At 41.6% G+C, this 120,722-nt stretch overlaps 3 protein-coding genes across 3 annotated transcripts; 2 read left to right on the top strand and 1 right to left on the bottom strand.

Annotated features, from left to right (window-relative positions):
• Window positions 1-15,362: 15,362 nt before the first annotated feature.
• On the bottom strand, window positions 15,363-77,112 carry BMP7 (bone morphogenetic protein 7). The gene is made up of 7 exons (XM_080404066.1): window positions 62,725-77,112; window positions 38,390-38,582; window positions 27,337-27,485; window positions 20,630-20,827; window positions 18,666-18,742; window positions 17,902-18,012; window positions 15,363-16,588 (listed from the first exon to the last, which is right to left on the bottom strand). The coding sequence occupies exons 1-7, from the start codon at window positions 63,233-63,235 to the stop codon at window positions 16,439-16,441; spliced, it is 1,389 nt and encodes a 462-aa protein (XP_080260192.1). The 5' UTR covers window positions 63,236-77,112; the 3' UTR covers window positions 15,363-16,438.
• A 55-nt stretch (window positions 77,113-77,167) lies between these two features.
• SPO11 (SPO11 initiator of meiotic double strand breaks) lies at window positions 77,168-107,592 on the top strand. Its single transcript, XM_080403927.1, has 13 exons — window positions 77,168-92,063; window positions 94,537-94,692; window positions 97,628-97,716; window positions 98,320-98,386; window positions 98,601-98,709; window positions 99,332-99,418; window positions 101,101-101,137; window positions 101,361-101,470; window positions 102,371-102,470; window positions 103,782-103,819; window positions 105,410-105,486; window positions 105,688-105,799; window positions 106,487-107,592. Exons 1-13 carry the CDS (start codon window positions 91,918-91,920, stop codon window positions 106,604-106,606), a joined length of 1,248 nt encoding a protein of 415 aa, XP_080260053.1. The 5' UTR covers window positions 77,168-91,917; the 3' UTR covers window positions 106,607-107,592.
• A 321-nt stretch (window positions 107,593-107,913) lies between these two features.
• Window positions 107,914-117,312, top strand: RAE1 (ribonucleic acid export 1). Its single transcript, XM_080403925.1, has 12 exons — window positions 107,914-108,047; window positions 108,593-108,689; window positions 108,838-108,942; window positions 109,766-109,858; window positions 110,266-110,352; window positions 111,922-112,008; window positions 112,265-112,336; window positions 112,907-113,014; window positions 113,364-113,470; window positions 113,566-113,641; window positions 114,173-114,367; window positions 115,960-117,312. The coding sequence occupies exons 2-12, from the start codon at window positions 108,600-108,602 to the stop codon at window positions 116,044-116,046; spliced, it is 1,107 nt and encodes a 368-aa protein (XP_080260051.1). The 5' UTR covers window positions 107,914-108,047; window positions 108,593-108,599; the 3' UTR covers window positions 116,047-117,312.
• The last annotated feature ends 3,410 nt before the right edge of the window (window positions 117,313-120,722 follow it).

Genomic DNA, 120,722 nt, shown 5'->3' on the forward strand with positions numbered 1-120,722 from the left:
GAAAGATCTGAAATGTAGCATATATTTCAAGCAGAAAAGCAATTGAAAAAATTCCAAGAAATCTCTGAAGAGCCAAAGAGAAGTGTTGCACTGTGAGACAATGCCTCTGGACAATTACAGACTGTTAGTTTTAATGCATCTCGAATTGCTTCCGTCTGCAGCTAATCTGACCACTGGAAACAGTCACTTTTGCAATGCCCTTTAATTTTTCTGATTTGCGTGTGGGCGGTATCTGTTGGTATTAATATGAATGTTTTCCGGATTGAATTAGAGAAAACAAGACAAGCTTTCAAAGTAGCGTCAACTTATTTTGAGAAATGTGAACTCAGGAGCGTGTATGAGGCAGCGGCAAACCATGCAGATGATTTAGGTCTGTCCCAGATCGCTGTCACACAGACGCAAAAAGGAATGACAGAGAAGTCCCACTAGATCCTCAGATCTCCTCAGCAGCACTTGACAGTCTCTTTAGACCTCTTTGTTCTTAATTTTGCCAAATACTCGGCCCTTCCTGGGCGCTACTTCAAGGCGCTCCAGCCCCATCCGCTTGCAGCCAGCGGGGATACCCCTATTTCCTAACTCGCTGACCCATGCAGACCCACTATTTTCTATGAATGAATGAATCCCTTAAACAGTTAAGGAGCAAGCCAAAATCTTCTTCCATCCCCAAAGTCAGCCGAATACACGCTTTGTTTTTAAACCGACACAAGTTTAAAATAGCTGCTGTGTAGCCTTTCCCATCGCTCGGCGCTGCCTCCTGCACACAGCCACCTTGCCGCTGGCTTGTAGGAGCTGTCTGATGCCTACATTTAAACCTCGTTTCTGGAAACTGCGGGTCCAGGGAAGTTCAAATTCACTTTTTTATGGAGAACAGACTGAAAAATGGGAACAACATTTTAACATAGAATTCTGATAAGAATGAGTATGTTTTTAAAAATCCTTCACACAGCTTCCCTTCAAATTTTGACAATTTAAACCTAAGAGAATTCTTCCCTGTGTCTGACATCTGTACTTTATTTATACAACACCTTTTTTCATAGAAGTTTTTTGATTTCAGGGGTGTTTTTTAGTAGAGGAAAAGCAAATCGCTGATAAATCTGAAATCTTAAAATATATTTCGATTAAGACACTCAGCCATTTCCAGGGTTTTTTTTGTTTTCTGAATCTTATTCAACAAAACCTCTTAATTATTCCTCCATAGTCATGGAATCAGCTTACTCCCTTCTTCTCCCTAACGGAACTATAAAATCCTCAGCTGGCAGATCTGCCTGTACGCCAGGCTGTGAGATGTGACACATCACAAATATCTGGAGAGGGTAAATTTTCCATTCAACAAAGCAGCAGAGGGAAAGCAATTTCATTGCCTATGTGAGGGCAGGTGGATGGTGACAAACACTTTTCAATTTTTTACTTGCTATGTGTTTTCCCGGTGGTTATTGCTTTAGTTCGATTACTGGTCTGGGACAACTGGACTGGGCAGGACCTATGGTCACTCATTGCTTGCCCCCATGCCTACCTGCTCACTGGGTGTGATTACTCCTCACCAGGCTCCTTGGCATAATCTGTGCCCTCCTGCATGCAGTGCCAGGGCTTTGCATGCTTTACAGCCCATCTCGTCATATCAGATCCTTTAAAAATTCTGCCACATCTGCAAAATAAAAGATTCTACAGACAGGGAAACCGAGACATTGATGTGCGATGCCTCCTGCCCAAAGTTACGGGCAGTGGATGGTGAGAAACAGAGCTCAAGACTCCAGATCCAACTCCTTCCATGTCATACTCAGTTATGCCTTGTTTGAATTACAGAAGTTAGCGTAGCAATTATCGAAGTTCAATATAGGAACTTTTTCTGTAGTAAGCTCTGAAATACTCTGATGTGTTAATCATTTAAGATATAGTAAGGGCTGTGTTAAGGCATGGTTTAACACAAGGCTTAGACTGTTTGAACACAGCCTTGTGAGAGTGTGGGAAATGATGCTGATCATTTTAAACTGGAGGAAAATCTATATGCAGAAAATAGGGGAATTAGTAAACAGCCAGTTAAGCAGTCCAGCCTACTGTCACTCTGTCCCTGCTGCATTGAAAAGGGCTGAATCCCTAAATGTGGAACCCAGATGCAAAAATAACAAAGACCACATTAAAGTGATGCTAATCACACAAGCTGTGGCTCTAGAGGAAGATGTGGAAGTGCTTGGGAGGCTGATACAGGACTGGGGAAAGATAGCACAGCCTATTTTGAATAGCACGAGGAGAAGGTTTCTGTGCCTCTACCAAACCTCCTCATGCACAGCCTTGGGCACACGAGGCCATGCGCGTACGCCCACACGCACAGGCAAGGCCCCCAGCCCCTCCGCAGGTGTGGGGGCCCCCCAACCTTCCAGACAAGCTTGGGAGGGTACTGTCTTGGGAGCAATCCTTACTACAAACCAGCCATGGGATGTGAAAAAAAATCTCCCTTTTTTACACCAGGCTTTTTTTCCAGGGACCCAGCGCAACATTAGAAACACCCCAGCTGCCCGAGTGGCCACGTGCAAGCAGCCCAAGCCCCGCTGCGAGGCGTGCCTGGCCCCCCGCCTCCCTTTGCAGGTGCTAGGACAAGCCTGGCTGCAGGAGCCCCCCCCAGTCTCCACAGCAAAGTAGGGCAGAAGGTCCCTCCGCAGCAGGGCCAAGCGTGCAGGTGGCTTCTTGCAGCCAGCAAAGGAGCCTGTGAAAAAGCTGTGTAATGACACAATGCAGTCAGGTGAAGGTGAACCCCAGCATGCACTTAGTAAATGGTTGGTTGCTTCATTAATGAGCTCTCTGGGGCTGGAGCCTGAGAAGAGCAGATACAGGCTCCTCCATACTTAAGCTATACCACCTGGGGGAGAGGAAATGATGCCTTGTGATTGAGAAAAACCTGATGAGTAAATTATCAACAAACAAGGTGAAAATCAGAAGCTCTCAGAAAGGAGTTACAGGACTTTGAACTAGTTATTGAGGAATTGACCTGAGAGCTAGGTGCTGGAGGCCTGGTTAGAAAGGGGAGGGTTTGTCTTGAGAAGATGAGTGGTCTTATGGTCTGTGGTGTTTTGGTGACCGCAAGAAGGTGGGAGTTTTCCTTTCCCTGGAAGGACAAAGTGCTGGTGCTACCTTGATGTTGCAGCCTGCTTCCCTTGAGAAGACTCTGCATGTGGGAAATGAATAAGGTCAGCTCTGGTACTGGAGAGGTAAGCTTTATCTTTTGTACTCCTAGATAAGTGGTATAGTTGTTCAGAACGACTGCAAAACGTGGCAGCGTGGTTGATTTGGGGCTATAGCTGGAGTGGCCAGAAGCGGGGTCTGGAGGAGCCCAGTCTTGGGCAGGGCTGCTGCTGTGTGGGACGCAGCAGAGGAACAGCATCTTCCATCACTATCTGTTGGTCTTCTGCCAGCCTGTTTATGAGTCTGGTAGCAGAGTTTTGGGATGTTGGGGCTGATCACTGAACAGATTGCAGCTTAAAATACAGCGTGAGCCCTGTGAGAGGAGTTTCTGTGTAGTGTTTTAAGAGTAATGTTATTTGAATTATGATTTAAGTGCTTGATTTGCTCTAGCTTCACCTTCTTCTTGGCCATGGCCAGCCCTGTGCAAAGGCAAGTCAGGCAGTTGCCTTACTTGCTGTGGCAAGCAAAATCTGTCTGCTGGCTGTTTGATTTGTGCCTTGTTCTGCTGCTACCCTCTCTGCTCTACTCACCACCAGGGTTGAGTGCAATGCAGAGTAGGGAGAGGGTTCCTACAAGCTCTTCCCACCCTGCAGGCAAAATAATCCTGAATTTTGAATTTTATTTTTTTTTTTAATTTTGCTGCTGTAGAATGAGCTTGTAATTCTGGAAAGAACAAGTGTTGCTTTATCCATGTAGGGGACCAAAAGCATTGCTTGGAACACAGGGTGCAGAAACAAGAGTAGGAAGTGATGCTCTGTCTTTGAAAGCTGATTTGCTCTTGTCCTTGGGACAGCAGAGCTCAGCCTGTCTGGCTGCAGTGACACTGCTGGTTTGTGCCCCAGCCCTGGGCGGGATGTGGTGAGCTTTATCTCAGAGCAAGCTGATTCCAGCTTTCTGAGTAATGCTGGCTTATTGGAATAAGCTTTCCTTTGATCTTGCAGACAGAACTCCACAACAGCTGCTCTGCAATAGATAAAGACAGCCCCTCTCCAGGCTGATCGCATTTGGAGATTAATTCTTGGGATGCGCAACAAAGGCGGCAGCCCAGAAAGGCGAGACAGTCCTCTTGGTGTGCACACCTGCAACTGGGACAGTGGTGCTGGGGAGGAAGTCGTCTGCTTGTGTATCAGGCCTGTAGCATACTAGGTGTGATATATGTGGATGAACTTCTGCTTTGTCTCTCTCTGCTATATACTCACAACTGTTTCCTCTTACGGAGACTGGAGAGAAATGCTGTTCTTGCCTGTTAAGCCTGGGACATGTATGGTGAATCTGGAAGCTGCTGTAAAGATTTCCACACACACACCCCTGCCCTTGCCCACCCCAGCCCATTTTAATGGAAATTGCTTGATTACAAACTCTTAAAGTTTTTTACTAAAAAGTTCTTAAAATTTGTTATTCCCAAAGGACTCACTGAAATGCCTCTTTGTGCATTACTTAAATATTGCTTTGGTCTTGCAATAGAGAACGACAACGTTCACTTGAGATGGGTGTTTTCTGGCAATGTTGATTTTGGGCTTCCTGCAGGGATCACAAAAACCTGTTGGATGTATGTATTTTCAGTAGGAAAACAGCTCTGTGTTCTCCTCAGAGCTTTTGGAAAGGATGAAAAATATTCTGTATGGATGATGACTGTTGAGTGTGGGTCACCATGAGTCCAAGCACTGGTCCTTACCAGGAATCCACTATCTCTGAATGGGCTATCCAACAGTGAAGGGCGCCTATTTAATGCCTGGAGCAGGGCTGGTGTGACTCGTGTTGCTCCTTGGCCTTTGTATGTCACACCTTTCTTGGCACTCGGGGGTGTTGTGAGCTGGGATTCCTCTAACAGCGACACCATCTCTCCCTGTGAGGAGCAGGAATTGGATTTGGAGGCTGTCAGAAGTGTGGGTGAGACTGTGGAAATAACCTTTGCCTGTAGCTGAAGGTAGTCAGGAGCAGTGGTGGACATGACTTCACTGTGCCCACTGCTCAGCATGAGTAACCCGTTCCATGCATTTCCATGCCAACCATTAATTTCCAGATGCAATGACTAGCACGGTATTTTCCATTTCCAGATCTTGTTTGTACTGGCATGATTTAAAATACTTTGTAATTACAGTGGTTCCTATAGTCAAACTGCTAGAGCGATGCACGGTGCTTAGAAGTTTCTTCTTTAACTAGCAATTTCAATAATGACAGTAATTCAGATAATCTATCTTTGTGGCCTTGTGGCTTTCAGAAGTATAGGGATTTTTTTTTTTACTTTTTTAGAGATGTAGCCTTATCTCTATATATAGCTCAGTGGATATCTGGTATTCTAGATGTGTTAAAATAAACTCGACTGAGAATTTCCAGTCCCATTGCCACAAACTTTCTGGTGTTGCTCTTCACATTAATGCAACCAAGTAAACGTGGGAGGAAATGGATGGGGAGAGGGGCAAGCCTGGCAGGCTGCTGTGGGCACTGGCTGCTTATATTGCCAGGCAGCTCTGGGGGGTGGGTGCACGCCAGCAGCATCCACTCTTTAAATTGTTAGGTGATTGTGAACGGGCTGGACTTCTCCCCTGAGCGAAGCAGGCTAGGTAGAGGTGAAAGAGGCCAGGGCACAGTGAGAAACCCAGGGTGTTGGCACTGAGGTGCACATCTCTGGGTGTGAGGGGTGGGCTGTCCCCAGAGGGACATGCTGGTGATGCCTGACCAAGCCCTGAGCTTGCTTGTGCCTGCTACCCACAAGTTAACAGTTGAGATGGGATGTGGCAGTGGCCTCTCAAAGATGAGGTGGCCTCGATGGGTACAACTTCAGGAGCAGTTGAGCTTCATTTTGGCCACAGCTCACAGCACAGTAGAGTGGGCAGCCAGATGTGACAACATCCTATTGAACAGGGGAAATCCTTCAGTTTTGGGAAGATGGCCGAATCCCAAAGCTGCTCTCATTTGCTGGTTACGTCTACTGCCAGCGAAGATGCTCCTAAATTACTTCTGGGAGAAACTGGTCAGGCAGATCAGAGGCAGACATCTCCCTCGGTGTGCAATTATGTGTGCTGCTTGCTTTGAGAAGAGGCCAAAGCAAATGGGAAGTAGCGATTAAGGTAGGCACCAGCAACAAAGACCTAAAGTATAGGGCATGGTGTTTATCAGTTGTCAGTGTACAGAAAAGGCCTCTCCTTAATTTGACTGAAGATAGAAGAGCTGTAGCCCAATATTTTTGTGTATTGATCGAGTAACTGTTATTTTTCTCAGAAGATCTTCATGTGTAGAGGAGGGTGGGAGGGGCAGGTGTTGATTAAATGTAAACTCTTCTGCAAATGTGTGTGTGACCTCTGGCAAGTTGCTCATTCTTGCCCTCCCTTCAGAGACAGGGAACAGAGGTGGAAAGGTTTGCCATGTTTCTGTCCAGTTAACCCATATATTTTCAGCTAAAGGCTTGACAGAACTGGGAGATCCCAAGCCTAGACCAAGCCTTGGGGTCGCTACTGTCATACTGACAATAAATCAACCAAATTCACTTTTTCAAAGTCTTCAGCAGTAGAAGCAGTAGGTGCAGTCTCTGATATTCTGTGACCACGTAGCACACTGAAGGTTGCAGGAAAGAGCTATTGAACACGCAGCATGTGACATCCAGGATGTGCTTGTGTCCATAGTGTCTGTGGGAAGTCATGTGTTTCCTTTTAAAGCAATAAAACCTCACTGAAATCTAGCTGAATTAAAAATCCATATGTAAACAGGTATCAACAGTTTTCTTTGTGGTAACCTATGTATAGGGTTGTTTCTGCCACTTTCCAGAGATCTGAAAGCTAAAGCTAAATCAAATTAAATACTGTTATCGTCTGGCTCTGGAACCAGGGAGCCTTAACAGATGCATCAAAGCGCAGGTGGCAGCAGGACCAGTGAGGACCTAATTGCTTGTTTGTGGCACCTGTACATGCATGCAGGGAAGTGCTATGGAAGGTGTTTTGGAGATGTAACAAATGAGTTGTTGGGTATGTTCCACTTTTCTCCATGAGCATGTAACTTGAGGTTAGCCCCATCAGCAGAAATAGTCTGATGAACAGAAATCTGTTGTCTGGCAAAAGGACAGTGTGCTTATATTTGGGGGGGGGGAGAGGGGAGAGGGAGGGGTGTTTTGGGTGGGTTTTCCCCTCCCCTCTGCTACTTTCTAGTCTTTGCTTGAAGCTGTTGTAGGTTTTGAAGCCTTCTTCCAACCCTAGATGGGGGTTCAACTCGGTTCTTAGGGTAGTAATCGAGTTGGCTTGCTGTAATTATATGTACATATGTGTTTGTATTAGAAACATGTAAACACATACGTATATGGCTGCAAGGGTACCCAAAGCACAGCAGTGGTGAAGACTTGCCAAAGCAGGCTAAGAGCTGGAAAAAAATCAGGCAGTTTGGGAAGATGGGTTGAAATTGGTACTGGAAAATAAACATCAGAAGGGTTGGAGCCAGCTTATTTGCAAGTGCTGAAAGAACTGCCTCTGCTTGCCTCTCCAGTGTTTGGTCCTCCTCCCTGCAACCATCAAGTACAGTCACTGGCTCCCCATCAACCTGTCTTGGATGTCTCCTTCCTTGCTTATGTCCAGTGGACCTCCATGCTGTCCGAAATCCCTTCTCTCCTAAACAGTGTTGCAAGACTCATTCTCTAACAGTGTGATCCTTGATGCCATCAGTTTTATTAAGGGCCTTAGAGGCTTGGTAGCCTGTAGCCAAGTCTACTGTTTTCCCCACCAGTGAGAGCACTATACCCTGCTACCATCAAGAAGCAGTGGGAACAGCAAAGTTCATTAATGCTTGCTTTGTCAATGAGAAATAGGAAGTATTGCCTTCAGCCTCAGAGCCCTATTCAAAAAAATGTTGCCGTTGTAGTAAAGGGGGGCCACTCTGCCACTAGATGGGGGGCTCTATGCCTCTGTCTTTGTCTAGTAAGTGCTTCTGCTGTACGGGCATCAGCATCCCAGATCTCTTCTTGAAAGCCTGTAGTTTAAACTGTTCTTTGGTAGTTTGCACTAAAGGTTTTTAATTTTCCCCAGTGTATCTGCAGAATAGGGATGTCATGTCTTGCTTGTGGTACGGTGAGGGGCCGTGGAATATCTGTGCTGTGCTCTTACAAACCTAATATTGATCCTGTGTTTGACTGATCAGCCAGGGACTGACCTAGATGATGACTATCCTTATGATCTGTTCCAGCTCTCCATTTGCTGAGTATCTTTCAAGAGGAGGTAGGTGAATCATGGACTTGATACTTTCCTAGTCTTCTATCCCTTTTTGTAAAGGGAAGGAGGACACATCTGAGGAGTTATCAGAGTATGTTTAATATATAGTCTGGAAATTAAGCAAAAGCAACTCCAGTATCTTGCAGTGTCAGTGGAGATGTTTTTCTTTTCATTTTCTGAGAGGTGCTGCAGTAGAAAACCAGATCTGCTTCCTCAAAGACTGTCACTCCCATCTGGAGAACATAATATTTGACCTGTGGGCTTAATTTGCTGTCATTCTCCTACAAATCCCAGGAAGGAATCTCCATCTCTTAACTTGAGGCTGTTACCTCTTGCCCAAACAACAGGTTTCCCAAGGCTTATTCTTGAGCCAGATGAGAAATGTGAAATAAATGAATGCAAAATACAATCTTCTTCATTTTTAACTAATACCAATAAAAATGCTTTGGAGAGAGAGTGCTTTTCAAGTGCTGATGAATAGGATTGTCATTGCCACTCTGCATCACCACTGTAGAGGAGGAATCAGGCTGCGAAGTGCAGTGTGCTGCTGAAGACATGTCTGTCTCTGGTTGTGATATTTTTTTAATCTAGCATCTTGTTCTCAGCTGCTAGTAGAAACAGGAAATCTCTGAAAGCTGGGAAGAGCTGATACAGTTTGTGCCTTGAATTGGTTATGCTTTTCCACCTACTCCTGTGAAGCTGGAGCTATTGCTTCTGAGCAAAAATCCCTCCAGCAGCTCTCAAGAGGGAGCTGGCTGCCATTCCTGACTAGACTGAAACGGTTGCAAGATCATGACTGAGTGACTGAGGTGGTGGGGGATATCTCAGCCTAGAGTTTAGACTTCATTCCCGGGCACACCAGCCTCATGGAAGTCCTATACTGCCTTGTCTCATCCTTTTCTGTGGACCCAGCTGCAGGACTTTGGGACCCCACTGTACTGTCTCTGTCGAGTGTGGTCTAAGAATGTCCCCACTAGCATGGACTTTGTTTTTTTCCTGCAAACCAAAGATACCAACTTTTCAAAAATATCTGGAAATAAACAGTTACATGATCCACTGAAATTCTTAACAAAGGACAAATTGAATCCTTCATGCTGTGTAACAGCCATAAATAAAGGCTTTATGGCTGAGAAGTCGTAGGCAATGTGCCAGCAAAATCGGATTTATTCCCTCCCCACTGTCTGCAATATAAGTGTCTAAAAATGGGGGTTCCGAGGGCTGTTCTGACACAACGTTAACTGCAGCTTCTTAAACCAGACTCCCTGCCAGTATTTATAGTTCACATTCTGTGCGTGGTATGTGTGTATATAACTGCACCAGCTTTTACAGTTGATTTCTCAGTAGTCATGTGAAACCAAAACAACTGATGGGCTGAACTTGGAGTCACTTGTGCACTTTTCTAATTTAAAAAAGAAAGGAAAAAAAAAAAGTCTGCCTTGCTGTTAGGAAAGAGATTTCTTGATTAAAGTTGCTCCAAGTCGATGTTGGCCCAACCTCTGTAGAGTGTCATGTTCCTTCACCCCAAAACCACTGGCTGGGTTTCCAGGGGAACCCTGCAAGATGGATTTCAACACCTGGTTGTCAGTTGCAAAGTGTGTAGCTGCATGCTTTCTTTTCACAAATGGTTGGCCCTACCTCTACTTGCTGTCCACTCCTCAGGAGTGGTTTAGCCCTGAGGTTTCATGAAATATGTCCTTGGAGTAATTAACAAAGTCCTAAAACTGCAGTCCAGCCAGGTCATTCCCTGTTAAGGAAGAACAACTGAATTCAGTGGGTTTAAGAGGTAGATTCTAGCTTCAGGAGCCAAGTATAAGTCAGTAGTGGCAGTAGATCACTAGAGAAATTAATAAACAAATTCAAAGCAAAACTCTTCATGTGTCAGTTTTGGATCAGCTGACTATGTTGGTTTGTGCTCCTTTCTGTGTACATATAGTCAAAGATAGAAGCTAAAGTGAGGAATTTTTCCTTATTAAACTATTGCCCAATTTTTTTGTTGTGTTTTTTTTTTTTTTTAAGAGGCTGACTAGTACTTCTGCCTGAGGCAGACAGATGTAGAGCCATCAACTTCTCTGCTCTTGTCTACAGCTTGTTATAAACGCTGAACAAAATGGCTTAAATTGTTGGGACCTGAGAAATGATATCTTTGAGCTCTGACCCTTCGTAACCAAATCCAGACACTGAATGTCTCTGCTTCCACATATTTTATATGAAGCACCTGACACAGCAGCAACAAATAACACAGGAATAAATCCAGCAGCCTGCAACAGTTTGCCTTCATTAGCCAAGCCAAAGGTCACCTCACTGGTGTCACCATTAGTGTCTGGTCATTGCCTGCTCTAGACCTTAGCAGAGAGATGATACAAAGGAGGGGAAGGTGGGGACCCAGGTTGAAAGGGCTCCCAATGCCTCTGCAAGACTTTTTGCACCCCACAGCCACGGTGACATCCCAAACCTCTATGTGCTGCTTCAGAAATATAGCATAAACCTGCAGTCCTGGGCTTGAGCTGCAGGTGCTGACATGCTAAAGCAAAACAGATCTGCTGAGTTGTTTTTTTTCTTAAGAGCTGCTTAAAATAAGAATGTTCGGCCAAAGATACCCGCAGCTTGGAGCTGCTAACTCAGGAGTCACTTCAGTTTCCATTCAGGAAGGGAAGTTCATGTTTTTAATTACAGGCAAGCGCATGGATATTGCAGTGAATACAGGCACTTGCCCCCTTCCAGTTCCAGACACAAATGCTCCATTCCCCACATTACTGCTGACTGGCCTGGGACTGGGTTTTATTGCAGACAAGCAAGCCAATTCTTTGAGAGTGAGGTTAATTCAAGCAGCCCCATGTAGAGCCTTATACTGCAAATGGTTAAAGGCTTAACCATGCCTGCAAACATTCGTCAAGTGCAAAGCTACCTTTCTAAGGGTTTGTGGGTCTGAGGCTGTAGCCTTCTCTTCTCCCCTAGTTTCCCAAGTACTTTTTCCTGATTGGGAAAAAAAAAAGAAAAGTGAAGTTGATGAATGCGACTATAACTTGTCCTGTTTTCCTTTTAAATATAAACCCATACTCAAGCTGTCTAAAGATTGTGCTGCCTTCATTTATGGAATTAATTCAAACATCAGGATTCTATTAATTGGAGAAAACAGCAGATTTGTTCCAAAGTGGAAACCTCACAATACCAAGTAACTCTCAAAACATTAAAAAGTCGGCTTCTACTGCCTGGTCAGCAAACAGACCCTCGGAAAACTAGCATGCATGCTAGGAAACAAATCAGTGCACTAAACGTGTGTTATTCAAAACTTTGGATCTTTCCTAGCTGCTGGCTTAGGAATACAAATTCTACTGCATTAAGCAGAAAAAAGGAATAGATATTTTTCTTTAAAACAGAGTAACTCAAAGTGGCCATAATAACCCATTTGTGTTGCTTTTGTACTTGGGTAATGAATGACTGTAGTATAAAGTGTTCCTAGTTTTTGCCTCAAGGTCTTGTCAATCACTACCTGATAAATAAAAACTTCAAACAGGCTCCTTTTAGCTTAATTGGGCAGAATTTCTCTCCAAATGAACAGCTGAATACAGAGAATAATGTGTGGCAGCAATGGAAGTCAGCAAGCAGGGTATTTGGATGGAAACCTACAGAGGATGCAAATTCTAAACTCAAAAGATGAGTCTCTTTGGTTTTACTTACCCAGAAAATGCCTGTTCCCATTGCAGGCCGAGCTGGAAGGATGGAACAGAGCAGCAGAGGGAATCCCGTGGTCCTTGGCAATGCCGCTGAGCTGCGCTTGTGCGAGCTCTGCTCTCCCTCTCTGGTTTTAGGCTTTCCAGCTGACACTCCCATAAAAATCAGAAATCTTAAAATTACACTAAGGCTTACTTAAATCATTATCTTTTATTATATGAACGTTGGCAGCAACAGACGCAGTTTCCTGCATAGGGACAAAAGGATCCTACTGTCAGTACTGGAACAGATCTGAAACGGCTCAATTAAGCAAACATAACATCCTCAAAGTTTGGCCTGAAAGGAAGTTAAAATAACTGTTCTATAAAATGCTTTAAATGTGCTTTAAAATGTCATTACTCAGATAAATCTAGCCATTTTGAAGTTGGTTCGCTAGACTTTTATGGCCCTGCCAGTTTATGGCAGCGTATGTATTCGCGTCAAGAATTCCTCTTCCAGAACAGTAGATGAGGAGACAAAGCCACAGTAGCGCTGCAGACTGAGGGGAGGCTGCAACCAGCTCGGGAGCGGAGTTTTGGCTCCCAGGCTGGGAAAGCTGCTCCCAAGCACATCCAGCAAGTTGTGTGTGTTTGTGGCAGAGCTGGGAACCGACCGATATTTCATGATATAAGGCTGTATGTGTTGAAGTTAGCGGTAAAGCTGCTGTTGGCTGCAGGACCGGCACTGTAAAGCAGGATGGGGGGAGGGTTGTTGTGGCTGTTGTTTTGTGTGCATATTTTAATATTATTTTTTTAAAAAATTCCTTCCTCCCCTTGCTGGAACCATCTCTGGCTTACACTGGGTCTAAATGCAGAGAATTAGGACCATACCGAGAAATACCAGAGGATTCTCCTAAATCTAGTCTAGGCATACAAAAGCCACAAGGGCATCAGTTTAGGTCAATAAAGGTCTTCCTACTGATGCATTGCTGGACTTCTGATCAGTGCAGAAAGCAAATTTACCTATGAATTTGTAATCACTCGTGAAGTAGTTTAACTCCAAAATGCTCATGATTTAAGCCTCTGGATCAGTAAATACTTCTACATAACCTGGAACATCTCTGTTCGCAGTTCAAAGTAAACGAGAACCCCAGAACTGCTGTTATGCCCTGAAGATATAATGTTTAGTTAATACAAGGATTTAGACCATTATTTTTTTCAGCTGCCTCCATAGCAATGCGGTGTGGTATCCACAGTAGGCAACCTCATGCCAGCAGCATCTCTGAAATATGCTAAAACAACCTAAATTAGAAAATGTCAGCTTCTTGGCTGATGTTCTTTTGGAGTTTCTTTCTTCCTTTCTTGTGCCTCTATAATTTTATTGGGATGACTAAATCTCTGAACTATGTTAGCAGTAAACAGAACTAATTTACCCCCTGCTTCTTTGAAACAGCTGCTGACAGCTGCACTATAATTCAATCATGGATCTTTGCAGTGCAGGCTGCAAAACATATTCATATTTTTTGTATTCTTCCCTCTGTTGTATTTGGACTGAAGGAGTCGCACCAAACAGCGACATGTGCTGTGTTTTCCTGTACAAAGAGATTGATCTACATGAAAACAGAGGCTTAAGATGAAATACTGCCCAGCCAAAAAGGTTTTTGAAAACAGGGAGAATAACCACACAGATACACAATCTTGTTGGGGTATCTTTTGTAAAGTTGCAATGATTTATTTTACTACTTTGTACAAAAGGCTTCTGACAACTGCTCTATGAAAAGAATCAGAAATGTGTATGCATTTTTGCCAACTGTTAATAAATATCTTCTTAAATAAGGAAACAAATGTGTTTAGGAACCGAGAATCATTTTTCTTGGATGTGATTGAAAAGGAATCCAAAGATGGAAATAAATAATTCTTCTTCCACTTGTGACAACTATTTACATAAAAATGTACAAACAGTGAAGCTGATGTTGAGCCTAGCATCAGAAATTGTTATTGTGGTTAAAAAAACCCAACAAACCACACACCAAAATAAACAAAAAAAAACCAAACAGAAACAATCCCCACAGAATATTTAATATATGAATCCTATACAGCAAGATACTGTGGTCCAAGTTAAAAATGCAATACACCAACGCAGTGACCACCAACACTGAAACACCCGCAAGAAAAATTAATCCTTGACTACTAAATAGTGGAAGTTTAGGCATGATTGGCTTTTAACTTTCGAGGCAGCACCTTAACTTCCTTCAGGAGGTTTACAGAAGCACTGGTGTATATATGTATACAATGTCAAAAGACACTTGCCATCTGTGTGATTTCAGTACCTCACTCTAAATGAGAGATGCGCTGAGGGCAGTTTTGGCTGGTTATTGCAGGTGGTCTTGTCTGCAGGCTCCAGGGAGGGAAGGTCTTTCGGCTTCAGCTGTCGTCCTGCCGTTTGTAACTACTGGCCAAGTCTCACCTTGGAGCAGTTAGGAAGTTTGCTGGAGTTGTGCCTGCAGAGCGTGCGTGCCATGGCCAGGCTGGTCCTGCAGGTGTTTGAATTGCCTGGGCTGGAAGCTGGGCACATCTGGCAACTGCTTCCCAAAGCCCTGGTCCAAAAACCTACTGATGTCAAGGGGAGATTTCCACCTTCCTATGAGTCTAATCCTGCTACTGAGAAAAATGCTGGGAAAACCCAAATTACTTAAATGAGATTAGAATTAGACCATCAGAAACAAGTTTCCAGTTTATTTCATAGATGGTAAATTTTTTCTTCCTTTGCTTATTCTTTGTAAAGTGAGGCATCTGGTCTGGATTTGATCTGTGACTTAAAGGAAGAAGAGCAGTAAGCAATTTCCAGAACTGGGCGGTTGCATTCATTTATCTTCTTTCTCTAACTCTCCTCTAAGGCAAGATATGGAGCCAAGTTCCCACTGCGGCTCATGGCTCTGTCCACTCACTGAGAAAAGAGAACCATCTCCAGGGATTTATTAAGTTCTGGACCCATCTGTTGGAGGTTTAGGTTTTTGAAGTTGGGAGATTTAGAGCTGGGTGTGCTGTGGACCTGGTGTTTTATTGGACAGAATTTTCTTTTTTATCTCTCTGGTGAAATTTATGCCAATCCTACTTTGTAATTGCAACGTATGCCAAAGTGTTGAATTAGTTTGTGATTGGTTACTGCTAGTTTGTATTCTTCTTCACAACTTTAATTGTATTTTAATTACAGAAGTGTGATGTTTGTATAACCTGTGACTTTAAAAGAAGGCAAAAGAAAAGCCTTGAGGGGACATTTTCTTGCTCCTGATTCCAGCTTGTTGGTGTGACTCTTGAAAGGTTTTTTTTTTAAAAAAAAAAAAAAAAAAACCAAGGTGAAACCAATTATAGAGCAGGGGGTTTACTGTAAACACTGACCACGGGAAGCAAGGTTTCCTAGCTTGTTTCTAGCTGAGTCTGTGTGGTGCTGGGTGTACATCCCAGCTTACAGCACCTTCTGCACTTCAGCCTCCACATTTTTGAAAAAGCATTGGAATTTGTTCTGTCAGTGAAGTCAATGGAAATTTTCCAAACAGGAGCAGGATCTTCAGCTGACTTGCACAACTTCGTAACTGCTTAGGATACCCCAGCTAAACCTTAAGTTTAATCCCGCTTTCTTAACGTTTTGCTGCTTTCCTGTTTCAAGTTCACAGCAAATTCAAATTCCTTCCGGTTGCTAGAAGAAATTTCCTACCACTTTTGACAGAAAAAAGTATACCCAAGAAATCTTACTCTTTATTTTCTTCAGTTCTTTTGCTTGCCAATTAGAAAATTCTTCTTTTTCTTACACTGATCTGTCCTTTGAATTTGCATCAATCCAGACATAGCTTTTGCTACTATAGTTTAAAACTGGAAGTTGCATGTAATTAATCTTTTGGTTTTGCTTATGAAATTGAAGCAAAGAAGAGGAATGGAAGTAATAATTCTCTAACAAAATACCTGTTCACTCCAGGTATATTTTGTTCACTTATTTTATTGCAAACTGTATTACAGGAACTACACATGCTTATTAGTCACAGCACATTCTCACCTTGGATACTTTTGGGTTTTTTTAACTCACAATCACCACTGGTGAGTTTGCAATCTTCAGAAAGACTCATTTGCAAAAGTATGTTTTGTAGGAGCCAATTTTGTAGGCAGATTTGGTTTTGAATGGTTTCTCTGGCTTGTTTCAGTTTACAAGCTCATTGTCTGTAATAAACTAAAACAAAATGTGTTCAAATGCCACTTAGATCCAGAAACTGTTCCATTGTCTGAACTTTCAGAAGCCTGGTCCTAAAAACTGTTTGGGATTTTTTTAAGCCCATCTCTGGAGTGCTAACCTTTTTCCCCTCCCCCACATAGCCATACAAAACCACTTTTTACAAATAACTTTTTTTTTTCTTCTTTCCTACAAATCTAATGACAGCCACATGCTCGTACCACCATGTTCCTGTATTTTTTTAAGATAACATTGGAGCTGTCATCAAAATAGAGCACTGAGATGGCATTGAGTTGTGTAGGAGCGCAGCAGGGTTTCGGCACAGTCTCTGGGTTTATAAAGTGAACCTGGGGGGAAATGAAAGTAGAGGCATGTTAAGATTTACTTTTCCCCCTCTCCCCCCTCATATTTTTCTTTCTCAGGCAACCTTCTGTCTGTCCCATGCACTCACTCAGACATGTTTTGAACACCTGGCTTTGTGTACAAATGTCTTTAGATGTCCCCTGCATGTAACGGAGGCCGACGCACACATCCAAGTCAGATCTAGTTGGAAATCTTTCAGTGAGGCAGGTTTTCATTAGAAAATTCCCATTTGTCAGAGCAGTCAGCGTTCTGCAGAAGTGTACCAGTTACGATAAACTCCGCAGGACGCACGGGTGAGGTCTTGTGCGAAATCCCCTCAGCCCTGGGCGGGGGCCCCTGTCCCTGCAGCTGGCAGCACCGAGACTCAGCTGGGGCCAAGGGCTCCGGGTCCCCTGTGCTCCCTGCTGTGGGACCTCCAGGGAGAGGAGGAAAAAGCAAATAAAAAGCAATCTACCAGGAGAAAAACATGCAAATATTTCTTCCCTTGGAAACGTAGATGCTTCTACTTTCCCTAATACTTTTTGCAGTGTTGTTCTTAGATGCACACACGACATGGGGTGTAGAAAAGGTGCAGTGAGCCCCTTTGTGCCCTGCAGATGTGTGCAGGGGGCCTGGGCTGTTAAACTGGACCTGAGCTAGGTAGGAAACGGAATCCTGGCATGTCAGCTCGGTGTGCTGTACAGCTAGGGTACTCGGGACCAGCACGTCCTCTGGCCCATGCTGAGAGCTGTGGTGATGCAGGGGGGGCTGGGTGCCCAGCCAATGGTCCCCCTGAACACGGATGCTGTGTCATGAGGACATGCTAGCTCAGGGCTCCCATGTGGGCATCCTTGCACAATTTCATAAACCAAATACATCTACAGAGCAGCTGGGCTGTGTAATTTTGGGATTCGCTGACCGCATCCCCAGTCTCCCCCCAAATCCACTTTTGGCAGCAGCATACAGTGGATTCTTACAGTTTTTCCAAGATGTGCTGATAGCGAGTCTCGTGTCCTGCTCTCTCCTTCCCATGCAGTGGGACTACACCACTATTAATACATCTATCATTGGGCCCTTTTAAACTAGAAAGAGCATGTCAGTGCTTGCAGCAAAGACAGGGTACTTCCCAGGAATTATTAATTCAGGCCACTTGGCTAGACATGTTGAGCCAGATGCTGCAGGCATCTTAATGAGCCAATGCAGACCTTCTTTCTCTTATTAGCTTAGAGATTTCTTTTTTTTTGGTTTTGTATATAAACTTATTTCTGAGTAGCATCTATCAGATGCAACTCTGTACTCGGAGCTACAGTGCACCTACCAGTGTCTGTACAATGGCATGATTTGTAGCATTCATGTATGAATTCAACGGGAAAGCACATTCTCCTTCACAGTAATAAGCAGCATAGCCCTCTGGAGCGATGATCCAGTCCTTGATTAAATTGAAAATGTTGGATTACAGAAAAAGACAGAAATATTGTGTAGTGAAACAAAAAGTAAGACAGCACATAAATCTACCAGTTTATACACCCACATACAATTACAGTGGCCTGCAAAATAAAAATTTGGTATGCTGGCTGTTCTAATGCTATCTTATACACCCCTAAAGCTGCTGCTTTTCCTGGAGGGATGTATCCCATTTTGCAAACATGCCTACAGAGTAGCTGAATTTCAGGGTTTTAGTTGTTTATCGATTCAGCAGTGTCCTCCCAGCTGTCCACAAGGATCACTTCACCCATGACTGAAATGCAGGAACAAGCTTTCAGAAACAAAATGTCTTTGACCAGGTCTAAAAGTATTGGTAGATGAAGATGACGAGCTGTATATGCATTCAGCACTGCCAGAGGAAACTCAGGGCCACAGTTTCTCAAAAGGACTTAAGCGTGTGGCGTTTCTAGTCAGTCTCACGCTAAATATTTGCATACCCTAATTTTGCAGAAGCAGTTCTTAAGCATGCTGAGGGCAATATACGCTTTTTTTCTCTCAGATTTAAAAAAAAAAAAAAAATCCAGCTATTGGCTTGACCTCGCTACTGCAGCTTGCTAAGTGATGTGCAAAGGCACCCCGGTCACGCACAGCCCTTACCTGCCACCCTAGGTCCCTGAAGCTGACGTAGAGCTCATGCTTCTTGCAGGCTTGTCGCTGGTCGCTGCTGCTGTTCTCTGCGTGGGGAGAATGGATGGCCATAAAGCTGGGCTGCCCCCATGCCCGCTGTACCCCTCAGCACCCGCAGCCCTCGGCAACACCCCGATAGGGAGTGAGGTATCGCTGCTCATCTGTTGCACTTGTGATGGTTTTTTTTTTCCTTAACATTTTCAAGCTTAGTCATAAATAATGGCTGGGTTCAATATATATGAAATGCCCCTCTGGCTTTTTTTGCAAAGCCATAACAGGCCTGGGAAAATAGCTGCTTCGCCCCCCGCTCCCCCCCCCACATATTTTTTTTGGCCTTCCTTTGAACTCATAGTAGCAAAAAGCAAGTTTCTCTGATTATCAAATAATATATGAAAGAAGACGCTATAAAAGGAGTGATCGGGAAAGGCACCTTTCATGTATTTTCTAAATTCCTGTCTTTGAATCACCTGCATTACTGGTGATAGTTGCACCTTCAGGCCTACAAAAGCAATGGATGGCATTAAGGTAATGTGGAATCTGTCCATCTGTCCAGTGCAGCTGGATCCAGATTACCGACTTCTTGCAAGGGGTGACAATGCTTGCTGAAGCCAAAGAAGAAAGCACAGGTCTGCATCGTGGATCGGAACAACCATGACTATCAGTGCAGTTTTAAAGTTGTGCCCACCCTGGACATACAGCCTGAGCTGGAGACCCAAGCAGAAGTACCAGAAAATAATTATTTCAGCTCTTGTTGTTGGAAGCTAACTCTTTGTGGGGTCACCAAGCTGGAGGCAGGACACTGGTTACAGGGAGTTTTCCCGCCTACTCACAGAAGTATGAAATTCTTTTGTCCGCTACCCATTCTTTAAAAAATGAATTGATATAGTAAATAGATGACAAAAAAGCACACGGACACTGCAGACCATCTTTGCTCGGGGAGCTGCATAACCCAGAGCTTGCAAATACAAGCCACAGAAAACTATTTTAAGAGACTCTTTTGGGGTTTGGGTGAGAGGTACAGAATTACATCTATGTGGGGAGATCAGAGAAGCCACACCTAGCACCAGGGTTGCAGAAAAACACTGTTAATTCTAGGACGGGAATAACCTGATTAAATATAAGGAAGCTGCACCAAGGCCAATAGGAGTGAGTTCTCCTATAGCCTTGCAGGTAACCCCAAGCAACCCAAGGCAAAGATGAGTCGCATAAGATGATATTGTGCCCTTCGTTGTCCTTTTCCTTCTTCTTTTGCAACTTCTCCTTCCGTTCAGTGAAGCGCTCGCAGAAAAAGAGCTGGAAGTTGCCACTGCCCTCAGCAGAGCAAGCCCTGTGCTGTGGTTCCTGCTGGGAAGGTCACCAAGGGCCCATTATTCTGAGGTATCTCGTAATTAAGCCACGTTTCTATTTCAACTGCCTGACAGAGTTTTCTTCCATATTAGGAAGCACTGCTCCCCCAGAATAGCTGTGGTTATCCAAGCAACGAAGGGGCTTTCTTCTGTGCAAAACTTTTGGGACTACTAGGCATTTTGGGGGCCAAACTTAAAATCACAAAACTCTGAAATTCAATCTACAGCATTTTGATTCAGATTCACTGAAATATATTGCCGTTTTGATCACTTTCTCATTGTGAAATGTAAGACAATTACATTAAAGCAGTAAGTATTTATTTCATGTGGGAGAAAACGAGATGTTCTGGTTAGGTGCTTTTTTTTGTTTGTTTGTTTAAATACATTGGATAAAGAAATCCCTCAGTTTAATATTGTTTCAAAGAAACATTTTTCTTTTTTTGAATAATCCCTAATTCCAAGTAGTTTCAAACCAGCAACTGAACATTAGTGGTAGACCAAAGAGACAACAGACAGACTGAATGCGGGAGAAACCCTTCCCACATTATCCCATGCCCAGAAACAGGGACCCAGCAACCCGCACTGTACCTGCGATGTTCGACACCCGGAAAGCTTCCTGGTTCTTTGGTGTTTTTGATCGATTCTGGCTCCTTTGCTTCCCTCCTGTGGAGCGAATACTGCGGAGATGCACCTCGGTGGCTTTGAAGAAGGCTACCGTGAACGGCTGCTTGTTCTGTGGGCCGTGCCTTCCAATAAGACCCGCCAGTTTGGGATTGATGCTTTGCCCTTGATAACAGAATGGACCGGTAAGAGGGCCTGCAGTAGCAATAACTTTTCATTTTCAGCAGTCATAGTAAGGATAACAAGGAGGAGAGATGCTGCCTGGCTAGCAAGGGTGATTCCTAGGCACGTCTGTATGCGTTGATCCACCCAGGGCCTGGACTTAATCGGCAAAGCTGCTTCTGACAAGAGCAGCTCAGCACAGCTAACTTCATTTTATATCTGTGTGTAAAAGTTACATAAAATAGTCCTACATATAATTATTTTACCCTAAATCCGCTTAGCGTTAACTTTTCCTGCATTCTTTAGAGGGGTTTCTTTAAGTTCACCAACCTATAATTTGAAGTGATCCTATAAAAGGAACCATAAAACTCAGCCCATAGGAACACTAAATTCCCACTGGAAGGTTATTAACTTAAAATAAAAATGCCTTGTATGAAATGTTGACAGAGTTCCAGATATACTGTAGCTGAGAGAAACAAATAGTTCAGATGTTTGGAGGCATTTTGCTTATTGCTGTATCTCAGCACTGCTGTACCTGACCTCTTCGTTGCAGAGCGGCTGATTACCACTCATGCTTCCTTCATTCTCAGCTTTTAACATAATTTGAGTTTTGGTAAAAGATGAGTAGGTGGTTTCTCTGTAGAATTAAATCAATTACAAAAAACACAAGGGAGGGGGTGGCAGTGGGAAAGTCAGTATTTCTCCCTGTTGCCTCCAAAGGACGTCTGGGTGCTGTTGTGAAACGCAGGGGTGATACCCTGAATTACTTTGTTCCAAGTTACTGAGTTACTGCTGCTAAGTCACATGAATGGCTTTTGTGGTCCTTTTTGCTATGGACAGAGCTGGCCCTTGTCAGCCACAAAAAAAATATGCCAAAGGGGGGAAGACCAGCCTGGCTGAACAGAGAGAGCTTTGGCTGGAACTGAGGGATAAAAGGACAGTTTACTACCTTTGGAAGAAGGGGCAGACACCTCTGGAGGACTATAAGGATGTCGTGAGGTTATGCAGTGTGAAGATTAGAGAGGTAAAAGCCCAGCTAGAACTCAGGCTGGCCACTGCCATAAAAGATAACAAAACATGATTTTATAAATACAATAGAAATAGGAGGGCCAAGGAGAATCTCCATCCTTTACTGGATGTGGCAGGGAACATTGCCACAAAGGATGAGGAAAAGGCTGAGGTACCCAATGCTTTCTTTGCCTCTGTCTTTAATAGCAAGACCGGTTACCCCCAGGGTACCCAGCCCCCTGAGCTGGAAGACAGGGACAAGGAGCAGAATGAAATCCCCACCGTCCAGGAGGAAACAGTCAGTGACCTGCTGCTCCAGTTAGACACACACAATACAGAGCCAGACGGGATCCACCCCAGGGTCCCGAGCGAGCTGGTGGAGGAGCTCGCCAAGCTGCTCGCCATCATTTACCAGCAGTCCTGGCTAACTGGGGAGGTCCCAGCAGACTGGAGGTTAGCCACTGTGAGGCCCATCTACAAGAAGGGCGGGAAGGAGGTTGCAGGGAATTACAGCCCTGTCAACCTGACCGCGGTGCTGGGAAGGCCACGGAGCCGATCATCTGAGTGCCATCATGTGGCATGTGCGGGACAACCGGGGGGTCAGGCCCAGCCAGCGTGGGGTTATGAAAGGCAGGTCCTGCCTGACGAACCACATCTCCTTCTATGACAAGCCGACCTGCCTAGTGGATGTTGTGGCTGGTGTCTGCCTGGACCTCAGTAAAGCCTTCGACACCGTCTCCCACAGCATCTCCTGGAGAACCCGGCTGCCCATGGCTGGGACGGGGGTCTCTGCGCTGGGTAAAGCCCTGGCTGGCGGCCGAGCCCAAAGAGCGGTGGGCAATGGAGTCACATCCCGCTGGCGCTGGGCACAGGGGTGTCCCCAGGGCTCTGCTGGGGCCGGTGCTGTTTCACGTCTTTACCAGTGACCCGGACGAGGGGATCGAGTGCACCCCCAGTCAGTGTGCAGGTGACACCGAGCTGGGCAGCAGTGTTGATGTGCTGGGGGGCAGGAGGCTCCGCGGGGGTCTGGGCAGGCCGGGCCCACGGGCCAAGGCCAACGGTACGAGGGCCAGCAGGGCCGCGTGCCGGGCCCTGCCCGTGGGCACCGCAGCCCCGCAGCGCCCAGGCCGGGGGCACAGCGGGGGGAACTGTCTGGTGGGAAAGGGTCTCTGCTCCCAGGTAACAAGTGACAGGACAAGAGGAAACAGCTTCAAGTTGCACCAGGGAGGTTTAGGTTGGATATTGGGAAAAATGTCTTCACTGAAAGGGCTGTCAAGCGTTGGAACAGGCTGCCCGGGGAGGTGGTGGGGTCACCATCCCTGGAGGCATTTAAAAAACGCATAGATGTGGTGCTCAGGGAAGTGGTTTAAGTGGTGGACTTGGCAGTGCTGGGTTAACGGTTGGGCTTCATGATCTGAAAAGTATTTTTGAACATAAATGATTCCGTGATTCTATGTCATGGTCCTGAGGAACCAATGCTAGGTAGATCTATTTAGCAGGGGGATTGGACCTGATGACTTCCAGCGGTCCCTTCCAACCCCAGCCATTCTGTGAATCTGTGACAGCTGACACTTTGCTAGAGAAGGCCTGAAGGCAGCCTGGCCAGGAGAGCAGATGACAGGCTACGTAGTCTGCTGAGAAAAATGTCCTTATAAATGTCCTTATCTTACTAGTTTCTGACTACCGTGTGAAAAGAAGCTGGTAACCTGAAATACTTCTAGATAATATTCTGTAACTGCTGGTTTTAAGGTGAGCAAAATAAATGCCAAGGCTTATAAATTCTTGTCTTTATGGAACTGTTTCCACCTTTGCTCTTGCACGTGGCCAACAGATTGGTAAAGGTGACAGACCCAGAAAAAGCGGGCTGTGGCCAAAGCTCGAGGCCAGGAAATGGACTGGCCTTGGCTGGAAGCCATTTCCTATTTTTCTAACAGCGTGCATCCCTGCAAGCAAGTCCCAAGCTGCAATATAGAGGATTTGTGGAGAGGACTGGCTCAAGAGGTGTTTTAATGGGAGCCTGGCAGCAGGACAACTGCCTAGCATGGCCAGGCCTTGCAAACTAGATAAAGCAAAACTAATTGTGCGACAGGGCACCAGGAGAGAGTGGGCAAAAATAGCAAATGCGAAAATTCACGTATGTAGATTTATATGTGGACACACATAAACAACTTCTTCACCTCCTGTTTAAGCTACTTTCCAGAAACTTGTCCAAACAGTTTTCATTTTAAGCATTTGAGGCTGAGCCCACAAAGTGCTTAAGCAAGTAGCTATGCTAAATATATAAGTAGTTCCATTTGTGCTCAGGCTTTGCCGGATCGAAGCCTTATTTCCTGAAAACAAGTGCAGCTGCAGAAGTTAGAGCTCACTGAATACTGCTCCTATGGCTTCTCCTGCCCCTTCAAAGAAGCCTTTCTGCTTCCCAAAGCTGTTTAAACTACCAAGTACGTCTATGCCTGTGGTTTTTCCAGTGTAAATTATTTTACCTTTAACATGTCTCTAGAGTATGTAATGTGCAGTATGCAGTGAGGGCACACAACTTCACAGGGATATGTTTAATAGATTTGCATTAGTGCAGCAATAAGTAGCATCTGACCAATGAATTCCTCATGTAACACCACGTCACGTTCAAGACCAGTATGGTGGCCGTGTTGCCTTGGCGGGGGAAAAAGGCATGTAATGCTCTGTATGCAAAGTAACATATTTCTTTTTAGTAAAGAGGGAAAAATCCACTTTCTAACTTTACTATACATCCAGAAAGCAAGGTTAAACACAAGGACACGTGTAGTCACCATTAGACAATGATAAACTTCTCCCCAAAAGAACTAAAGCTGTGCTCTTGAACCAGAGGGCACGGCTTTATCTGCTTTTACTATGCTGCTTTTTGAATACTGTCAAAACCAGGATCTTAAATAAACCTAAGTGGGCAGCTGCTGTTCCCATGTGCTGCTGCTGAGCAAGGCGTATCGGGTGCTGGGCTCAGAGCTTGCTGAAGGCTACTGAGTCACTCAAACATATTTTTTTTTTTTTTTTTTGCTTGCTGCTTGAGCTGATCCCCATTTTCTAAGAATAAACACCCTTTGATTCCACCCTAGTTATACACGTTGATAGACTTACTTGGCAAGATTATAAAGAAATACAAAGATCGGTTAAATTAATTTCTTTTGTATAATTTCATCTGGTCAGTGCTCATGATGTCAGATATTTTTTTTAATATAGATTGTATTGGCTTCATGATTACAGATCTCTAATGACAGATACAAAGAAAAGTTGGGGGAGGGGGATGTGGAGGGGCAGTTCTAATTCACTTAAAGCTTTGGGGATTGCCCAAGCATATAGTGTTGCATCAAAATCCTGCTGCGTTTGCAGCGTATGATTTTCATATGAAGTCCAGGTGTAAAAGCAGCTTTCTTGCTAGCACACACAGTTGGTCTAAATCCAAAATGAAACCTGGGAAGCAAGGAAGGACATGTCCTTGCCATTCAAAATAGAAAGAAAAATTCACATGTATGGTGGAGAAATGTGAGTGCAAAGGTGTGCTGCCAGGGGACTTAGTTACAGAAGACAAGCAGACAATTGGGCCCTGTATCTCTGAATGTACTTTTTAAACACTGCAGTTGGCTTTTCTAACTTTAATGACAGGCTGATTGAAGTATTTTGTTAATCTATTTTGAGAAAGCCGCAAGTTACTTTGCAAAGGGTTGAAATCATATACAAACTCAACTAGATTTCTCAGGACTGGAAAAAGAAATCAGATTCTTAATTTTCATAGAGTTAACAGACGAGAAAGTACTTATCACTGAACCTGGGAATTTGTCTTTGAAAGCTCTCTCTGTGATAGATCTGGCTGTATGCTTTTAAGGGTCCACTTCTGATTGCTCCAGCAGAGCAGACAGAATTACTGTGTACGCAAAGTTGCAGCATTCCCTTGGATGCAGGATCCTGAAAAGTCTCTACTGAAATCTGTAACATACTCAGAAATCAGCTGCCTTCATCCTTAATGCTGAAAACCAGGACTGACTTTTGCTGTAAAATCACTAGGTGAGGATGGGGAAGACAGAGCGATAAGGAGACTATCAGAAGAGTGTGAGTGTGATACTGTAGTATCTTTGGTGTTTAAAGGTATTAAGCTTACTTCCAGCTTTTCTGTGGACTCTGGGCTGGGTCTTGATGGTTTTCCTATGAACTACAATTGAACACACGTGCCATGATTATGGAGACAACATCTCTACTTCCAAATATTTCATTTAGGAGGCAAACTGGAAACTAAAAACCAAGGACAAGTGTTTGAAAACAGGTTAAGCTTATCTTGGCTGATAATTTCCCTTACCATTTTAACTTTAAGAATTAAGATTAACTTGCAAATCAGGCTGAATTTGAATTTGTATAAAAAGATTTGCAAAAGGCATCTGTCATTGAGGTGGGGACCAGCAATTTCCATGGTGAAGCTCCTGCTTTGTATCTGTGTTTGGGTTTCTGCATTCACTGATGATTCAGAAACACAGGTTAAAACAAACCCTGTGCACCTCTCTGTGCACAGGTCTCACGTGACTAAAATCACCCTTTCGTGTAAATGACTGTCTGTAGGTTGCCTGTTTCAAAACAGCTTTGCGCAGTCTTTATGCAAAATACTACTTACCAGAAACATTCAGAGTGTTGCATAAAGCCCAATAGCAAGTGATATCATAGATGCAGATCTGGAGAATGAAAGTATGTCCTTAGATAGCTACATTCAGAGTATTTATAATAGTTTGGAACTGGGTTTTGCTTAACCTCTCCTGTGGGGCAGCCAGGCACTTCCAGATACTCCCAGGTCCTGGGAACCCCCCAGAAGATCCAGGATACTTTGGTTTCCTTGCACAAGTCTCCAAGATTAAGACAACATTAAGACAAAGCAGCATAACTTTTTAGTTAAGACCTGGTTAGGAAAATTCCCCACCTGATTCTAAATACATCCTTTCTGGAGGTGTTTCAGAACTAGGTCTTCCCACTCATTCCCAAACTTCACAGGTTTATACCATAAGCATGCTGCAGACCTTGGAGTCCAGATTAGGCTTTAGTAGTAATTTCTACTGCCACAAAGGAAAATGGTTCCTAGCTGTCTTCTGAATTTGAAAGGACTTTTGTGCCAATTAACACCAGCCTTCTACATCACTCTGTTGTGTCTTTTCGCACTTTGTTGTGTTTTTCCTTCTTCTCTCCTTGAGTGGACAGCACTACCTGCAAATTAGCCAGCAGCATACACACACCTTGACAGAAATGTGTACACAGCTAATACTGAAATGCAGACAAGTTACCAATCTGTTCAAACATTTGAGTACATCCTTAACCTGAAATATGTCTACAGAAAGTTTTATTATTATTTACATCTTGGGCAACTTCAGGAAAAACATGCTTAAGAAATCCTATTCTAAGGAGGGAGTAGTGAATGCTTAGGGCTTCCCCTGGCTGGGAATCATGTACCTGAAACAGAGACTCTCACAGATTGCTGTTTGTCTCACACTCACCATCGATGCCTTCCACGGATAGCTGCAGGCCAAGGTTGTGTTGAGGATTCACCACCCAGTGATTACTGGTTGCGGTAATGTCAAACACCAGCCACCCTTCTTCTGCGGCCCAGATTGTTCGAGAGTCGAGCAGGAACAAATCTGAATCCCTGCAAATAAGCAGCGTAATTCCCAGTTACCCAGGCTTTCCACTGGAGTCTCCATAGGCTTAAAGCATTTGAAGCAGCACGGTCAGCCTTTCAGCAATAGGCAGATTATGCCGGTGCTGGGCTGGCATGCTTTCCTGTCTAATCACCTTCAGCTGAAGTGCTTTTCTTCCCTCCAAAAAAGGGAGGATGGGTTGAAGCAGAGTTGAGGTGGTTTTGGGTTACTTTGCTGTTACAGTTAACCTTAGAGCTGCTGATGCAACTTCAGAAAAAACCACTTGCCAGGCACAGAGTTGCAAAATTATTGTTTGCATATGCAAACTTGGTAATTGGGCAGACAATGCTGCTCATTATCCTTTCCACACATAATTTCCTGACTTTTATGCATAATTGTAGCATTGGTGTAAGCCAGCTGGAACACTGGTGTGCATATATTAACATATGTAATGTTTTTTTAAATTTGTTCATCTGAGGTTACAGATAATTGATTGACGCAATCACCCTCTGCACAGTCACAGGTCTGCGTTACTTTGGGTGGCAATTTTCTTTCAATTCATTGCTTAATTTTTTTAAAGGCCACTACTGAATTATTCTAGTTGAAGAACTGATACCAGCGAATAAGAAAGATCCAAAATAGAGAGGATTTCATGCATTTGAAAAGGGTGACATCATTCTGGATTTACAAAACATTTCCCGGCAAATTTCTGTAAAATGAAAATTTGAGAAAACACAGGTTCTGTAAAGGAAAGAATCTTCACTTATCAGAAATTAAGTAAGAGATAAAACTTGGATGAAAAAATTGGATAGTGGTGCAGTTCCTTTATAAAAAAATAACTTTACAAGAAGAACAAAGAAACACAGTGGAAGTGTCTAGACAAGTCCCGTAAGAGCTGCTTTTGTACTTACAGTGCACAAACACGATAACTTGTTTAAGTGTAATTATATCCTTTTGAATGAAGAAATATCCTTGCAAAAACCCTTTAATCATGTCCTCAAAGCTTGAAGAAGGCCTTATTAATTTTGTCACTATTGATCTGTCAGTGCAAATACATATATTTAACTTAGTTTGCACAGTGCTTCTTGTTCGCATGAAATATCAAGAGATCAAAAATGAATCTGAGAAGTGCTGTCAGCATAGAGCCTTTTGCCTCATAGATTTTAGTGATTCTTTTCCCTGTGAGATACCAAGAAATTAAAAGCTTTTGTCCCACACAGCTGACTCAAAACAGAAATAGAGCTTTATTGCAGTGTTTTCACTATACAGCTTTCCTTTCAACCTTTGTGGACCAGAGCATATAAGGGATGATGGCTTTCCTCCGTGAGCTAATAGATGTCACTGCCTCTGGCTCTGTGCCGGATTACATGAAATTAAACTTCTGAAATTAGTTCCTGCAGAGCACATGAGCACACCACCCAGGGTGCAAAAGAGGATTTCTGTTGCCTCCTCACTGATGCGTGATACCTTTAGGTACCATACAGCTGAACATGTAGATACAGCTGATGCTGCCGTGCTGCCAAGGGTGCAGTCAGTGCGGTGTGGAGCTGCCTGAGGGAAGCAGTGGCTTCCCGTGTCGGCTCCATCCAAAAAGAGGAGCCAAACTCTGATACTTGCAAGAGATGTTTTGCAGGCACAGATTACAACGATTGTAATGCTTCCCCTCGCCCAGCGTGTCCCTGCCACGGAGGAAGGCAGGAGAGGGTGTTTTGCTTCCTTCTAAGCAAAGTTTTGGGTTTTGGAAGAAGCCCTATATCTGAATTGAACTTGCTGCAATGCTTTCTTGCTAATGCACAGGGGATCCTGTGAGGATTATCTCAGCAGCTATTTGGGCAGCTGAAGTGGGTGGCTCAGGAGGAGCCGTGGTGCAGTAATGGGGAAGCTCAAGCTGCTCCCTGGAGCTGTCAGCCGGGTGCACCTAGGACAGCTGAAGATAAAGAGCATGGATAAGCCCCTCCCTCCACATACACATTAGTTACAGGAATGTAAGATACTTGCACTCTAACCGGGGGACAAATTTCCTGGGGTTTCATCCCCACCCAGAAGCAATGGCCCTGTTCCCACAGTGCATGACACAGCCACACGGACACCTCCCGCCCTTCCCTGTTTACAACACACTGAACAAAACGCATCCCAGAGGAGCCAGGGACAAGGGAGTAGTACGGATTGGCCCGTTCCAATGGCTGAGTCCAATTTTCCAGAAGTAAAGGGTTTTTATATTCACATACTGCATCATTTAAGCATGGCCCCTGACTGGAACTCATGATTCACACAAGGTTTAGTTAATAGGGACTTGGCTTGCTTGGGTTTTCTCCCTTGTAGTTTGCAGGTTGAAGATAATAGCAATAATGATAACCTTTTTTTTTTTGTTTTTAGCTACTGCTCAACTGCAGTAGTATTACTCAGAAAAACCAGGCTTTAAGCTTCCCATGCTGACATGATGCAATCAGGGTAACCAGACAACATGAGGCATCAAGTACCAGGGTGAGTCAGTCTGGGAAATTGTATAATGCATTTGTTTTCCTGTAGTTACAGCAATGTGCAAACAATAGGCCTGGAGGGGAAGCCTGAAGTGAGAGAGATCAAAGGGACCCACTAAAGGGAACCGTCCTTCCCACACACGCTTGGAACATTTGGACCCAAAAAGGCCCCGTGTCAGATGCTCTCTGGAGAAGTTCAAGCACTCCTGGATTAGCACTTTCCACTCTGGCCCACCAGCAGCGGCCAGTGATGGGATGCAAAACTCGACTGGTGTTGCAAGCAGAGGCTCCTGACATTGTGGTGCCTGTTCCAATGAAAAGAAACCTCTTGTTCTTTTAAAAAGAATAGCCTCCCTTGAAGTGAAATGCCCTGCTCTCCAAAGACTTCTGGCAAACGGGGTTACATCACTAGCTAATAGCAAGCCCTTTAGACATCGTTGTTGGACAAGACATAATAAACATGGCAAAGAAATGTTATTCTGCTTAGACTTAAACAAAATTTGCTCTGCAGGCTGCCATCTAATGACTTGTCATATGAGATAGTGCTAGCTGTGCTAGTTAAGTCTAACTAATATGGCTGGTTTGGGTTTTAGCTTTAAGATAAAGATCTAGGCACAAAAGGAAAAGGTTTCTAGTGCACATCTCACTCTGGTACGTTACTACTACCAACACTATGCATATTTAGAGCATTCTTGAAGTGACATGAATAATGCCTCTGCAACCAGGAGGCAGAAAAGCACTTTGGTTCCTTGGCCCTGCATTAACTCCCTTCATTTGAGAACTTCAGAGCATAGCAGAAACTATACTGAACCCCTTACCCCAGCCCAAATGATAGGAAAAGGCACGTGATCTTCATTTTACAGAAAACTAAGCCAGGACATGGAAATGTTAATGTCTAGATTAGAGTTACATAAATTATGAAGTCTGGATCCAGACCACAAGTATGTTTTCTTGAGACCACATCAAAATGGCTCAGCGTTCAAAGCACTGACATCAGCAGGAGTGTCAAAGTTTTTAATAATGATAAAACTCAGGGCTTTCAGCTCGGTTTTCTCAAGCATCAGGCTGTCAATGGAGCCTAAGATGAGGACAGGAGGTTGGCACCTGTCTGCTGATCACTTTGGTAGTGTCTGGTACTGCGTGCCAGAAGGGAGAGTCACCTTCCATCAGAAAGCACTCCCGTAAGTTTGTCTACAGGTCATAAATGCTGTGTGGTCTACGAAATTTCCTTATGAACTTGTTGTTTTCTGGACTCAAGGGTGAATAACAAGTATTGCAAAGAGAGGGTGGCTGGGGAGGATGCATGTAAGATTGTGTCTGGAAAGCAGCTGGAGTTATGGAGCTGGAAGGGCTGAAGTTGCCAAAGGCCTGTGGAGGGCTGGTAGCATGAGTGGGGTGAGAAAAGGAATCACAGGTGATGAGTGGAAGAGAAAAGGACTGGAAGAAGTGAGGTCTGCAGGGACATGTGGAGAAAGAAGGGGAGACAGAATGTAGAAAAGGCAAGCAAGAGCATCCTGAAAGGAAACAGCGAGGAAGAGTTACTATGTTACAATGCAGTAATTCTAAGATAAAAGACAACCATGAAGCTTCATTAAAATAGTACATGTGGGCTCTTTGCCTTTTGCTGGGGTATTTTTTTCAGCCTCTAGGATGCACTTTGGTTTGAAGCCATGCACACTAGAAACGTATCAAAAAACTAGAAGGGCAGCATCTCCTCATGTCACCTGCCTTGATGAGCTGGGACACAAGGAAGGACATGGACTAGAGAGAGAGATTCAGTGAAAATACAAGTTGAGAATTCTGCAATAGCAAGAGAGAACAGGAGATAAAGCTCTGTTATTTATAGACTATAATGCTGTAAAGTCTATGCTAATCTAGGGTCCTTCTCTTACCAAACAGCCCTTTCTTTTGCATCTGTTTTCTTCACTCACTTTCCCCACACCCCTCATTAACTCTGTTATTTCAAGCTGCTGCTTGACAAGTGGTAGTAAATACTAATGAGCACTTCCAAGTGGGATAAAAATAAATGGGAAGAAGGACAGGCAGTAGCAGCAAAGGTGACTCTCGGCAACTTTCATTACATTACAAGACAAGTTGATTTCGGTGACGTGCTGGCACTCGGGACTGGGAACAGGCTTGGAGCCCTGGCTCAGCTGGCTGTGTCCTTGGCAGCAGCCAGCCCAGAGCCACTGCCAGCAGGTCCTGCAGTCCCTTGCTTGTGTTCGGGTACCCTGCCAGCCCAAACAGCACACTGCAGCTGCCCAGCCGCTCCAGTGCTCTAATCCCTACCTGCTACTTTGAGGAATGACAGATCTAACAGTGTTTTAAACAATAACCAGACTGTGACACCTTGCAAAAGACTTTGAATGACTTTACAAATATAGTTCAGCTCTCCCACTTCCATTTTAAAGTATTAAACACTTGAGGCACAGATGCATTACATGTCTTATTGACTCGGCATGCAAACCACAGCCATTAAGCTAGGAGCATAATCCTATCATTCTGACTGGTATTCTAACCTTCGAGTGGCTTTTTGGGTCACAGGCATGGTGCAAGACAGCAAGTTTACTTACAGGCAGCCCAAGGACAGAGCTGGCATGGGGGGATAGGGGCAATTTACGTCTGGTTTTGAGCAGGTGGAGGGAGGAGAAGGCAGAAAGGGCATCTTGGGAGGGTGAGAGGAGATCTGGGGTTAGAAGACATCTGTTTGGATTAAAAAACTGCAGTATCCAGATTCCAGTTTGCTTGGTGTCATTGCTTAAAGTCAGCTGCAGCTGTCCAAAGACAAGCTTAGGAAAATATTTTTCAGACTTTCCTACTTTGAGAGGGCCCCAGGATCTCCCTGGGCCTCTCCCTGGCACGTCTGCAACACCCTCTGTACACAGACCTGATGCAGTCCTCCTCCCACACCTTCCCTTCCCTGCCTGCCTGGGATCCCCTGCTTACCCCTCCCTCGACCTCCCCACTGATAACAGCCCTCCCCATGCCCCGGGGGGAGCTCCCAGCCAAACACACCCTGGGGTCTCCTCCAGGTGAAGCATGGCCACAGCAGGCATACAGTTTGCTGGAGGTGATTTGTTACGGACTGGTCTGAAAACTGGCTGTACTGGTAGTGAAACAGATCTGTGTAAATTTTGTTGAATCTTGGGAGAAATTAAATTCCCTTTAAAATTTCAGCAGACTCTTAATTCTATTTTGTGTTTCTAGTAGTTGTGTTCCCTTCCCTGTGCAGCATTTGAGAGGGGTGTAAGATCTAGGTTCTGAAGACTGATTAGAAGTGGCAATGGGAGTTTGTTACAGAGAGATGCAACATGTTTCCTAAATACAAAGCCTCTTGTAAAAGCAGTGTTGAGAGAAATGAGGTTATATACATATCTCTGACACTTTATATACAGCTGTTTCTATTCAGCATTGAATAGTGCATCACTCTAGCTGAGCGGGAGCCCACTGGGGTATGCAAAATGCCTCTTGCAGCTACTCAAGTGCTTGTGAACAGCCATGCCTTGCTAAGTGAGTTAAAGATTTGTCAGAGGTTTTGCAGGCTGCAGTGGCTTTTAGGAATGGTCTGAAAGAGATAACTAGATGCAGCTCTGATCTTGGAGAGCTATAGGGTTGCCATGCTAAAGTTCCCTTGCTACTTGCGAAGAAATAAGTATAGTTATCAACTGACTTGCAGGTAAGTAACCCCCCAAAAAATCATAGCTATTGTCAGCTAAATTTCTAGATGCTGTCAGTACTTGCAGATACCGTCATGGTGCTGGGGCACAATGTTAAAACAAACCAAACCTTTCTTTGCTGCACCATCCCTGGAACGATCATGCTGGTACTTTAAAAAGCTCCAAAAAGAAGGCACATCTGCTTCGCGGGTTGGGTGGGCCTAAGCCTTTCTTAGTTACTGGAATTACATTTTTGCAACCCACAGTATGGAAACAGACTCCAATGAATGGGAGAAAGGGGTCTGGAGAGGAGCTCAGGTTTGATCTGGGTGCAGAAGTGGTGTAGTTTGAAGCACAAACTAAAGTGTTCCAGCTGCAAGTCAAACCCAGGAATGCATCATACAAGATCTTGTTCTTCTGTAGGGCCAGTAACATGAGCATTCAAATCATTCACTGCCTTTGAAGCCTGTGAAATCCATAATGGCCACAAAGTGAACACGAAGCAACTACATTTCAATTACCAAAGGCTGGTCAAGTACCTGGCTTTATTCTCTCCAGTAACAAAACTCCCATCGACTTCAAAGAGGTTGGGATTTACTCCACAGTGCAAGTTCTGGGTCCAATGAAATCGGAGATGTAACTCTGGGATGAGGTTTTTTAGCTTCTGAAGGTGCAGGCAGATGGGCAGGATCAAGCTCTGAGGCTGAGGGGAGCTATACAGTCCTCATTTTTTCTGCAGCCTCAGGTCAATAAATTGAAGATGTTGCCCCAACTGATAATCTGCCCCTTAATTGCATGGGTACTTTTTGAAAATACACAAGTTCCCATCAATTACAATAGGAGTTAGGTATCCAACCTGCTTAGCTGCTGTTAGAAATCCCACTGTGTATCTGCATGTCTCTTCAGCACTTCAGTCCCTTTGATATTCTAGCTTTGGCCACTGCTTACAATAGTGGAGAGCCTGAGGGTAATGGATATTTCTTTTGCAAAGTAGTTCACAAACTACTTCATGATTACACTGTAAAAGTATCATTTTTCTCAGGCTCATATCCATAAGCTTTATTTTGACACATTCCCCGCCTAGGTGCCCAAGATAAATGACCTTCAACACCTTGTAGCAAGCCTTGTGCCCTGTGATGCGTGTGCCCTAGCACTGGAACCTGCTCTGCTTCCCCGCAGCGTCCAGGAGGAAGGAGACGGAGGCTTGAGCAGCCCCTGGCTCCCTGAGAGCAGCCTTTAGTGCCCACTACCAGGGTGTGTGACCACAAACAGGGACTTGATGTCCTGCTGCTCGGCACCCTTCTCAAGCCAGTCACTGGCTTTATAAAACTCTTTCCCAGGCTTTTGGGTGAGTGAACCATGAAGACCAAACAGAAGTTGGACGTGAGTCACTGGACCAAGGAAAGCTTTGAGACATATTAGTCAAAACATTAACTGTTTTCACAGTGTTTGTGATATTAGGAACATTTTTGTTCATGAATGTACTTGTTTGCTTAAAGTGAATAACTGATGCTTTGTGCCTGAAGAATGCGGTACATGCCTTTTTATCAAGGAGATGTTGCCAGTTTGAAAAGCTTGCCTTGCAATGAATTCATAGATTTGGAAAGGCCAGAAAGGATATTTGATCATTTGGTCTGGTAATAATATCTTCAGTCTGACAGAGATAGAATTTCTATTAAGCAAAGTCCAGAGTGGCATCCCGTCTGCTACAAAGGACAGGGCCAGGCTCTTACTTTTACTGCCAGGGTTGTTAGGCATCTATCTGCCCACGACTGGGCAGGCAGATGGAGGACAGCTTCCACCCTGTGTTCAAGCGTTGGTACTGTTGAGGGGCAGGACTTCAGAAACAGTCTGCTGTGGGTGCAGCAGTTTGTCTGGAAAGACCTATGCCTGTATTTTTCACCAACAATAAATTGCAGACAAGAGATGTTGCTGGTTAGATACCTGCCAACCTGTCTGAACTTGTAAAGCAAGTCATTAATTGTTGAACTGTTCGTACTCATGGTTTATTTGAACTGAGGGCACACCATCACACCCTACAAACTGGAGGCTCATCTGAGGTTTAACTGAAAATCAAGCCTTCAGCATATCTGATGGTTTCTTTATCCTCAAAGGAAAAAAAAAAATCTCCAATCAGTCTCAGCTTGGGCTTTCCAGTTGCATCCTGGGCTGGTTTTGTGGCCCTAGAAACTGTCCTGATCTCTGCTGTGTGTTGCTGTGTTACAAAGGAGAGACGATGCTGCAGCTGCCTCTGGGGAGCCTGGCACTGAGCTCCGGTGCCGTGCTGCACCTAACCAGACCAAGACGTGCATGTAGTGGGGGAGGGGGGGGATCAGCCTGCAGAATACCTGGTGTTTCAGATCCTGAAGGGCAATTCCAGCAATCTCCTGGAAGATCCACTGCTCTTGTATCATCATAAGAGCACAGGGAGAGGGAAACCCTTTCGGGTTTTTGTTGGCCATTGTACCTGCCATGCTCTAGAGAGAGGAATCTACAAAGCCCAACTCGAGCAAAGGTTTTCCTGCCTGCGTGGGGGGGAGGGTTTGGCTTTGTTTTGCTCTTGTTGCTAACAACGTCAGATGGGTCTGACTTTCCAGCCTGCTCAGGATGAGACAAACAGCCAAGGAAGCATCAAAGTGAATGGGTGTTTTTTGATCAACATTGGAGAGAGTTTGTTTTCTTTCTCCACTTGCCCAATGACACACTGACTTGGATGACTGGTCTGTGACAGAGCCGGATGGAAAATGTCAGTGGAAAAATGCAGAAAAAGACCAAATATTTTTACAAATGTTAGTGACAATATTTTTACCTTTGGTCAATCCAAACCAACAGGAATATTTTTTCAGGACAAACTGTTCAAAACTCACCATTGCCTGTGCCAAAATGTATGCAAAGGGTGAATATGCACGAACGCTCATTAAAAATAGTGTTCCTGTGGTGAATATGATGCAGTAAAATTGCATCTAATCTTGTATGGAACATCTGTATAATTAGCAAGATTCCTCACCTCTTCCAGCCAGTGGTTCATGTGTATGTCTGCCCTTTGCATACAGTTTTTCCTTTAGGAATAAGAATTTGTGGAGGAGGCAGTTTGCAGAAACACTTGTGGCTGCACACATAACTATCCCCAGTGGGTACCTTGCAACCCTCTCCAAACATAGTTGTAACAAACTTGCAGATGTATCATAAAATAATAAATGTCATCCTAACTTTCATCAGTAAGATTCCTAGTGGGCACCAACATCGCTCATCAGGATCTGAAGGAGAACTTCCCTGCAGGACATTTACTCCAAGAACAGGTTTCTGGCAATTCCCTAATGCCCTGGCACACCGATTAGGGCCTCTTCATCTGCCAACACCTCTTCTTTCTGCTCTTCCCAAGAGTGAAAAGTCATCCCTGCAGGCTGGCACCTAAATAACCTACTCAAGGAATACAGCAAAGGGAGGCTTCTGTCTCTGGAAGGGCCCAAGATGGAATAAACTTACGGTAAACCAGACATCCAATGGGTCCTATGCACATTTGTGGCTTGTTGCCTTCTCCTTTAAGAAAGCCTGGTTAAACTGTATAGTTTGAATTATCGTTGCTTGATTAAAATAGATTAATATTAGCATAGTCCCCAAACTCTGCAAATAATTGTGTCATTAGAAATGCCAAAAGACCCATGAGTTTTAGGCCATAAAATCAGAATTTCAGATGTGGAAGAAAACACACCAATGGTTAAATACTTTTACCATACAGCAAAGCTGGTAGAAATTCTCACCATTTAAAAACGTTGATAAGGTTTCCTGTCATATTTCAATTTTTTTTCTGCATTTTTATTAGCTCTTATAAAAATATAAAGCCAGAGGCCTGATTACAATATATTTTTTTCTTACCCTTTTGGACTTTCTCCTTTTTAAATCCCTAGTGTTTCTTTTTTCATAAACCTAAATTAGGGCTGTAGTTTTATTACCCCATATCCTAAATAATAACTTCTGACTAGCATGTGACTGTAAATACTTTTCATGTAAATAAATGCAGTCTCACTTTTGGTAGGGTTTGTATGTAGAAGAAATATGTGCAAATGAAACTAAGTGCCTTTGATAAATGGTTTGGGATCGCTGATTAATTGGAACTAAAAACAGATGAGAAAATTGAACATATGTTCTTATTCAAGTTCCCTGGAGGATTTGTCAGGGAGCTTGGCATACATTAATAATTGCTTGGAATGGATTTAATAGCTCATCTTGTAGTTTTGCACATGCAAAACAATCAGTCGATATAAAAAGCATGGTGTCATCTGTCTTTGTTAATTAGGGATCTTGAACGCCTTCAGTAATAAAGGCTAGTAATTAAGCTACAATTAGGAAGGAAGCATTCGGGTGTGGTTTTGCCACCTCAGGATCCATAAGCAGCAGGAGGAAGAGGGTAGGTCTTCCAGAAATCTTGAAATACTTTAGGTTTATGATCTTTTCCTGCACTAGCACACGGCCAGGCTTGTTGGCTCCTCAGCTACTGAGTGCTCACAGGGACAAGAGCAACAGCGCTGGGGATGTTCTCTGGGGCACACGGGGCTCGCGGGGCACCTTCTACCCCTGCCCTTGGTGGCTGACCGCCCACGGCAGCTGTGTGCCCCCTGCATTAGCATTGATGGAGATTTCCACCCTGATGCCCAAACCCAGCTCTAGAGACACTTCTGCTGATAGCACCAGTATTTCTAAAAGTATTGGACATAACTCTCTGAATGAACATGCTGTGCTTGTGCTTTCATCAGGATTTCCCTGTGGGTCACTCACCTTCCCGGGTGCTCCTGGAGTACCTGGTAGACACTAATCTGGAACGTTTCATTATCGAAGCGTTCACGGATGTAATCCTTATATATTCTGAACTCAGCAGCCGTCACCGCTTCCCCCTCTGGGATTCGGGAGAGATCAAACCTGAACTCTCGGTAGTGGCAGCGCTGATGGTGAAACTCTCTGTCATGCTCCACTGAAACAGAAAAACAGCCCATTAGCCACCTGCTTTGTTCCCTTTCCCCTCGCCATCAAACAAGCTTGCAAGTTGCCACAACAGAAAAGGGCAAGAATATCTGATTGCAGCATCTCATGCTGTTGTTCAGTTCATTAAAGCACATAGGAAATACATTACTCTATCTGGCTATTATAAGCATATATGTGTTTATCAGACTGTCTTTGAAACAGTTTCACAGCTGGCTGGTACAGGGTGTGGGTGACTGTTGTGTTTTAATGGTTTTTGGCAGCTTCGTGCTTGATAAGTGACTCTGGACATTTGCCACCGATAACGACCAAGCTGCTGTGGGAAGGAGCTGAACGGAACAGATGGGGCTTTTCAGGAGTGCTGGTTCTTGGCCTGACTCTGCTTCTGAAAATTGCACATGCACACGCATACCCGCACACATATATACACACATTCCAGTCCTTGAGGCTTTTCATGCCAGTGACCCACATCCAGTGCCAGCTGAATTCATCACAAGCTCACAGCCCCACTGCACAGGGTCAAAGCTTTCATTTTAAAGCATCTTTAGCGATCAGGCTGTGAAGCAAATGTACAAAGCAAAGACCTTCTTCCACTCCCAACCCCGACCATGAAATAACAAGTGCCAGAGTCCTCTCAAGACAGTGCTAGGATGGTGCGTTATCCTGCCAAGTGACAGGGCTGCCTGTCGTCTGATGGACAGCTGATGGTCTCGTGTAACACTGCTTGTGGATCTTGGAGCTGAGGGTCGGTGTTGTGAGGAAACAGAGACTTCAAGACCGTTCTCCAGCAAGGGGGAGGCGAGGTGTCAGTGCCCCATCCTGACACACGAAGCAAAGCACCCTTCTTGGAACAAATTCCAAATTAAATAGACAAGTCAGACAAAGGAAAATGGGGAAACCGAGGTATAAGGGGATGAACTGACTCGCCAGAGGTCACACCACACGACATTTTAAGAGCTGAGGTTTGAACCAGGGACTTCCCGTATGTCCTAGTCCCGTTGTCTGTCCACTTGACCTCCCTGCAGCTCGACTGCACAATTCAAGTAGTTAGCTCTGAGATTTTCTTGGCAAAGAATGTGTGTCTTTCTACAGGCCTGATTCTCTTCTGGCAGCAGTAAATCCATTGTGTAAATCCATTGACTTAAATGGAATTACTCCTGAAAAAAGAGGAGTTTCAAGCCCGAGTCTGGAAAGTGCTATTTAAATTTACAGCGCTGTGTGGTATGAATACGTATCAGCGCTTGCGAGGGCCTCCCCGGTGGCAGGGATGGGGCATGGGGAGCCTCCGGGAACCGGGCCGTGTCCAAGCGCTCACCCGGAGCAGGTTCAGCGCTGCTTTGCTGGCCGGGATTCAGTGGCTGGCCACGGGCTCTTCCTCCGCTCACACGCTGCTGCTGCAAGGAGGCCAGGGCTCGCAGTTTGCCACTGTGTGATTGCTGTTTTGGGAAATACTGCAGCGCTCTTACTAATAGCTGGGATTAATCTTAGAGGAGTTTTTTAGATGTGAAACCCCTAAACTTTCCCAGACAAAGGCAACTGAGTTCAGCAAATGGTTTTATAGGTTGAGCAGTCTCAGCGTGCACTGAATGAATGACATCGTTACACCTCTAGCTGTAACGTCTCGTCCAGCCTGAGTGAGGAAGATCACTCAGTCTCTCACACCCTGAAGGGAGGGAATATTGTGAATATTCACCAGTGTCTGTAAAACACCTGGCAGGCTAAACCTGCCCTATAAGTGCTAGCAACACTATTAAATGTGCCTCAATGCCTTTCCTCCAAAGTATTCTCAGCAGAATAAGATATAAAGAGTATGATTTCAGCCTCAAAGGAATCTGTCTACACCTAAATTATAGAGAGGAGGAAAAAATATTTTAATATGGAATAGCTCCTTTAACCACAACTATAGAAGAATGAATATAATGTTGTGTGGGTTTAGTTATATTATGGATAACATCGCCAGCAGGGTGTATTGTAGAGAGGTCTAGCGGTAGGATGTACCAATGTGATTTGCTTCCAATGACACAGGAAGGCTGAATTTGCAAAGGAAGGTGGGTGCACCTTGTTAGTGTAAATATGTGATGACAACTACATCGGCCAACACCAGCGTTTAGTTCATACACAAAGCCTGACAACAAACACATGAAGATGAAACTTTTCCGGGTGCTGCTAGAGTTCATGGTGATTCCCATTGCACAGCCCTAGAAAAAATGTGTCATATTAGTATGAAAAATTAACGGCCAGGGTCATAAAACAAAGAGCCCTGAAGTTTGAACTTTCCCATGCTTTGCAGATGTTTGGATATAGGGTTTTGGCCTGAGCCATCTTTAGTGTTAAAGCAAACATTCCTGTGGCTATAGTCATTAAGATCATGAAAATATGTGGATATGTAACAGAAGAAAGAATCCCAAGAAACCCTTCAACTCGGTGTTTATTGTTTTTCCCCTTTTTCTTTGCACTCTGGACCTATCTGCTGACCCAGAAGTAACAAATCCTTTCAGAACTAATTTATGAGAAACACTGACCCTGAATCAACATCTGTTAGATGACTGCAGTAAATCTTATTACATAATTAAACACCAAAATCTATGTTAAAATAACGTTAAGGGTCTGACTTGAACTCATAAAAGCAAGATTCTTCATTACGAAGGCTGAAAACTTATCCTTAATTCATGCTGCCGTGTGTTGGTACTTGTGAACATATGGTACAGTATAAAAGATCATGCACTTTTTGTAGACCCCAGTAATACCTTAAGCACAAGAGCACGAGGTAAGCAGGGGAGCGCTCAAGAAGTCTGAGTTTTCTGTGTTGGATGGGTGTTGGTCAGACCTTTGACAGCTCTGCAACTGAGTCATTTCCAATTAATTACCTGAGCAGTTTGAGGGTGTGTGTGTCATGTGTTAATAAAAAAAAAAAGGGGGTATTTTAAGTGTTCACCAAAACAGCCGGGAGAATTGCTGCAGCTCTTTGAATACAACTGTAGTTTCTCTATTAGAGCTGTAAAATCTGTGATCCCTATTGATACCACAATGAGAAGCTTTTGGTCATTCTTGAAGGACTTAATCTCACCTGTTTGTCAGCCATTCTGTGTTAAATGCTCCCTTAAAAGTCATCAAGCAATATGAATATTTGCTGGGTACGCTTTAATAGCCCTTCTGACCAAAGAACTTGAACTCTTATTTGTCCCAGGTTCACAGCTCTTACAAATCACTACTATCCATAGGCTTTGGTGAATGGTTTTAGCCCAGTTCCTAATTTCAAACATTAGAAATTCCAGCTCAGAAACTGCCACAATTCAAATGCCTTGGCAAGGCAGCTGTTTGGAGAGAAAGCCAAAGCTCTGGATGTGCAATCAAAGGTTGTAAAATATGAAAAGGAAGAACACCCTTGAAAAATAATTCTGCTATGAAACAGACTGTGTGCCTCAGCTGTGGGAAAACAGTGGATTTTCTCTCCTAAAGAAACAATCCAAAGTCACTCACAGGTGATGCATGTGTAAATGCGCGCCCCTCCTCATTTCTAGAAGTGATACTGCATTTTGGAGGCACAACCACTGTAGACAAATTGTGACCTAATTTAACACATGGCTCAAAATCTGCTGATGCAAAATAACTCTTGGGCATGGTGAGAGTGGCAGTTAATCATAGCTACGGTACATGGGGATCATCAGGCACTCCCTTTGGCACAGTCCTTTGGAAAAGGAAAGGTCGAGACAATGGGACTTGGGAGCTGTAGGATGGAGGCAGACAGCAGATTCATGGGAAAATAAACAAGACACCAAAAAGTGTGCAGGACAATTAAGGCGATCCAACCAAAACAAGCACGTATCTCAGGTTAGTGGTTATCAGTAAATTTGCCACACCTCTGTTGCAAATATGCAAGTAAGCTTAGCATCTTTGAAAGTCTGGCCTTGACTATCTGTCCACAATCTGAATGCTGCACAGACTGCACTCATCTATCTGATACAGATAGGGCTCTGATCTCTCTGAAGTCTTTTGTCTCTCCAAACCGACTCTGTTGTGGCATTACGGTGATGCAAGAGGAGGCAGGACTGCATAGTTTTGCAACAAGAGGGATTGTTAAAAGAAAACAGGAGGGATACATGTACAGGTGTGAAGTAGCCAAGTATCAGATCCAAAAATATGGGAAAGCTGTAGATAAAATGTCAACAAATACCTGGTACTTGTTTTGACATGTCCTAAAGTGTACTCTTCTAATACAAAACTAGAAAACATTAAGATGCAGGGATGAAAAAGTGTAGTTGTCGACATCTAGAACTCAGAGCAATACAGTTGAAGCCAGTACTAAGAAAGTCATGTTGGACAGAAAAGCTTGTGATCCTGGTTTAAAACCCCAGGATGCCTAAACTTCTAAAGCAAACGACACATCAGCACAAAGCTGGGAAACTTGAACTGATCCCATGTTTGGTCATTTTCACAGCAACGTGTGTTGAGACCAGAAATAAGAACCCCTGACTATTTCCAGCTTCTTTGTAAATCCCTACTGGTAAGCAAAAAGCCAACCTGAGCTAATTCTGTGAACAGTTTGGACCACTGGTTCTGTAATACGGAATGATGGTGGGCAAGGCATGACAGCAAAGATTATGTTGAGACATAGCTGGCAGCAGTTATTATTTCTCTGTACACATACCAAAGAAACCATTTTAGCCTTAGTACCCAGCCCAGTAGCACGATGTCAATCCCTAACTCCATGTGTCAAGCAAAGAACCAATGAATCACAGCAATAATTTTCCAAGAATGACTGTGTTAAAAACTAATTATTACAGAAGCATTAAAGAGCTAATCCAAGCCCCAGGGAAGTCAATAGAAATATTTCCACTAATTTCAATGGGTTTCACGGGAGGCTTTACTTTTGCCAGTCTACCTGCCTAAGTATTTTTAGGTTCTTGTTTTCTGAAGACGTAAAAAATCTCTTTTTCACAAGCAAAGTAAACACCAGATGAATAGATTTTGTGCTCAGGCTGCCAAACTGGGAAAGCTTCGGTAATTCCATACCTCCTCCTCTCTGGCACGTTTGGGCGATGCAGTTGGAATATATTTTGAGTATTTAAACAAGTAAAAACTTACATTTTCCAGTTAACGCTTTCGCCTGATAATATGTTAATTGTTTTTATAAGGCACTTTAAAAGTAGTTGTCTCATTTATTGCAGTGCTCACAACAATTAGAGTGCTACTTGTTTCTCATTTACAATGAAAAAAAGCACCAAAAGGAATGTGCAGTAGGGTGTCTGTAACTTCTTTACTCCCAAAAAAGGCCAGAAGGGATTTGTAAAGGACTTTAATCTCAAATAGATTAAAGGTCCTGAATTCCTGAGACTGAAAGATAAGTCAAAGGAAAATAGATTCCAAAAGACAACACCCCCTCGCCTCAGCCTCTCAGCCAGGCAAGAGACTGGGCTGCAGAGCCATCAGGGTTGCCTAAGAAACCCCTCAGAGATCTGGATGCCAAAAAAAACCCTGCCACGCTCCAGCACCGAGGTCCAACAAGTTTTCAGAGTCTACCTGTGCCCGCCTGGCCCCAAGGATTGAAGAAGTCATGTAGGTGAGTTTAGTGGGTAGGAAAGTCTTTATCTGCTTTCCCTCTGATGGCCACAGTGCTACAGAAAACGAGTGCCATTTCTTCAGAGATGGCTGAGGGCTAGCTGGCTTGGCCAGTGAGCCAGTGGATTGCTTTTGGCCTGAAGTGTTTTATTGAATGGGCTAACTAGGCTTTGAGTTCTGCCATTTGCATCCAGCAGTGCAAAATCTTGTTTGATATTTCCAAGAAAATCTACCTTTAATTCCCTCCATCACCATCCCTTGAGACTGAAGCCAAAACTTCAGAAACTCTCTTGTATCATCTCAGTGTAGAGCGTGAAATTCCAAGAACGGGGCTGCCCTGGGACCACCAGCTCCACCAGCATTGTCAGCCCGTGTACCTGACTGCTCTCAAAGGGAAGGTCCGCTCCCACCTACTGCTTCACCCTGCTGTCTGCCTTGGGAAAGGTACTCAAGTGGAAAACAATTTTCCCTTCCCCAGATGAGTTTTCAGGTGGACCCCATCCTCACTCGGCTCACTGTGGAGCCGCAGGAGCGGCGGTGGCAGGAGGAGGAGCGGGGACCTCCCAGCACGGCGGGAGGGAGGGCAGGGCCACCCTTGGACTCTGGGCTCGTGGTGGTTGTGAAACTGCGCTGTAAATCTTCAGGATGCCAAATCTGAGACCTCTTGATGGGATTCTAATTAACAGGCATTAAATGTTCCCTCTATAAATTGCACTTCTTTGTCTCTAAATTGGTGGATAAAACCATGTCACTTATGAAATATAGGCCTTTTCTCCTTATGTTAGTGAGGTTCAAGAAGGAGGAAACCAATTAGGGGAAGGATCCAGCAGTCTCCGCAGCTGAAAGAGCACACTGGGCTCAGCGGAATTCCCGATTGAGCAAGAAGTGCAAGGTCAGTCCTTATATTTTTCCGAGGAAAAGGGGGAGTATAATAAAGATTGCAATAATGTCATGCCAGGCCACAGTCTGCTAAGGCACGTGTTTCCCTCCTCATTGTGCTTGACAGCAAGAGTTACAGGGGCAGTGGCAGTAAATTTATAATGGCAAGAATTTGGGAATGTGAAGCTCTGTGATTGGTTTTCATTTGCTTCATCTTCTCGGCTACAAGATTTACATGCTGATATTAGGCAGCTGAAGCAGAAGTTAAACATTTGAAGAAACAGTTAAAGAATATAAATTGGGAGTCCTGCAAACGGAGTAAAGCAAATGTCCTGGGTTGTGTGATGGGATTCTTTTCTATTTTTAAAAAAGTGATAAAAACAGTATTTGGAGGGGGTTTTACATTGGATAGTTGCAGCTCTCCAACTCATCTAAAAGCTACTGCAGGTTTTTGGAGAAACCTAAGGAAAAACAAATGCACACTTGATTTTGGTCTGCGAGATAAGCTTACTAGAAAAATAGTCTGTGGTTTCTCTATAACTCATTAATGTATCCCATTGCCAGGGACTGCCGCCATCCTGCCACTTCTAAAAGCACAGTCTGTCCTTCAACCACAGGCCCAGGAACCCCAGGCACTTGGGGAGGTCTGGGCTCATCTGCCCAAGCCCTGTCCAGATGCTCTTGTCCCCGCCTGCCCTCTGCAGAAAGAATGGGCTGCTCTGAGCCAAGGCAGCGCTCAGCAAAAGGGAACCTGCCCCCAGATGCTCGGTGCTCATGTACCCATCTTACAGCTGGGTGAAGGGAGTGAAGCTATTTCTTGCACGGTAAATTCAGTGCCCGTCCACGGGTGGAAAGCAGGACTAATGCATTAATTTCAAATGAGATTAAAAACAGGCTCCATAAATCCTTATCCCCAACCCCAGAAGTTAGAAACAGAGGGGTTCAAAATTCTTTAGTGCTCCCTCTGCAAAGTGATCTGGGATAAGCATTTTTGCTTTGAAAAAGGGAAAATAAAAAAAAAAAAAAGCCCTCTGGAGTTAATATTCTTCCTTTAGACATCACTTCATTTTTTCAGCTTTCAGCATGAAGGTGGTGTTGCCAGCAAGACCACCTAGCCACAAACCCAGCAGGGAGCTTCCAAAATTCTTCTAAACACTGACTCCTTGTTATAAATTGAGAAGTGGTAATAGCAACAGTGCGTATCACATCTGTGCCAGGCTTTGGGCCTGGGAAGGAGCACTCTCCCTACTGCTGAACACAACTTGGAAAGATCCTTTCAGTCCACACATGTATCAGCATTAGCCATTTCTTTGTCAACAAATCCCTTAATACGTACCCTTTCTATCATGTACAGATGTCCAAAAAATAATGGAATACTGTACTACAAGATTAAACACTTTAATGTCAGCATATGTGTTGCATGACTCTGAACAATGGTATCATTGTGCGTGTACAAACAGCGGGTTGAGGGAAGATGGGTTTAATTATCTCCGAAGCAGCAGCAAGTTCTTCCTGACTAAGTTAAAACTTCAGCTAGCAAGGACTGCTCAGGGCAGAAACGGGTATTTCTCTGACAAGATGCCTGGGCCTTTCCTGACGTTCTTCCAGGGGCAGGGTTAGTGCGGTACCCGCTTCAGGCAGGGCTTCGGCGAGCGGTGCGGAGCCACCTGCTTCCCCGGGAGCCCTGCTGCAGAGGAACGCGGTGGGGAGGAGAGGATGCTGTGAGTCGCCGCATCCTCTTGCCCCACATGTCCCCAGGAGACTTTTAAGTTAAATTTACTTAGGATGGTAGATGGCAAAGGGGAAACAGTCACCGGGCGGGAAAGGACGGAGAGAAGCCTGCATGCTGCCTTCTGCATTTGGAGACATTCCCTTACCGGGATTTCTTTGCAGGCGCTTTAAGGCAATGCCAGATAGTAAAACTATTCCTCCTTAAAGAACATCCATGAAAATCTGTGCAGGTTATGCACAGGTAATCCATTTTCTTTTCCGAGTGTGCCCTGATCGGTACCCATTTATGCTGTGGTTTCTCTCCTGAAATCGGAGCCAGACTAGACGAAAGGTATTCTGAAAAATTTACACGTGGGACTGCTCTGTGAACATGAAACTCTCCTAATAGTAAACAGACTGATCGTGGTGTGAATCCTGATGCCGAGTTTGCAGTGTCTGAATGTGTATCTGGGGAAAGCAAAGTTAAATAAGCAGGGAGGAGTTGTGTTTCTTCAGAATACCTTATTCACAGCTTGAGCATGTGAAACACGGCAGCACATAGTGCTGCAATCCATCTACAGCTGCTGCAGCGCACTTAGGATTGCAAGGGGATTTGGGATGTGTGAGAGAATGGAGAAATGGGGGGGGGTGATGGGGGGAAGAAAGAAATGGGAGTTTATGAAGCTGTTCCTACAGACGGACTCCCTCCATTTCTACCTTCATCCTCCAGGGTTCCAATATAAGGAATTCTCCCTCATCAGCCTCTCAAATCTTGTTTTTCTTCCCCCTTTCACTGGGATGGGGGGGCACCCAGGACAGTGCTGACCTGGGGATTTGCCCCCAGCAGCTCTCCCTTCCCCGGTACCTTGGGGATGGCATTTTTACAGAGAGACAGAAGGGCAAGCTGAGGACTCTGGTGATGCCACAAAACGTGGCCATCACGAAATGTCTCAAGCTCTCGTGCTGTCACCAGGAGCAGGGTTAACCAAGGCTGATATTTACCCTCAACAGACTGCACCACCAAGAGATTGGGGCTGTTTCATCTTTCTGTATATTTGACAGAAGGGGAAGCACCTGGACAGCAGCTCTGAGCCAGGGCCCCCTGCAGCTCCCTGCAGGGACTGTGGGCTGCACAGGGCAGGCTAAGGCAGCTGCAAAGCTTCCTGCCCACCAAAGGCAATCCTAGTTCTTCTTACACCCTCCCCTAGAAATGTCCCTGCAGCCAAACTGAGCAGTGAGCAAAATGACAGGCAGAAGCTCATCATTACTCCTGCTTTCTTTTCTCTGTCTGCACCATAATGCATAGCATGCCATAACACAGCTTAAGAGCAGAGGTGCACTGCTGTCTAATACACCCCCTAAACCCTCTGGATGCAGCTGTGGGAGGTATGTGAAGATGCAGGAATAAATTTTTCTTTTCCCTCTTTGAACAGAGATGACTGCTACATTACACTGCTTGCTCTTTTGGTAATTTGGGGACTAGCAAGGCTGCTTTCCTGATGCTGTGAAGTCTTGTGAGGCCAACCTCATGGGGAAGCTGTGCCAGCATTAGATGTGAACTCCAAGTCAAACATTTCACCAGTGCATCCAAGGGTCAAGGAAACAGTGGCAGCATCCTGGGGAGGAGGGGGTGGAATCACGGATGAGGGTCAGGGCAGCGGAGACCAAGGTGGCAGCCACAGCACCGAAGAGGTTAGTACTGGTCTAGAGGAGAAAGCAAGATGTCAGTGTCTCAAGGGGGAGAAGACTGCAGAGCACAAAGAGGGAGAAAAGTTAGTGACAATATGGTTCATTTGAGAAAAATAATCCTGTCCAGCCAGCAGACAAATGGGGCCCAAGGTGCTTCCTGCAACCTGCTCTGAGGCTGGACGCCTCTCAAAAAATCACTGATGCAAAAACCATCAGTCTGCCCTGTCTGCTTGTTCACACAGCCTTCAGCAAATGGAAACACGTCCCTAGGCTCAAGGAAGGAGAGACAAGTGGCTGAACACATCTGGTCAGAAATAACATGTATTCAGCCAGGGAAGATAAGAGGCAGTGCAAGAGACTGCTATAGGGAAACCTAAAATGGGCTGTTTGGGATGAAATGCAAATTTAGAATAAAAAGATCCAGGTCATTCTTGAAAGCTTCCAAGTGTGAAACAGTTCTTCACCTTGGACCAAATTTCAGATCGGGGGAAGGCAAGAAAGTTTCCATGAAGTGTTTTTAGCCAGTTCTAACCTAACCTCAAGTAAAGGAAGACAGCCCACTTGTGTGACTGGTAGTCTGGAAGGGCGCTCATCCTCGGTGGCGAGGGCAGCAGCACTGCAAGCTTCCCTGCTCTGCTGAGGGCATCTGCTCGTACCCCAATGTCTGCACAAGGGAAGAACTAAGCATCTCTGCAGGGAGCTGGGAGCCTGCAGCACAGGCACCTTGATCTGCAAGAAGGCATGTGCAGAGGACATGCAAAGAAAAAACAAATTGTGCTATAGTAACTCTTCAACGCAATGTTTGATCACACAGAGATGGGACAGCATCAAGTTATGCTCTTGCATTCCAGTAACTATGCTAGGGCAAACTAAGAAGGCTTCAAATGTATTTGATAAATTAGATACTGTTCATAATAAACAGCCTGAGTCAGTAATCTCGGGAAGGTCACTGCCCAAGCGTCTCTGATGTGTTTATACAAAACAGACAGGAATGGCTGAACGCACTGCTAACGCCCCGCAGAGCGTTCATCGGCGCTTGCAGGGCCAGGCTCCTCCGCCTTACGCCGGGCCAGGGAGAGCAGACGCTGCCTGCCAGCCGAGTTTCACCTTTCCAAATCTTGCTTCCAGAGCATGAAGAACTTTATAAAAGTTGTGCTCATAAACTGATGGTTTTCAAGCTTATATGCCACTAATTATCTTCCACTACATGGTTTTTTCAAGTTGCCTTCTGTTCCTTATTACTAGTGGGGTATTATTATATAGCATAAAGTTACTTAACAGAGCAAAAGATTCAACAACATTTGCAAAACTGATATAGAAAGAAGGACTGGATTCTGGACTGGTACAGCTGGTTTAAGGTATTTTGGAAGTAAATGAAATCAAATGAGAATTTATAATCCTTCCTGAGGTCTGGATTCCATCAGACTAAACTCATTAGGCATTAAGGTGCAGGTGCAGCTAAATAAAGGATTGTTCTGCTTTCCTTAATACCATAGATTCACATCTTGAGTTCAAAATAAAAGTCTTTTAAAAGCACATGTATATATTGTGCATCTACTGGCAGCACTTGAAAGAGAAAATTCAGCTGATGGAATCTTCAAATGCCTCGTTTTTGTCAAAGGAACGGGCCCGTTTCTGCCCCAGCGGTGCTAAGGGACACAAGTGGAGAAGTGACTGCACATCAGCCGCTTAAGGCTTAGTCATTTCATTTGCATTAGAATTTCTTTCATCTACTGAACAGCTGCCCAAATAAATAACACAGATCTAATTAATCCTCCTTTAACATTGTATTGCCACAACGATACCAGCATCCCCCCCAAATATTCCAGAGTGTGGGTCTACACGCGCAGCGGCTCTCTGGGAGGAGCGTGGCGGGAGTCGCAGGCATGGGGAATCAGGCCTTTTTTGTGGTTCCATGTGGTAAAAGGAAAACAATTCAAGAACCAGTTTTCCAGGTTTGAAACCATATGACTTGCTGGATTTCCCAGCTGAAATCCCAGATTTTGGTTTTGTTGAGAAAGTAGTTTGTGGGATATTACAAAATAACCAGTCGATATCAGACATGCAGCCAGCAGGTAAGAATCTCAGCCTTGATTGTAATCAGCAAAATCTCAACTTGGAATGTATACACACTCCGAGCTGTGCCACAAGACCACAGCCGGCTGGACCTTTTGAGCTTGTCTGTGCAATAACCAAGATCTGTGCCGTGCTCCATCAGGCAAGTGCTGGGAGACCAGGGGGCAACAAACTATCCGGAGGAAAGGTCCGTCCGCCCCAGAGGGGGAATCCCTGTGAGGGCAGAGCTCCTCTTGCATCCACACTGTTACACCTATTGCACTCTTTGCAGGTGTTGCGTATGTGGGAGGTCCAGCGATATTAACACAGTTTATAAACCAGGATTATTAGATAGAAATACAGCGTTTGGAAGGATGGGAGGAAAAAAATAATGATTAGAGACTTAAATTACTGCTTGAAAAGATACTCCAGAGTGCCCTTCCTCATGAAAGCGTGGCTTCATGACCTAGCTCACATTCTTCTTTGAGTTCATCGTGTTTCCTCCATGCTGCCAAGACAGCTGAGACCAGGTAGGGCACTGAGCGCAGCCTCCTGGGTTTGAGGCACGGAACCGGAGAGGAGGTCACTGCCCACGGATGATCCTTGTGCCAGCCGCCCCACATCCACTCGCCGCCCCTTTGCCTGCAATGGGACTTGCAGCTTACGCGTAGGATCTTTTTGCTTTCTAGGAATGTTTGCTGTGCAACACATTTATTTTTATTGAGAAACAGGCACAGACTGTTTATTCTTTTAATAACTTGGTATATGGGCCTAAGAACCATGAATATTAAAGACCTGGAAGTTGATGACATCCACATCTATTTCTGTTGGTAGATGTAAAATGCAAGTGTCTTAGACTAATGGCAAGTTTAAACTATTATTTCAGAAACGTCCTTAAGAAGACACACACAGATATACACAGATATATATATACAGACAGAGAGAGATTTCTGAATATATAGAGTGTTGCATGTGTCTGTCCCCTTTACACTTTAAATGTTGGTGGCCAGTGCCCCAGGCATTAACAGTACCTGAAGGTAAGGAGATTCATCTTTGGCTTAATTCCCACCTGCAATCCCTATTATATGAGAGGATTTTTTTTTTGGTACAAGATAAGCCCATCGGTGACATCAGCAGCACCTAGCCCTGCATACCACACTGCAGATCGCAGGGCTGGATTCCTGACACTGAGCCTCTCACTAGGGTTGGGCCATCCAGGCCTCCTGACTCAGCCCCTAACAACAGCATTTTCTGTTTTGTTTTGGGTTTTGTGTGTCTTCAAACACAATTTTGCAATTGCCGTTCTGGGGTGAAAGATCAGCTGTTGTAATACACCCTTGTGTCCTCGCATCGGTTTGGTATGAATGAAGGGAACGCAGTTCACCTCCTCTTGCGTGCAACTGTTAAAAATAGCATAGAAATGGGAGTATGGCATTTATGAAAATGTCTGAAGGAGCAGGAACATAGACCATTCTTCTCCAGCTCAGTCCCTTGTCTACCAGTCACTACTCTTTGTTGGACTGCAACTGCTAATACAGGGAGGAAAAACTTTCAGCGCATTAGACACACCGACTTAGATTTTCCCCCTCATCTGTAATACTTTCAGTGAAACTCTCATCTCATAGTTGTGGACTCAAGAGCAAAATGACAGTTACTATTTTCTAAAAAGATATTTGGGGTTTGCTTGAACGCGTTTCTGCATCATTCTGCATTCTTTCATCTATTTCTGTATTCCCTGTGTCAGGTTTAATGTAATGTAGCAGTCAGAGGTTTCTGTGGATATAGAGTCTAATATTCTTGTAATTTGATTAAAATGCATGCCACTGAGTTGCAGGAACTATTGTATTCAGAGGTCAAAGTTGTGTTCACACCGATGAGAGAAGTTTTACACCACATGTCTGATTTGCTTCTCCTTTTCACCTGTCTCGGGAGACAAATGATTCATCACATAGTGCTGAAATATCTTCATCTTCTGATTTGGGCCAAGATTTAGAAGTGTGGTTACTCAAAAGCTGCTTTTTGAGTTCAAAAGAAAGGTCTGTGCTGCATGATTCTTTTTCAGCTCTTCTCCTCTGCAGTTTATTACAAGTATATTTGTGTAATTAGGGGGCCCAGTAGTAATGTTGTTAAAATACAAGCAGGCACATTTATTGTTTCCTCCAAAAGGAAACAACCAATCTCTAGCAGTTCTGGTTTTTCCCTGCCTCAACTGAACATTTACTGCTTTATGTAGCTAGCAGATTGTGAGGCTAAAGTTACTTCTTTTTTTATTTTCTTTCTACTTCTTTTTGTTAAAAATAATAAAAAAACCAACCGACCCTCCTTTCTCTTAACAATTGCTGGATTTTTTAAGGATACGGTCAGAAAGGGGAACTTAAACTCAGCATGATGTTTATAGTGCCACACAAGCTTCAGGGAAAGTGATGTGCAGTCCTCTTTATTAACATCTAAAAAGTCCCTGTGGGATTATAATGACTGCACAGTAATAAACAAATAAAAGTAGCAAGATTAAAATGTTCAGAATATTTTTAGTGATAGAAGCAATAAGTTTTAACCTTGAGAACCAGGGGAGGAGCAGCTTGCTAGCATTGAGCATGTGGGTAGAACAGATATGATTAGGAATTGATTCCCATTAGTGGTGAATGATTATCATTGGTGCCATTATAGATATTCGGCGGATGGAAACAACTTGTTAAAATATTGATGAAGAAGTATTTGAACACTACTAACTTGTAAGCACCACAATTCAGAATTTCTAAATTACAGTAATGTTTATTCTTCCACTTAGATGATAAACCTGAACTTGCTTTCCCCTGGGGTGCCGAAGGACTCCCTAAAGTCAGTGGCCGTTTCAGGTACACAAGCAGTGCAATACTACCAGCCCTGTTCCTAACCCTTACTCAGTAAGAAACTTGTCTCTCCATCGCAATTGTAACTCCCAACTACTGATGTTGTATTATTTTATGAGCATTTTTTAGTAGTTCTCCCAGGGTTCTTCTGGTCTTTTTAAAAGTTTTACTGCCACTGTGCTGTGGGAAGAACAATTGGTCGAATCAGAGGACTGAGGCAGCCCCAGTGGTGCCAGCGAAATGAGGTGGCTTGAGGGCAGGATTTGGCCCAGCGGCTCTAGTAAGAGACTCAAAGCTCGACCTGATTTACAGCCCCCAGACTCAGTACGGACCCTGTGCCAGCTCCTCAGACGGTGTCAGCTGTGGTGACTTCACTGCTGGGGTGGCCGGGTGCCAGGTTGCTCCAGCTGAGGATATTGCCTGGTGACATCAGTGGGTTTGCGTGGAGGTGTAACTCAGACCAGCATCGCGCTGGGAGGCTGCAGCCTAACGAGAGGAAACTCTGTGCTCATTTGAAAGGAGGTCCTGCACACCAGGCAGAGCTTTAAAAAAGGATGCACTGCGAGATTGTCAGCGTGAGCAGCGCGGTAGCATTTCCTCATCATAAAGAGCCTCAGAAGGCACTTGCTCGTTTAAAGTATTATTTAGAGGGAAGAGATACTTTCCCTCTCCCCCTCCCCCCCGCCCCCCCCCTTTTTTTTTTTTAAAGGGAGGTAGCTTTTAAGAGCTTGCTATGAAGATGTAAGTTAAAAGATTTTCTCTCCTACAAAGCCTGCATAGTTTCCCAGGCCAGGTGGACCCGACAGCACTGACTGCATGCTGAAAAATCTCATCCCCACCCTTCAGGCACTTTAATTGTAAGCCTTTCCAGATACACTGGATAAACACTGTCAAAATGAACCTGAAAGGGTTGTTGTTGGTTTAGCCTTTAAATAATTATGAGTTTGTCTGTCTAATTACAACATAATCTTGTTTAAACTTGGATGGCTATTTGCAGTATCTTTTTAAATGAGGTGGAATCAGAAACAGTGAAAACCTGAAAATTTACCATTCTTCTACTTTAGGGCGAGGAGAAAAGAATTTTTAGTCCTGTAAAACTTAATTCAACCTGACAACAAAAGAGTCTAACTTGGAAGCTGCAGCAGTAGGATAAAGATGATAAAGAATAGCGTGGGACCGCCAAGATGCAACCGAAACTTAATACTCTGCGGATAAAATTTTTCAAACAGTTTCAAAATAGTTTAAGGTAATTTACTGGAAGACTTGAGTGACAAAGCACATTACTTGAAGTGCCTTTCCTTCACTAGGCACTTTCTAAATTCTTTCTCTTTCATTTCTTTACTCTCAGGAGACTTTTAAATCCAGTGAACCAAAACACCACTTTGTTTGTTGGTATAGCGCAGGGCTGGCACAGATGGCAGACACTGCACCTGTTCCAATAAAACGGGAAAAATGAGAGATAAACCATAGCGCTCATTAAGGGGAATCTACTGAAACATGAACAATTTCTATTTTGAATATCCTCCAGGAATGAAAGGAGAAATACACAAACAGACCTTGTTTTCACCACCATCAGTTCAAACTAAATTTGTTTAAAGGGTATTTGGCATTTGTTTCAGGTACAAAGACAGTATATACCACTAAAGAAACTGTGATTATGCTTGAATTTCTTTAATAAAGCAAACAGTTTTATCTAGTGACTCCTATTCCTTTACAGAAAAACTATCTGTTGTCAGTTTACTCAAAATCAGTTAATTCCCCTTTTGCTTAGTTGTGGCAGCTTTTTTTACTTTGACATTTTCTCATGCTGAGTAATATCACATTCTTAAAGTCTACTCCATAATGATCAGAGTAACAACATAAACAAAAGTCCTTCTTCTCATCTGTTAATAAATAACTACAATTATTAGGTGGGGGGAACTGTTTGGATAGTTAGCAACAAAATTCACTGCAATATTTTTTTTCTAGGCACAAGGAATATGCTGTTTAATATCTGATAGATTATTAAAAAATTCTTAAATGAGAAGAAACATAAGTAACAGCTACTCAAAGGATAAATTTCTTCAAACATTTGCCTTGATCATCGGTGGCTGTGCTGTTCAACATCCCATATATCTCCCTCTATTTCTCTCACGCATATACACACAAGCATTAAATACAAAATGTCATGAAAATTCCTAAGTATCATTGAATGTTGGCAGCCCTGCACTGTAAAGCCATTTATATAAAACTGTGGTTGGCAGCTCTCACTCTTCCATGGGAACAAATTAACATTGGCATTCCAAACACAGGAAAGTAAGGAAATTAGAAACACAGTTTATATTTGGCCAGTGCTTTGAAATACTGTACCATGCTACTGATGTCAATTAATGAAAAGCAGAATTTTGTGGAGAGCGTCTGGTTTTGAAACACATTAACACACGTTAAACATGTTTGCACAGGAACTGGATTGTAAGCATCTTGGTTCCAAAACAATAAAGCAATTACGCTAAAACTTGTAGTCTTGAAGTTGCCATTAATTCAATCCACTCAATCTGGATCACTACAGGTTTTTCACTGACTTCAAGACACACACCACACAAATGTTTAAAAGAACGTGCAAGGAACAGTACTGCGGGGCTTGCACATATGAGCTCGCACCCAAGATGGCTCTTATGTTACCTGCTGTAAATCAGGTAAAAAAATGTATAGGTAATGGAGTTTTAGAATGTATACCCAAATAAAGGGGAGCTCAGCAAACGTTGTGGTTTTCATCAACAAAATAAGGATTTCCGAAAGAGATATTTGAATTAGAATCAGTTCAAACTTTGCTACCTGCAACCTTTTGTAGTGAAGATGTTTACCGGCAAAATTTTAAAGACTTCTGGTTTTCACATGTACATGAAAAAAAATCGAGATGGCAGTTTATCTCCTGGCACAACTCCACTGACTTCAGTGGACTTACTCCAGCATGGAATTTGGCCCTGCAGTCTTTACAACACACTGTTTATTTGTACTGTGATTCAGATATTTTGATACCAGGAATCTTTCATCACTGGAGTTTCTCCATATGAAATATGTCTTGTATTAAGAAATATCAGTTTCACATTTTTGTCAAACATTATTTGTTAAATTCTGTTTGTTACAAAGATGGGAATTCAGCTGTAGTTCAACAACATGGATTGGGCTAATAATGATAAGCAGTGACTAATAGGAGCTAGTCTATGTTTTGATTATTTGCAGCAAAGGAAGCTTCCCTCAAAAACAGTTTCAAGATTAGGAGAGAAAACTGTGTGAAGCTCTAGCAGAAACTACTGCATGCTCATTATTTCAACACAGGGGCATTTCTTTGGCCCAATTCTGTTCTCAATTGTGTCAGCGTAAATCAAGAGGGAGTTTATGGGAATTACTTTGGACGTACAGTTGTATAAATGAGCCCATAGGGCCAGCTTCAGTAGAAATTTGACAATTTACACCGATGAAGACCTAGCCAATAACTTTCTCTTGGGTTTCCATTATCCAAACATATGCGTGTGCAGAACTTTATCCATGTGATTAGTCCTCATCAGTAGTCCCATTTACTTCAAACAGTTGTAGAATGAAAATCTTCATCCTAAAACTAATTTTAACAGCTCGCTCATTTCTTTAGAAGTTCCTTCCCTTTAGAGAAGAAATACATACGTATAATAACATATTTTATTATATATATATATTTAAAAGTGTGTGTATATATATACACACACACATATATATATATATACAGGTAATTCATGTGAGTATTTTGATGCAGGCCCCAGAGAGGAGGACTGTACCACTGGAAAGGGCTTAAAATATTGTGGTCTTTTAATGCTGTGTATCAACAGGTAGTCTCTTTATCTGATGTGCTATCAAAATTTGCTTACTGGTGTTCTTGCTCAGATGACTTCATCCATCATTGCAACTTCTCACTGGTATTCATCCAGTTAGAACAATTTAGAGGCATAAAACTAAATGTGTTATCATTTTAACCACAAATTAACAGTTTCCATATAAATATTAGCATTTCCTCACTTGGTTCAAGGATAAAAACCATAATGGCACTAACAGTATATTTGATTTAAACTAATTAAAAACAGAGGCTCTTGCAATTTAATATATTGATTTTACCAGTGGGACTTAAATCTTTTATAATAAGTGTACACAGCTGCACCACTCACCCACCACCACTTTTAAACCTAATCCCTGCATTCCTCCTGACAATAACATGACAGGATCCACACATCCCAGTATTAGCCTTAACCCCGGTGACACTGCCAGAATGTATTAAACTAAAACATCGCAGTGTCCTATTTAAAAGGAGCCTGTCAACAGCTCTGACTAGGCTTTAATAGTTATAATCTTTTTTTTAATTAATGTTTCCAACCACTTGTGTAACCTTCTCTCACACATCTCTTCCCCCCGACCTGAAAATGTGTTTCAAGCTTATTTACAGATGGAAACATAACGCCTGGTTTCGTGCTGCCTGCCCAGAGGCGAGTGACGGGGATGCACACACGCACACAGGAAAACCGAGGGCGAGCAGAGCGTGGGTGGGAGCAGGTCCCGTACGCTTCACTTGTGCCCGACTCCTGTTACAAGCATCACAAGATCTGGCCATCAAGGCTTGTCTCCTTCAAAGCACTTTACAAGCCGCAGTGTTTTGGCTTTTAAACTGCAGTTCCCGGAGGGGGCTTTGCCTCCCCAGGGCAGCCTGTGTGGGAAGAGAAGAAAGACCCCGCTGCTGGGATAAATCCGCCACAGAAGCGTGCGAGCGGGTGGGGACAATTGCCACGTCCCTTTTCCTGGCGCGAGGACATCTGTCCTCAGCTGCTCCGTTCTCTCCTACCACTGCACCCCTACGGCAGAGGTAAATAGTTCCTGTTCTGTTCTGCCATTTTGCGCCTGAAAAGTAGAAAATGAATTAATTTCTCTCTAGAATGGGGCTGTGCATTCACAGAATACCTGCCAGGAACTTGCTGCGCGGTCACTGTACCTCCTACCTTCAGTTTGCTGCCAGCTTCCTACCTTAGCTCATCTTGTACCACCGAGTGTTGCATATATCCATACTATCCAAAACAATTACAGGATGTACCTGTTCAGGCTTGAGAGCTTATAACAGCGCTAGGTGGAGGAGGGCAAAAAAAAAAAAAAAAGAAAAAGCCGAGAGCTTGGCCTAATGTATGGACAAACCATGTGATCATGACCAGGCATCCAGGGCTAACATTTAATCTGCTTTGTTTCAAGTGGGAAATATGTGAAGATCAAATAAGTTCAAATCCAGGTCAAATATCCTTGAAAATCTTTGATTTATATAAGCAGGAAAATGAGGTTTAAAAGAAGTGATTATGAAAGGGTTACTAAAAACACAGCTGTACGCGTACTCTTATATCTGAGGCTCTCCAAAGAAAAACTGTGTGACATCTATATTAACCTTTGGCTGTACACCAATGAAGGCCTGTAGTGAGCTGGAATGCAAGGCAGCCCCTTCCAAATTTTAACACAAGCCAGGTTACAGCTGCAAATGCCTGCAGCCCGTGCTCACTTTATAAAGTATTCCCCGAAGGAAATTTTTTAACTGTTATAGAATCTTTTTCTAATACCCTACAGTGTTAAAGCCTGTTATTAAAGGGCAAAGAGATGGTTCTCCATGCCAAACACTTGTCAACAAAAAGGATAGCCAGATGGTATGAAATAAAAGGAAACTTGGGGGCTCTTCAGCTTCTTGATTTACATTAAGAAAAGCCACTTTCATGTGCTCCTTCCAAGAATGACTAATTCCCCCCCTCCTCTTATTTTTTTGCCAGGATTAAACAACGTTGTTCATTTTATAATCAACCACGAGGCAAATTAACAAATTGCGTACCACTTGTGCCGACTCTTTTAAAAAATATTCTAAGCGAATCTGTTTACCAAGGCGAGATTACCTGCATAAGGACAACTCACTTATTTTTAGAAGAGAGGATCTAAGTAATCTAGAAGATGTTTACTCCTTAGTTGCTGTTTATAAACTTGAAATTAAAACTTGTGCAAAAAATGCTTCAAGTTTTTTCAGTTCCTAAACCGGATCAGTTTGTAAACTGTACTTGGACAAGATCTGAAATGAAATCCCAAATACTGGAATTATAGTAGTAAATTTTATAAAATTAGCCAGTAATTAACTGACTAGCTTAGTCAGACCACTGTGGCTAACTTCTTTTTTAATTTACATGTAACTTCATTCTTGACACAAATCCATTCCCCATTCATCTTAACACAGGTGTAAGCTAAGACAAAATGTTGCCTGTGAATTAACTGGTTATAAATCTAAATCTAATTGTCAAGATTTTACAGTAACATTACACGCCTAGTACAAAGCTCCCTGCAACATAACCATGAAATGGAGCACCTGTATTCTGGTTCCTCCCTACCAATACCTAGGATAAATTCTCTGGAATAAATATACACTGTATCTCCATAGAAATCTGAGGGTGTGTGGTGGTGGGGGGGTGTGTTCTTGGGTTTTTTTACTATGTAGTCCAGTAAATCTTGCAATGTAGATTTTTTTTTTCACACACAGATATATATATATACACAAAATTCTCCCCCCCCCAGGTTGTATGACTAGGTAGATGAAGACTATGAATAAAGCAGAGAAGTGCTTCTGTAAATTAGCTTTTGGAAGCCTGGAATAACATGTTTTATTTATTGAAATTCAGAAGTATTTTCTTTACTCACTTTTACTTCCTCCATTCTAAGATGAAACTTTATTATGCTGTGACACTTCCTCATTGTGATGGCTCTGGTATAGTAATAAAAGCCTACCTGTGAAATGCAATGCTCACAGAGTATCTCTTACAAAACTAGGACACAGTTTACTACAGTCTGCATTTAGGAATTCAGCTCTGCTTTAAAAGGGATCATTGTAGAAAGTTTCCAAAAAAAATCAGTTCTACAATAGATCTTCTAATTTTCCCTGGATGTCATAGAAAACTGTACATATAAAAGCAGGTGTTGTATTTGACTATATACGGGAGCGAGTGGCTGGTCTAATTCATTAAAACATCCATAAACAAGCCTGTCTTTGTCCTATAAAGATGAAAGACCGATGACTATAATGGGATGAAAGGTGTGCACAGTGATGAAGAAAGCTGTTATAGATCTGTGTCCTTTTTAAACTCGTCCTGGCACGCACTGTTGACAAGGGAACAAAACAGTACAGACAAACCTCCAAAATGTGCCTTGCTGGTAATAATTCCACCTGTCCTTAAAACTATTGGATTTTGCCTGCACTCTTACTACTCGCCAACTATGCTGACAGCAATTAAGTAAAATGATAGTGAAGAATTTTGCATCAAGAACACTTTCGGATTACCAAGCCGACTACAAAACCCAGCAGGGTCGAAATGAATGAATATATCCACTATAGTCACCACGTCGCATCGGGATGCCAATTATTATTTCTGTACAGTTTATACAGGTAAAACCTGCTGTGTAAAAAGTTCTCACACAAAACCAGACATAGCCAAAATGTAATTTTTATTTCACAGTTTACGGATCGATTCCTCTCCTATGTATCCAAATAACTGGAGACATCAATGCCTTTCAGGAAAAACTTCCATGGGCTGCAAAGGTGACTTTTCCTTACATTGGATGCACAGGATGGGAGCACTGCAGTTTCACTGATGAAAGTTACTAGTAAACAACTACACCCGAGGAGCGGTGCTGCTGCCCCAGAGCTAAACTCCCTTCCATTAGGTACTTACATGTTTCATAAAGGTTCTCTCCTCTTTACAGACATGGAAACAGACGTGTGAATTTCACTATCGTTATTTCAACATCCTTTGTCTTCTCTTCAGGACTCTCCCTGCACTCTGGTCGTACTTGGTGTAGGACCCAAGAACCACAACATTAGCAAGATCACTCTTATCTCTAAAGTCAAATATTTGACCGCCATTGGTACTGTTGGCTGCTCAAATATTTGATTTTACATGTATCATTGCTGATCAGCTTAAGTATCTAGCAGCATTTAGACAAACACTGGAAATCCAAATGGAAAGCACGGCACTCTCAAAGAGCACAGCCCCCAGGCCAGATGTAACTCAGAGCTTCCCACCGTGAAGCCGGTGGTGGTTAATAAGGAGGTGCAGCTCCTGCAAACCAGAGATCTCCCACAGTGTCTCCCTATCATGCAAGAATTGTGCCGGGGATGGCTACCGTGTCTAATAATTATTAACGTGTGTCACAGAGCTTTTACAGCTACTGATCTTTTCAAGTTAGTTAAAGCGCTGGGATTAGAGAGGCGGTGATTTAATCTTTGTTGCCTCTGAAGTTCCAGACAGTGGAAGTGTCCAGAACAGTGACATCCATAAAGGTGTTAATGGATTTATTGGCGATGGGGGTGTCTGTAATCCCTAGCGGGTGACGTGCTAGAGGTGGGCTCCTCTTGCTCTTTGCGTATCCCTTTGTTTGGGACAAAGTTCGAGTTGATCTTGTTTTGGAAATACTGTTCAGGTTGTCTTGAACTTGCAGGCACCCGCGCTGTGCGTGGCCGTGGTTGGAGAGCTGCACATGATGAGGGCTAAATACGGGTAGAGTGAAGCAGGTCTATAATTATATATTTAAAATAGAATGCTCATCCCGACAATGTTTTTTTACTCAAATCCGGCCAAGTCAGTCCACACGGGTGTGCAATCTACAGCAAGCAAATGGAAATCAGATTGGGCCGTGGCATCCAATTAGGGAGGCCTCGCAAGCGGCGCACACAGCATGCCAACTTGCGTATCATTTGCATAAAGCCATCCACATGTGCTCGGGAAAGGAGGCGGGTTAGCTGCACAAACCGGGATCAACACAAAAAGCTGCAGGAGTGAAGCGGGATTTGCTGTGGAATCCCTCTCAAGCCATTAGGGAAGCGTGTGCGGGCGGCTCGGCCCCCGCGGGAGCGCGGGGCTCGGTCCGTGGGGGCGGCCCGGGGGGTTCTGCCACCCGCCGCCACCGGGAGCCCGGCGGGGGGACTGTGCCCGCCTTGGGGGTGCGGGGCGCGGAGCTGAGCCCCTGCGTGCCCCCGTCCCGTACCTGCACACCCCGCTTCTGGGCAGCGGCAAGCGGCTGCCGAGGGGGAAGCCGACAGACCCGAGCGCTCGGCGTGCGGGGGCGGCGTGGCGAGGGGCCGGGGCTACCCGGGCGGCCACTCAGAGCCCCCTCCTCGTCGCCGCCGTTTAACGACGGCCACGCCGCAGGCCGCCACCTGCCCTTGCTCGCCCCCGCTGGCTGCCACTCGCCCGGCCCCCGCCGGGGCCACCTGCGCCGCCGGCCCCAGCCCTCCCGCTGGCGGCCAGGGCCCTGCTCCAGCCCACCCTCCCGGACCCGGTCCCCCTGCCCGGGCACCCCGCGGCCTCGCCCGGGGCCGGCACTCACCCAAGTTGACGAAGCTCATGACCATGTCAGCCTCGGTGAGGAAGTTGCTGTCCTGCAGGCTGGCCAGGGGCGGCCCCTGGGTGCTGAAGATGGGCTTGTAGGGGTAGGAGAAACCCTCGCCCTCCTCGGCCGCGGCCCCCGCCGCCCCCTCTTCCACGGACATGGCATTGTAGAGGTCCAGCATGAACATGGGGGCCGAGTTGTGCTTGCCGTGGAGGTGGGGCCGCGGGCGGTGCGGCAGGCCGAGGATGGAGAGGATCTCCCGCTGCATCTCGCGGCGCTCGGGGCCGCGCAGCCGCCGGTGGATGAAGCTGGAGTGCACCTCGTTGTCCACCGTGAAGTCGGCGAGGACGCAGCGCAGCCAGAGGGCGGGGGCGGCGGCGCCCAGCACCAGGAGCCAGGAGGCGGGCTGCCCGCGCCCCGCCGCCGGCATCGCGGCGCGGCGGCGGCTGCGGAGGGGCGGCGCGGGGGGCGCGGGGCTGCCCCGCCGCGGGACGCGCCCCACCAGCATGCGCGGCGCGGAGCGGCGCGGAGGGACGGCGCGGCCCCGCGCTCACTGCGGCGGCCGGCAGCCCCCGCGGAGGTGCCGCAGCCCGCTCATGGCCCGCCGGCGGCGGCGGGGGCTGCCTAGCGGCCCCGGCCCATGGACGGGGCGGCGGCGGCGGCCCGGGGCGCTTCCCCCGGCGGTGGCGGCGGCGGCGCTGTGCCCGCGTCCCGCACGCCGCGGCGGAGCCGTGTGTGCAGTGCTGCTCGGCGGAGCGGCAGCGGGAGGTTGTCTCTGGTGGGAGGAGCAGGCTGGAAAGCCCAAGCGCTCTCGCTCGCCCGCTCCAAACCGCTTGGGAGAGAAAATCCCTGTAACTGCCTAGAGGAGGAACATCTGATCAGGTTGCTTTTCAGGATGTTTGTGGAGGCTGCTGGCGTGGGGGAGCGGGGGAGCCGGTCCCGAGTGCTTAAATTAGCGCGAACGTAATTAAGGAGAAGACACCCCGGGAGGGAGGGTGGCTTAGGTGTAAGGAAGGGGCCCAAACTCCCAGAGGCTTTACAGATGCAAGTACAGTACATCGGCCGTCTGCACAAACACGCACACGCAGGCATGCTTTTCGCTCCCCGTCCACCTTTTTGTTTTTTTTAAGAAGTACAGAAGGGAGACACTGCCCGGCACAAAACCTACAGCGCTGAATTATTTAAAATGTGGTGATTGTATTCTCAGGCACGTAGGCACGTATGCCTGCGTGCCTGGAGCCCCGGGTCACTTTTGCCAGGTGGCAGCGGGGAGAGCCCATGGAGAAGCATCAGAAGTTATCATTCTGATAACTTGCCATCAGAAATCCGAGGGGCAAGTTATCAGGAGCTGTAAAACCAGCAACATTTACTTGGGTTGGAACCATCAACCTGTGCACTCCGGTGGTTCGTGCCATGATATTATCCTGCTCTCTCTCTTTCCCCTCCTGCTCTCAGATCCACACCTTCGTGGAATACTGCCGTGAGATGGCTTGTCAACTTTTTAAAGCAGTGACTGTTTTGTTGTGGGGTTGGTTTTCGGGGTTTTGGTGTTGTTTTTTTTTAACTCAGTGGGTGTAACATCTACAGTAATGGAGCCCCAGTCCTGGTTAGTCCAGGTAGATGTCTACTGCAACAGGAAATAATAATAAAAATAATAATAGTCTCAGATAACAAATGTAGACTACTGCTTTCCAAATCTTACTTGGAAAGCAAGGGGAAGGCAGGATGGAAGGGTTTATCTGGGTCACTGAATCCAGCCCGAGGTAATTTCATAAACCATATATATATATATATACATACACTAAGTTTATGCTGATATTAAGATTCATTCCTTAGGCAAAGGAGGAAGAAGAGGGGCAGGGGATAAAGGAGGTCAGCATTGGCTTTTTGATAGGTTTTCAGATGGGCAATATCCAGTAGTATCCAGCACCAGGTCCTGCCATCTGTTCTGGAAACTAATATTCAGTACTTCTTTTAGCTCTTATGTTTAATATCCTTGTGTGAACGGCAGGTAACTAGTCAAAAAAGCTGCATGGGAAACACGTTGAGTGATTTAGTGTGTTTGTATGCATGCATGTGTACCTCTTAATAACAGGGAAACTGAGGCATGACATTGAAATGACTCACGGAGCTATTGAAATAGTGATGGAACCAGCATTAACCTCCTAGCTCAGTCCTAACGCATGCTTAGGGATAGCTCAAGTGGGGGAGGGGGGGGGGGAGGTTGCGAAGCCACATCCAGCTTAGATAAGGTGAGAGCTCTTGCTGAACTCAGTGGTGCTAATGGGGGTGCTCAGACTTCACCCCTGTAGCTGCCTTCCCGTTGCTCCGCACTAACAAAAACTCCAACACCTAAGCAGTCGCATTTTGGATGCCCAGTTAAGATCAAACTCTCTAGCATCTTCTGTACTTCCTGAGGAGCAGCACTAACCTGCTCTTAACCAGGCAGGTATTTGCCTAAATTTCTCTCTTGCTGAGGGTGTGGTGTCTAGATCAATTTAAGATGATCTGAAGCCAGGCTCCTCCTGAGAAAGATGTTGTTTTCTCATCCCACCCCAGACTGGACCTTCAACTGTGCAACCCCACCCCTCTCCAGTCCTGGTACGAACATCCACACACAGGTCAGGAAGCTAATTCTGTTTTTAAAAGTAATCTCTTTTTTAACCGTTTATGTATTTTTGCTGCATTCATTTTCTGCTGGATCAGCTCCTTGTTCTGACTGACTACATATTGTGCTGGAACTAGGGAGGCCACAGGAATGCACAGCTGGGAGCAAGGAGAGGGTGTCTGGGCTGGGCTGCCTTAGGTTGGCTTAAGCTGGTGGTGGAAAGGCAGGCAGATGACTCAGTATCCCTCTGCTCTCCCTTTCAGTGCAGATACCTTGATTTCACTTTTTTTTTTTTTTTCTTGTAGGCAGTTTGCTTTTTCTGGAGTTTTGAGTGCTGGCCTTTTGTCAAGCAGCAGCAGGGTGAGGAGACTTGCCTTTGTCACAGACATTGAGATTAAAAAATCTGAAAGGATGGAACAGCGGATGGAAGAGCAGGTGTCTCTGCTGCCTGAATTGCTTACACCTGACTTGTTAGTAGCTCACATTTAAAAACTGACTAAATTTCAGGTCAGTGTTGTGCTTTGGAATGGTATCACTCTTTGAGACAGAGAAAATAAAAGGATAGTTTGGGAGGTTTGGATCCTGAGTCATTAACATCTACTGTTCAAGCTGTATGTATCATTGAAGAAACAGCAGAGGAGGAAGAGTTAACCTTGAAACCTCTTGATTTGACAAATTTCTTGAAAAAGTGATTGAATCTATTTCCTTCTTATTTTGTCTAAGTGGTTTGGCTTTGCCCAAATTTAGATACATCCTGATTTAATGCAGGATATGTTCTTTAAAGAAAGGGCAATGCTGCAACTGTGTCCTATGCTTTCGTAGGAACAGTGCAAGAGTTTAATCTTTTGTTGCAGTATTTTCTATGACCCTATTGCACCAGGTACAGCATTAAATAAATGCATGATAGTTTTGTAGTGGGGGTACTGCTTGTATGTACTCTTGAAACCGCATAACAAAGCCACTTTAGGAGCGTTGATGAGAAAGGGCATCTTTTAAAGAATAATATTTTTTTTTATGTGAGGTCCTGGGCTCTTGACTTCACCTTGCTTTGGGACACAACAAAGAGCAGCATTTATTCTGCTGCCTACAAGAAAGGACAATGCAGCTCAAACTGCAATGGTTCAGTCCACAGATCCAAGCTTGAATTTCAAATACCTTTCAAACAGAAAAGGTACAAACTGGATTGCCTTTCTCATGGACAACGTCTTTCTCTTCCCTCCTTTCTTGCCTGCTGCGTAAACCCCATCCTGCTTCCTGTAGGATCGGTTCCACACAGGTTGCTGAAATATTGGCACCTTCATGTCATTGTCTTTTTCCTCCTCCTTCCTGGATCAATTAAGAAACCAGTTTTTCCTCTTAGTCGTCTCTGCTTCTCTTGTCTGTCCTCCTCTTCTTGAGAAGGAAAACTAAATGCTTATGATGAAGTAATCCCTGTTTGTTGGCACTTGCTGCTTCAGATAATTTCTATAAAAACAAACTCCCAATGTTTCTGAGGTTCTGTGCAAGCCACATTACCAACTGAGTAACTTTTTGATCTCTTTGAGCTTTGTATGTACGCTTTTATCTGATTTTTGTACCAACTACTGTCATTGTTTCTGTGTGTGTGGCAATTGGTATAGTTGGAAGCATGTATGTTGGAGATAAAAGGTCTGATTTTAAAATGTGAAATGGACAAAAATGTGCAGGTTTGTGCTTGGTGAATTCATACATGCTGCTGTCATCATCATGTACCCATACTAGGCATAGACCAGTGGCAGAACTTGGCCATTTGCATTCAGTTTTACCAGTAAAAACTGTAAAAATATTATTTTACCAATAAAACTATAAAAATTGTGGGTTCTGCTCACAAACTCATTTCATGACTTCTTAAAAATCAGACACAAAGCATTTTTTCCTCTTTTCTGCTGAATCAGTTTCAGGCTCCTTGCCTTCCTACTTTGATGTCCGCTTTTTAAGTTTAACCATGTTTCTTTTCCATTCTGTTTTGCATCTTCTCTCATTTGTCTTGAATAAAGTGCAAGTCCTAAATTATAGCAAACTTTTTTCTTCTTCCAAATATTCCCGCTAAAATAGCATGTGTTTAGGGAATTTTGAACTGTTCCTTTGGGCCCTGTGCGTGCAAAACACTTACAAAACAAAAATAATAGCATTATTATTTGTATAAGAATGCCTAATTAGCTTGCATATTTTAATTACGGTATATTGAATCATTCTTATCAAAAGTTTCTATTCATCTATTCAGCATTATTACTGAGAACATATTCACCAACATGAAGGTAATCGTATTATGGGTAAGCCATTATATTAGCTCTAATCCAGGAATTTTAACAGATCTGGGTTGAACTGTGCTGGGTTGGACTATACTGATAACGTTATAAAAATTAAGTATTGATTCTCACTGCTATTGATCAGAGGAGAGTCAGAAATGAAATTTGTATTTTGGGATAGGAAAGGGCATTATTACTTCTGGAGATGCTAGTGATAATAAAATAGAAAATTGTCTTTAAATTTATGAAATGAGACTAGAGTGCTGAATCTAATGTTCATCAACAGAGTAAGGCAGACAATGTTCAGTCCTTCACAGTTCAGCACTTCATAGTGCTTCACTTTATAAAACTGGATCTCCATGGGGATTCTTTTATTACTATGTACTCCAGAGAACATTAGAAATATAAGTTCATATCACTGAAACATTTGTAGTATTATATTTATCATACAGCTATATACCACTTGAATATAGGCCTATATTTTTATATAGATATGTTTCTATTTAATTTTATATTAGTATAAGCATGTCTATCTGTGCACACAATGTCTTTAAACTTTACGTAATGTATTTCTATAGCACAGATTCATACATAAGAATATTGTTTAACGTAGGACCACTTTTAAATCCATATATTGCCAAAACAGCCCAAACAAAACTGAATTTAATTTTGTGCTATTGAATTATTCTGTGCACAGTTGATCTGGTTGAAGCTTTTGGCTTAAACCCAGGCATTTCCTACGTCAGTAACATTGTAATCTGAACATCTGAAATCTTAGGCTTATATTTGTGAAAAACTATGCTGAGAACACACTCACATGTCATCCTTAGGAGCGGACTTAAGCCATGCTGCAGCACCTTGGAAATGTGCCTCTAAAAGTCTCCTTAGTTTAACATTAACTTGTGATAAATGGTGATCTTTGCTTCTACAGTTCATCATCAGACACTCAGGATTCTTCTTATTAACATATAATTATGTCCTCTAGAGTACTTTTTAGTTTTCTGCTGTTTGTATTCACTAAAGGTAGAGATGTTTGGCATTTTTACACTTAGCTATGTACAAAAAGCACATAAAACCTATTCATCGTTTTCAAAGGGAACAATAACTGATTCTGACCTGTAAAATGCAATGGGACAAATTTGGATGGCTTTACTTTTTCTCTCCAGGCAGGTGCAGAGTAATACCTCAAAAGAACCATTATTTTGTGCCTTTATTCCGATGTGTACATAAATGCTTGCATAACCCTTGCACAGCTGCTGTACAAACTGCTCATGCCACAAGTATTAGTAATCCTAACAGGGGAGGTTGCATGGAAAATTGGGGTGTGTATGCTAAACCATATGTACCATGCCCCTGAATCATAAAACTTCTGTTGCTGGAGCAGAGAGATCTTTGGAGACCATGGGTTTTACAGGTCTGTAAGTAAGCGGGATTATATACAACAGCTGCACCCCACAGTTTCTCGCCTGTTGAGGCTTATCTTGTGCATTTAAATAAGCAGGAAACAGAATTTGGTCCAACGTTATCTTAATACGGTCTCAGCTTCTACTTTTATTTATATTTAATTTCCATAGGAACCATTATTTTAACAGTTTATTTTGAATACGTATTAGAGCCACTCAAATTGGAAGCTCTGCCCTGCCAATCCTGAGCTGCATGAGGCTGCAGAGGTACAACATGCCTTTTTTGTCTCTGGTTCTGCCTCTAAAATAACTTTATATCTGCAATGATTTATAGCAGTGTTTCTGAACTGGCCTGAAACAAGATGGAGATTCATTTGATTCTCCAAAGCCTTGGCCACAAAAATCCCTCCCCAAGTCACACAGAGTAGTGCAGTTTGGCCCCACTTCTCCATGGTTTGAGGAACATTCCAGCTCCCAGTCTGACCGAGGGAGGAGGTTTGCCACATTACAAGGGGCTGCGTGAAGCAATCTCCCAGAGCTTTAGCAGCAGAAAATCATTAATCAGAAATTGATGCTGGAGGATTTTAAAGTAATACGAAGGGACTGTTTCCTCTGCTGGTGTAAATTGGCATAGCACCATGTGAGCAGACAGAGGTGTGCGTATTTACACCAGCTGAGGAACTAACCTGGGGCTCTCCGGTGACTCTATACGGAGCAGATGGTATTGCTGCTGCGCTTTCCGTGGAGGATACTTTAGTTGCAAGTGCACTGCTCTAAGAGTTTATCTTTCTGAGTCTGGGACTTCTAAGTTTTCAGTCGGAACGTTTTTGCTTCCTAAATAATGCTTTAGCCTGCACTGAGTTTGCTTTGTAAAGTGCATCGTTTCAGCATTCATCCAAAGCCTTTTCTGCAGTTGTCTGAGCCCCATAGGCAAATATATACTGTTAGACTATTAAGATAATTTTTCAGTTAAGACATCATCAAACTGCACCCGGGACAATAGAAACAAAACCCCTTTTGTTCTGACTAAACTGTTCCTAATGACCCCCTCTATAAACAGTGGCACCAGCGGAGGCCTCAACAAGGCTCTTCATTGAGACCCCTTTCAAAAGGACAAGCAGAGCAGAACATGGGGCAGAAACTCTCAGAGTTACTGCACTTTACTCCGCTTTGGTGGTCTGACCACAAGAGAGAATCTGTTGTTTTTGTTGTTCAAGGCACCCAAAAAGAATAATTTAAAAGCATGAATTTCCACAATTAGCATCCTATAAAGAGTTCTAAATATTTGGATTGTTGGGAAAAGAGCAGAAGGAAGCTGTTTGTTTGTTTGTTTGTTTGTTTAAATCAAGGGGCTATAAAATAGGCTTTTACAGTTCCATATAAAAGCTTAATTTTTTTTCAGGAGGTCAGTTATTATCTGTTAAATCTGTTAAGCTCATACAAAAATAAAAATGTAAAGTCCAAAGACGTTAAGATTTTTGCATTCCAGTAAGATCCTCACATTTGTTACGGGGTGGAAATCATCTTTGTGTATAATGTGTGTTAATTATGAGCAGGGAAAAGGTTTCAGTTGTTCAGTTTCAAGAGGAATTGGAGACAATATAGTGACAAACTGAAACTACTACGGAACTGCTACCAAACTCTTGTTCTTCCAGATGAGTAACTGTGGGATGCTCTGTACAGATGTGTGCAGCATAGACAGTGCGTCTTCACACGGTTGAGGGCTATGGAGATCATTAATCACTTTCTGATTATTTCTGTCCCCATTTCTCATCCTGGTTACATCAGATGAATAGCACAAAAGACCTTCCACTTAAACAAAAACCTACTTACAGAGCATCTTCATTGTATGTAATGATTACATACAGAAACGATAGGTCAGGCAGCAAAAGTCCATAATTTGGATTATTTGGGAATTACACTGACTACATTTGCAAATAGAAATGCCAGTTTCTTCTGAAGGAAGCTGGAATTTGTGTTCTAGCATCTGATTTACTAGGGCCGTTTCTAATTTAAAGCATGGGCTACTGTTTCTTTTGGAAACAGACAGGAAAAGATCATGGAAGGAGAAGAGAGGACATTCATTAAGACAGGAACCACATATTCTGAGTAAAGGCCAAATCATGGAGAAAAGTAACTCCTATGAGATTCAGAACACCTTCAAGTCTCCATGATGTGGTGGGGTCTGAGAGTACTCTGCCATTTATGGGAAGTGTTCAGCAGTTTGCAGCTTTAGGCTTTTGGGTTTTGATTATGAGCAGTGTCCACGCTCTTCTTTGGTAGGAGAGTGGGATGGAAAGTTTCAGTGTGTCTTTGAAAAAGGAAGGGTTTGCCTAAGTGCAGGATGAAGGTCTAGTGCCCTGTGAGAGGATACTGAGAGAAAGAGAAATGTCAAAGAAATCTTTTAAGAGATTCCAGTTGAAACAAAAGAATCTTTGTAAAAGATACTGTTAGCAACTCTAATGGAAGGAATGGGGACCTAAAATGAATTGAGAGGATCTGCAAGTTGTTTCTAAGCCTTGGGGCAAGAATGAAAAGCTGAGAATTTACTGTTTACTATATTTGGTATGTATGGAAGAGCAGTTTGGACATCAAGGGAGCTAATAAAATGCAGAGCCTAATTTGTCTCTTTACTGCAAGCTGTGTTGTGCTAGGGATAGAGAAAAAGCTGCTGTTAAAGGACAGTTCCGAGGAAGAGCAGCTGAGGCTTGACCTGGCCTTTTGTGAAAATGACTGTTTTCACGGTGGGGTAGCCGAGGTCCATAAGCACACGCCAATGTTTTCCATTAATGCAATTTTATTTTTCTTATTTGTGTGCATGTAAGCATTTTGTACGGAGTGCTGTAGATCTAGTTTGCAGGATTAAATATGGTAACTGTAATGTGACGGCATGAAGGTATAGTATTAATTTTCTGACATCTGTCCTCAAAAATCCACATTTGAGGATTGTTTCTACTGGAAATTTCTGAAAAAAGACTAACTGTATCTGACTAAAATTTGCTGCCTCAGAGACCCCTCTGATTGAGAAGTCCAGGTGAATAGCCTACAAAAACCACCCTGTTTTCTGAATCTATCAACAGAAGTTTATGGGAATTAGTTAATCAGAATAAATGAACAAATGAATTTCTAACTGGGTTCAATGCCATGCAAACCAGATTTTATTTAATATCTTGACTAGAAACTCTCATATTTAGTGGTCATATTAGATGTGATAACTGTTAATCATGAAGAACAAAAGTGTCAAACTATCATTTTTTTTCTAATATTTGTATGATTGATTACATTAAGATAAAGTTGGGGAAAAGTAACAACTTCGTATTAACTTTGACGTAAAATTTCTTTCTCTTGAAAGTGATGAATCCAGTTATACATGAATCTTCCGAGTCAAAGTATTCTTTTTACTTTAATTATTTTTTAAACAATTTTATGATTCTTCTAGATTTTAATGATATTAGTAGTGATTTATCCCAATGCAAATAAAAGCTTGCTGAAATATTTCAACCTATACCAACAGTAGGACACAAGTATATTTGTATAAAACAGTGATCTTTAAAATTTTCTGATTTGCAGACTTTGGAGGTAGTCAATTCGTTATGTCATATCAAAGCAACCTATCTTATTTACCGTTTTGGATCCCTGTTAAAGCAGCTCGTGGGCCTCAAATGCTTGTAAAGCACACTTTAAAAATCAGTGATATAGGACAATACAGAATGCACACATCAAATTAATTTTCCCTATGCAAGAGCTAAATGTCTCTCACTCTTCTAAAGGCCAGCAACTTGGATCAAGTTATAAGAGAAAAAATGAATTGAAGAGTTAAGGGTGGTGCACTGAGAATTAGAGTTGTCCAGAAACAAAAAAAAAAAATCCAGTATATAAAAAAATTAATGGGTTTGACATTTGTTTTAGATTTGTCACAGAATGATTTAAAAAACAAAACATGAATAGAAAGAATGAGACATCCCAGAATAGCCAACATCCAGTGGCTAGGGTATTTACTTGGGCCATATCCAAGTAGTGCTTTATGGGATTTGGAGCAGACATTTGACATAATGTTTTCAACATTATTTTTGTCAGACTCAAATTTGGGCTCTGAAGTGGGTTGAAAAAGAGCTTGCTTGGAGTCCTGTACTTCATAGGTGAGACTTAGTCACCAGGCTGTGTCATCACTCAGTCTCTCTTTGGCCTAGGGAATTTTATTTCTGTTTTTTTTTTACACAAATTAAAGTAGCTGTATAGAGAGTAGACAAACAATTATTCTGTTGCATTTGGTAGGGTGCTGTCACATATTCGGGTATTTTTCTGACTTTGGGAGTGAATAAAGTAACATCCACATTCCTACTCCATTCTCATTCAGAACAGTTTTTTCTCATGGAAATATCTGATCTCGCCTAACTACATTTCCATGGAAATCAATATATTATTTTTTAAAATTTTATTTTTGGCAAGCTGGCATTTCTGATGGCAAAAAGTGCTTTTTCCAAGAATTCCCTACTAGCCGTTCTGAGTTGAGACCTAATTCTCTGTTGTACAAGTGTGAGGCGTTTACCATCAGTATTTTTGTAGGTTTAAGAAATCATGTGTGGTCTGGGATGGTAAAATCTGTGTGTGTAAATCTGTGGAAACTTCATAAAGAATATGTAGAGTAAAATATAAAAAGCTGTCGATGACTGCCTCTCAGCTAAGACTGAAATTAAGTTAAATTCAGTATGTAGGGGGGAAAAAACCCAGTCAATTTCTGAGTTGAAATTTCAACTTTTCTGCTTTGCTTTGCAAACATGGATCTTTCAAGCCAATCCTTTCATCCTTGTTCCCAGTCCCACTCTGAATTTCATCAAGCTCCACTGGACACTCATGTTCAGCTTCTTTTTCTGGTTTGGCCTGCACTCCTGCCACCCTCCCACTAGTTTGTATTCCTTCCTCCCTGCTGTCTGTCTTGCACCCAGGCCTGATCCTACCACAAATGCACTTCCCTAGTGCTCTGCACCCTTGGGCGTTATTGACTAAGGACTGAGACTTGCAAGTGTCCCAGGGGAATCCAAAGGTGTGTGTAGAGGCAGAGGAGAGCATGGGTTTCAACAGCACATTATCTCCATGGCTCAGCACTCTCAATTCATTAATCAGCATGGTTAATTTTAAAGACATTTACCATTTCTGCAGCTGGTTACTGGAAAGCTGATTACTGGGTTAATGGCCCTACTTGAAAACAGTTATGCCATTACTGCAGATGAAGTCAATCCAGTTCCTCATGTCTTGTAATGAAGCGTTGTTACAAATTATGTATGCAGTCAATGCCTTGTTTTCCTGGAAGAATAAAATGGAAATGTATTTTGCATCAGACTCAATGCCCCAAGCAGTTAAATGATATTGACAATACTGGGGTAGCTATGTTTGATGTCACATGTACCCCTCAGCTCCATTCCCATGTACGGATTTGGTATCTGTCATGTTTCACTATTAATGTTCGTTTCCAAACTATGGAAGGGTCTAGAAGTGAAAATGAACACCATGCTGGGACAGCAAAGCTATGTAAGTCATCTCCAGCCCAGGGTTTGGTACAGATGTGCAAATTCACCTACTGAGAAATAAAATAGGCTAATTACCTACCCAGAAGCAGAATTTATTAGCTCTGGTGCAAGTTTCTTGTTCTGCTCCTGGAACCCAGTCTAGCTTGTTTTGAGCTAACACTAGTAGTCTGAACAGGTGCTGTACACACTTCTTGTAATTTAGGAAGCACTGGGTGATGCTCTACTTTAGATGAAATATATAAACAAGATTCTCCTGACTTCTGGTCAGCGGAGATCCTATCACACCTTAGTCTGGTTCCCTAGGGAAACTGCTTACACAATCTTACTATTTGTCTGACCCAGTTTCCAATATGCTGACACATTTGTCACGGGTTGCATAGATGTTTCAGAGATACTATGTCCCTACCAGTTTCGCGAGAATTAGCACCTAAGAAGATGAAGGAATCCTTATTAATGCTCCCACTGGGGAAGAAGGGAGAATTCAGCAGTTATTCATCGTGTTTGACAACAGCAAGCCATTTGACTGGTTTGCGCGTTGCTCTGATATTCCTTGGCGAAAGCACTGCTTTAGTCAGCTGCCAAATCAAAAAAGTCAAGTGATGGCTGGGGGAAAGATGCCAAGGCATGCTAGGGTACTCCCCAGGGAATGCTGGGGAGGGGGGCGAGAGCCTGGGAGGATGAAGGGGGCCAGAGGCACTGGGGTGTGATACGACAGAGGACAGGAGGACAGCTGGGGTTATTCCAATAGGGAGGCATAAGAGATGCGACATAAATCCATAAAGAATCGAGCTTCATTAGTTCCACTTCTCAAGGAATAATTTGTTAGGAAAATATTGAGGTCTTAATTTTGGTATTTTGGATCCATTTACACACTGATTTAACCCTTCTACAATTCCATGTATCAGTTGTAGCTGGTATACAGCCTTGCTGTTACACAGCAGGAATCTGCTGTTATTTGACCTGAAAAGATCATTATACTAGCTTTATTTGGTGTGCGTTTAATAAAGTTGTAGCTGTTGTGACTATAACTCATGACTCCCATGTCATTCTGCAGTGGCGTAACCAGCGATTCAGCATTCCAGTCACATCAGTTCAAAGGGAAGTATGAGGGACTCGAATGTATGCCAGAGCATTGTGACTTTTATTACTCCTCTCCTCCCTCACTCCTCTGTTAGGAAGATACATTCTCTTGCTGGAGAACTGAGAAGTACAAAGCATCCTTAGACCTTGTAATGCAAAATGTAAAAAGTGATGTTATCTGCAGAAAGTGGGCTTTAGATTCTATCAGCGCACATTTAGCATAAAGCATTTCCTATGGTAATGCTTCTCACTTTCCCAGACTTTTAAAGGCTCCAAGTGGCACACAGGCTGCAGACCTCTTTGTAATGTTAATGAATCATCTTAATGGACTGTTTTAGCAGAAACATTCATCACCTTTTGTACCACAATGATTTTTTTTGTTATACTTAAATGGTTAAGTAGGCAATAAATGCCTATCAGACCAACCACTATGGTCTAGTAATCCACCTCACTATAAATCACCAGCGGATTATTATTGTCCTGTTTAATTAACACTCTTAAGGGATTCTATCGTTGGATAGACTTTCACCTTACACTAAGCAGGCATTAACATTTGAAATAAGAAAAAGTTTGTTTATGTGAAAAGTGTTAATCAGTGTGACCTGGAACTGGTAGTGGTGGGTTGGATGAAATATGTGCATGTGTTTGTGCCTGTGCGTCCATGGGTGGTGGCTCCTTACATCAGTTTTCAATGGAAGCTAAAATCAGACCTGTAGAATACTTAAGTCGCAGCAAACGACAGTTTCGGTGTCATTTGTATTAGGTCTTAAAGATATTTGGTTGTAAATGACAGCTTTAAAGATTTTAATTCCAGGAGTTAGGAAGGTGATGGGGTTTGTGAGTGCACACTTTGTGTGTAATATGGGTTTGTTTGTGGTCTAATTCAGTATGAAGTGTTTTTAGAGGACTGGTTCAAAACCTTTTCTTTTCGTGTAGCAAAAGGTGAGAGGGGAAGTCTGATCCTGTTGCTCCTCTGTGAACTCTTTTCAGGCTTCACAGCCAGAAAGAGTAAGCTAAGCAGCAAGAGTTCCTGGGAAAGGCAAGGGGGTCCGCAGGCTTAGATGCTCTTTGCAGAACAATCCCTGCAGTTCTTTTGCAAAAGAAATTCCCACACTGGGACACAAGCTTGATACAGGATCACTCTCAATATACAAACATTTTTGTATGTAGTTCAGCTCAATGCTGGTTTTATCCTCTTGACAGAATATAGATGGCAGCTTTCTTTTTTCTCCTGTAATACAATTTAATGCATTTACTAGTAATTTCCTCATCTTTTGTCAAGCGAGAAAGACATTTGAAAAAGGCTCTTGTTAAGGCAGTGTTTCCCATCCATGAAATCTTACCCTGCTTTCTTTGATTTTGTTACAGTCGTAATACTAGTAGTGCACTTACCAACTGCACGTTCTGTGGATACCAACACTAACACCAGTTATGCCAGATAACCAGGTGCTCAGTTTCCATTTTACAGACAGAGCAACTAACCTGTAAATGTTCAGAGACTTTCTGAGGTCTTTAAGACTCACAAGTAGTAGCATAACTCAAGAAACCCTGTTTCTTGTCTGCACACAAACCTGGTACGCACATCCCTTTCCTCTTGGCATTTTTGTTAAATTATTTCCTATCATGGACTCCTGTAAATTAAAGAACAAATAAAACTGCTAAGTGGAATGCAAACACACTAAATCTTTTCAATTAAGAGACTGAATCTCTTTCTATAAATTCATTTCCTGAAACAAAACTCCAATTATGTAAGATTAATTCTTTCCTCTAAGATTGCAGGGATTTATTGACTAACAAAATCTCCTGTTGCGTAAATGGAAATGTGCTATTTAATGTAGTCTGCTGATCAGAGGCAAAACCATAGCATTAGCTTTTTCACTGGGCACTTTTGTTTCAGTTGCACATTGATCTGCCTGTTTTTATTCTGTTTGTAACTGAAAAGGTGTGAAATGGTTCACTACTGATGTGAGAAATGAAATAGCACAAAACCCTAAAGGATTTTGAACAAGATGAGAAATGAAACCAAGCTCATAAAGAGTATGTTATTATTGCATGAAAAACTGCAGTGACATAAAATAGGAATATCTTATGTGCAAGACAGTGTTGTGAGGAGGTATGTGTGCATTGATCATACAATAGTTTTTTCAAATTATTTAACAAAGATGCACAATAACCATACAATTTCAAGTATAGGCATGTCCTGAGAAGAATCTCCTTCATTCCCTCTAGACACACCCTGCTAATTAAATCCATCATTGCCTAGCAGTAAGCCCCAGGGTTCAATCTTTTCTAGAGCACTGTTACTATCCAACATTTTAGCTCATACAGTGGGCAGCCAAGATTTCATGTCTATGCATATAGTAGGACTCCTAGCCAATATTTTCTACAATTTCCTCCTCTCCATCACAATCTGGATTTATAAAGTTTTGGGGGTTTTGGTTTGGAATTTTTTTTGGGGAGTTGTTTGTTTTGTTTTGTTTTGTTTTTTTATATAGGTAAAACTTTAACGTTTCTTTCAGATTACTTTCTTACATCCTAATGCAATAACCTGTATGAGGGTGGCAAGTTAAAGACTAATGAAATCAGGAATCTGTGCTCCATGTGCCTAGCTGGCCATGAGAAACTGCAGCAAAGATGGATATTGAATGACTTCTATAGTCCAGCCAGGTTTTATCAGAACAGGTCATCAACCTGTAAGCTGCCCAAACCTGTTCCACTGCTTCCCCATTGATTAAATATCTGGAGGCATTCACCGTATATCAAATTCTCCATAATCTATTTTATCTTAATCACACCCAAGTTCTTTTTCAAGCTAGGGCAAAAATGTTCCCTCCAGTGGTGAGAAAAGATGGTATATCTCCTTAATGTACTTCTGTACATTGAATTTCCTTGGAGCCAAACTATGATCTCAGATTCCCAGGGGCTGAAATATCAGTGGGACTGCAGGGAGTATAAGGGAGGTAAAACCTGCCCAAATGTTAAGGAATTTTGAAACTGATTTTTTCATTTGATTGCAGGGCTGACATGTGGAGGAAGGAGGGAATAAAGGGAGTGTAGCTTCCAGCCAAGTTCAGATAACCAAAATTCCTTCTGAATCTCAGTATCACCTAAAACAAGACAGATGAACTTGCCTGAAATTGTCACCTGTCCTTGTCATTTAGGGATTTCCACTGTCCTTCCTGTGTGTTTGTTCCCAGCCTATTTTCCTGCTTTTACTCTGTGCCCCAGTATCATCCTGCAAACATCCTGAGCACTGTGTTCTCTTCTGTTTGGTTCAGGCTCCTAAGTGGTTCTGTATCTGCTTTTTCCCACTTTTCTCCCCACATCTTTTTCTTTTCCTTTTTCTTTTTTTTTTTTGTTGGTTTTTTTTTGTTTTGTTCCCTTCCCTAACCTGTGACAATAGGAGTCAGGGGAAGCAGTGTGGGTATATGTTAAAAATCTAAGAAAACCCTAACCAACTGAGTGGCGTGGGAAAGGTGGACATGGACTGGTTGTTTGCTGTCTTGTTCAACACAGAAAGGGGCAGGAGGTCTCTGAGAGCAGGTAGTTAATCTGTGGAACTCCCTATCACAGGACATTCTGTATGTTAAAAATGTGCATGTGCAAACCTGTAGAAGAAAAATGCAATGAATTCAAAGACATGATCTTAGTTCCAGAAGTCCTTGAGTCATAAACAGGAGACTGGGAGAGTATGCTGGGAAAGCATCACTAGATGCTTTTCTTACACTCTTACACTCTTAAGATATCAAGTATTGCTTGCTGTCAGAAGCAGAATATTAGGCTAGGTGGACTTCGAATTAACAAGTATAATATGTCTTAAGCTTTTTATTAAGAATAGAAGGCAGGAGGCCTTAGCTGTCAAACAGGACTACAAAGTGTAGTTCTCCTCCTCCTATCCACCTCTTTAACCAATCCAGGGAAGCATGGTAGATGTTTCTTATATTTTGTTGCCAGCTGCTCTAAAAAGTTCATACAAAAGCTCCTTTCATCAAGAAAATTTATGTGGTGATTCAAGAGTCCTTTCAGCAGTATGTTGAAGCACAGAGACATTATTAAATTAGGTTAAAACTGATTAATTCAGTATAATGGGGGTAAGCTCTCAGGGATGACTTTAAAAAAAAAAAAGTAGTTTCAAACACTAGTTGATCTGATAAAGCCTAAATAAATATTTATATACCTCCAGTCATTATCTTTACCATTGCAAATTTTCTGTAGAAACAGCAATCAAATGGTTAGAAAGCCTTGGATTGCCTGTAGGCAATCCCATGCCCCAGGTTTTAACATTATAGAGGTCATTATGTCACCCATCCTGTAAACATTTTGTGTTTCTTGCATAGAGAGTCTGTACTGAAAATATTAACCACCAGTCTGTGGAAACCGAAAAGATGCAAAGGAAAGGAAACCAGTTTTCTCACTGAAAAGCTGGATGGTTGGAACTGGGTTTGGGAAACACTCAAATCAGTGTAAGTCATCTGAAAAGTGGAGGTTTAAAATCCTAAGGGAAAGGTGAAAACTTGTTGGTGTCACAAAGTGTCTTAAATAGAATATCTGCAGTTTAAATGATCAAAATTAACCCCTTTATCACACATGTTCCAATGGGCTGTTCTATACAGATGACTAGATAAATATCACAGTTGATGTAATAAATACCTGAAAGTGCCTGTAATAAATACAAGAAATAACCTGTCTTGATTATTCAAGTAACCGCTGCTAGTTAATTAGCATGCTCACATTGTTTGGGCCAATGGATTTTTGCAGTTTCCTTTCAATAGTTTTTCTTTTCTTTCCAATTTTTTTCTTTATCCCATTGGACAAAGTGATGCAATTGTGCCCAAACAATTCAGTGAATTTATTATGAAAAGCTAATTTTTGATTCAAGGAGATTATAGTCAATATTACATTGAAAATTAAGCACTTTTGGTTTCGCTTGTACAAAAAGAACTCATTCCTCATCAAAAAAAGGTATTCTGTCAACTACTAATTGCCTACAAAGAATTTTGAACAAAAAATGTAGCACGTGGGTAGCCTATGTAGCATATGTATGTATCAAACGTGTGTGATAAAATGTGTGTAATAGTGTAAATGTATAATATTGAAGTTAGAAGATATAAGAAACAGTAAGAAACCAGAGGATAGCAATTTTTTATTTTCTATTAGGTTTTTCAGTAGCAGTCATACTGGGATGTTGTTTTCATAGTTGTTGAGGAGGGTTTTGGTTTTGTTTTTCAAAGAATGCCTGAAAAATGAGTATAACATTTTTTCATAATTTTCAGCTGAACCTCCCACACTGTAATTTACTGCCATTGCTCCTTGTTCTGTCATATGACACTACCTACCAAGAAGAACTTGTCTATTGCCTCTGTAACTACCATTCAGGCAGAGATCAGTCCTTGGCCTCTTTTTTGCCAGGATAAGCAAGCCCAGCACCTTCAATATCTCTGTTTAGGTCATATGTTCTCGGCCCTGAGCATCTCTGTAATCCTCGTCTGAACCACCTTTAGATTCTCCACCATGCTTTTGAACTGGAGGAGCCAAAACTGGGTGCAGTCTACCCAGCCCCATCTATCTGAACATGTCCAACCTCACTACGGAGCCCCTGCACTCCTCCACCACCGGTGACTGTCTGTTTTCTTGCCAAATTGTGCAGGTACACCAGATGTCTGGGAGTACGGTGTGCCTGTGCAAACCAGTGCAAGAAATGGTTTAAGAACTTCAGCCTTCTCCTCATTGTCATCTGTAGGTCACCTTCCCCAGCTGTTAGCAAAGCCATATTTTTCCTTACTTGGCTTTAGAGAAGTTGACTTCTGTGCAGGATACTCCAGTGACAGAAACTCCATCTCCCTATTACCACATAGATAGGGGCATGACCAGAAAAAACAGAGAGTATGACAGGTTTTTTCCATGGATTAAGAACTTCTGCATCTGTGCCCTGGGGACTGTAAATAGCTAGTATAAACCAATGCAAATGCGCCATTACAAATCTTGCCAGTAATGATGTGAGAACCAGTGGAGTACAAAGATGAACTTTACATATCGTTAGCACCAATCTGCCTCACTGCATTTATAGGCAAGGCTCTTACCTAGGAAGTCAGTTGGCACAACTTACATTTTTTTCTTTTTAAAATTCTGATAAAAATTTACATTGTGCTGCACAGACATGTTTCTTAAAGATCAAGTTCATTTTGGGATTTCAGAATTATGAAAACTTAAAAGTTATTGATAATAATTTCTCAAACACTTAGTAGGAAGTATTTTTATTACAGTGTTTTAGCATGACTGACCTCCGTATATAATTTAATATATTTATTACAAGTGTGTCATACAAAACACTGGAACATATAATGTCAAAGTAAAAGTTTACTTTCAGGTTAATTTCTCATCAGAAGACTGAATGATCTGTAACACAGGAAAAAAAAATTCAAGACTTCATCATTGTTACCCTGTAATAGCAGAAAATTAGTATTGAATGGGGATGGTGACTATATATTCTGGAAGAACTTACCTTGTAAAACAGGCACTATTTAGTTTATTAAATGAGAAGTTTTCCACTGGGAAGGGAAATCAGTTTGAATCTCTATAAATACTGACTCTTGCATTATGTAAATGATTTTTTTTATTGTGTTTTTTTTTTTTTTAATTCTACATTATCAGTGACTAAATCTTTCTGCTATGAGTACAGTGACCTTTTTGGTTTGTGTTGCATTGTTTTTCTCTCCGCACAAGGAAAGTAAGTACAATATGAATGCAAAATAAGTTCCCAAGAGATGCCTGCTACTGAAATCAAAAGATGGGCACAGTGTCATAAAAACCTTTTAGTCATTCATCTTTCAGACCTCCACTCTCTGAGTCTGAAGGCTATGTCCTAATTTTTCGAAATATATTCCAATAGAAAAAATAGAATTTTTTTCTTCCATAATTCCACCTGTTTGCTTAACTGAATTCTCTTATTTCGGCCTTTCTTTGTCCTGTTACTTCCAGTTCTAGCCTGAGAGATGTCTAGTTTGGCTTTCCAACTTCTGGTTATCATTTTCTTTGTCCTAGCCACTCTCGGTTCTTTCCAGTGTAAGAGTGACATGAAAGGGTTTAGGTAATAATCTTGTAATGGATTGATGCACCAGACTGAAACCTCATTTCTTTTTTTCCCAGGACTCCCTGGGAATCCTTTTGCCACAGCCTTTTTCTCCCCAAGGAGGTTATACAAAATTGTTCTTGTGGCCATTCATTCTGTCAGTATGAGTGGACAATCTGATTCCCATCAGTTCCCGTGGGTAGGGCCATGATTCCCAGAAAAAATACTGTCAGCACAGCACTTCTTAGAACCATTACAATTACTTCCAAATTCCAGGCCAGAAATGCCTATATTTCACTAGCATGTCAGTAATCCCAATACATACACAAATATGTAGCGATCTGGATCCTTTCAGATAACTGATGTGGTGTAATTGTCTTCCTCCTATTATTTATTCAAATTATCATTTTACCATTAATATGTTTGTGTGAATCTGAGTATTTATATTCCTGTGGCAACTTTGTTTGTTTGTTTCTTGGGAAAAATGGCTTTATATAAAGTTTTGCATTTCTCTGTCAGAATATAAAATATATACAAATATGTAGATGAATATTTATTTTAGATTGTAAGTCTTTATAATCAAAAGTCTTTGAAAAACTGTAGAGAGTAAAAAATATTTTTAAAGTATCCAAGATGCAACATTTTGTTTTTCTTACTACTGTCATTACATGTCACAATATAACTTGGCAAATCCAGTTTTCTGGAAGTCTACATTTCAAGAAATGTAGTCTCTATAAAATAAGCATGATCTACAGAAATTAACAGATTTTAATGGAATAATTTTTTAAATTATTTTAAGTCAAAATGAAGATTTTGATGTATTGGCCATCGTAATTTGGCTGAAATATCTAGAAAATCACTTTACTTAAAACACGAAGGAACAGTTCTCTCCTGAGTGAATCTTTAAGAAAGAAGAGCCAATATAGTGTAATAGCAGCTGTTCAGCAACACCTATTGCTTACATTACATCACTAATGTGAGGCACCCTGTCGTTAAAATAAGAGTTAGGAATTGGCTCTCCTGATTTTTTTCTTAGCATTCTATAATTTTGCTGAGGATATGATCTCATCCAGCTCTCCACACCAAATAAGAATCTGGATTGGTTGATGAGCATCGTAGTTTTCCTTCTGATGAAGTATCAAACTGTATTAAATGGCTGAAAGAAAACCTTCAGCTTAATTTATAGAGAAAGTTTTTAAATATTGGGTTTTTGGGACTAGTGGATGGATGATAGTATCTTCAGCAATGCCGTTTCTACACCAGTTATTTTTTATTTCTTCTCCTTGGCATGTTAGGGTCCCTACCTTGCATTCCTGGCACTCAAAACTCCTCGTGAGTGGATCCAAACATGGAAGCATTCCAGCACAACGCATGAGAGACCCTTTCACATTACAGAGCAGAGGACATGCAGGAAAATATTGAAACAATAAATTAACACTACATGAGATTTTTAGAAACGAACTCTTTCTCTGGTAACAAGTGCTAGACCCACCTGTCATTCACCTGTGCCTAAGGCACAGGCAGGAATTCTTAATCTAGAAAAGGTCCTGCTGACAACAAGTGGCTATTTGTTGTTTATTAAAATCAGTGTGCTAACACCAAAAAAGCTTGGCTTTTGCCGAGGCATGGAACTGTTGTACATTTCTTTCTAACAACATGTATGATGTTATCAGAAGGCTGATGACTGAGATGTGAGATCCGTCAATCAGCAAGTAATTTCATTAATATTTTTGCACTGATTTAATTAGATATGGGTTTTCTTAAATGATTTAGTTAAGCTGATGCAACATCCTGTAATGGACATAGCCTTTCAGATGTAGAGATGTTCTTAAGTAATGTAAGTAATCATAATAAATTATGGTAATATATATTAGTAAATTAAATAAAGGGTCTTAAATCAATTGCATCACTATCTGATTGAAAGTTCCCTTTCTATTTTACCATTTTGCCACATGTTATGTATCACACAAAAAGTATTCTTCCGTAAAAAACCCAAGCTTTTTCCTTACAGATATACGCGGGCACTGTGCATTTATCTGTGTGGGAAAAGTGACCACGATAGCTATTTCTGAATAAACTATCCATAATAGCTCCCTGTGTGGATATTCTAGTCTGGAAAAGTCATGGGTCAGACAGTAAGTCGTTGCAGAATAGCTTATTCTGCAATAGCAATTCCAGTCAATTTTCCAGCGTAGCAAAGCCCTTAGTCCACAGCTCCAAACGCCTGTTTGTGCCAGAAGATTTTGTCTTCAGAGAATAGTATAAATTTGTTCTATTCAATTCTTTAAGGCCCAAATTCAGCACTGAACTCCCTTAGGGATCAACACATGAGATCAGCCAGGGAGAGCTTTATATTACAGAATTTGTATTTATGTGCACAGACTCTGTAGTTTTATTAACCAAACATTTAATTCACACCTTATAGCTGTGAGCTGTACACATTTTTGGCTGTGGGACATCCTTGTGTTTCCTCTGGCCCAGTACCTTCTAGAGCCCAGTCCTAAACCAACTGACAGAAAGTTGCCTGGAAGGAGATCCATCAAGCCAAACTCAAGACGGTTGGTTGCTTTCATCGCCAACAGCAGTGAAACAAAGCAAAAGTGAGCAAAATGTCATACCTTCCTCCATGCCCAAATACAGAAGATGGTTTACAGCAGTAACATCCAGCTGACACATTTGAGTTTGCTCTGAGTACAAGAAAAGAGTGGTCTATAAATATACAGAAAGACTTTGAAAAATGTTTGAATGGACTAAAAATGTATCCTGGAAAGACAGCACAGAGAAGTGTTCACTGAAGGCCAGTTAACAGGCTCACTGCATCCAGAACTACTTATACAACGACTCAGTAAGACACATTTTGGGCTGGATTCAGGTTTATATTTGAATCATGGTTTTTCTCTCCTCCCCTAGTAAAAATAATTAAAAAAAGCAAATCAAGATAAGACATCTATGCTACTTTTTTATTTGATACATTTTTTACTGAGCTTTAGGACCCTCAAAAGTAAAGGTTGCCATTTATTCAATATTACATCACCGTGCCCCTGGCATTTTTGTGGTGTGGACCAATTGACATGAGTAGCTTAATTAAAATAACCAAATGCATTTTAAAGGATGACATAAAGTTGATTTTAATCTAGGCTTCCAAAAATGAAGTCTGTTAATCAACTGCCTCACCCTTTTCGTTATTTATATGGCCCACAGTACTCAGTGTCAGAATAGACTCCTACGTCACCCTCTTACTTCATTTTCCCCAAACATTATTAAATAGTTAATAACAAAGGTCTAAAGTCCATCCCGAGTTTTACCTGTTGGCATAAATCTGGGGCCATGACAGCACCGGTGTAGCATTCATATAAATGAAAGAACAGATTTTGGCTCAAATATTTTAATGTACAGCAGCTGGCATTTTTGGGTTTAAAGAGCAAAATCACACCTGAGTTTTCATGCTTTCTAGGATTTTACCCACAAAAGGAAAACAGAAAATAAACAGGATATTTTGCTTTTTGGAATCCAGAAGAAACGGTGCAGCTGTTTCCAAGACTGCTATGTTCAAGCTGTCACATGAACATGGAATAGAAGACATTCTTGCTTGCCAGTTGTTTTAGCACAAATGTCTTCCATTTGTGTGTTTCAACATATTTTCTCTTTATTTTTTAATCAGAATTTTTCATAATACCATGTTTGTTCAATGATCAGTTAAAGCCAGATTTGGATTTTTACAAATGTGTAGATTTACAAATAGATTTTTAGTTTACAAATCAATTCATTAGATATTATTACTGCTTCTGTGGTATGACATGTAGCTACCTGAGAACTTACCACTGTTGACAAGGGGATTTGGTGAGATTTTTACCATATAGACAATAAGAGCAACTGATTTCAGGGAGCTGCCAGAGAGAATGGAGGGAATTTACTCTAACTCACCTGTAGTGCCCTAGTCTTATTATTTATTTATCTGCTGTATAAGCACTTCAGCCCAGATTTTAATTTGATTCCCATTCGTAGCAATGAAAAATGGGTAATAGGTAAATGATAGGTGTTTATCTCTGTTAGAAATAGACGGACATTAGGTGCAGAGAGTGGCACCATGTATTTGCCTGATCTCATTTATTATTCAGCTGTCCTGGGATTTTGATATGGAAGACAGCAGAGAAAGAGCTTAACAATTTGTCCATAATAACAGGCAATTATATTTATTATTTTTATGTGAGAGACCTGTAGGTTCCTCAAAAGCAAGGTAATCATTTTGTCTTGCAGCAGTCACTTACACTTAGTACACGGATGATGTGGACCTGTTAGAGCAAGTCCAGAAGAGGCCATGAAGATGACCAGAGGGCTGGAGCCCCTCTCCTGTGAGGACAGGCTGAGGGAGTTGGGGTTGTTCAGCCTGGAGAAGAGAAGGCTCCAGGGAGACCTTAGAGCAGCCTCCGGTACTGAAAGGGGGCTTGTAAGTAAGATGGGAACAGGCTTTTTAGTAGGGCCTATAGTGACAGGATAAGGGGTAATGGTTTTAAACTAAAAGAGGGTAGATTTACACAAGATATAAGGAAGATTTTTTTTACTATGCAAGTAGTGAAACACTGGAACAGGTTGCCCAGAGAGGCTGTGGGTGCCTCATCCCTGGAAGCATTAAAGGTCAGGTTGGATGGGGTTCTAAGCAACCTGGTCTGGTTGAAGATGTCCCTGCTAATAGCAAGGGGATTGGACTAGATAATCTTTGGAGGTCCCTTCACAACCCAAACCTTTCTGTGATTCCACGATTCTATGGTACATGAAGGCTTGGATGTTTCAAAGTATTTTCTCTATGTTCCTTCATAACTTGCCCTTCAAAAGAATAATAGAAGTAGCAGAACGCCTAATTTCCCCATATAAAATCCTACTCTCATTTTCATCCAACTTTTTAACTTTTTGAAGCCTTAGAAGAGCTACAACTGATTTTTTTCCTCTTCTTCTTTTCAGGCAGCTTATATGCTTACAGCCTGAAGTTCCTGTTATAAAACTGCAGCAAGTATGAAATGTTGCAAAAGTAACTGGGACTACAGAGGGAGAATGAGGCTGAAGGAGTGTCCTATCTTAGTGTAAGACCAGTTGAGGAATGAGAAATACTGGCTATGACAGTAATGGGCAAGCTCAAACTTCTCAGCATGTAAAAACTATGTCTTCAGATGTTCAGTCATATAAAGTTGCCTGTGTGCAGCTTAATTATTGTCAATGAACCAGAGTGTGCATGGCATTTATGCTAAAGTGGGAAAGAGCATTTTTTAATTTACTTTGTGTTTCTTTGTCTCAGATACCTGTCTTGCCCTGCCACCCAAAATACATTACTGGCCCTAAAAGCATTAGAAAATGTTGGATCTTAAAACCACTGTGACAGAGGTTAGATGAAAGTTACTTTTCCTTTTAAGGCAGGCCTGTTAAGAGTTTATTTCTGGCTGAAAGATAAAATGCAAAAAGAAGGGATGGTAACAAAACCCACTTCCTCTTACAGTGATTTGGCTCACCACAGAATAAATATTTTACAGGTGTTTCTCCCCCCAGAGCTAGGTAAACTGAAAACATGTATTAGATTTGGTTTGGGTTTTTTTAAACGACCATGTTAGTTGGAAGGAGATATCCCATTTGAAGTTGTTGGCTGTTAGCAGTGAATGACTTTTCATCTTCTATTTCTCTGGGCTTTGCCCATTAGAAAAAGATCAGTAACTTTTCATGTAACTGGCAGGTGATAGATCTGTCTCCTGTTCTGTCCTAACCTGTCCTAACTTATTCACAGTAAAATCTGTTGGCTCACAAAATGTCTGTCCTTCCAAGGATTGTCCAGATCACAACCAAGGAAGCTGGAAAGAAATTGGAGCTTGCTGGAACACAGTAGGCATACTCCCAAGAATCTCTTAAATGGCTGGTAGGGACTTTTCCCCCTGTTCTTGCTGTCGCTTTTAAGCCTCCATCTATCTCCTTAGCACTCCTTTCTGGTCCAGATACTTCTGCTTGCACTGAATCACTACCTTTTACTGAGGTCTCCCTTTTTTTAGGCTTGGGTGAAAGACTGCATTTCACATGCTGTTTGGCATTCATTGAAAATAGGCATATCAGGTCCACTGGTATGCCTACCAGTCTATTGAAAGAATTAAAGCCAGAAGATTTTGGAGAGAAACCTTTACCATAGCAGTCATGAAAACTTAATGTAAGAGGCTAACTACATTTGAAAAGAGGAAAAATCTTTTCATAAGGTATGCAGTGAGGAAAAGGAAAAAGCATATATATGTGTTTACATATTTTATGTATTATTTATTCTACTGATGCAGTTATTTATATATGAGAAATGAATAGCAAGCAACTTAAAATCTTGGCACTAAGATAAATGTACATTTTTGTTCTCTATAGCTCTTTTATTGTGTAGTATGTAGTGATAACAACAGGTGTTGATCCAGACAGGTTCTTCTTCAGCAGTTACAGACAGACTTTGAAATTGGCATCAGCTCATACAGACTATTTCATAGCACAGCTTCCTCCGAAGAGTATCCAGATAAGAGCATATTTTTAGAACAGGAGACAGTCTTAAGGGGAACTTTTTGTTAACAGGGTATCTTTTAAAGAAACCAAATCTGAAAGTATTTCATTACCCATCGAACTTGATTTATCAAGGATTGGTGAAATCACGGTGTTAAATTTAACAGCTTCAAAGTAGTAACTTCTTTTCTTTGCCATCTGTGGTGCCCTCTACTGCACATCTTTGTAGAAGCAAGACATACAGATAGCTGCATTGCTTACACCGCTTTTTCACATTTTTCTTTACGTCTTAACATCTAATAATGTTTCGTATTTGTTTTCCTAATAATAAATGCAGTCAGTATTTGTAATTGAAATGCTTTGTGTGTGTATGTGTGTGGGGTTTTGTTTTGGGCTTTTTTTTTTTTTTTTGAGGGCTTTAGGAAGTGAAACTGCTAGTTCATTTATTGATTGTAGTTCATTTACTGGTTATATTCTGGATACTAATTTATATGGTTATATATAAATATATATGTGTGCAGTATTAAGGTTGAAGCATGGAAGTATTTGTTATTGTTGCTTGTTTTTCAATATCTGTTTTCTTAACTCAGTTATAAGTATTAAGTATTTTGGTTGTGCTTTTTTATAGTTGCTGTTTGCTGCTATGAAGAAGAGGTAAGTCATTAAATTAGCTTCCTACAAGTTGATGTATATCATTTTGTTTTCAATCTATTGCTAGAGGCATGATATAATTTTGTCAGTTCTGTATCAAACAAAAATCTGTTGATTTTGATGTTGAATTGTTGGAAAGAACTACAGAGATTTTACATAAATATTTCCGGAGTGATCTCAAGGTACCTAAAGGCCAAAGACTTAAGATGAAAGATCTGAAATTTTCAATTTATTAATTCCCCTTTCTTTTGCTAGCTCCTGTTAATTGAATCACCTTGTGTTCATATCATCATAGCCTGAGGTCTTCCTTGAATAAATCAATGCATGAATTTTTTAATTACCTACCCAGGCTGGATTTGGACGGCTTGCTTTTACAAGTACCAAAGGAGAAAGGTTCAGCAGTAGTAGTGAATAGAACAGCAGGAGAAACCAGCTGCCTCCAACATTTCAAACACTACATCATCTAACTTGCTAACAAGTCTAAGCATTGTAACGTTTGAAATGCTGTTAGCAGTGAGCTAGATAGAGCACAGTTTCCAATATTACTGACTGCTGTGCATAAAAGACAATGTTATCAACAGAGAGCTTTAAAAAATTTTCTCTAGAAAGGACAAGCCTTTAGATATTTACCTCCTAAGTAACTCTCAGAATGACCACTATCTGTCAGCCAATTATGATGATGATGACGTAGTTAGGAGTTGAAAATGCACATCATAACTGCAAAGGTAAGAGCAGTTTCTAGGATTTGTTTTTTAGCACCATTGAGCTATGTGAAGGAGCCAGTGAAGGAGCCCTGACCTCTGCACTCAGAACCCACCAAAGAAACGGAGCGTCCAGTTCTGCTGCAGGAGTGCCTAGGGCTGCAGGGAGGCTGTTTGGCCATGAACGGGAGCTGGCCACACACTTGTGCACTCTTTGGGCCTTCACAAGGCCTCCCAGAGGTACCACATTTTCTCTTTAAAATCACAAAGAATCTAAACTTTCTGAAGTGAAAGAGAAGACTGGAATTTTCATGGGAAAAGGTGAACACCAATACATCCAGGACAAAACACACCAAGATGATAATTGCGTGTGGGGTTTCTTTTCAATTCTCAGCCTGTGGCTGTGTATCATCCATTTTGAGGTGATGCCCTCTGGCCAAGCACACCACGTGAACTGTGGAAGTCCTGGTTCAGCCATAAAGCTTACAAAATTTAACATTTTTTTCTTACATCTTGGCTTCCTTGGAAGCCAGCAGTTCATGACTTTTAGAATTGGGGGGTTATTGTTTGTTCAGAACAGAAGTTTTTAAGAGTGTATTGAGAAAGATTTGAAAAGATATCACAAGTCTATTGTAAAACTTCAGAATGCTGAAGGCAAATGATAAAACCAGTGTTAAATCTTTAATCTCAATAGAGGTTGAATTCCATTTTGGCAAATGAAGCTGATTTTTCAACACCTGGAGTTGCACTGGAGCCTTCAGCTTTTTCAGCTTTCTTCCAGCCACGTAGAACACTCAGGAAAAGACATTGATATTAAGGGAAGAAAAAAATTGCTGGTCATTCAGAAAACACGAGAAAAGTATTGATGAGCCATGTGGCCACCTTCTAGCCAGTCTGGCCAGATTTATTCCAGAAATCTGGGTGCTACAGATCTTGTGCTTATGTATGTGCTCAGGCCCTGCAGCTCCAGAGACAGTGCTGAGGTTTAGTTCCCAGCTCCCAGTGGAGGATGAGGTCAGTCAGGAAGGGCGGGAGAAGGTCCTTGGCAGTGAGAGTGGGTGGGGCCATCTCCTGTCTATTAACAAGAGCAGGAAAAGCCATTGGTCAGTCAGGAAGAGTGGGAAAAGCCATTGGTCAGTCAGAAAGAGCGGGAAAAGCACTGGGTCAGGCAGGGCCAGCTCCTCTCCCTTCAGGAGCGAGGGGAAAGCCCTGGGCCAGTCAGTCAGGAAGGGCGGGAAAACCTTGACTTTGGTTTCCACAGACATTTTCTGCTTTTCCTCTCTGGCCCTATGGTTTTACCTCAAATCATGAGTTTTAAGTCCAGCAGACTTAGCCTGTTCTAATTTCTTTGGTAATCTCTTTTGTCTTCTTTTAACATGGCTTCATGCCTTCCAGAGAAGTTGGATTGGTCTGCACCAACCTTCATGGTGGACCACAGTATGTGTTCCACTGAAGTGCCAACTGGGAACAAGGCTGTCTTCAGGGAAACAAGTCTGTCTGGTCATGAGAGCCACGTTCCTCGGTAAACGATGTGAAAAATAGCACCCACACTCTTTCTGTGGTAATACTCAATCAGGTAGTGCACCAGTGCACCTCATGGGGTTGTGCATAACTGAAAAAACATACTCCCCTACAAAAACACAGGGGCCCTCACACTGCAAACAGCATCTCCATTCCCTCAGACCTCTCCAAAAAGTCTGTAGCTACAGACAGAAATACGGAAAACTGACAAAACAAACATACTGAATTTCACTAACAAAAACCACTCACAATTTTTTAAAAGACTTTCTGTACACAGTATATCAGCCTCAGAGGCTGGAACAGACTGGGAGCATCTTAAAAGTATTTTAAGAGGAAAAGGATAATAATAATAATTAACAGTAATGACTTGGAGAGTTCTTGGTCTTTGTGGCAGGGTATGGAAACAGCTTGGCTTTAGAAATGCAAGGTTCTAGGCTTTGGAGTGTGTTGGTTACATTGTAGATTTTTATTTGTAACTGTTTCTCTTGCGTATTTATGTTGCTTGCTTGCTAAAGGTGTGGTAACTTGAATCTTTTACACTATTAATGTTGAAGATCATTTCTTGAGCTATACAGAAAGAAGTATCTAGTCATGCTGCAACCTGTTAGAAATGATCAGGCAAACCCTGTGAAATACAGTCCCTACCCCTTCTCCACTCAGATTTCACTGTTAACTAAACCACAGTGAATTTTAAGTAGGCATACTTGGCCAGTCTTGTATGTTTGCTTATTAAAATTAAGTTAATCTCTGCAAACAGAGACAGAATACCAGCAGGAGGTACACAGAGAATTGCTGTCCCCTTCCTCCTGTTTTGCTGCATTTACAACTTCTGTTGGCCAACAAATCAGGAAATTGGGATTGGAACAGAAACCTGGACTTTCAAATTCTGCAGCAAACACTGAACTACATCTGGAATATTAAGACAGTTACAGTGGCTGGAATGAAATGAATAAGTAAAATATTTATAAGTATCAAAACAATGACATGGTTTAGATTTCCTGTCTACCTATCTGGTTTTACATCCCTCTGCTCATACATATTTTTAACGTCTTCAGCACTATAATTTTTGTTATGTTGGAGGTCTGCACCATAGTCAGCTTTGCCTACCTATTTTCCCGCTTGCTGTATTACACATTCCGCATAATGGAATTTCTATTTTGGAGATGGCAGCAAGATACGGGATTTAAATTTGGAGGTAGAGGCTGTGAGTCTGAAACTTAGGGAATCTTGGACTTGATTATGAAGGTATGATATAGTAGAAAATGAATTTACATATTGGCTGCATGACCAAGCCCTCTTGTATTATCAGCACTGCAATGCTTCACTGTTTTACCTTTGGAAAGCCATTAGTCTCTCTGTGTCCAAGGTTACTAATTTGAAAATAAAAAAATCTTACATTGTGTTTATTGAATAGTTTAATATTACTGGACAAAAATGTTAGTAATACCGATAGAGGTTTTTGGTATAGATACTGTCACGAATAACATTTTAAATTAAAAAGTTAATACTGTTCAGAAATTGCTTTCAAAAAATTATAATCTAGTTTCAGCAGAATGAGGAGCAAGTGGAGGCTGAGCTACAGAATTAAAGAAACATATTCAGCCAATAGAAGAGATCTTTAATGACACATCATTATTGTTTATGGAGACACACAGGTTTTAAAAATAATTCCTGCTGATTTTGTAGTAGTGAGATAATTAATTTTGTGTGAGGTGCACTGGTATTGACTCATCTTTTCTTAACATATTACTCAATGGCAAAATTGGACTTTGGTCATAAAAATTTGAGATAAAATAAGTTTTTTATATTCTTTTAATTCCTACCTAGACTTACAATGGTATAGAGTACACTTGTAGTTTTAAGGACAGATGAGATATTGGAGTCAGATTGCTTATGAAAATAAAAAGCATCTGTCATAACACTCAAACCAGCCTACAGTTTTGCTGTAAGGGATCTGCTGCAAGGTTACTTTATCTTTTTAGGTGAAATATACAGATTTTATTCTTTTCACAATGCATCTGTTGAGACTAAGACTTCATCTAATTAGAACCCTTAACAGTTTGCTCAGGGCAACAGATCAAAAGGTTAATGTGCAATGGTACAACAGGAAGGATTTGTACTCTTCAGCATTTTTTAAATTAACAGCATTTAAAAACAACTTAGCCCAAATCATAGCCAAACCCAATATTACATCATTTATAGTAAAACATTAATCATTAGTCACAAACCATCCAGTTGGTCTGAAAGTTCAGCTGGTGAAAAATTTGATGGTTTCAGGATTGAATAGAAATGTACTTTTAATTGTGTCCTCAGTCATGCATCTGGAATGGAAAGTCAAAGATTTTAGGGGAACAAAATTAAAAAACAAAGGAGTTCCTCTACATTTTTGAAACAAATACATTCTTGAAGCAGTTTCTGATTGCACAATTTTTGTAGGAATGGGGATAGATGATCAAAACCCCAAATAGAACTAGATTTTATCCTATGGTCTGTATCATTAATTTTCTTTGTTTCAGTTCTGAAGTTCTTGAAGCAATAGAAAATGTTATTGAAGATGTACTTAAAAGTTTGGCCCAAAAAAAAGCACCTGTTCTCACAGTGGCTAATAGATCAGATTGGAGGAACATAGAGTAAGTACTATATTTTGAAGTCCTGCCTTATATTAATATAAATTACACGAATAAACTTTGAGTATGTAACTTCCAGAAATGTTAATCATACATAGTTCTATAAGTATTAGAATCAATAAATAATTTGACTTCTCAAAAAGTAATGGACAAATAAAAAGTAATGCTTAGTAACCACTTTGCGTGAACAGGCATCATGTGTTAACTAATAGCAGACCATAACATAAAGGGGAATGTAAAACTACTGTAACAGAGGTTAGAAAGGAAAGGGAGGTCCTATAAACAGTGATTTTCTGGAAGCAGTAGAAACCAGAAATGATAAGTTGTTTTAAAGTGAAAAAATCTGTTTTAGGCTGGAAACAATTACTAGCAATTTCATCCTCCAGTGCCCTTCTGTGCTCTCTCTTTTCTTGCTCCACTTTTTCTCATGCCACCTTATTTCCTAAAATGATAGTGATAAACTTATCTTTTTGTTCTCAGAGAAGATGCATTTCATGTCTTTCTTACCTCTGTGTTGTGTTCTAAGTTCATTACCAGGCAAATAAAGCAAACCACATTTCTAATGTGTTATCTAAATTTCAGACCTTATGCCATCTTATCTAGACAGGATCAGAGAAAAAAGCAACCTGTCTTCCTTTATAACACACTTTGTGATTTGCAGAAGTTGCTTTTGCTACAGTATTTTTCCAAGGAGCTCATTTAAACTGAAAATACTAGAAACTGAGAGATTAATTGTGTTCTATAATACAGAAGCAAAAGGATATAGGAAGACAAATCTATTTCTTGCCTTGTATTAGCTTTGGATGTCAGTGGGTTAAAGGATATTTAGATTGACAAGATTGCAGAGGTGCTTGTAAGTGGACACATTACAAACATAGCAAAGTTTCCATGGGTAACACTTTGGTGGAATATTCATTTAATGAGAACAATAAATGTCTGTCAACCAAAAAACCTGAGGGGCCTGAAGGTAATCAGTTAACTGAAAGGCTTATATGTTCCAGGGAATTTAATGGTTTGTATCTTGATAGTTTGACAAAAATGTTTCACTCAAATGTCTGTAAAATTAAAATACTGTAACAAAGTTTTGCAATTTTTGGCAGTCTTCAGGGAAATGGCATTCCAGGCTAGAATAACAAATGTGAGATGTTATTTGCCATCAGAACACATAGGCAGGAAAAACATTCAAATTAAAACAAGTTAACATCACAGTATGTTAAAAATAAGACTAATCGATCACATTAAAAAAAGCTGAACCATTATTTATGGTGGAGAAACATGATATGCATTTCTGTTGAATAGTGACCTATATCCTACTTTAATACAGCTGTTTAAGAACATTAAAATAAAAACAAATGGACAAATAAAAATAAAACCAAAATGCCAGAATACAATATGAAAGGAATAAATTATAGTCAGTGGGGCTTTATTATATATTTTTTTTTAAGGTAGCCTTTTCATACCTAACCTACTCAGCTCGAATCTGCTGGGAAGGAATGAGTAGAATGAGAGAATGATTTCATGTCTGAAATGTTCTTTGTAAACATTTGTAGATGCCCAGAGAGGTATTTACCTGAGAATTATGTCAATAAGTGAGAATGCCAGACCTGAGCAGTAGAGCTTCCATTGTCCAGCTATGTCTTTCCAGGGAAAAAAAAAAAATGAAAAAAATTAAAAAATCCCAGTAGTGGAAAGAATATTTTATAGAGAACTACTCTTCTGGGGTAAATGCAATCCTGGGACGAATATCCAATTTAATGCCAGTTTGCCGTTGTCTTTGTGAAATGCCCGTGGGAGCCACATTGACTGGGTTCTTCAGTGCGCTGTTTTCTGAAAGGAGTGTTCCTTATTTAACCTGAGAGAGAAATCCTCCCATGAAGTTACAGTGTATGCTGCAAGTGGAAATAACAAATACGTTTTAAATGTTGCAGCACAAAGGCAAGAAAGTTACTTTAAAGCTGGCAGGCAGATGCTACGCTGTGCTGTTACTGCTGTCACTTCACAGGCGCGCACTGTGGTGTGGTCTGCCACCCAAAGGATGCACGGAGCAAAACCTCTGACAAAGACATTTAGAAACATCCTGAGGTTTTAGATAAAATTATAGCCATTTAACCACCAATACTTTTTTTGAAGTACATACAACACTCTGAAATGAAAAAGAATGCTTTAAAGACAGGTCTTCCATATCATAAGGCACTAAAATAGTTTTAAATAAAATAATGAAATGTCCTTCAGAAAATAACTGATTCTTTCAGTGAAATGTGCCCCTTCAGACATGAAATGGTGAAACAACAAATTGTGGAGCTCATTTAGATTAAGCAACTGTTTAGAGAATAGGATGGACCACATTTTTGTTTTGAACACTTAATAGAATAGAATAGTTATTCTGGTAATAATTTAAGGGCATAAATCAGATAATATTGTTGTAATATGAAATACTAACACTTTTCATACATTCTACATAAGAAAGTCACTGTGTCAGACTTGATTTGTATTCCAATAATTATTCACCTATTTTTCCTGTCATTCATTAGTTTGCTTTCCTGTTAAATAATAATTGATGATGATATATTAACAGTAATGAACATGTATAAAATATTTTTCTTGTCTCTGCTTTGTCTGAAAACTTATGTATTTTAGGCTTAAATTTAGTCTTGAAGCATCTTCTTGAGAAACTCTTCCATGTTCTGAAAGCAGTGATCAGACGAGGGGCAGCTCAGTAGAGTTTTGAATGGTCATTTTGACAGATGATGACTATTGCCTGCCTTTTTCCTTTGGCCACTCCAACTCCACCCAAGTTGGGGGTTTCTGTACCGAGTCTAAAAAGCATTAGCATATTTGATTATAGGAAAGGGGTCTGATTCTGAATTACCTTGCAAAGAACAATTTACATATACTCAGTAAGTTTACAGTTTTAATGTATTTGCTTGCAATGTATCAGATTTAAAGATTCTGTAGGTCTACAGATGATACCGCGTTGTACTACAAAACAAATAAGAAGTGACTGTCCTAGATCAGCACAAAAATTTGGTAAGTTAAAAAAGTCCAAAAGCAGAAAACTTGTTTTCTCTTGTATTTTGGTTTAAAACTTTGTAACAAAAACAACAAACCGTAAAAAATATATCATGCACAGTGATTTAGAAGTGTATGGCTAATATAAGCTGGTATTATGACCAGCTCTTCAGCTTTTCTCTTCACTGTTAAAGTATAGTGAGTGACAACAAAATCAATACAGCATTCTTACAATTCCTGCCTTCCCTGAATGAATATCAACTGATGGCATATTGAAAAGGTCCTAATGTAAAAACATCACCCTCCTTCCACAAGCTAGCTAGTAAAGGAATCTTGGAATTCAGAAAATAACCTAATTTCTTTTTCTAACTCAGTCATTTAATTACTTGGCCTGGACAGCAGGGCATACATTTCCTCACTTAACTCCATCACATTTTTTCTGATTTTGTTAGAAATTGAATCTATTGATTAGTACAGCCTCTCTGTATTTTCACAGCATGTTACAATATATGTCTCAAAGTTTTATTTTATGAGACACATATATGGGTCAATATAAAGACAATTTATTGTATATGCATTTCTGAAAATGGATAAAATATTTTGTAATATGTATTTTTTCAGCTCTGATACTCAAAGTATTATCTATGATCTATAAGATGGTGCAGAGCAATGCTTATGCAACTAAAAGGTAACATGCTACATTTCTGTATATTCAAATAAAGTTGTATTTTAAGAATGTTACTGTGAAAAAGCAGCCTGTAGGATGCAAACCTGTAGGATAATGTAATCCTGTATGTAAAATGCTTTAGATTGATCTGATTATCCATGCCCTCTATAAAATTCTTAGAAACCTACAGCTGTATCAGTATTATAATTACAAATACACTATTTTGTCTTGATAGAGATATCTATTATTCAGATACACAACTGTTTGGTAGCCAAAGTGTTGTGGACAATATAATCAATGACATTTCTTGCATGCTTAAGATACCTCGGAGAAGTCTACATATAGTAAGTGGCTTATTACAAATGTTTTTATCAATATTTCCAAATTATATAGATCAAACTGAACGGTGAAATATCAAGAAAAGTTATCAGTAGGATAGGAAACACGTAGCTAAAATAAAAGGTGTCATTTGTGCAAATGAAACCTAATTAGGGTTTATCATAGCACTCAAAAGGGGTTTTTTCTTCAGAGAAAATTCATAGTTTGCTTGCTCCAAAGAGTTTGGGACAAACTGCCAGCTACAAGCACAGGACCTTTTGCTATTATCTAGTGAAGGCAGTGCTTAAACTTCAGAGTGCAAGACATCTGTTTAGCAGCATGTACTCAAACAATTTGCTAGCTTGGGGGTTAAACGAAAATTTTAAGTACATCAGAGATGTAAAAACCTTTCAGATTTACTTGTCTCTCATGCCTTAAAAGAATTCTTTTGTATCTAAAAATGCAGTTGTTGACATAATTTATTGCAATTATGCCTTTATGTCCATTGCTTAGTGCGTAACGCAACGACACTGCATAGCGTTTAAAAGGTTGATGGCAGTCTTTTCAGAAGTTTCCTGTTTTGACTGCACACTATAGTAACATAACAGCATGTAACTTCCAATTTACTGTATACAACTTTTTTTTCAGCTGTCTACAACTAAAGGTTTTGTTGCTGGCAATTTAAGTTACACTGAGGAAGACGGTACAAAAGTGAATTGTACCTGCAGTGCAACAGTATGTATTATAAAACAGTAACAGTAATTCATAGCATCTACCTTTGCAAGATACCCTGCAGTGCTTGTAGCTCAGGTTACTGTATACATTTATTGTACAAAGCTGTGCTTGTGGCAAATTGAGACATTACAACCTGGGTGGAAATAGTTGCTCAACTGTATTGCAGTTCTGAAGCTCAGCTACATACTCACTGGGAATATATCCTTTGGATAAGGATTTTAACACTGCCTTCTACCATGGCAGCCTTGCAGAGGAAGCCATATATATTGTGTATCTTAGGCTTTATATCACACTGTTCTGTCAAATAAGTGCTCTGAATCAAAGAATTCTGGGCACTCTAAGCATACTTCGCTTCTGTCACACATTGGTTTCTGGCAGAGCAAGAAACCAAGTCTTACAGCCTGAGTTAACACACTCATATGGTCCTCAATGAGCTGCTTCTACCACACTGGGCAGACTCCTCCAGTAGCAACAGCACAGATGAGAGACTGAACTGACCCTCTATAATTAGAGGAAGAAATCTCTTTCTGGATCCAACTTATGTTCTCTTTTACAGAAATTTTAAGATGATACTCCATCAGCATAAGAGCTGATATTGGCTTCACGTGCCCAGAACTGTACAACCAAAGATATATAACATCAAGCTGTTTGGTCTCAGGATTATTACTATTACAGGAATTACAGATAGTAGAAGGGCTTGTATTGTCAACTAATTTTATCAGAGGTGGTACTGAGCTGAAGGGAAGTTTATAACCATGGTTTTGTAAGAGTCAAGAGCCTAACGCGGTTTGAGGAGATGAGATTCAGCCAACCTAGTCCTGAAAGATTTCCTATAGCTATGCAGAATATGAAAGCAGGAACAGAACTTAGACTTGCTGACTGTTGTCATGATTTCCTGGAAAATGTGTTCATTGTAAGCCTAAATCAGTAATTTCAAAATGGAAAGATATCCTTATCTGCCTATTATACTTTGTTTTTAGGCAGAGTGTAAAGTCCCCTGTTATTAATGCTTTTCTACAGCTCTTCATATTTTTATTTGCTGAGTTGTTCCACCCTGGCACCGGAGGTGATTTAGCAGTCAGAAATCAAAACAGACCACACACTTCAATATATACATACTCTTCTGCCAAGTTCTTCCTCCAGTTCCTGTTTTCTCATCCATATGCTTGCCAGATTGAGCCAATCCTAATATGAGATGTAAAGTAAATATTACTATGTCTTCAAATTGTTGCTCTAAAATACTTATAAAATCAGGTTATTGTTAATAAAAGAAAGGAATTAATGATCTTCCAAAAAGAATACTTAAATATTTTAAGCCTGTATTAAATTTGCAGTCTTCACACGAAGCTGACTTTTTTTTCTGGCTGAGACATAGAAAATTAACGAGGACATTGTTATCTCTGAAATGCCCTTATGATGAACAATCTTCTGTGACAGTAGCACAAGCGCTTTTGAAAAGCATCTTGTTATAACAGGAGGACTCCCCCACAACCATACAACAGAGCAGGATATGAATGGTCAAACACGCTTCTGAAGAGGTGAAAATGTCAAGACTGATCTTGTGTATAGAAGTTGAACAGTTGTTTCAGGATGCAATTCTGTCCTTCCTTACCTAGTGTTGTTATTTTAAAATATTTCATTTTCTCTATTTAAAATGTTTAATCTTATTTTTGCTGTTTTAGGCAGTCACTGTGCCATCTAATGTTCAAGGAATTAAAAGTATCCTTTGAGCAAGAACTCTTGTTGTAGGCTGAAAAAAAAAAAGTAAAACCAAGGAATATTCCAAGTTAAACAATGTTCTGGTAATTTTTTCTTTGCTTGCTGGCTCTGAAATCGAGTCGTGAACACTGCTTTTGGCTCCAGAACAGGTATTTTAGAGCATTTAGTTTTAATTGATTGGTGTGATGGATCATTTTACATGCAGCTAACCTTAACAGAGAAGATTTAATCTCACATGCCAAATTTGTGTTAATTGTAGAAAAAGATGCAACTTTTCAGAGACTGCTGGATGATGACTTCTGCAATAAATTGTCCCCATGTATAATGATTACGGTATGCATTTTACATTTCATATTGTCTAGCTAGATATAAGAATGTAAATAATACTTTAGCATTGTAGTGGTGCTCGAACTTGGTCAAAAGACCATAACAAAATTAATATGAAACATATCTAACATTATTTTTAAAAATTTTATTGTCCTCATAGGAATACAAAATACACTTTCTAAAGACTTACTTCCTCCAAGCATCTCCTTAGAGTTTGGTACCTTATCACATTTATGTGCTGCTGCGAAGTAGCTGCCCCACTCAGTCTCAGAAAGGCTTGACTCTTGAGTAACCTTTTGTCCTTCAGGATCCTAGGTTTAACAAACCCAAATGAAACAGAATTTTGTGATTTTGGATTGTACTGAAAGAGCTATGGAGCCTGGAGAATTAATAGGCATATGTAAATGGAATATGCATACCTACTTGTTCTGGGACAAATGTGGCCCACAATGAGGAAGAAACATATCCCCCTATCAAGAGAGATAAGCATATATCCTGTGCCACATATTGTCTGGTTACAGTCAGAGCAGGAGCTTGTTTGATATTGTTTCATTAGTGCCATAAATATTTTTGAGAAGAAAAATGTGGCCTTCTTACACCAGCTTGCACAGATAACAGGGTACATTACACATCAACCTGTGTACAAACTGACACCTTAAATAGAGGACTGTATGATACTTTCATGGTGTTTGTAATCCAGAACATCCGCGGTGCTGTTCTCCAGCTCGTTCCTCCTTCCCTCCTCACAGACACAAAACAGGAGCATAGAACTTTCCCTGCAAAATAGCTGCTGGAGAAATATTTCTGCCATGTTTGTTTGCTTTTAAATAACAAATGTAAACATATATGTACCCAGATGTTGTTTTAATTAATTTTAAACTGTCTGCTTTTATTTTATCTCCTTAGGGAAGAGGCGTACCAGATCTTAATACACGACTTTTGGTCAGAAAGCTGTGGGATTCTCTTCAAATTCCTATTTTCACCCTTATGGATGCAGATCCACATGGTAAATCTGCAGAGGTTCAGTGACATAAAAGAAAAGCAAAATTTGTTTAGAATGTCTTTTCTTACTTTTGTGGGAAAGTACTCAGAACACAGAGATCCAACACAATCAGAAGGTTACTGGTTTATGCAGAAAATATGTAGGAGTACAGAAGGAGTTTAAATGAAACATCAGTATTGGCTTTACATCCCCACTGAATATACCATTACTCTCGCTGCACTTTGAGGTATTATTAAGAATCTTACCTTGTACCTAAAAAAACCCCAAACCACAACAACTTATATGATACATAGCTCAGAATAAAGCTAGATTTTGAAAGTACCTGTGGTCCTAAAAATGAAGGTAAGTGTAACAGAATCTTATGATCCATTGCATGATTCCATTGATTTTAATGCGAGTTAGGCACTTGACCACTTCTAAAGGTCTCAGGAGGTCCTAGTTGTGTCTTTATAGAGTTAAATATCATTAAAAATGTTGCTCCATCAAGGATTCCAGCTGTGGCTACACTATTCCTTTTGTAAAATAAAAGAACAGGAACTTTTGTAAACGTTGCTCTGTTCGGTATAAAGAAAAATTTTCAACTACATTATGATCCTTAGGCCAGACAGACATGAAAAAAATAGATGTTTGAGCAAACTGAGTCTTTTATTGGTTTTAAAGTAGTTCACATACACTTATAGTAATAATTTAACAATCAGGTCAATAGTTTACAGTAGTGAAAGCTAGAAACTATGAGTCTGATGCTATCAGGAATAAAGCTAATCTTAAAAAAAGTTCATTGCATTCTGAATGTGCTATTCTATTACATCAGTGGCAGGTCTGAAATTTTTCTCATTTCATGAGAGATTCTATGTGAGTGTGTATGCCTTAGTTTGAGTTCAGAATCTGAATTCAAACACACACAAAATGTAGAAAATTTCTTATCTGTCTACACTGATCCCACCTGAAATTAGGGAGGTTGCTGCAAAATAAGAAGCAGCTGTTCAAAGCAATAGTATTAAGAGATACAGATTACACAGGATAAAGACATAAACTTTTTGTGATAGGTGTTGGAAAATGTGTACAAGAGCTGATTATCCTTGGTTTTGAATTGATTATGCAGACAGAGTGAAACATTTAACTATATAAAGGTGACATATTATGCTTAAATTCTGATTGTTTTGACATACTCTAAAAATAATTGTAAAACATGAAGAACCTAAATCATAAAGCTCTAACTGTCACATGATAAAATTGAATTCTTAATGCAATCTTTTTAAACATGCCCAAAGTGCAGCTAAACAGAGACTTGACATTTGGTATTCTGCAACCTAGGTGTAGAAATAATGTGCATCTACAAATACGGATCTGTGGTGAGTATGATTTTTCCACTTCAAATACACTGTTTTGCATCCCAGCCTTGAAGCAGGAATGTATGACATGTTATAGCCTTTGTTAGAATGGTTACTGCCTTGTATCATTTTGTTTCAATATGAAGACACAGGTGTTAGGCCTTGTGTATCTGCAGAAAGGGCTTCTTGCAACAAAAAGAAACTAAGTAACAATGGCAGGTGTTTCATTTAACTATATTTCACAGTTTTCCCCTGCTGCACAGGGACAGGCAGTCAAAACAGAAAAATGTTCTGCGTTTTGCTTTGCTTCTGCCTTAGAAGAGAAATGAAGGCTGGAGGGGCCCTGGGAGGAGGAGGAGGAGGACATAACCTGGGAGATGGGTGAATCTCCGCAAAATCATGTTATGTTGGTAAAGATTTTGTTTTGGGGTGAGAATTTGCTTGTAGATACATGTGTTAGTGTGGAACGTTATGGAAGAAGAGGCAAAGGGAATAAGAAGGCATTATTATATTACATTGCTAAAAGACATGGTACAGGACGACAATGTGGAAGGCAGAGGGCAGAGGCAGATGTGTGATCCATTTAGTAGAGCATTGGAGAAAGAACATTCAAAGTAAAAACAAACCAAAAACTTCAGAAAAGTGCCAGCAATCAATGATGTCAGAGTTCAGATATATGTCACAACATATGCCTCAAGGACATCCAAGGAGACAGAACTTCCAAGTCTTCAGGTGAGCTGTCATGCCTACAGCTCTCCTACAAAGGTGTGTAAACTGCTAAAACACCTTATTCCAGGATTAAATGAAATTGTCGCGTTCATTTGAATGTTTATTTTGTTCAGTTACAGAGCAACAGGTGTATCAAGTGAAACTAGAATATGTCAAGTTCATTACAAACAATGAACTTTACTGTATTCCTTTATGCAACATGTAATTTAACTGTGATACTTTGCTGTAGGGTGCTATAGATGACAAAAGTTTTCACGGATTCTAAAATGCAACCTGGCAAAATCAAGTATTACACCACCACCACTTCTGGCTCAGAAAGTTGGAGTCACAAACCATTGGGAGCAGGGGGAGTATCCTGAGAAGTATCATTAACTGCTTATTTGGTTTTACACTTTTCCCTAAGATCTTTACTGTAGCCATGATACTGGACCAGATGAATCTTTGTTTGGGCTGGTTTTATGTGATGTGGTATTTTCCAGTAGAAAATATCAGAGACTTCCAAATTTGATTGCTCTTCCTGTTTTTTTTTTTGTTGTGTTTTTTTTTTTTTTTTTTTGGGGGGGGGTTTGGTTTTTTTTTTTTTGGCAATCAGACTCATATTTACAGTAACAAACAAAACAAAATTATTCAAACTAGACCAGCCTAAACTGGACTAATTTAGAATCTGTCATAGGCTGAAGGGTGTAAATCTTAGCAAAGCAATGGTTTCCAGCAAGGGGACATAGTAAGTTTCAGTTGCACTGTGTTCTCCTATATCATTCTGATAGTGAAAATGCCTAATTATCTTTGCAATAAAATCTGACCATGACCTTGGAAGGCATGTATCTCAGGTAATTTAAACTAAAAGTCACTGAATGTTATAGTTGACCTTTCTTATTTTAGTCAATGTCTTTTGAGGCCCATCATCTCACCGTTCCATCTATAAAGTGGCTTGGTCTCCTTCCATCTGATCTTGTAAGGTTAGTTATTTCCCCAAAAGAAACAGAAGTATTCTTTTGTTTCATAGACAGGAAATGCAATCTGACTTAATGCACAAAAAGACAACTGACACTTGAGTCTGTTATTCTTTTAATACAACATTTTGGTTTAATATACGGAAATAAATTGAAATAAACATTTTTAAATACATGAGAAAATTTAACAACTTTTTTTCTTTTCAGATTAAATATATGCAAAGATGTCCTGATTCCATTTACAAAGCAAGATCAAAATAAGTTAGCAAGTATACAAAAGAGACCTTACATTGCTTGTCAGCCGATGTGGAAAAAGGAAGTATGTATAAATCCATTGTTTCCTATTTCTTACTCTTCACAGGACAAATCCTATTGTCTGCAGTCCTGTTCCTCTTTAGGGTGATAAACCCTTAGTATAGTGGAACCAGTAAGGTTTGGCAGCCCTAAAGGAAGGCGAGACTGAGAAAGCGCGTGGCCTGGGATGTGTCTCTAAACCAGTGGGCCTCCATGGCTCACAGGCCAGAACTGGCAGCATTTTAAGCTTTCCTGCCATTAGCCATCTGATGATCACATGGGATTGTACTGCTTTCCTAAATATTACAGAATATATTATGTCTTTACAAGTAGGGGAATGCTTACAGCAGTTACTTACTCAGTACTACACCTCTAATCTTGCCTGTAGCTTTTAAAACATATATGTCAACTCAGGCCTATATTGTGTGAAGTGGTTAGAAAGGAAGAAAAGGTAACATGTACCTTCTTCCTGTTTATACTTGTAAATTGTTCCTGTTACTGTAAAGTACACAACAGAGAAGACATGAGCATACAATGCAATGAATCTCAGCTTAGTGATAGCGATTTTGCAGCATCATTTCCAGTAATACTAACTTTACAGTCCTACATGCACATCCAATAAGTGTAATTCTTACTTAAATAATTACCTAACCCTGGACCAGGCTGTTACAGCATCACACTTTCTTTTTTTGTTCTTTGGTTTTTTTTTTAGCTGGAAATTATGGCAGCATCTAAACTGAAGGCTGAAATCCAGGTTTTAACTTCTCTTTCACCAGATTACCTTTCTAGAGTCTATTTACCAAACAAACTGCGATTTGGTGGATGGCTATGAATGCAAATGAAGTGTTTTTCTTTATACTGATTTATTTTGACTGCTCTTAGAAGAAATGCAGAGACAGAGGAATATGCTTCAGCATCTCATTATCACTGTAGCTAGATTATGATCATCTCTTTTTCCCCTCTCAAACTATAAGAGAAATAACTTCTTTATTTCTGTTTCATGAAACATACCAGTGTTTCCATTCTGTGGCTTCTGCAACATTACAATGCCAAATGTACATACATAAAAGGATAATAAGTTCTTTCTGGCCAGAAAATGTTAAGTTCAAAAAAGTATCAGGGAATTGCTTTGCCTTCTGTCTTGAAGCACAAGATGACGTTGCACTGACCTTTTTATTTTTGAAGAGAGTAAAAGACTTTTTTAACAATTTATTGCACATGACTCCTTTTGGAAATTATTTTAAGTGCAGCATTGTGGCATTTTGTGTTTGCTGTAAATTCAGACTGAAAAGTCAGAGATAATTCTTCATTACTGCATCTTTCAAGCAGCTATAAATGTTCCAGCAACTAAATTACTATGTCTCCAATGAACAAGTAAGCAAGCAGATGTTACTGATTAAGAGTTTAATAAACAATCCTGTTAATGATGCACATCATAACAGAATCCCATTTTCATTTTATTTAGTTGGCTCTAAAACGGTAAAAAGGAGCAGGAAACTGTGGTGATTAAAGCATACAATAAATTTTACATGAGGAAACCACATCGACTGCATAGAAAATAATTCCAAAATTGATTACAGAGTCATCAGTGTGGATCTCTCAGTATTTTCAGCAGACTTCTCTACTTGGGAGTTTTTTTTACTAAAGTTCCTCTGCTATTATATTCAAAAGGAATTTAAATTCCTTTTTATTGAGTGCCCAGTAATTCCCGGTGCCCGGGTGCACAGCCAGCCCGGCCTGGAGCCAAGCCCAGCCGGCGGGGCGAGGGGCCGGCTCTGCGGCAGGGGGCAACGCAGCCCCCGGGCCCTGGCCCCGCGTATGGGCCGCGCACCGGCCGGCCCCGGCGGCTCGCTCCGTCTTCAGGAGGGCGGGTGCCCGAGCCGCGGCCCAGCCAGCGCCCCGCCAAGGGCCAGCGCGGCGCGGACTCACCCGGGGGGCGCTTCCCGCGCTGCGCCGCCTGTGCCTGACCCCGCCTGGCCGAGGGGCGCGCAGCCTGTCTCCAGCGCTGCTGCCCGCCGGGGGCCGCCGGGGCCCGGCCCCTCGCCCCGCCCCGCCCCGCCCCGCCCCGCCCCGCCCCGCCCCGCTCCGCTCTGCCCCGCCCCGCTCCGCTCTGCCCCACCCCGCCCCGCCGGCCCAGGGCGCAGGCGCCGCCCCCTCCCCCCTCCCGGCCGCCGCGCCTGCGCAAAGGGACGCGGCCTGCCTGCCGGCCGCGCCGCGTTAGCTGCTGGGCCGCGTTGCTGGAGGCTGCGGGCCGGGCCGGGCCCTCCACACGGGTGAGTGAGGGTCGGCGTCCGCCTCGTGTCCCCAGAGGGCCCTCGTGGAGCGCCCTCGGCGCCGCCCCAACGGGCCTCCCCGCCGGCCGCTGCCCGGGTCTGCCGGTGGGGAAGCGGGGCCCCCGCGCAGCGGTACGTCCCCGCCCTCGCCTGCCGGGCGGCTGCGGTGCCGGACCGGGGGGCCGGTGCCGGGGCGTGTGCCCGAGGGGAGCCCCGCTGGGGCGGGCTGGGCTGGGCCGGGCCGACGCGGGGTCCCCCGGGGCGCAGGGGCAGGGCGGGGGGGCACGGCGGGGTTAGCCTTCGCCAGGGGACGGCTGGAGAGAGGGACCCCTGACAGCGGGGGCAGGGTGGCCGACCGTGAGGTGTCAGGGATCCAGCAGCAACGAGAAGCGTGGCGTTATTTATTTTCTTACATTTCGTATATTTTTATATTCCTGGGCGCCTCTAGGCGGGGTGAGGGGTGTGCTGGCGTAGGGCTGCAATGGGGCGCCCTGGGGATGCCGGAGGGCTTTACGGGTCTTGCGAAGGCTTTTCCTTGTTTGCAGGGCAAGGATGAGTCTGTTTGGATCAACATCAGGCTTTGGGACAGGAGGGACTGGCATGTTTGGCAGTACAACTGCAGATAACCACAATCCAATGAAGGTATGTGTGTTATACCCCTGTGGGGACACTGTTCTGTGCTTTCATGTGTCACAGTAGTCCCTACTGACTCTCCCTATAGAAGCAATAGCATCTCGGTGCACAGTTTTCACATGTGTTTTCAAATTTTTTTTTCTTTTATTCTTTATAGGATATTGAAGTAACATCTCCACCTGATGACAGCATATCTTGTTTAGCATTTAGTCCGCCAACGTTGCCGGGTAATTTCCTCATTGCAGGGTCATGGGCAAATGATGTAAGTACTTTCAATCAAACCTATGGATGAATAAAATGGTACTGTTAATGATTCAACTGCAAAATGTGATCCTAAACACTTGTGCCAGGGCACCTGAAAATCTTCCTCATTGTAGAATGCAAAATTTGTGCCTGGTGCCAAGACACTAACTTTTGACATTGCTGAACTGCTTCAGCTGAGAAATTCATTTGTGATCTCCTGAGAAGTTATTCCCCTGTGTGTTTCAAGCTTCAGCTCAGTATATATAGTCAGTGTTTTCCCTGTTAGTTTTTTGAGTTTGAATTTTCTTTTTCCTGCTTGTTTGGGTTTTAGCTTTATTTTCTTATACAGTTAGGCTAACATAGTTATGTTTTGTCCGGTATAAGAACCATTAACACGATGGTAAATCATCCAGTTTGACAGTGAAATCTCAGAAAGGTTAAGATTCTAACCTTATTGAAGCTTGTTTGGATTGAAGGGTGAGATTCCAACTGGCACAAACAGGGAGGGAAGACAAACACAGGTGCTTTTTTTTAACTGTTCTGCTTGGTCTGTTGGCTGGAAGCCTGCAGCAGGTAGCTCCTTCCTAGCTGATGGTTAAGGGTTCTCCAGGAGAGCACTGGGAGGTGTTATGTACTCTTGAGGTGGAATTGAATTTGTGGGGTTGCATTGGGGCTGTACAGATAAAAGGAACATAATCAGAGAAAATAAGGTTTCACTAGTTCTGAAAAAAGCTTGGCATTTATAATCATACTTTTCACTGGATAAACTAAGTCTGGGATCTTCAAGAAGTCTTTTTAAATTCTTGGTGTTAATATGTCTGTATGCGCTCCTCCTGTTACAGGTTCGCTGCTGGGAAGTTCAGGATAATGGACAGACAATTCCAAAGGCTCAGCAGATGCATACAGGGCCTGTTCTAGATGGCTGCTGGAGTGATGTATGTTCCAATTTAAAAATAAACAATTTTTACCAAAACCCTAAATAAATTGGCATGTGGTTTCCAGACAGACATGAATGCCACGGGTAGATGCAGCCCATGATTATTGTATAGACTTAAATGTGTGCTTAGTATGTCCTAATAGAATAGACTAATGTGGGTGTAAGAAGAGTAAAAGCAAGTTTAAAGTAAGAATGTCTCTTAAAGCTAGGCAATAGCTAGCAGTTTTCTCTTTTACAACAGTCATAAATGAATTTCTATTTTTATGTTTCTTCTTTGTCTTGCAATCTCTGTATATATTACATTAAATTTATGCTATTACTAGAAGAGAATAAGACTTGACAGTTTTCTAATACATAATATATGATAGAGCTGTTTAATCTCTTGGCCTTACTCGTCATTTTTAGGATGGGAGTAAAGTATTTACTGCTTCCTGCGATAAAACTGCAAAAATGTGGGATCTCAACAGTAATCAAGCTATTCAGATCGCACAAGTAAGTAAGCAAGCCCCAAGCCATTAGGTGGTGGGGTTTTTTTCTTTTCTGTTTTTATTAAAAGCTATCCTTATTAGCAAATCAAGCTAATGTTTAGTGCTTCTAAAGTAGATACTGCTGTATGGAGAAGAGGTTGTAGCGCACTTTTTATATTTTTGAGATAATGAAGTTCACATGAATAGCGAGATCTGCAATCAGTGATTTGAATAACCTGTGCAGCTGTTTCCTCTCTTTTACTTGAGAGTTTTTTTGCCATTGCTGTAGTGATCTCACTAAGTCACCCTGCTGCATTATAGGGGGAAAAAAGTTTAATTTGCTTTCAGAAATGCCAGCTTTCTGCTGCAGCAGTAACGGGGATTGTGATTTACCTTCTCAATTTAGCAGTTAATGTCTGTTCATAGAATGTGTAGTTATGGTGGCTAAAAGGAGTAACCAGTTGTATAATTTAAAAAGTTAGTCCTTTTAATGATTACTTCTGGTATCTTATTTGAGGTGATAAAATTCAGATTCTCGGCCTTGATTTTAAAATTTTGTTGGTGCAGTTAACATAGGCCTTACTTCTGTAGCTGTTGTCAGAAGCTGGGTTTTTTTATTAGTTTAATACAGTACGTAATTTATTACAAAGTGTTGATTTTTAGCATGATAGATAATATCCTTTATAAATGAATAGAAAGTTCTGATGTTTGTAATTTGTATTTCTGCTGTGACCATCTTCCATATGTAGGGTGACTTGGTTGTAGTTCTTCATTTGTTGTGGTTTAACCCCAGCCAGAAACTAAATACCAGGCAGCAGCTCACTCATTTCCTCCTCCACTCCAGTGGGATGGGGAGGAGAATTGGAAAGGAATATAAAACTCAAGGATTGTGATAAGAACAACTTAATAATTAAAATAGGAGGAAAAAAACAAACCAATAATAACTATAATTAAAAAGAGGGAGAAGGGGAGAGGAAGGAAATCCAAAGGGAAGGGAGAAAAGAAAATAGGCAATGCACAGTACAGTTGCTCACCACCTGCTGACTGATGCCCAGCCAGTCCCCGAGCAGCGATCAACCATGACATCCCATGGTATGGAATACCCCTTTGGCTAGTTGGGGGTCAGCTGTCCTGGCTGTGTCACCTCCCAGTTTCTTGTGCCCCTCCAGCCTTCTTGCTGACAAGGCCTGAGAAACTGAAAAGCCTTTCCAGTTAAACTTAATGTAAACACTGCTTAGCAACAGCTAAAAACATCAATGTGTTATCAGCATTGTTCTCACACCAAATCCAAAACACAGCACTCACCAGCTACTACGAAGAAAATTAACTCTATCCTAGGTGAAAGCAGGATGTCGTGTTGGAACCTTTGGTTTTTTAATGTGGGTGATTTTACAGCACGCAACAACACAGAAAGGTTGTGACCAACTGTTATCCTAACTGCTGTGACTGAAATAACGAATCACTCTTATTGGATGGATGAAAAGTATAAATACATACCAAAAGTATGAGGAGCATAAAGAAGGAATGTGGACTGTTAGTAAATGTATGTGTGTTTGTCTTTTTTTTTTTTTTTTTTTTTTTTTTTTAAATTCAGCATGATGCTCCTGTGAAGACTATCCATTGGATTAAAGCACCAAATTATAGTTGTGTGATGACAGGAAGCTGGGATAAAACTTTGAAGGTATGAGTTTTACCTGAACAAATGGACACAAAGCATGCTAGTAATTGGTGTATGAAAATATTTGTGAAGTGAAAATACTTTATTGACACTAATACAAACCAGATTACTGAAATAGCCTCACTTCACAGAGAGTTGTGGTATTCTGACTACAGACAAGAAAGAAACAACTTGGTACCAACTGCATTGTTTTTACTAAAGCAATTTAAATGATGTATCATCAGCTCCAAGCATTAGTTCATTTTTCTGTTTCCACCAGTTCTGGGATACCCGTTCACCAACACCTATGATGACGTTGCAGCTCCCTGAAAGATGTTACTGTGCAGATGTGGTAAGTCATGATTTACAGTACACTAGTGTCAGCTAGATGACTGGGAGTGTGAATGAACTGGAAGTCCATGAAGCTTCAGTTGGTTAATACTAAATACTGACTGTTAGTATTTGATCTCTGTGATTTTAGCAGTAAAACATACACCGATCTTCTCGATCGGGCTCTGGAAGATAGGTATTTCCATCAGAGAAAACACGCTTAGTATCCTTTTAATGTCACAAAACCAAATCAGCACTAGGACTGACCTAGCCTTATTTCTGGATGAGTTTTTATACTACTGTTGTGATTGACATTGGAAGAGTCACCTAATAATTAGAAGATTTTTGGTATGTTTAGTTTCTGAATGGTAGGGAAAAACAGATTTGTTTGAAGATATGTCTAGAAATGAACTCTTTTCCCCTTCCCCTTTTCTCTTTTCTCTTCTTCCCCTTTGCCTCCTTCCCCTCCCACCAGAAAACAGTCTAATTTCTTTAACTTCTTCAGGCATTTCTGTAAAATAATAAATAGAATTCTGCGTCATGCAATTAACACAAGTGTGTCTCTTCCAAACTATTTTACAACCTTATCCAGGTTCATCCTATGGCTGCTGTGGCCACTGCAGAAAGGGGTTTGATAGTTTATCAGTTAGAGAACCAACCTTCTGAATTTAGAAGAATAGAATCTCCTCTTAAACACCAGGTAAATTGTAATACGCTTGTAATAAATATTTATACAGATTGTTGAAATTCTGGCCTTGCCATTGTTTTTTGTGAAAGCAAGCTGTGTTTCAAAACCAGGTTATCTTAGTGTGGCACATGTCCTGGATAGCCATTGATCTGTTACTGATTTTCGCAAGGTTTTAGAAATGTAAATACTGCGGCCCAAATTCTTAACAGAATGTGACCTATCTCTTGACCTTGTTTGTGGTTTTGCTTTACTTGCATTGATATATGTGATGTTTTGTGTCCCCATGGAAAACAGATACCATTCAGATAATCTGGCCTTCAAGACTCTTGTCTAAAGTCCTCTCTATCTTTTTCAAATTTAGCATCGCTGTGTTGCTATTTTTAAAGACAAAGTGAACAAACCTACTGGATTTGCCCTTGGAAGTATTGAAGGAAGAGTAGCTATTCATTATATCAACCCCCCAAATCCGTAAGTATCATTTAATAAAACATCCTTTCTTTTGGTTTACAATGAGGAAAGTAAAAAGACCTTTTTCATTATTATTATTATTTTTCCCCCCCCAGTGCAAAAGATAATTTCACTTTTAAATGTCATCGCTCCAATGGAACAAACACATCAGCCCCTCAGGATATCTATGCTGTAAGTATTCAGCATACACCACTATATCATGCAGGGCAGTATACACTCTTGATGTAAAATTGGCTATGAATTGTTCATTCTCCTTGATGCTTTATCTTGCCTAAAGTTACCTTAGACATGTGTTTCAAGACTAGTCATACTTTAAGAGGAAAGACAAATTGTTTTACTTTCCTCAACAAGCACCAGATCAGCCATTCATTAAATCATCTTGGTGGAGATGACACTTGTTAATTTTGCTGATATTGAAACAATACTTAATATATTTGTGTAGTGGGGTTATGAATTGAATTTTTAGGTACTACAAAAAAGATGATGCTTTCCTTGCTGCTTCTGTGGTTTTTGTTCAGTTGGTTTTCTTCCTCCGAGAGCATATCTGAAAATATTTAAAAAAAATAAGAACTCTTACCTACTTGGAAAAAAAAAAAATCTCTCCTGTGTGTTTACTCTCTAAGGATTCAGCACATCTGTTAGTGTTCCGATCATCTGTTCATATGTGTGGTGTTTTACACTGTGTTTTTTATGGTTCTGCAGGTGAATGGTATCGCTTTTCATCCTGTCCATGGTACTCTTGCAACAGTAGGATCTGATGGTAGATTCAGCTTTTGGGATAAAGATGCACGGACGAAGCTAAAAACATCAGAACAACTTGACCAGCCAATATCTGCTTGTTGTTTCAACCATAATGGCAATATATTTGCATATGCTTCCAGTTATGATTGGTCAAAGGTAAGAAAGGGTTAGATTCATATTCATACTTGCAATCAACAGCTAAGACTCTCCTTTTCCTATGAGGATTTCACTGTTCTTTATAAATAATAGCTGAACCTTTCTGATCTCACAAGAAAATTTACAGAGGTCATTTTAGACATCTGGTGAAATTTAACACTGAAGCAAGCGCATTCTTTGGTTTTTAGCTTCAGTTGGATAAGATTGCTAAACAATGCTATTATACAAATGTGGATGAGTAAAATGTAAATGACTTGATTTGGGAATTATTTTAGTTGCTGACCCACATTCTGCTGTGGGGAGTGTCATGGGGCAATGGGGCACCCTAACAGGTTCTCACACATCTCTTTGAAATGCACATCTCTGCTTCTTGTGCAGACTCTGACTTAAAAGAGCACTGTGACTGTGGATATAAACGCTTTAAACCAGTGCTTGAATTCCCTGGACTAAATTTCCAGTGCCACTCAGTGTAGCTTGCTGGTGGCGCTTATTTATGTATTTCTCTTCCAGCCTTGACTCAACAATAAATCATAGATGCAAGAGAATCACAGCAACCCATAATAGGTGGAAAATTAATTCTACTTAATAGTTTAAGTAGGGGGGTAGCAAAGTTTAAATGTAACAGATTTTAATGGAATGGCAACTTCCATGAAAAGTATTGCTTTCCTCTTAACTAGTGCTTTTAAATTTGAGGATAATCATCCTTGTGTTTTTGACTGAAATGAATGCAGAAATCACACAGATCAACTTGACTGCATGCCACAAATAGAGCAAAATTTTCATTTACTGTGTTGTATCTGGTCTTCTGAACGTTGCCTGAAGTATGGTACTTTGTTAGGAGCTAGGGCAGATGAATTCTGCTGTTCTAAATGCTTGGGTAGACTGCAATGGTAGATACGTACTGAGGTATCTTTCAGATCTGTAAACCAATATTAAGTAGTAAAACCAGTAGGTACTAAGTACTAAACTTCCATTATAGAACCATTTCTGTCAAGTAGAGATAGTAATTTTTAAGTTGTGTGTTGAACTCTAATAGCTTTATTACTGTTTATTCTCCTCGATTTGAAAACTCTGCGTATTGAGTTGGTAATGTGTATGCAAATAATGTCGACATGCAAAATAGTATATTTGCATCTGCAGCTGGGAAACAGATATTTTTGCAGTTGCCTGTGGAACTTTTGCACTTTGAAAAAATGTGACCCTATTTCATGTAAAAGATAGAAAATACTATGTGAAACTGGGTGGCCATTAAAGTTTTAGTTTCTTCCCTGCAAAAAATCATATTGAGCTCTTATGCTGCATCTGTGAAGTAGAGCTGAGGGGTATGTAGTTATTTTTTTATGAAAAGTTTTTTTTAGACTTTAAAAGTGGATAAATGTCCCTTAAATTTTACTTTATATGCACGGTTCTTGTAAATACTTGTTATAGTAAGCTGTTTCTATTCCACCAATGTTGTCCAATATCTGGTCTTAAAAACCTTAAGATTAAATCTTAATAAACCAAACTAAAGAAGTTTTCATATTCTAATATTCTAAAGTAATGCTGCTATTTATTATTTGAAGAGAGTAAATACAGATGATTTTTCTTTTTAGGGTCATGAATTTTATAATCCACAAAAGAAAAACTACATTTTTCTGCGAAATGCGGCAGAGGAGTTAAAGCCTAGGAATAAGAAGTAGTGAGTATGAGCGTGACTTGCGTTACTCTACTGGTTTTCTGCCATTCTTGCCTCTAGTCCACTGCTCTTCTGCCATTTGTGCCCTGTTGCACCACGGTTCAGTCAACTTTGGATCGCTAACATTTAGCAGGAACTGTGAAAATTACATTTAATGTATTCTGATTTGCTGGAGAAGTTGTTCAAATTAGATACTCCGATGTGTATGAGAAAGAGGGAAGTATTCATGGCTTAACCACTTCTGTTCCACAGCAATAATGTAATTGCAGCAAAATCTAAATCTGGGTTAGCTATTCCTGCTTAGAAGTGCAACCATTTGTATCTACGAATTTATTTTATTAGTACTACATTAAAATATGTTAACTGTAATAGTTCTGGAAAAGTTGTATAAATATTGTATTTTTTTGTAAGTACTTGAAGAATTACAAGTAATTCTTCTCAAAGGAGGCTTGTTGTTACCTATTGTTCAGGGGTTCTTCCGTTGCTTTCTGTTTTTTAAAATGGAAGCATTGCCTGCTGTATGCCAGGAAGATACGCTTTGCAAATTGTTTCCCTCATTTTTTGGACAAATTAGGTCGGTATGTAAGTGGCCAACAGCAGTGACAGAAACTCGAGACAGAAGATGGGCACAGTGCAGATCTTACTTCATTTTTTTTCTTATGCTCCAGCAACAGACATGACTCTTGAGCCAATTGTACTCATGCTTATTCTAGTTCCAAGGAGAAATTGCCAGCTGTGCCAAGTGGTGTGGAGCTCAGTAACATGAGCAAACCATTAAAGGTTTTGCTTTCTTCATGACCAAACCAATGTGTGCAAAGCACTTGTGGCCTAAACTGCTTTAAACCTGATACCTTTTTAGAGTTAAAAGTCGGTTCTTTTACATCTCTCTTTAACAATTTTGGGTCCTTTAACAGGGCATTCTGGACTGAAAAAAAAGTACTCATTTTTGTATTAAGTAGAAAATAGTGCTGGTGAGTTTCATCCTGATCAAAAATGCTGTGAAACAAAACAAGTGGGTCTCTTTCTGACTTGAATCTACCACTGTTTACTTTTAACTAGCCAGTTGTATACATGCCAAAGTTTTCTTTTTAGAAGTGAATGCTTGCTATTCCTGTTTAACTATTGTTTGTTTGATAATTAATAAAAACGGGGAGGGGCGCATGTATAGAAATACCTGTCATATTGTACAAATTCTCTGTAAAACTGTATGTTGTAACACTTATGGTTATGGATTCATGCTGCATTTCAAATAAAATTTTTACTAAATGCTTTTTTTATATTCAAAAGTTCTGTTATAATAACATGGGCAAGGTGGTGTGATTCACTTCTAAAAGCAGCTTCTTGTCCTTTCACTGTAATTTAGACACATTTTCTGCGAATAAAGTACTTTTCACCCAGCTGCTTGAGCTGGAAATCTAATGCATTTTCCAGTTGCTATTTCATTATAAATTATTCCTGTGGTTTTGTGTCAAAGAATTAAGAGGACTACTGTGAAAGGCCTTTTGTTGAATCAATTTCCTTGCTACGAACACCTGGAAATTTTGTCTTCAGTATAAATGAATCATACAGTCTTCAAACTCTCTATAGCCTACTGGTCCTTTAACTTAAGACTCTCTTCTCTTTATGGTGTTCCATCATTTTTTGCTGCGTGCGTATTTCTTGTCTGGTATGGTTGTATAGCTGAGGAAGGTCTGTGACTGTTGGCATTGTTTCGGGATGCTCTTTTCTGAGGTTTATTTCTCAAGATACTTGGGTTTTTTCCTGTACTTCCATGTTTTACATGGTTTTAGATTGCACGTTTGTGGACTACTTGTTTTCTTTAAGATGGGAAAGAATTTCCAGCAGCTACATCAATAGCTGGTCGTTGCCTAAACATTGCTTTTGGTCTTGTTGATTTTTTTTTTTTTTGAAGGTTGTTATTGCTATGTAGTAATCTTTGGTAGTTAGTGCATTTTTCTAGGCTTCTTGGGCAAATGAATGCCAACAAGCAATTGCAGGCTCAGGATTACAATTTTATTATTTTTTTGGTCACCAATGATCACATCTATTTAATCTCCTCTGTGCAGAACTCCCACTGGTGTATCATCTGTTTCTTGTTTAAAAAAAATACTTTTTTGTTTAAATACTTAAGGTGAATGAGTGATGAGAAAATGGATTCACTCTAGTTCAGCAGGTGTGTTTCCACTGGATCTAATGGAGTTGCACCTACTTAAGCAGATACAGAGTTTTTGTTCAAAACCCATTTTCATTATGAGAAGCCAGCACTGTCTTAAGTCTCCCTGCTTTGGTAATACAGTTCTGTGATAATATGCCGAGTACTTATTCTCCTATTGGAATCTATTTCTTTTTGTCTGTTGGTGAGGCTTCAGAATCATGTAGTCATCACGCTAATTGTTCAGACTAGTCTTAGAAGGGCATATTTTCCTTTACGTTGCTGTGCATATTAGGTATATTCAATGGGGAGGACAGAGAATGTTGATTTTATTTTTTTTTTATTCCCCCCCCCCCCGTTACCCGAGTTAAGAGAATGCTTTGGTAATTTACTCCTCCTTGGAATTATTGTGAGGTTCTGTTGTAAAGTACACACAGCTGTATCCCTTCAAGCATCAAACATGTAGCAAGAGCTTATTCACACGCAAATAAGTGTTAGCGCATGTTCGGGAAATGTATCTACTTGCTATTCTGTGGCAGTTACCTGTCCAAAAAAACCGTGAATGAAGAATGTAAGAGTCTAATGTGCACCCAGAGATAATTGTAGGAATGTTAGATTTATAGAATAACTTCTTTTCATCAATTTTTTTTGAATACTTGCTGTCAATGTTTGTGTGCTATTGCAGAAAAATTATCTTTGGTAATAAACAGCAACTCAGTTAAGCCTTCCCCCAAATGCATACATTTATAATAAACATTTTCAGATAAGCTATCTTAACCTTCCCCGTGCTAGCCTCACGTGTTGGTGGTCTTGAATGTTGGTTTAATGAAGTGTATTTCAGAAAATTAAGCAACTGACAAAAAGTTTGTGTGCTAAAGCCTTTCACAAATGAAAGCAAGCCCTGTTTGCACAATGGCAGGCAGGCAGAGTATCCCAGTTTACCATCTGTCAGATGAAATGCGATAGCTGAATGGGTGAGTACTCCAGCCTGGCTCCTAGGCTAGGAAAACGGATTAGTTTGAGTCATTCTCCACAGAAGTATGGATTTGGGACAGAGGTGGGGTTAGGTGGGAAACTTCAATAAAACTATTGCTTAGGCCTTCATTCATTAGGCATTCAGTTTAGATGTGATTAAATGCTGTTTGCAGGCAATGTGTAAAGGCAACTGCCCCCTATAAGGATTTGTGTCAAACTGCTCTCGGAAGGTTTGCGCTGTCTGGCCTTTGAAACGCTGGCAGCCACTTCTCGCTTGCTTTTCTGCTGTTGCTGTTTGCAGAGATGAACCAGGGCAAAAGGAAATGTTAAGGCTGATGCTGTTATGTTTTTACGTACCCAGGCTGGCTAGCTACGTGTCATTCGCAGCCTGGGGTAAGACTAACTGCTTTCAAAAGTTTTTGATGGAGGTTGACTCTGTAAAACGTTTTCCCTAGGCTGTTCAGCTCGCCTGCCGGGGGCGAGTCATCCTCTAGCGCTGCCACACAAAATAACGAATGGAGCCAAGTCAGAATAAACCCCATTCCCTAATACAATGTTCAACGCTGGCGGGTGCAGCATGCGCAGAAGGCTCTGGAAGTGCATTTCAAGCTGTTGTGTAGATCTCCTGCCGTGCCAGGAGATGGCAGGCATTGATGGCTCCTTAAGCGCTGCTGCAGCACAGCGCAGTCCCTGGCCGTATGGAGCTGTCCCAAAATCCGCAGAGAATGGAGGAAGATAACATGCAAAGTGGAAATACTTTTTAATTTGAGTTTTACAGGCGTGTAAATGATGCCTATCCATAAGTACAAACCTTTTTATAACAAACGGAGAGATGCTCTTTTAGCTGCTCAGAGACACCTCTGCCCGGCTGCCTGAGTTTTGGGGACCCGGGTAGTCTTAAAGGTGTCGGTAGCATGTTGGGGGACCAGACATTTAAGGAGTTTAGAATGCGGTGAGGGTGGAGCTGAGTGCGTTAGCATATGAGCTGGACTGTTGGTTACTAGTGTTCTAATTAACTTCCCGTTTTGAGAAAAATCTTAATAATTTAGCTGGGTTTCTCCTATCATAGGAGACTGTAGGTTTAAAACTGGTGAGCAGCTCTAGGGTTTTTTTTTCCTAAACTCGACTTCTTGAAGGCAGAAAGAAAAAAAAGCCAATAAAAATACTTCACTAAGAACCAGACAGGTAAGCTCAGTGATAAGCTCTTAAAATGAAGGGCTCTTTTTTTTTTTTTTTTTAATTTTATTTTTTATTTTCAAAAATTTTGAAATGTCATCTCTTTTTCTATTTTCATTTTCAAAGCTGAGAAATGCACAAGATAATGAGAGGAAGAAATATTCTTGAATTATAAGATTTGAATATTTTTTTAAATTGCTTATTTACCCTATGTAGCTATTTTTTCCCTGGGCCATGTGTGACCAGTAGCCCTGTTCCTGACCTTAGCATAACTAACGCCATTTTATAAGGCAAGTAACCATTCTTTATGACCGAGCGTGTCATGTATCTGTTCCCTTTCCTTATCAGGCCCTGAAGGTCCTGTGAACCAAGCAGAC

Source organism: Falco punctatus (genome assembly GCF_963210335.1).
Source record: "Falco punctatus genome assembly, chromosome: 10".
NCBI lineage: Eukaryota > Metazoa > Chordata > Aves > Falconiformes > Falconidae > Falco > Falco punctatus.

What these genes read in the sequence shown, in the direction of transcription:
- BMP7 (XM_080404066.1), bottom strand. Translation starts at nt 63,235, where the DNA reads ATGCTGGTGGGGCGCGTCCCGCGGCGGGGCAGCCCCGCGCCCCCCGCG. An exon ending in CTCCAGGAGCACCCGGGAAG is followed by an intron (nt 27,486 to 38,389) that starts GTGAGTGACCCA and finishes GCTTATTTGCAG; the next exon opens with GGATTCAGATTTGTTCCTGC. An exon ending in ATCCGTGGAAGGCATCGATG is followed by an intron (nt 20,828 to 27,336) that starts GTGAGTGTGAGA and finishes TCTGTTATCAAG; the next exon opens with GGCAAAGCATCAATCCCAAA.
- SPO11 (XM_080403927.1), top strand. Translation starts at nt 91,918, where the DNA reads ATGGCTTCATGCCTTCCAGAGAAGTTGGATTGGTCTGCACCAACCTTC. An exon ending in TCAGATTGGAGGAACATAGA is followed by an intron (nt 94,693 to 97,627) that starts GTAAGTACTATA and finishes GCAATGTATCAG; the next exon opens with ATTTAAAGATTCTGTAGGTC. An exon ending in ATTGTACCTGCAGTGCAACA is followed by an intron (nt 99,419 to 101,100) that starts GTATGTATTATA and finishes TTGCTGTTTTAG; the next exon opens with GCAGTCACTGTGCCATCTAA.
- RAE1 (XM_080403925.1), top strand. Translation starts at nt 108,600, where the DNA reads ATGAGTCTGTTTGGATCAACATCAGGCTTTGGGACAGGAGGGACTGGC. An exon ending in GCTGGGATAAAACTTTGAAG is followed by an intron (nt 112,009 to 112,264) that starts GTATGAGTTTTA and finishes TGTTTCCACCAG; the next exon opens with TTCTGGGATACCCGTTCACC. An exon ending in CCCCTCAGGATATCTATGCT is followed by an intron (nt 113,642 to 114,172) that starts GTAAGTATTCAG and finishes ATGGTTCTGCAG; the next exon opens with GTGAATGGTATCGCTTTTCA.